This window comes from Pseudopipra pipra, chromosome 6, assembly GCF_036250125.1.
Source record: "Pseudopipra pipra isolate bDixPip1 chromosome 6, bDixPip1.hap1, whole genome shotgun sequence".
NCBI classification, from domain to species: domain Eukaryota; kingdom Metazoa; phylum Chordata; class Aves; order Passeriformes; family Pipridae; genus Pseudopipra; species Pseudopipra pipra.
In genome coordinates this window covers 35,263,680-35,407,858 of record NC_087554.1, presented here as the reverse complement: position 1 = coordinate 35,407,858, position 144,179 = coordinate 35,263,680, and the positions used below count along the sequence as shown (strand labels likewise).

The window sequence follows — 144,179 nt, the reverse complement described above, 5'->3', positions numbered from 1 at the left end:
CATTAATTTATAGATACTGTACCTAAAAGTTCATTGTAGCTGATCCTGTAACCCTACTCTTGGCCTGATCCCAAACTGGCCTTTTTTTTGTTGGGCTTTGACGGATATATGATATGATTATAATCAAACAGCTTGGTTTACTCACTTGTTTACATAAAGGGTTACTCCTTCACATGCTGCCATGAAAGTTGGTCCTACTGAAAAAATTCAGGAGACATACAAAAGCCTTTGGGTTTTTCAGTTGCTCCCCTCCATAGCTAATGTATACTACTCATAACATACAGATGGGTCAACCCTTGGTTTTACAGGCTGCCTTTGCCTATCAAAAATACTGTAGCAAAAAAAAAAATCAAATCTTGGCTACATAGGGTATATAAAAAAAATTCCAAACAATCAAACCCAACTTTTTCTTTTAATTATTCTACTAGGAAAAATTTCCTCCCAGTTTTCATCAGTAAATTTCTTCAAATCTCCTGTCCTGTAGCCAGCTTGACCTCTCTGATGCTAAGCAGCTGGGGTTTTTAAAGGAAAAAAATGCCTTTTGTCTTGAAGGGCAAAAATGTCAATTTTCCATATGCTTCTGTGTCCTATATAATATCCCAGCAGAGATACAGTCCACATGATTAAACTCCATAATGTAAGGCTACATTCTGCTCTAATGGCCTGTACTGCTAGTTTATCAGGAGAAAAAGTATCAACAATAATTCTGGTTTTATTAATTTAGCTGTCTTGTTTAATCAGTTTCACACTCTGTTCTTTTACCAGCTGATAATATCGATATCTGTTCTGATACTCCACATTTTAATCTTCTGAATTATCAAAGCAATAGTAATTATCAAAGCAAAAGCTTACAGATGCTTTTAAACTTAATTGCAGATATTTCAGTAGAAAAAAATGCAAATGTAGCCAAAAAACTTTCTTTCAGAAGCATATGTCACTCATTCTGTGAGCAGACTGGAGTATTTACAAAACATATTTTCTCAGCATTTTTCAGTAGTTACTCTTGTCCAATAGGAAGAAATGAAAGTTCATGCATTTAAAGTATTAAATGTATATGTTCGGAGAACACCACAAACCTTGGTTCAAAGTTTGAAAGAGTGGCTCCTAGTACTGTGTAGAACCTATTTTAAGGTTGTAACTTGTGTAGTATCAAGTTTCAAAAGATTCCTATAATTTATTTTTTAGCGTACAACAGGATAGAAGAAGGAATTCAAAATAACAGTCTATCCCAACTGTATAATTAATTCTTCACAAACCAATAACTAATGGGACATACTGACTGTTTAATTTCCTGTTTTAGCTTAAGTTTATGGAGGAAACAAAAAGTGTGTATGTTCTATCCACAGGGTATTGAATATACTTCTGCAGGGACAGATATAATTTCAGAAGAATTTGTAACAGAAAGTTAGGAACTTGGCTTTTGCTAGGAAGGTTTTCTGCCTAAATAGTACCTCTTTCTCAAAGACAATTTCAATGCTTTCCCCCCTCACAGCAAGAGAAGTTCTCAGCCTCTCTCTCTGATATGTGAGAGAAGAGAGATAGCCCTAAGAGACATGCACAGAGGTCTTGGGAAGGCAGGGGAGAAACAGAGATGATAAAAGGGGCCCTGAGGGGGCTGGAACTCACCTTTTTTTCCCTGGAGGCCTGATGCTGCATCATAAAAAAGTGGTCTTTGCATCTGAAATAAGTCCTTTTTTAATCCTTCCACTGCCTTGGCATTCTTGGGAAGAATACCTGTGTATGTTTACCTTACACTTCTCTTTTTAAAGCCTTTTAACTTTTAATTTTTCATACATTTGTCTATGTGAGATGTGATGTTGACCTATGTAAGGCTTTTAGAACATGTATAGTAAAAGTTGTAGCATCAAAATGGGAAAAGGAGTTCACAGCTGCACCCATACATCTTTAAATTCTCATAGATTCATATCAGATGCTCTTACTGAAACAAAACAAAACACAGAACAAGAGAACAAGGAAAACTGTTGCTGTCTGCTATGAACTTTCCTCCTGAGCCTTAGGCTTGCCTGAACCTCAAGTAATAACAACCTTCTTGAGTTTGCCTCACTTTAAGGACTTTGAAGTAAGTATACTGCTGTGCTGTTCAGAATTCAGCCATTGTGATTAAAAGAATCCCTTCAAATTGGTCTGAAGATGCTGGAATCTGTCTATTCATATCAGCTGGTAGCTTGCTCAGCCATCTTACTTGCCTCTCTGTAAATGTGATCAGAAAGCTGTCTTTGGAAACTTTGATGTGAATTCCCAATGCATTAAGGTAAGATGGGTAAGAGGGATCTCCTGATCTAGTCAGAGTGTGGGAGGAGACTGTGGGAGGACACAGGATGATTATGAATGATTAAGTTGTGTGTTTAATGCAAGGAGGATCTGTTAATGTGAGCGAACAGAAACACTCAAGTCCAAAGCATACACTTCGAGGCTTGACAGCTCATCTGGGCTAAATGTGCAGCCAGGCACAGAAAGACCTCTGTGTGAATCTGTGAGGAGTGAAGCAACATTGGAACTAACAGCATGAGAAACAGCCAGAACAAAAAACAGAATCCCAAATGGACTAATGGTTCTCCTAGGTAAAATGGTATTGTAGTAAGGAGTTTTTTAATAACTGTATTTCCTCAATCCTGTATGAAAAATCCCATGAAATAGATGACAGTGTTGGGACTGAAAATTAATGTGTTGACAAAAGGGTGCATCAAGAAAAAGCCAGGGTCAAGGGAAGAACATTTGGGTAAGCCTTTTTACATACACTTTTATTTCTCTACATCTGCACATTTTCCTCTTACACTGTCTAGTTTTTTTTTCAGCAGCACAAAATAATCATTGGCATTAAGAAAGTATTCTCAGACTAAGTAATTATTTTGCTGCTGGTGTGCTAATAATTAATTCTGTGAAGTAGTTCAGTGAAAACTAATTGTAATCTGTGCTGTGAACTACCAAAAAAGTATGCAACCTCTAATGCTGCTTTAGTATTTTCTACTACTTTGTTTCCTTATGCTTTGGGAGACTTCATTCAACATCAAGATGTATCTTAACTAGGTACTTGCTGGGAAAGTAATGCTGGGCTTTCACATAATGTTGAGACTTAATCACTAATGACTCTGTACTGATACTGTCTTCCTATATTTGAAAGTATTTAATTGCTTCTGAAAGAATTAGTTCCTCTAACTGAACATCGAGTAAAACACAATAAAGTAGTTTCTCAACTTTGATTCTAATAATGAAGGAGAAACAGTCTTGGATAAGATCTTTATCCCATATCTAACTTATCTTTTTATTTGCAAACTATAAACCAGTGTTCAGTCTACTGTTCTGTACCATTAATAAGACTTTTCCACTTCAGAATGGTAGGCAATTTGCTTGCCAAATTGTCTGTTTATCAGGAAGAATGTGAATCAGGAAAGTGATTAAGTCCAGCTATTAAGGACTAATGGATACAAACTGCTATCTAAATATTAAATAGTAATTGCAATTACGCTGAAGTGAAAGAATATGTTCTTCAACCTACTTGAAAGGAGCAAAGTTCAGGCTAAGAAAGATGAATTTTTCAAAAATATAATCTTAAAAGTTATCATAATATTGTACCTTTTTAGGTAAATTATATTCATTTATTTGATTTATCAAAAGGGTGAGTGAAATCTCATGGAAAAAAGAAGCACAGAAATAAACAACCTATGATACTCAAAAAGATCTTCAATCCTAACTAGTTAACAAGTACAATGTTAAAAAGGCATTTACAGCATAAATGTTCTTTCAGCCTATTTCTTGTGGTTCATTTCTATTAGACTAGACTAACCCATTGGGTTTTTTTAAAGAGCCTTACTTTCTTGACAGAGTCCCAGTGATATGTCACCTAATTTTTAAGTAAGAAAATTATCAGAACTATACAGGAAGAAGAATATGTTTTTTTCAAGTTGGGAGACATATCGTGCTTGTTTGAACACTCATGCAGTATCTGTACTCTATTAACTTGAACATGCTTCAAGACAAAACTTGTCATTTACCATTTTCAAAAGTCTCAGTCACTGAAATATGAGCCAAGGTTGCCTCAAAATCTGGTGAATCTTTGCTTCCAGAACATCATTATGGTGCAAATTCTATATTCTGTATCCCTTTAGTTCAGAAAGTATATTCTGCAAATTATTATCAGTTCTAAGGCTAAGAGAACAATTTGTGTTTCAAAGAAATCTGCAGTAGAAGAACCTGTAACTTCACATATTGTTATTTAAAAGATCTGTGAAACATTTCTCCTTGAAATCAACCTTGCATACTGCAAGTGCTTAAATATCAAATTTAGTTTCCTAGATGTGCCATTATTCCCCAGTAAAATTCCATAATTAAAGCTTTGACCTCCTCAGACTACTTGATAATTGCTAGATGTAATTTCAAATAATTAACAAAATCACTTTGTTAGTTTAAGTTTTACACAAAAACTAAACCACCAACCCACCCCAAACATGCTGTCAAGTAAAAAGCATGGGCAAAATAAACCCAGGGGATGGGAGGGACAGTGAGGAAAACATGAGGGACTGGTGATTTTTAAGGTCTCTGGATTAATATTTTGGTATAAGAAGTGGAGATGTTCTGGAAGACAGCTGGATATAATAGGTATAAAGTTTTTACTTTTCTGTGAGTCTTTCTCTACTCTGAGGTAAATAAAGGGAATATTCTCTTTGACTCTGAAGTGTTTAGTACCGAAACACTGAAAAACTTACCCTCACCACCTATAGACAAGAACAAGCATGATGGGAGCCTGAGTATGTAAATAACTAAACCTTTCGATGTCAGTTTAGACACCTTCTGCTCACTGGCTTTTTATTATTATTCCCTAGAAACACCAGAGAGAAGTCACAGTCCTGTTTTGCTGGCAGTGCATGCAAACCTATCACAATGACAGGCCCCACAACTGTCCTCAATGTGACCTGGGCTTGTCAAGTCTGCAGTCGTACACATTCAAGGACCAGATCCTTATGTGGTCAAATCAACCTAATGCTTCTGTAATAAATATATTATTTTTTTTTTTATATCAAAAGGAAGGACTTCTGTGGGTAAGGAAAACTAAAGAAGAATGTCAGAAAAGAACCTAAGTCAAGGAATTGCAAATATGGTTACAGATGCAGATTTCTTTGCAATAGAGTTTCTCAGGGATTTGCAAGGCATCTTTGAATATTACATTTTGGAAAAATTGAAAGAGACAATCAGTTGGAGGCACAAAATGTAACTTTTCACTTTTCTTTGTCAGAAAAATATAGACTTGATCTTTTTCTGAGGATCTTGCATTGGGAAGCTGCGTTGTTAGCAAAAGTTCCGTGCTCAGCAGCAGCAGCTGTAAGTAGCAATTTAGACAATAGATTTTCTTTCCATCCCTTGGAAATTTCTTTGAGTAGAGATCTATCTAAGAGCCACTTCTGGACATTGTCCCAGAGCCCAGTTAGACAGGCTTCCTAATTTCTCTCTGAAAAACAGTACCAATAACTTCACTGCACATTTCATATTTAAGTCACATTCAGCTTCCCCAAATTTCAATGGTGATAAGTGAAACTAATGACCACAAATGGATTTGCTTGACTTGATTGCAAAAGTTGCTAATGTTAGAGGTTGAGAACATTAATCTCTTATTTCAATGAGCATTTAAAAGCACGGAACATGGTGACTTTTTTGTGTAGTGCTTTCAGTACATTCCTAAATATTAAAAATATTTTTATTGGCTAATAACATGTCTCTGCTATCAAAAAAGGTGACGCAGAGTGGAAATGTTTCTATTTAACATAATAGATTTTCCACAATAAGACTTTCTTCAAAAGTCATCACCAAAGGCGTGGTGTTTCTCACACTAGCCTACTTCCAGTACATAACCAACCCAAATCTGCCAGAAATAAAGCATAAATCTCTTCTGAGCCAATAAACAGGACTGACTGGTGCAGATTAATTGTTTCTTTTAGAGACCTACCTTATGGGAAAAAAAATAATTGAAATTACATTTTAAATTACTCTAACTTCCTCAAGCTGTTTCCTAATGAGTTACCAAAACTACGGTTACAACTCACATCAGGAAGCCACCCACTCAATTTGACATCACCTTCTACATTTGCTTTTAACAGACAAGAATGCAGCAATATTTTAGAAATTAAAATTAAAGTTCTGCAGTTGGGGCTCAAAGAAGGATGCTTGTATACTTAGACAGTTCCTATAGAATTCTGTATTCAGTCTCTCATTTTCATAAGGTCTATGAACCAAGCGTATTAGCCAAACCAGGATGATATAAGCAGAAGGATAAATGTTTTAAGAGAACTGAAAGAAGTCTTTTAAACTTTGATGAAACCTTTATCATCCTAACATGTTCTATTACTTGAAGCTGCTACTGGCCAGCTATGACACCAGATTCTCATGCACTAATTTCTTCACATGTGTGATAGCTTGTGATTAGACTTCAGGTGTAGTTATGTGTGTAAAATGTGATCAACAACTTCTAGGCCTCATGTCCTGTCAGTATCTCTTAATTCTCTCCATACCCTTTTTCAGGGTGAAGCAGTAGCTGTAAAGGTGATGGGCAGAATGGAACTGTCCCCAGAGCCCATAATCCATCGCTGGAGAAGCTCATTGTAACAAATTTAGTAACTGTTGCAAATTTCTAAGTATTATGTCTGGTTTTCCTTTGATCTTCTACTCACCCAGTGTTTTTTAGTTCACCGCTGGACCATTACTCTAGACAATTCAATATTCATGTATCTCATCCCTAACTAGGAGGCTTGGAGGAGAATTGGTCATGAAGTATACTTCCAATATGCTGAAGAAAAGGTTTCCTTGATTGCTTTCTGTAGTTATGTTCCTTGCCTTGTTTAAATTATGCTAATAAACAGGGATTCTGCTAATGAACAAGATAGATTTTTAATTTCATTATCACCTATTTGCAGATTTGTAGTCCGTCATTAGTTCAATTTTCACACAAAAGAAGTTTTTAATAACAGCAATTAATTAATGAATGTGTTTATAGAAATACATGTCAAAACAATTTTTATCACACTGTCTAGAGAAGCACAGATAGGTGAGGTGACTTGATCACTATCACACAATAGATATGTCCAGTGCTATTTTTTGCAACATATTTTCCTATGCCAAGTCCAAAAGAAAGAGAAATCCAACCACTTTAATTTCTAGACAAATTAATTTGTATGTAAATACTGTTTCTCTTCACTTCTTATTCTGAAAAGAAAGTCAGTTCTTCCCTTATTGGTCATAGATATCTGCAGCTAATAAACCATTTTCTAAAAAGGCAGTATCCAGATTTTAATAATTTGTTCAAAATATAATCTCATTTTGTTTGCATGCACCAACCACAGTTCCAAATTACGTGATCAAGCAGCAAATAAACAATCATTTTCCTCTGGTATCTCAGATCAGCTTCAATATTCCATGCCGACAGAAATTCTTTCTCAAGAGTTGTCCATATGCTCAGAAACTGAAGCAGAACAAAAATTTTCTTTGACTTCGCTTCCTCTTCGAGCAGTTTCTGCACAGCACTGAACATAGTTCTCTAAACTAAAACATTCATTTATTCATGGAGGAGAAATACATCAAAAGTATGTGCAATAACACCATGAGTGAATTCTCACCATTATATACATATGCATAAAACTAGCTTTCCATTGTCTTTAAAAAAGAAATTCTGTATGGAAGGGTAAATTGCACGATATCAATCTTTGAATCTTTATTTTTAGTTGTCATTAGAGTTTATTAATCAACTTATTTAGTATGTCAAGAAATACTCTAGGGAAAAAATTATATAGCTCTGCAACAACCTGGAGATTTTTTTCTAATACTCTGATATATTTGTTCAAAGGTTTTGTAAGAACTGGTGATGAGTCAGATGGTCTCCACAAGCAGAATTCTTAGAAAGGTTGAAAACTATACTCAACTGGTTTTAATATGGTGAGTTAATTTTGGCTAAAGGCCAAACTCCCTCTTGGCTGCTCGCTTCCTCCCCCAACTCAGCAGGATGAGGAGAAAATAGGATAAGAAAGATTGCGACGTGAGATAAAGACAGGGACATCACTTACAAATGACTGACCTGCGGAAAATTAATTTAATTTATTGCCCATTAAAATAGATTCAGATAGTAAGAAATAAAGACAAATATTAAAACGCCAATGTTCCTGTCCTTGCTCAACTTTACACTTTCACTCTGCTTATGAGCTCTGGAAAATTTAAAGCAACTCAGTTCAAAGAAAGAATCCTTCTGTAATGCTAATAACTCATTTTGTGTTTATTGTATATCTTCTGGCAATTTGCTGTCTATCACATGACCATGATAGAATCATAGATTGATAGAATATCCTGAGTTGGAGGGACTTACAGGTAGTACAACTCCTGTCTCTGCACAGGAGAGCTCCAAGACTCACATCATGTGCCTAAGAGCATTGTCCGTATGCTTCTTGAACCTCATTTCTCTCGGAGATATTCTGTAAGATACTCTCACCTAAGGAATAATTTTACTTTTCCCCCCATTCCAGGGTGATATTTTTTTCCATATTCCAGACCTGATGAAACTTTTTTGGAATTGAAGTTTGGAATTGAAGTGCATAACTGTAACTACAGTAGATGGACACCATTTTCAGCACTGTAACTAGAGCAACCAAGACAGCAGAACTATCCATCTACGGATGGTATCTGAAATTCTGTATTCATTGTGCTGGTTACCAGCAATTTTAAAGGTTTTTTCTCAGATATAATAAAGGCAATAGGTAAGCAAAATTGCAATTATGTGATTTGCCCTGACATCTGCGTACCTAGTGGGTTTTGGGTTTTTTTAACTCTCTGGTTTTATGATGTAAAAAGTAGGGATCTTGTTCTACTTAATTTGGTGAAAACCATCAGAGTACAACCCCACAAAAGGTAATTAAAAAGGAAAGAAAAAAAAAAACAACCAAAGAGAGAAACTCATCTGGAACCCAAACTGATTTGTAAGCCAATTTATCAGCTTTAGAAAGTTTTAGGAACTGGCAATGCGAGATGCAAGCTTCCACAGTACAGTTGCTTTGTCTTTTTTTTTCCTTGTTTGTTTCAGTGAGAAGTTAAGATTTCATCCGAATTAAGACGTTACATAGAAAAGAGCACTTCTGAAACTTGAATAGCCATTCAAGACTGTAAGTGAAAAAATGATGCTGACAGAAGAGAAATTGAGAAGGGTGAATGCTTGATAAGAGAAGTAAGAGATTTATCTCTGGAACAGTTATTCTTTGAGGATGTTCAGCAAGTAATGTCAGATAGAAACAAAAGTTGAGGTTTTTTTCCAAGAATTAGGAACAAATTGGTTGCTATTTCAAAATAGGGCAAATTATGGGTCATATTTTCTCTCAGTTTTATTGTATATTAAAACATATGGTAAATATGTAGTCGCAATATATTAATGTTTAATCAGTTTTGGTTACTTTTATAATTTATAAGTCTTTTTACCAAAATATCCCTGAAAATACATATAAACGTAGAGCCAAAACAGTAGTTAAATTTTAGATCAAATTTATTAAAGAGTCAGCTAGGTAGTTCAATAAGCACTTTCAGCAAATATAAACTGGCACAGATATTAAAAAAAGCATTCCTGACCACCACTTAAAACACATTCCTATTCTCATTCCTCCCATCCCTTACAGCAGCACAAATGACTGGATGTGCTTATACAGTGTACTGGGTGAGAAATCTGCACAGATAAAAATGGAAAGAAGAAGAGTGGAAGGAATCATTTTCTGTCGGATCAGATCCTGCATCTTATTCACTACTTTGACACATGAACAATTTTTGGACACAACTGAGCCTTGAGAGCAGGGTATGGAATGAGAGGGACTTCTTTAGGTGGAAGTGGTGACCTGTAACTACTGAAATGGCTGCTGAGAAATTCCCACCTGAAAAATGCCAGAATCAAATTGCAGTATAAGCTTACTTTTCTGGTTCAAATATTTTCTAAAGTAAATGACAGATCAAGTTTTTACTAGCAGCATTTATTTGTTGTGGGATTATCTTAGCAAGTTAAATGGGAAAGTTAAATGCTGTAAAGATCTGAATAGGTAAACTACAATAATCTTATTCTCTCTTATAGTTAGATTTCTGTTATGCTGCAGGTTTCTTTCTTGTACTTTAGCCTGGATTCCATGATTCTCATCTATTCAATGATACTGTGGGATTTAAATCTTTTTTTAACCTTCTCAGCGATATGCAGGTTACCTAGCCTGGCCAGCTAATGAACCTCGGCATCTGCTTGGTCATGATACAAGAGGGAAATACAGATCAGTTCACAATCCAATGTTGTGACTAATGAAATACAGTGAAATTTCTTCAACAGATATGTATCGAATGAAAACTAATGTTTGCTTTCTAGTAGCTCCTAATGGATTATTGAGAAGGCAACAGTATTATGTTAATTATTTGACTTTGCTTATTTCTGGCAGTTGCAGAAGTTAGAATGTATCCTGAGGCCAATTTGCACTCTGTGTAGCTGCCAAACAGAGGTCACTGTTTCTACCTAGGGAGAAATAACTTGCCTTTTCCTTTTCCTTTCTTCTTTTGTGATAACAGAGCACTGCCAGCTCCAACAGCAAAATACAATTCCTACAGCCCAATGCACAATCTACAAAATTATTTAACTGAAACATTCATTTTTTTTCTTCTGCAACTTTAATCTGGCATAAAGCTTCCTTTAAGAAGGGAAATATTTTCTCTTCAGACAGCAATTTCATACTGTCTTATCATCTCCTTTATTGAGTAAAACTGCGTGAAGAAATGAAACCAAGTATATTTTGATTCTTCTGTGCCCAAAACAGATTACAATAAAATATAACATATTACAGATACCTACTGAGATTTTCAATGGCATTGAAGACACAGAAAGATATTGTTGAACTTCAGCATAGCTGGATGTTGTCTTTTGTACATAAGAACAGAACTAGTGACTAAGTACCTAGTTCCACAGTAAAACTGATTTAGGATCCTTGCTGCTGTGTGCTCTGAAAAATGAGGTACAATGTGGAACACCACAGCCCAGAAAACATCGTTTGAACAGCCAGGACACATCAGTTCTCCAAAAGTGGACAAAATATGCAAAGGAGTATGTCAAGTCTCCTCTGTAGTCTTCTTCCCTCTGCCACACATAATTATAGGACCATCTGATTTTGTGGGATGTCTCTACTCCCAGATTAGGATCTGTACCTGGTCATACAGAGAAAGGTGTTATCTTAGGCCTTCCATACTCAGATGTGGGACAGTCTAGGCTAGGTGAATAATAGCTCATTCTGCTGTATAAGGAATGCTATTTGCTGTGGAGTTTTCTGGAGCTGAAGTACTTCTTTAAGAATATTTTTTTCTACTGGTAGAATGGCTGATACTTTTTTGGAGGTTTTAAAAAAGAATTTCAAATAAAAACTTGGTTTCAGTTTCCAATTTTTAAGAAGTCACATGGGACACTCTATTCTACTTTTTATACAGGCTCTGTTTTAAGACTGTGTTTTAATAAACAAAGCCATTTATAAAATACTTCAAAATATACAAAATTGCTTCCATGCTCTTGGAGCCTCCTTTCACTATCTTTCAGGCTAAGGCTAAAAGTAAAAATATCTTCTAACTGAAGTGCAAGTTCTCCTCATATAAAACAGTGATCATGCATATATTAAGAGGAAAAGATGCTCAAAGATGCAGCACAGTTCTTTAAGAAGAGTGGTGAGCTCCTCCCTGTACAGCTTGTTCTCTGATAATGTATGAAGTTGGGAGAGAAAAGGGCATCTGCTCCTTCTGGCAGTAGAGCACCATGTTTTACCACTCTCATATTTCAACTCTATAATGCCTGAGTCTGCATAGAATCTAGGTCTGCAAGTGAGGAGGTGAGGAGTGGTTTTGTGTCCTTTGCTGTTCTCCATTAAAATCTACACCAGAACACCTGCAGCTTGACCCCCCAGGGGTCCTGGAGATTAACTACCTGCTGGTCTTAGAGACAGTTATATCAGCTGCAACACAGACTTTACTGTTTGGAAGCTTAAATAGATAGAGAATAAAAGTGCTGGGACATAGATATGCTAAAGCAGAGTAGGAATAATTTTCAAGGTACTAAACAGAAAATTTAGTGCTTGCAATTAAAAAAAAATGGCAACCCACAGAAACAGTATATAGGGCTTGCAAACAAAATTTCCAATCTATCGCAGGAACTGCATTTTATATTGTGTAAAATTAAAGCCCTAATAATTTCTCATTAATCATAATTTTATAGATTTTTTTAAAAGAATGAAATAATGATAACTTTATGAAACTGTCTGGTCCATGCATATTTTTGTTCTTCTAGGTTTTAAATGCTTATAATTTTTATGAGCCATTTCATATTTTTATGGGTATCTGCTGGAATGAGCACTGACACTCTGATACCAGAACAACTAACCTGTTCATCCAGATGTTTCCTTACCAGCCAGGGAAGCAACCCTCCACCCCATCCTCCTGAGTGCTGTCATTTGTCCATTTCTCACACCAAATCACAGAATAATTTTGTTTGAAAGGCACTTCCATTAGCATCTGTCTCAACACCCTCCTCAGAGCAGGTCTAATTTCACCAGGTTTCTCTAGGCTAAGTGCCATAAGGTCCTGAACACCTTGAAGGCTGGGGAGTCTACAACCTCTGGGGCCACCCTGATCCTCTTGGTAAAAAGGTTTCTTTATATCTAAATGGAGTTTTTCATGTTCAAGTCTGTGCCTGTTGCCTCTCATCCCATTGCTGCACATCTCCAAGAAGTGTCTGATTACTTCTTCTCTCCATCATCCCATCAGGGATTTGTAGGCAGCTGTAGGGTCTCCCCAGAGGCTTTCTCTTCTCCAGGCTGAACAAACCCAGTTCTTTCTGTTCCTCCCAGTAGAACCCATCCTTCAGCCACACAGTCACTCTGCAGGAGCCAGCCCTGTGAGAGGCAGCCTTCATGTCACATCTTGACAGCTGTGCCCATCCTGCCTATGCCTTGACAGATGAAAAGGTAGTTGAATGCATAGGGAGGAGAGTAAATTAGATGTATGGCCCTTTGCTAATTCAGCCTTCTCTCATGAAAAAGCTAATGGCTTTGAAATTTTGTATCAAATCTTGCATTTATTTTTGGATGAGAATAATGAAAACTTGTTCCCCTGTCAAGAAATTACAGTATTTCTTGAACTAACTAGATTTTTTCCATTTTTTTAAAAGAAAGATGGGATCAGTAAGAAAAAATTGTGCGTATTTTTTAAGCTTTGCTGAATTCTAACCATTTGACAAAGGATTTTTCTAAATACAGATAACTTTGGGTTGATCTTACATTGCTAGATGAGCTGCAACTAGAGAAAACAAGGCTCGACCTTTTTTAATCAGTAAAAATATGAGTGTATAAGAAAAAGATTTCAAAATAAAGATTTTTGAATGAGGTAGATATTACACTTAAAGAATGGCATTTCTGTGTTTACAAGGAAGGAAGATTAGTTATAAAACTATTTTTAAAATTGTGCCAACTACATTTAAATTTATAATGACTCTTGGAATGAAAGTATAAATATTTATGAATTCATGTTATTAATTTCTGTAGCAAATCAGGTTTTATTTAAATATTTCTGAAGTAAAACTATTTCCTTGGATAATGGAATCCAAATGATTAATTAAAAATGTTCATTTATAATAAATATCTAACACAAGAGCTTGCAAATAGTTGTTTCCTTTGGCTTTTATGCTTTACTAATACCTATCATAATAAGATGTAAGCTGAAAAAAATAATTTGTAGTATGACAAAGCTGTTCAACTGTTCATTTAAGGGTGAACTAAACCCTTAAATTATATGGAATATTAGAATAATTTTTTGTCTGAACAAATCAAGTTTATACCCTCCAAGGGGGCTGACTCCTTAGACATTAAATATAACCAAAGGAAATATCTTTAGAATTTGATTTAATCTATTAGTCTATTGTTGCCTTCCACAAGTGTTAATTGCCAAGAGACCTAAGAATGGAATGGCACTTACACTGAAACTAAAATGTCCTTTTTATGAACCGTATTTGTCTGTGTAATATGCTATGGAAGAAATCTACAGAGAACTATTAGCAAAATCAGCAATTTACAACTGATTAATTACTAAATTATTGCTTAATTGCTATTAGAAACTAGCTAATAATATATTAATCCTTGTTCATGGAAGGTGATATGGTAGTACATATAACTGAAAGCTGTTTATATCCACGGATACAGGAGTTGATATGATACCAAAGGATAAAAAACAATTGGTTTCAGCATCTTTCTAGTTCACATACATGTGATGCATACATTATATATTATTGCCAAATTTAAAAATACAAAGCAGCAGTTTTAGACAGTAGCCAAATTTTTCAAAATTTCTGTTTTAGGCCCCTTTCTCTTCTGTATACCAAACAGACTGAGAAAATGGGCTTAAAAATGAAACTCTACAGACAACACTTCCAGGGCTTGGGGTTATTAAGCTAAAAAATATAAGTAGCTACATACACATATGTACATTTTCCCCAGAAAAGACAGGAAAATAAATGAAAGTACATAATGAAAAGATCATCCACTGCTGGAAAAAAAAATGTTGAAAAATATTTTTTTTTCTGTTATACTTGGAGTTTTTATTAGGTTTTTGGGGGGGTTTTCGGCCCATTTTCCTAAGGAAAAAAATTGTTTGCTACATGAAGTAATTTTAATAGGAATATTTGTCTTTCTCAATTTGAAGTGCAAAAGTTTCCATTTTACAATCTAGTCTTGGCAGATCATGAAAAACAATGACATTACTTTTTCTTTTTTTTTTTAACAAAACCATCCAACATGTGTGGTTCACCACATGGTGGTTCAAAAGGTGGCACTCTTCCCTCTGTTGAGTTTAAATGCTTGTGTTGTGTACAGGGACAGGGAATAGCTGTCATTTAATGAAGCTGTATGAATTCCTCCCCCATCCATTAGTACATATGTCAAGAAAATGGGAAAATAAAATGCATGTTAACGATTTGCTTATTACTTACTAAGTCAAGCAATACCCTATTACAACTCCAACTACACCTCTTACCTGCCTCTCTGTGCTTATAGGATATAAATCAGCTCTGTTCACATTATGGAATTACAGACTGCAGAATTTCATTATGAATATCTATTTTTAATTGGCTTTGTCATTGTCAGATATTTGTTGTATCATAGAATCAACTGGGTTGGAAAAGACCTCCAAAATCATCAAGTCCAACCCTTGATCCAACACCGCCGTGGTTACTAGACCATGGCACTAAGTGCCACATCCAATCTCATCTTAAAAATGAGCCATTATGTTCATTCTGCCCACAAATATACACTAAACACGGTAAAGAGAATAGCCCCTGATTACCTCTTAACTCACCCATGTAAACTGTTCTGCTATTGCTTTCTCTAATAACTAAAAGAATATTTACAATTTTCAGAAAGGAAAACTAATCCACTTTCTAGCTGTAATGCATTAACTGAAAAACTGCAAAATAACAGATGTCAGTGCAGATTGGATTTATTTTTCCAATATGCTTTCAAACGAATGAATGTGAAACTGTTAATACTTGTTGTATCTCAGAAAGTTGGTTATATTTACATGATTTTAATGTCTGTTTTTTTTAATGTTAGAACTGCAGTCGCATATGTGGGAGGTAACTGATGTTTGGCAGTTTCTCAAAAGAGCCTAGCTGCTATAAGCTTGTCATTTAGGATGACAGCCATCTTTTCTTTCCTATTTATTTTGAGATTTCATAAATGAGATAATTTTTTTCGCAGTTAAATACTGAATGCAGTATTCCTACTCACAGTAGAGCTCAATACTCCGATAAATGTTCTAACAATGCTATATAGGCAAATGAAAAAGGGTATCCTTTTCCAGAAAGAAAGACCTTTTAGTGTCCTAAAGCACTCTTTCTTACATTGTTGTTGAAGCTGTACAGAGACATTTTCTTCTTGATGCAGAAGAAATACATAAGAAATATATTCATTCATGGTTCATTACTTGTAGGCATCTTGAGAATGTGATAAAATGAGATCCACTAACAAACCAATCTGCCGAGGTTATGGTCAGGAAAAATAACATTGTAAAGAGTAATGTCCTATTACTTTGAATCTACATCCTTTGATGCTGTGGAGTCAGGTATACTTACATTAACGACAAAGACTTTTTTCTTTTCGCTTCTGTGTTATAACATCAATATAGTTATGGGAGAATGAGCTGACCTGGTCTGTAGCTTTTCTTCTGCATCATACACGTTGTCAGCTTAAGTCTCTCTGCAGAGTCCTCATTAAAAAGGGGAGTGGAGGGAATGAACAGCTTGCTTTTTTCAGATTCTAGATGGGGTTTGTAAATCTGACAGGTAAAGAAGAGAAATGAGTGGGTAAGAAAAATTTTCATATTATTGAAATTACAAAAATCTGTTTAGAAAGTCTTGAGAAAATTAATATTGGACAAAATAGGGTTGTATATTACACCTTTTCTGAATATAACAGGCTTTGAGGGGTTAATCATTCAAAAATGCTTGTGACTGACACCCAGATAATCTGCAATTGGAAAATATCAGATGAATACCAGCTGAGATCCTTGTCCATGAAGAGATTACTTTGCATAAAGACCTGTGCTATTAGGTATTTCGTCTGCACTTAATTTTCCTGTCTCCTCCATGTATGAAATATTTTTCTGCTATAGAAATATGAATCTTACAGATACAGCCTACTTGCTTGTTTTTAAAATTCAATTATCTAATGTGTTTTCAGGCATCAAATAACTTTATAAGGGCCATACAGAATGCACTTTTTGGTTTGCTTCACGTAAATTTTTAAGATTTTACACAACTTAATATGCTGGGTTCCTTTGTGTGCTTGCAAGCATGAGCCTGCAATTTTCCAGATATGGATATTAAACTACACTGCGCAGGTGTCCAAGTAGGTAGCTATGTAGCTTCAGGTCAATACTTATCTGCTTGCTTGCTTCATATCTGACTATGCTGTTTACTTGAAATGAACCAGACTTAAATAAATACAGCAGTTAGTTTATATGGAATCATGCTTTCCGTTTTGCACATTTGCAGCTACTGGAAGCAATGAAAAAGAAATCAGTTTGAAAGCTTAAAAGCCAAGGTTTATACTACAAGCCACTCAATTTTTATATTTCCCCAATGTATTTGAAAAGCAAAAGGTATGGAAAGAGCATGGAAAAAACAATTAGCATGTCATTATGAAATATCTAAGACTGAGAACCAAATAGATTATTTATTAGGTAAAATAAATGCTAGGTAAAATAAGTAGCTGTATGTCACCATGTTGAGCTCTCCAGTACTTTAGAGTGTTTGAAGATTCACACTACAAGTAACTCACAGAAAATCTTTCCTATCACTTATGATTCAGACCCTGGGCTTCATAAGAATTGGCATACAAAAAATATTTTAATTTCATGAAAAGGAAAGGAAATATGATTATCTCAAAAGTAAGTAATTTAATCCTGCACAATAACATATGCCTTTACAGAATTACTTAAAGATATTAAGAAAGAAAACTTAGTTTCTGTTAGCCTCACAAGTTTTTATTACAAAATTAAAAAGAAATTAAAAAAGTAAATCTAATTTCCTTTTCAAATTGTCTGTGATTTTTCCAGTTTTGTATACCATTAGTCTTGAAGTAATTTATTAGTTTTGTACTTTCTTATTGTGAGTTTTTTTATTACGTGTTTCACTCGGCTTTCCATGCAAAAACTGAAAATTGAAATATAAGGAATGTTCCATAGGGTCAGTGCAAATGTCTGCCTAATCCTGGCAGTGGCTAAGAGCACATGAAGAAGAGTATGAAAACCAGGGCTTTTATATGACCCCTTCTCTTTTGGATTCTATAAGTTCGGTGAAGCTGTGAGTTTAAAAGTATAATTTATGTTTAACAGCTATAAGTGGAACCATCTTCCAAAAGTGATCTTCTCCTATTGTCTTTTAGTATATGAAAAAGCTTTGTGTTTATTTTTTACTTATAATGCTTTACCCTTAAGCCTTTATATTAGAGACCGAATCTCAAGATGACTGTACTTTTGCTTAAAAGAACAACCCCAGAAGCTGTGAATCCAGCAGATGATGCCAAAGTGCCTAGAAAAAACCCTGATATATAAAAAGCTCTTTCTATAGTCTGAAATGGGTCCTTGTCAGGGCTTCAAAATCTGGATATAAATTTCTTCTGACCATGGAAGGCCTGCTTCTGGGTCAGGGGAGAGCAAGTGCTCTCAAGAAGTACGAGATTCGTGATTTTGCTCTCAGTGGAGTGTAAACTGCTAAAGGCTGCATGCCTGTAACTCGCATTCATAAAAAACTCTGGCTCCTTTGTATTCACAGAGGGATATCAAACTCCTACATATACTCTGGGGAAAAAAAAAATATATCTATCATCATGGCTAGGCTTCACGAACGAAGATTTGAGAATATATATATATGCTGGGAAAATAAAGGTTCTGTCTCTGTCACAGGAAAGTATTACACTGATGCTTTTAGAAACTGTGGAAAGATATTTGTGACCTCCTATGTTGTGTTGTACACCATCAACTCTTCAGATTTCTGTTACAAAATGTTATTTTTGCTTTAGTTGGATTTAGAAAGAAAAACTACCTTTTAGGCTAGTATTTCACACCTCTACTCTCTGCAAAGTATACAAAAGGAAAAGGATTGTTTACTGGTTGACTCAAGGAATTCTAATTTCTCTTCCCATTTTCTATCTTTATGCCTTCATCTAAGCTCCTTAGGAAACAGCCATACTATCTATTCTCACAGAGGCTCTAAGCAGAGCTTTATTAGCAACATGCTTCTGAATTCTTCAGATTAATATATGACTGAAATGCAAAGTGCCCTTACTGATTATAGAAATTGCAGCTTATATAGCCAGGATAAAGCATTTTTCATAGACAAGCTAGAATCAAATGCTGCTGCATTTATATCCAGAGTGTGTGTTAAAGTTAGGTAGTAAGTACTATCAGAAATTCATTAATTTTGTTTCCAATGAAAAAAACATGCGGTCTAAAAATATACTTAAAATATTACTTGGGCAGCATCTAGGAGTGCTTGGCTTTGAATTAGTCACCATGTACTTAGGGATAATTATAGCACTTAGCGGAGTGAGAGTGAGGAATTGTGGTTCTTGTTCCTGAAGCAGAGATAATTGCTGTGAACAGACTCTCCACCCGTGCCATTCTATAAACACTCAGTTTGGAAAAGTGGAGAAGAGATTGCTTAGCTTATTTCTGCAAATAGTCTGGAGCATTAAAAGGAAATCTGTTTTAGTGAAATCAGTGGTAATTTTGCTGTCTTCTTCAATAGCTATGTCTTACTCTACCGAAGTATCTGAGGCCTAAATACGGTTATTAGTCTATCTCCTTAGCGTTAGTAGTATCCATCTGACAATACCTGCTTTCTGCAGAAGTATCCCCAAAGGCTCCTAACTTACTGGTGACCCTCCCCTCTCTTTCCATTTCAGTCCCAGATGTCCTTACATGCATCAAAAAAGCCACACAAGAACTGAATGTAAACCAGCCCACTCCTTTCTGAGGCAAACCCCGTGTTTCTGGTATCTAGCAACTGATTGATGTGCACAGGCTTTCTTTGTTCCCTCAAGCTATGAATGCCTCCATCATATGCCTATTATTCCCACAGATGCCTTGATCAACCACCATACTTTCTCTCCAACTTTCACCAAAACCTGAACTGTACACAGTAGCAATCTGCTCTATGCAGAGACTGCAGATGAAAAATACATCCAAGGACCATAATGTTTGATGAAGATGTTGCATAGGCTGGTGTTAGAATATGTTCTAGACAACTTGCTGTTGTTTCTCTGCCCCCTTGTCAATCCCACAAGCCTTTTCATGTTTTTCTCAAAATTTCTCTTCTCTCTTTCTCACTTCTAGAATGGCTAAGACACATCTCCAAATTTGGCAGCAAATTCCCAAGGAAGAATTCACCCATTTTTTTTTTCCAAAAGCAGCACAGTGTGTTGGGGACATATTGAAAGAACCACTTCAGCAATGTCTCTCATGGCTTCTCCACCCTGTTGGCCTGCAGTGGGACTCCTGCCATAAGGAGACGGATGTCACATGCAGAAGAAAATCTGGGTAGTATGGAAGTATGGAAAAATGCATAACAATTGAAAAATTGCCAAGTAGTAAGCCATATATGCGATGAGACAGCTGGCCTAAGGAAGGGAAGCATGCAAAGCATTTCTGTTTCAGGTATGGACACCAATTTCAGATGTTCATACTAGTTTCCAAGATGGCAAGAGAGTCAGAAAGGAACTTGTGCAGAGCTTACTGTTCATTCTCACTAGGAGAGAGACAACAAATTAGCGGATTTTCTTAGACCAAGAATAAAAAAAAAGCAGGCCTTTCCTCATTCCATATACTTACATTTCTCAGTCTTTCCTACTTCTCTAATGGAATATCTAGCATAACCATCCTCTCTCCTTCAGAAACCTGAATCTTCAGTGTGAAGTTCAGCTACCTAAAAGTATCTAAGTATCTAAGCTTCCTCACTGGAAATAAAAATACAACCCTATTGCTCTCTATTATCATCTAAAGCCACACAAGAAATATTTTCAAAGTATGACCACATACTGAAATTACTTTTGTGTCAGACACAATAACCTATGAAGATGTTTTAAAAATACAGTTCTGATTCAAAATGTTCTTCATTATCTGAGTATGGAATGTTAGCTTATTGTTTTGTGATCTTAGTATGATGTAAAATAATCTATTGTTAGAGTTGTCTACCAATGAAAACTGTGAGTCTAAGTTCCTGTATCATCCTTCATTTGATCAGATAAACACAGTGTGTTTTTAAGGCAATTGCATTTCATTTGCATGTTTCTATATTTCTGGAAAAAAAAAAGCAAAACACAGGCTTAGTACTCTTAAGCACATTAAACAAACCATATTTTTAATATTGGAGAATATTTCATATATGATGTAATGTCAAGAAGTATTTTTTCACCCCAGTCAGCAAAATTGTGTTCCAATGGAATTATTCTTCACATGAGAATCAAATGCTGGCAAAGTAGCATCTAAGGAAGCAGAAGCATAATTTTAATCATGATTTTTACATGCTTTTTAAAATAAAAATCACAATATATAATAATATTTATTACCTATGTACAATTTTTATTCCTAGATCAATTGTCAAAAAACAAAATGTCAATCTCCAACTGTTAAAAACATGACTTCTTTGTTCCTATTTTAAGTTGTTTCTCCTTGAAATGACATTGCTAAAAATATATTTTTGGGAGTAATTATCAGTTCTTTTCAATGTTATATGTTTCTTCTGTGAGGTTTTTACCTAAAAATAACTACCAACCTTGAAATCTTCACTCTCTTCACTCTGGTGGTTTTTTTAAAATATTTTGTGCACACTATGAAGTGACACTATATTTTTAAGGAAAGACACCTATTGTCCTTTTTTGGTATATCCTGTCTGCGAAGTTCTGTAAAGAAAAATGATATAAAAATCAATAGGTTGGGATTTTTTTCTTATTTCTTCTATTGATTGTCCAAAAGCACTGACATCAATATCTGCACCACTTATGTAAAGAACTTCCATAATTTTAACTTAAGAGAGCATGCTGGTTCTAGTATTTAATAAATCAATTCAATATAGACTGTTTGTTCAGCTTGCTTTCAATTTTCAACAATTAGTTAATGAGTTGTGGTTTTTGCAAAATCTAATTACAGTCTCAGATCTGTAGGGACATCTTGGGGTTTTTTAATCAATCCTTATGTATTGAAAATCTTCTTACTCATCACCACAGTCTGAATAATATGAAATAAAAACTTCTTTTTTATTATAGAGTCATAGGAAAATTTACTGACTTTAACATCTTGAACATAGAAAGCTCAATAAATATTGAGTGATTTTAATGTTTCTTTGCTTTGGACTGTCAGGATGAGTAGTTCTTCAAGACAGTTCCTTGAAGAGAGCTTGGGAGTATATAAAAATCACCAGAACGTTTGGGTTAGAGCAGTCACTGTTTGAGTAAATTCTTAATTTTTGAGTAAGTGATACCTCTCTTCTGGGTGCTGACTGGTGAAGAACTGAGAATTAAAAAGAACAGACACTACAGGCAGCATCAGATACTACTGGGGTAAGAAAACACAAGAGAGGATCCTTCTGTATCCGTCACTCACAGACATGATGGGCAAGAGCTTTTGAACCGGTGAATGGCATCTCCTGGATTATTTTGTCAGATGATAAGCAACAGTGGGCAGATTCCAGAAATGTCAGCTTTCTACCTTATCGGTTAACAGGTGAACTCAGTACAGATTTATATGCATGGGCATCGACTCTTTCCTCTAGAAGCTGTCCCTTCACTGATGGCCAAACGACACTGCTCAGTCAGTATCGTCCTCAGGGTCCAGACATTCCTTGTTGACAAGATAAACTGAATGTTTATGAAAGAGACATCTGGCAGCCTGATGCACCAGCTGCACTGCCAGCTCTGCTCCCTGCCTACAACTCTGCAGTTTTTGGAGAGATAGAAGGTGTTCAGTGGTTGCACAGCTACATTCCCAAAGTCCAGCAGCTCTCAGGTTGCAGACCAGAAAGGCTTCTAAAGAGCACACTGAAATAACTGGGTTGAAATGTAATGGTGTCCTGATATCGATGTGGTCCTTTATCAGGGGCTATTTTTGCAGAGCTGAGCTAAGAAACAGGAGAGCCTAGGAAGCAGCTGCCAAAAGCCTCCTCAGTGTGCCATGCAGATAAGCAGAGGAAAAACACCAGGCAATCTGGAATAGCTCCTGCATACCCACGGAGTATGCAGATATAAATGCTATAGTATGTGCTTTCTGTATTCATACCTGATCCTCTTCAAATCTGTGCTACTTGGTGATCTGAGGGCACAGGGATCCCTTTTAAATGAACATGGATGTATGGCCCTAGGTACAAACAGAATCCTTTTGCTCCTAAACGCTTTTCCCTAGTTTTAGCTTTCTGTTATGTTAAGCACTCGTTCTAGCTACAGTTTGTTGACTCGGAGTTCTCAGTATTAACACCTGAGAACAAAATCACAAATCAGTATTTTGAAATCAAATGTGTTCTTAAAACTATAGAGAAATCTGTGAAGTTTTCAATTGACTTAATTTAAGCTGCCTTAACCTCTTAAAGGACACAGTGTAGTTATCTGTATGTCATTCTATGTATTACTGCACTGCAATGTGTTTCTTGGGGACAAGGTTTTACCGTTATAAATACTTGCATCTGCACTGTTGCACAGAAGAATATTAAACACATCCAGATAAAAGACAGCAGTTGAAAAGCAAAAATGTCTTTTGATTTAGTTTACAGACTGTAAGCAGTAGGAGAGTGTTGTTTTTTTAAATCCTGTATATATATATGAAAAAAGAAGCTGAAAAAAATATTTTTTCTGGTCGTAGAAAAGTTTTTTACCAGTACACAAGCAAAGTATTCACTTTAATGAAAGTAAAATGGATAAAAATAAGTTTGAGAAGAATACAAGATGAAACAAGAAGTAACTTCATTGAAATTAGGCAGCTACAAGAACAGAGCAAAGTCAAAGTGCACATTTCAGAGTAGGGCCAGCACACCCTGCAGAATATTTATCATTAACATGGATCGTGCAACGGAAAAACACAAGTTAGCTGCAGTAATATTCTCATTCACAGAACACTAACTTCAAAAACTAGTGTTTGGATATTAACAAGAGTGTATTATTTAATGGTTTTCCTTAAAAGTCCTTTTCATTTTAGGCATTTTTGACCTGACTACTTTCTTCTACTTCCCCATTTAGGGGATCAAGTCTTAAGAGACAGTAGTTGCATAACATGAATATTTTCTTGCTTTTATTTTCTATCTTAAAAAAAAATTACCTTTAGACACAAAAGCAAACAAACACGACAAATATCCAACACTTTTTTTACTTAGACAAGATGGTGTCAATGAAAGCTGATCTTAGTGCTGTTTATTTAGACACTAAAGTGCCCATAGAGGAGAGAATTTATCCTGTTTGCAGTGATATGCAGGTTAAAAATAGCATGGTAGTGAAACAAAACACATGATGACAATGTGCCAGATGACAACTAAATGGCCTAGAAATGGAATAGAAATGAATTCTATGTACAGTCATTTTTTCTTGGATGCTTTCATTTTCTATACAGATTTTCTTTTCTTAGCTATCGTCTGCTATAGCATGACTCAAAAGTAGAATAGTTAACAGAATCCAGTGTTAACCACAAGTTAGAGATAGGCTACTAAATCTGGAGTTGGTGTTTGAGGAGGTGGGAGGGATTGTTTTGTGCAAACAAATTCTAGATTTTATCCATTAACTGTATTCATCATTATTTCTTTTAATTAACAAGAGAATTTGTAAAAAAATTACCAAAGAAAAGGCAGTTCTAGTATTTTATATATCATTAGTTTAAATATCTCACAGGAAACATTTCTGCTAACACAACTCAGTGTGCTTTGAGAACTGAATTTATTCAAGAGATTGATTGGTTTTCATATTTTCTCTTTTCTATCATAGACAGAGAATGTTTTACTATTTTTTTTCCTCCCTTAGTTTGCAGAAAGTATAAGTTAGGGACAAGAAACAATATAGAATCCACTTTAAAAAAAAAAAAATATCAGAAGTGTTAATCATCAAGCCTAATTAAGACAAATCTTAAGCTGCAAAGAGATTCTGCCTAATTTATCCTAAGAAATGTTTATAAGGAATGTTAATAATGACATGAAAGGAAGTTAGTCTGACTATTGTTACTATTACACACAGAATAGAAGCTTTTCAGAATAAACCACACTTCAAAATTAGTCTGTGAGTATTCAGAAGAGAAAACTTCAAGTGCTTTGGAAATTTATAATCCTTCTTGTGAAGTTAACATCACTGGCCATATATAGGTGTGTAGTGAAATTAATTTTCTAATATTAAGGAAAAGTCACTGATTTTCTTTTTAAATCCTCAAGATTATAAATTTTTGAAGAACCTTTCCATTACATATGCTCAAATCCTTCAAATGTAGTACTGTAAATACATTCACTTCTCCCTCCCCAAATTGATTATGTCTCTAAATATTGACTACAGCAATTGCATCATCATTTTCAGTATTTAAAGAAACCTGATGGTGGTATCAATTGTATTATTTTGTAAGTGATTTCAGGTCAAAACCCACAGTATTGATTAGACTCCAGTTTTGAAAGAAACAAACACATGGAACATCAATTGCTTTATCTTCCTGTGCATATATGTGAGCGTGTGTCTGTGCGCACATGCGTAGCTGCTTATTTTTATGGATATGGTTTTACTAGTCCCCTGAGGGAATGGTGACATAAATCAGCTAATCATGAGTGCAAAATTATCCTTTGGGCATTTAATTCATTGTCAGAATATGCGAAGCCATTTCACCTAAATGATTTTTAAATTATTGAAGAGGCTGGGTACTGTGCTATGTATGGGCTGAAAACTGGTTTTCTTAAATACAAAATTGAATTCAGAAGTTATTAAGTATGCATGCTTGCTGCTTTCCTTTGTTGTATGCGGTGAAATCTTTTTAAAGTTGGAGATGTTTACAGTGCTGGAGCTGACTGAACTCCAAGGCTCTTCACTCTGAAGTAAGGATTGTGAGCCCTATTGCTTACAGTCTTGATGGGCAACAGAGAGTCCATGCCTTGAGTACATACACAGCTTTGCACTGTTTAGGTCTCACTGCAGATGGCTATTTCACCTTTTGCAGAAAGTCTCAGGGCACTTGTACTAAATGTTTGAAGACTGTGATTATTTCAGAAAGGTAATAATATTAAACAGTATCTCCACAGAAACATATGTGTACGTAGGATATAGCTATACATGTAAACATTAAAAAATATGTTTATTAAATAACTTAATAATTTCTTTCTTAAGACCTCTGATTTGATTCTTTCTGCCTCTGAACACAAGATTTAATTTATTGTCATTGATGTGGGCAACATATCTTACAGTTTTCAGGTTGTAAGAGGAATTCTACATAATAATCCTTACTATTCTAGAAAATCCTCTCATTCTCCTAGTTGTATACAGCCCTATTCAAGCAATCTTTCCATACAAATTATGTCTAATGTAATTTCAGAACAATCTCTGGCACTGGCAACCAGTGAATCTCTTTTAGTGTTAAATGCCTTAACAGAGCCTATGGCTGATTTTACTAGAAATAGACTCAAATCTAGCTCTGAATTTAACACTATTTCACATATTAAGTCTATGATACAGAGAATTTTGAAACTATTTTCAAAATTAAAAAAAAATTCAAAAAAACTAATTTCAAAAGGCAGACAGATCGTCAGTTGTAAAAAACAAAGATAAAACCCCACAGGAAAGTTATGTTAATGATATAAATTTGTATAAGAAAAAAAATTGTCAACACAATTGAAGGAGCAGTGGTGCACAATTATTTCCAGGACAGGTTTTTGTATCTGCCTTTTTGTGTCTTTGTCAGTACTGGTTGCAGAAACAAAGATACAAAATAATTAGAACAACAAATCTCAGTTCCAGACAGTATAGTTTGGCAAGATTTTGAAGCTTCTCTAAGATTTATGTTCTTTCAATTTTTGACCAATGCTGAATCAACTGCTCTGCAGATATGGATTTTCTGATTTTTATGGTTTTATTTGATGATTCTTATAAAAAATAAAAGTAGCAATATTAGTGAGTGAAAACTTTTTTATTTCAGTGTGTAAATCAAAAGCATGCTTTATCACTGTGTTCTGCTTATGATGAGTTTTCATAGGCAGAGGTTTAACTTTTTTTACAATTAATTGAGTCCTTGCAATTCTTCTTACTCCTTACTCCCACGTTGAAGATTCAGCAATACACAGTTTGAAAAGTTCCTTGAAAAATTTTGTATGGGAGGTTACAGGAAACATAAGAAACACTCTCAGTCTTACCAGACATGATGACAGAGGATAGCTTTGCAGAATTTGCCACAGTCTGGGTCCACCTTCTCATGTACCCAGTGCTGTGTCAGGATAAAACCTTCTCAGGCAGGTTTTGGATGTCTGTGCTGGCATCAGACAGAGCCTACTTCTAGTTCTTCAGGATGACACTCGAATCTAACTCACTCATGGAGAGTGGATCATCACTCTCATAACCAAGAATATAGTCAAGTTGTATTTACATACAATACTGTAGTTGAGTATGATATTATTATAGATACATTATAATAGAATTAAAGTATTATAGTTACATCATAAATCCTGTTAAGAAAACAAGCCCCTCTTAAAAAAACCTGAAGTTGCAGAACAAAGTCTTTCCTGTTTCAAACCTACCAGCTGCTTCACAATCATGTCCTCACTTTTAAAAATTACTTCTAATTTTACATTTCTTTCTCATGTATATTATTTTATGCATTTAAAATGGTTCTTCAGGTCTGAGATGGAGTTTTTTGGTATCTCTGGGCTTCACTTCCTCACTTGAAAATCTAGAGTAGACTTCATAGACTGTTATGCATGCCATTTGTCAAGTTGGAATAACTGTTTATTGATTTAAAATGTTGAATTTGAACTGTCATTACCTGTGGATTTTCCCTAAAAGCATTCTTTACACCTTTAAAAATATCTGTGATTACCCTGGGGCATATGTTATCCACAGCTCTCATCCAGGGCTCCACTTATATCAGCACTTATATCTGTTATTCTCACAACTAGGAAGTACAGAGTACTGCTGCATTTCTGAGTTGTAATCAGACATGAAGTATGAGATGCTCGCTTTTCAGTTACAATGGGTTCTAAGAAATGGATTCCTCTGTATTACCAATTTTCTCTGAAGATTTCTGTTTGCAGCCTTGACTTTCTCATAGGATTACACTTTAAACTGAATGTAAGACTCTGGCTTATGTTTTTTCTTTTTGAATTGGAATTTAGAGTGTGTGTATATGTATGTATATGTGTATATATGTGTATATCAGCTATTAATCCAGACAGTTGTACACACAAGCAAAAACATTCAGCTAGCTTTCAGAGTTAATTGAAAAGCAAGGTCATTTGAACTTAATTTTATCATTTGCATATGAAAAAATAAAAGTCAGGTTGAGGAGCCTTTGAAAAATTTGCATCTTCATAAACAACTGGGAAACCATCATATATTGATAAAAAGACTGTAGTTTTTGAAAATCTATTTTCAATGCCTCCTCCTGTACATAGTGTATCTTCAGTTATCTCTGTATATGGTCTGTAAAACTACTGCTCATTATCATCAAGTTATTTCAAATATAATGTTTCAAAAATAATATTAATTTAAGGAAAATATATTTAATGTACATTTTATACTTCAAATATAAAACCACATAATGGTTTAGACCTTAAACAAAATTAGGGTCTATAATCACTGTAATAATAAAAAATAAACTGAATGGTTTTCTGGAAGAACAAACTTTCCCAAAGCAATCACTTTTTTCTTTTCTTTTTTTTTTATTCACAGCTGCAAGTTGAATAGAAAAGTAAACCTGTTTCTAAGAAAGGAACATATTTGTATTGTGTAGTGTGGGACATGATTTAGGAAAGAATACTATAGAGCCAATAAAACATAATGCAAGTGCTTTGTACAGGCATCACAGTAAATTATCCAGTGCTGTTTGCTTTTTCTCCCCTTTACCATGAACGGCGTTTTTCAAATAATTGCTGTAAACTTTCTAATTACTCTTCACAATAGAGCAAATAATTCTCAGTTGCAAAAATTTTTAAATTAACTGTCATGTAATCATGTTCCTAACCTTTCTAAAGTCCTTGGATGTCATACTCAGATCCATGATGTTCAACACCAGTCTTCACATTTCTATGATTATTAAGTGATGATAAACAGTAAGGCATGCAAATGATATATAATTTTATGTTGCATTCCCCACAGCATATTACAAATCACGCCAGAATCTCTGTGGTCAGGTCATATACTTTGTTAGGCCAGGCAGCATGTGATGTCACTCCCCTGATAATCATAAACATTTTGCATAGATTTTATCTGCTGTTCAAAAGAAACATGTAATTATTGACTAGGCCAACCAGATCTAATAAAATAATAGGGACTTCCAAGTCCTATAAGCATGCACTAATCAAACCCCTTTAAAGCTTCCACTGCTACCTGACCCACTGTATGTCTTTTCAGAAAAGTGTATCTTTTCCAAAAAATTAGGAAAATATCACAAACATTTCCAAGATCTCTGAGGCTCACTTGTGCCCCCACTTCCCCTCCTCAGCTTTGCTGTGTGTCTACAAACTTTCTGAGATTTCACTGGTCAATGAAGATCATTCTTTATCTCTTTCTAACATAGTTATTTTTAAACTGGTCCATGCATGTTCTGTGACAAGCTCCAGTATCTTCACTGTAGGAAGTAGGACAGTTCTAATCTATCCCAGTAATCAGGGATTTGGATTTTCCACACATAGATACACACATATATCTATTTGTGTTTCTACATATCCTGATATTATCTTAATTAGATTTGAATTAAGGGCTATTTCTTTTGGGCAGTGCTCACACATAATGAAACATTTTAATCTTCAATTGGCAAGCTCAGAGGAGACCTGAGTTTGCAGTTAGAGACACTGCTTTTAATTTAAACAAGAAACGAATAAGAAAATATCAGTGAAGAGACAGAGTGAACAGAAAAATTATGGTGAAGTATTATTTAGCTTTTCGTGGTGCTTCATTTTGTCTGTCTTAAAGAAAGATAAAGCCATCTTTTGACTGTAAAACAGCATCCTCCACATACTGGACTTTTACTGATATTTTTAAGTATTGAAACTTTCTGCTCTTGTTTTAAGGTGCTGTAAGATGAGAGGCCCACAATGAAATACCTGCTTTGCTTTACGTTTCCTGTAGATCCTGCTGTGGAATATGCCATATCCACGCTGTTTTCTATCAGGTGTTTTTTGCTCAGTCTGGCTTGCTTTCCAGGCTCAATCCTTTTGGTTGTTTTTTCAGCCGCATAGAAGGAACACTTTCAAGAAGGTATTTGGAGTGGAGGGGGAGGTGGGGAGAGGTGTCTTTTTTTATGTGGGAAAGGAAAAGTCCCAAAGATAAGAGAGAAGGAATGGCTCCTTTGCTACCTGCCAGTACTTTCTTCTGCTGAAAGAAGTGCAGAATTTTTGAATCCTCCCTCCACGGGTAAGAAATGGGTGGAAGTAATTTGTTAAATGACCTTACTGTCACCGAAAAGTCTCTATCTATAAATATAGACACCAATTTTGCAGTGCTTAGATACATAATACTTTTCTTGCAAACATTAGTAAATCATACTAATTCTGTGGACCAGGTTGTACCAAATTTCTTTTTGTTAAGCAACACTTGCTAATACTGAGGACTTCCAGAACAAAATAGAACTCAGCAAGGATGATGGGAAGTATACTTTTATGTTAAAAATTTATTTGTACGTTTTACAAAAATACACATGCAAATCTGTCCATTTACCTTTGTACCTATGGATGCATTCTTTCATTATTTGAAAAAGTGATACTGTTTATTTGATTCTGAACAAAAAGAAAAATCAGAGTTATGGTTCTTCAGATGACACACTGGGGACATGCTGTAATTCTGTAGTATACATGCATTTGTCAGAGATGAGTAGTTTCTACTATTACCTGTGTCGCACAAGGTCTTACCCTGCCTGCCATCAGCTCTCCACAGAGCCCACCTTTTGACTCTTGAAGACTGGCTGCTTTCCCATTAGGCAACAGGAATACTGGCTGCTCTAGAGACTGCCCCCGCCACCCACCCAGTCCGCTGACTCCCCTTACTTTTAATCACAGACTTGGTGGATTTGCCATGAGGGGTTTTATAATCTGAGGGCTAGAATAATTACCTAGAGGAGCAGCATATGCAGATGACATCAGAACACAGTTTTGGCTCCTACAGCACTGTAGACTGAGAAATCCAAAAGTCCAGGACATAGCACCCCTCTCTATGCTTTGTATCATGCACTTTCGAAATTACTAGTCATTATCTCTGTCTTACAACTGTAAAGCACTTAAATTGCTTAATGACTTTAGCTATGCACTAAGCATGAATTCCAGGGCTTGTCATTAGCCTTGCACATTCAGTTTATGCTACGTTTTTAAACATATATTATGTTTAAAAATTATTCCCTATATACTTTAGGTGTCCTGCACTGTTAGTGCTGTGAGGGACTGTAGACATCCAGCTCATTAATCCCTTAACAAGTTGTTTATCAGTGACATTCTGGCAGTTCAGCTGCATAACTATAATAGTCAGACTTCCTGCTCTCTAGGCCTGCATGACATTTCTTAAGCCTAAAATCTGAGGTCACATTTCTCAGGAGCAGTTTATTATCTAAATGTAATTTTAAGTATCTTGCACACAAGTCATTTTCACAGCCTCATGTGTTCCTGGAGCAAAGAGTAAGTTTTGCTTTTGAATGCTCAGTTTTAGACCCAGATAACCAGCAGTATCTCTATTTGACCTCTATTCTGGTGGCATTGATGGCAAGCGAACCTCTCTGAATACAGATCTCCCTCCTGATCCCACATTACAGGACATACAGGCAAGCTCAGTTTGTTTCTCAGGTCTCACTCCTGCAAACACCATGTTCTCAGAGATGTGCTTTGGTGCAATTATTTAAAATGGTTTAAGACAATATCACTTCACTGGTTTAAGCTCTGCCTCCTGGCCAGAGATTGCTGCAAGGAATGTGTAGGTTAGAGGTGAGGTTTGTTTGTATCGAGATAATAGACTATGAATTGGGGCAGGAGAGACACAAACACATGTCCTGTTCTACTATGAAGATGGTAAGCTCTGTTTGGCATACTGCATTAACCTTTCAAATTTATTCAGTTAACTGAACCCCTTTACATAGTTGACTGACAGATCTTTTTTGTGTTGTTTAGGGCTACTTCCAGGTGTAAATCCACTTGCTTTCCTAGACCCATTTGGCATGAAGGCTGAAGTCTGCTGGACAGTTTTGGTGTGCTAAGTCTGTCTAACTAATAAATTTATTCAGTTGTAGGAGGAGAACAATGGCCTGGAACAAGCATGCCCCTCAGCCTGACAAGCCCAAGGAAATTAAAAAAGACATTTTACAAGAACACTACATGTCAGAAATGACAGGCTATATGCTTAAATACAAACTCAAGCCCACCAATACAACTTAGCATTTCTAGTAGCAACAATCCAGTTACCAAAGTTAAATACTATCAGTTCAAAAGATGATGGAAGCAAAAATGAGACACATTTGAAAGGTTTGAGTAGCTGCAAAAATAAAAGCTGGACTTCAAACTCTACTCTTATCTAAAACACATTGCCTATGTATTACATACATTGTGAGAACCTGCAAGGAGAAAAAAAAAAAACCAACAAAAACCCCAAAACAAGAGGAAAAACAAATTAACAAAAAGAAAGAACGTCCCAAAAAAACCCATCCCAAAGCCCATCAAACCACATGAGAAAGAGAAGGGAAAAGGGTTGAAAGGTTGAAGAGCTGAAAAGTGTCATTATTAGTGTTCCTAAATGTATATCCAGCTTTTCTTTCCTTGGTTTCCGGAATCAGGCAATTAAATAACCATTGCAACTTCAGTGTTACTAGTCTGTGTGGCTGCAGAAAAATTAGAAAATGACATTTTAAAAGGCTTGGTATTTAGAAGGTAGATAAAAATGGATCACGTATCTGGATGTTCCATAGTTTATCTTTCTAAAAACCGTCATGATGAACTCTTTGAAGGTCTCAATGCTCAGAATCATCAGAAAAAGAAAAGAGTAACCTTCTTTCCAATTTTGCCTTTCATAACTGTGGCCTGTTCTCCCTGTTTTGTGTTCATGGCTGTACATCTGGCCTGAAGTCCATGGATGCTGGAGACGTCGAACTCCATTGGCAACTAGATTTACACAAAAAAGTTTCTTTGATTTGAAAAATTGGGTTTAATATACAGGGACAACTGAGGGCCACTGGGGGTTGAACTTCTTTATATATATGATGGGAAGGCATTTGTGGGAGGCTGTGCCCTACAACAAAACTAGATTGGCCTGTTTCCATGATATCCATGCAAAATTTATTGAAATTAATATGAGTCATTAAACGGATTTCAGAGCTTTCTAAGACAGATCTAAAGGAGCAGCAATACAACTGAGTGTAATGGTTTGAAAAACTGAGGTTGTAGCGAATTGCCGCTATGTAACATCAAAAACATTAGATTAAATCACAGAATCAAAATACACACACCCCAAGCAAACAATCAGCTTACATTTTCATCAACCAACGGAAATCGTACCAACTGCATTTCATGTTGACAATCATACAAAAACTCAGCGTTACAAATTAAACATTGTAAAATAAAGTACAAACATCTTTTGCTATGTTAGGAATGTTTATTTTCTCACTAACTAACTTATTGTTTCCAAGCATTACATTCCCAGCACTGCCACAGTGAACACAAAGCAATTCCAGCAATGTGGCCCAGGATCTGGACACCTCACTGATACCCAATGTAGAAAGTACAGTAGCAGCACTTGTTTCCAGTCTTACCCTCCGGGTGTGGAGTAACAGCCCACAGTCATTTATTCGAAGCCTGAAGCTTTTAACAGAAGGTAATGCCTTTCAGGGAGTTCACTGGGGGATCGAGCAGGCATCCCACACCCGACCGATCCCAGGCTCTCCGTGCTTTGGCGGTGCTTTACCCGCGGGCCACGAGGAAGAGCAAGACCCGACTCCCGCCCCGCGGGCTTTCTGTGCCAACGTGTGAACGTCTTTGTGTTCTCAGCACGTTTCGCGCTGCAAAACTCGTGAGACACCTAAAAGGACACTTTATGCATTAATTTTGGAGGTTTGCCCGTCTAAACTCTAAACCCAAGCTCCGGGCGCCTCCGCCCGCTCCAGGGGCTCTGGCTGGCCTCCCTTCGGCCGCGGCGGCGGAGGGCGCACGCCGGACGCTCCCGTGCTGCCGCCGCCGCCAGCCCGGCTCCGCGGCGGCCCCGCGGAAACAGCGCGCAGCTCGCGATCGGCAGCGTTTGGGATTTGCTTGTTCCCTCCCTTCAGCAATCCCAAACTCCGTGTCAACGCGCTTATTTCCTCCTGCCTCCCAAACCAGCTTCCTGCCCGCGCTGCTGCTGCTGCTGCTGCTGTTGCTGCTGCTTCTCGCCTACCCCACCCGCCCCGCCGCGCCGCCGGTTCGCGGGCGGCCCGGGACGGTGGCGGCGGAGGCGGGGGGCGGCCCGCGGGCGGCCCGATTGGCGCAGCCGGCGCACGTGGGCCCGCCCTCTCGCCTCGGCGCTGGCAGCGCGGCTGCCGCGGCCGCGGGGCACGGCACGGCGGGGCTGGGCACGGCGGGGCAGGACAGAGGAGCGCACGGAGCTTTGCTCCGCGCGGGTCCCCGCGCAGGTCCCCGCGCACCACCCGCGGCACTGCGGCGAGAAGAGGTAGAGGAGCCAAGCGGAGCCTGCAGAAAGGTGGGTGTGAGGGCGGCAGTCGCTTGCTGCGGGTCGCGGTGGCCGTGGGGTGGGCGGGGGCGGCGTGCCCACCGGTTCCTTCGGAGCTGCGCCGCGCCCGGCGCGTTGGCGCTGCCGGCTGCCACGGCGCCCGCGGGAGGAGTTCTCCCAGGAGCGGGGCAGCGAGTTAACGATTAACTCCGCGGTGGCGTCCTCCGCCCCGACCCGGAGCCGGGAGCGCCTGGGCGCCCTAGGGGTGCTGGGCCGAGGCAGCTCTGCACCCTCGGGGCGAGACGCTGTTCCCGTGCCGCGGGCGGGGGCGGCCGCCGCCGGAGCTGCGGAGCTCAGCCGGGGCGGGCGGTGTGTCCGGCAGCGCAGCCCCTGCCCGCGCCGTCCGAGCGGTGGGAGCGGAGCGGCGGGGTGTCTCGGCCCTGCAGCCTCCCCGGCAGCAGGATTTGCTTGTACGGCGGCCCCACATTCCGCGTTGCCGGGAGCCGCTGGGCGAGTGGGGAAGAGCAGCACAGAACCGGCCAGCAAACGTTAAGCAGCTCTACGGGTCCCCTTCCAACACGATGTTTCAGGAGTAACCTTGACAGTGCAGTGAAACGGCCACTGCCACCATCCCCGCCTTCTGTTGGAACCAGCTTTGATAATGGAAAAGTAAAACCTACAATAGCTGTCGTCTTTATCCATTTGTGTTGTGCTGATGCTGAAGTCTGAAGTTCAAGGAAATATTTACCATTATTTAGAGAAATGTGGGGTTTTTTTCATCATATTGTGCCCCCTGTCAAGCAGAGGAGCTTAAGTTTTAGGAATTTCATCAGTTTGCAAACCTCTCTTTTTCTAAATATAAGCTGTCTTTTAGGAGATCTTCAACTTGACTGTTTTCCATTAGTGAGTCAGAGCTAGTGTTACTGCTTTTCATTGCTTGAACAGGCTTCACAGACCATGACACCTCTCTTAAGAGTTTTAAGAATTGTTGCTCATGTGATGGGGATCATCTGGGAACTCTGCCTAGTGTTACTGAGGCAGACAGGGCCTTATCTTTTTCCATCCTGAAATACTGGAAGATGGCAATAAGGTATCTTGTTTCTCTTTTGATTATGACATCTAATCAATGCTGTAGTTTCCAAGCACCCTTTAACTCTGGTTTTTTTCTGTAATGGTAGTAAGTTCTTTTAATGAGGCCCTAAGAACTCCAAACATGGTAGTTTGTTTTTTTTAAGTAATAAACACAGAAGAGATACTTGTGGTAGTTTGAGTGCAAGTAATCATGATGGTGAACTGGGATTTTTTTTTCCCCTCACCTTCTGTGAATATAAACTTACAACTTCTTGCCCCTAGGAAGAATGATCCCCTGTGGGGTTGATGTTAGTCTGCTTGATAAATTTCTTGAAAAAGTTACTTTCAGTGAAATGTTTTAGCATCTTTCTGCCTGGGGGAATGCAGTTATGGTGTAGTCATGCCACACTAATTTCCCTTCTGTATACTGTTGGTTTTTTATGAGAATATACCTTAAAAGTTGGATGGCACCTTTAAAGATGCACTAAGGGAAAACAATGAAAGTAAAAACTACTGTGACATTTTGAGGTAGATTCCCAAGGTGAAGGAATTTTCAGGTGGGAAAATAGCCTAGGAAGAATTGTACTGTGGAAAGTAAAGGGTGTTTTATACCTGAGTAAGAGTGTTTGCTGTGGAGACTGAGTTTGCTCTTTACTTGTACATGTTGATTACTCCTCTCCATTTCATTTATCTCCAAGTTTCTGACTGTGTCTCTAGGCATGGTCTGGATTTGAACATCTAGAATCAGGGAAGTGAGATAATAATATAGTAATATGTGCTATAGAAGGCCCAAGAGAGAAGTATTTTACATTTTTTTCTTCCAGATGTATTGTGTTCAGATCATCTCACTCTTGTGTGCATGTGGGGCATGTGCTATTTATAAAATCCTCGGTATGAAGATTTTCCTTTTTCCCTTTAGGTTGAATATTTTTTCTTTGCACTACTTCAAGCTACTAATACCAGAAGTTCACTTCTCAAGATAGATTCATCAATAGATACTTCTTGTGCTTGTATTGTTGTTACTAGATTAAAGTGTATGTTTTAGAGAATTTAAAAATACCTTTTTTAAAAAATGCTGCTTAGAAAACTATATGGGATGAGACATCTTCTATTTTATTATGAATAAAATTCTGTGAAATGCCAACTGGAAAATAGTAACAGTTAGTCCATTCTGGGGGGAGGCATGCTGTCTAAATAATAGTACATTTGTTCCTTTGTAATTTAATGTCTGTTTCCAGTGAATAGCTGGTAAGCTAATGTTGCCAAGGTTGTAAAAAAGTGTTTTAATCACAGTTTTGGAAGCCTGTATTTGGATAACATGATGGTAAGACAAACATGTCTTCTGTTTTTAATCAGACGGGAATGTTATAGCTAAAATGTGTACAGAGACAAGTCAAGTCCTTCAAGAGAACACTTAATTTGCCTAGTCTTTGATTGGTGGTCTCTAGGGATGTTGGGGATTTGAAAAATGGATGAACTAAAAAACCTTGGCATTAATTTGTGTAGTAGCCAGATATGCCAGTGTATTCATTAATATACTTTTGCATATGACTGCAGCAGGCAGTGCTAACTGTATAGAAGCATGTTTAAATTTAGGCTTTAGGGTTGTCTACTTCTTGTTGTTTTGAGTCAGGACATTCAAACTAGGGTTAATCTAGTATCTTATCAGTATTAACAAACAATGCCTGATTGTTTCTGGTGCTTCTTGTGTAGCGTTCCTTGGTTATACAGATCTTTAATATGGAACTACTAAACCTTTTTTTTTTTTTTAATCCCCAACAAATTTCTTAAACTTGGAGAAAAGGAGAGGAAAATAGTAGCAATAATTCAGACCAAAAAATATGTTTACAAGAGAAGGGACTATTGGTTTTCCTGCCCAAATAATGTCATGGAACATTTAGGCTGTGATGTTTTTGGCTGGTTTTAGGGGAGTGGGAAGAAGGACATTGCCTCTTACTGCCTTTTTATAACTCCGCTAGGTAATCTGCTAGCACTGAAATGAATGATGGTTTCTCAGGAGGCAAATGGATTTTTGAGGTTATATGTAGCAGAAATAAACTCATAAAATGTATTCATTCACTGGATAACTGAGGGCCAAAAAGAGACCAAACCATTTAACAAAATAATTGTATTCAAACTCTTTCAAAACTGCCATTACCCTCTCTCCATCCGAAAAATCTATTTCTGGTAGTATGTTTTCTTTTTCCAGTGTACGTTCGTTGGAGACTCAGTTGACTTTTGGCATGTGTTGTTCATTGTGGTGCTCTAGAGCTCATAGTTGAACGTTAAGCTGCCTTTTGTTCTGTCTTAAGCTTAGGCAGACATCCTCTGCTGAGGTCTTTGACACAGACAATGCTGTGGGGCTTCTTTGTTGTAAGTATAAAAGATAGCAATTCCTTTGCAAATGGGATAGCATACTTTCCCTTTCATAATTTTTCTTGGCATACAGTGTTGGGAAAAGATTCCTGCCATGCTGAAGGTCTGGGAGCAGTTTGGACCATAATGTTCCTGGAAGGGTGAGCTGTGTTCTTTAAAAGATAGCACTTGTATTGGATTTCTGTTGTTTGGAAGACCTTGGTTTATATATATGTGTATGTTTAATGTTGTCAGCCTCAGACTTTCACGTGTAGATAGTGGTAATGCAATGTCACTAGCCCAGGGGAAAAAATCTAGACATTTCTGTTCTGTAACATTTTGATTTCCTTAATAAAACAGGAGCATTGGGAGTGTTTAAGATTGCTCAGTGATGCAGAATTCTTACCAGTGGCTCTGAACGTGAGTTATTAGAAGTTTTACTGTGATTAACTGATATGAATTAAAGTCCAGCACTGAAAGCTGAACTTCTTTTTTCTTGCCCTTTAAATAAACTTCTGGTGTTTTCACTTCATTATCTCTTCTTAGAGCTTGGGTGTGTTTTTTATATATGTGAAGTTTCCAAGTAGCATAAAACACATAATGTAGTTATAGCCAGATCTGTTAATAATAGGGAAACCCCAAAATTACATTTATGTGTATGAAACACTTAGAATGGAGAGACTTTGCAAAGCAGGTTTCTGGATAGGTTGGGTTTTTCTTGTCTGTGCATAAACCAGTTCAATTAAACCTGTATCACTAATAAATAATAAACTTGTTTTGGATTAGATTTCAGTATAAGAAGTTCATCTACTACTTCAGTTAAGCTGAACCAAAATAAACACGGTTAAATTATTAATAAAGTTCTGCTGCTACAGAAACAATTCCTTTTGCTTGAAGCATCACCATAAGGTAAAATTGGAAATGTCACTTTGATAAAATTTGGTGTTTGCCTGCAATTCATCTGCAAAAAATAAATACTTACAGTTTTTTCTTGGTAATTGGGCTGACCAACAAGTTTGTTATTGATTCATTTTGGGTTTGGGTCTCCTTTTCAGAAGCAGTTCTGTCCTCTGCATGCAGGCTTCTGTATCTTGCAATTACTTGCTTACAGAACCCAAACAGTAATTCCCTAAGTTTACATACTGGTTTTTTTCAGTATTTTTCAGTTGCAAAATTGAAAAGTAATTCAGTTTTGTTTCTACCTCTCCGCTTGCTAGTGTATTTAAGAGGAGGGGAAGAATAAACAATTGGCCATATGCAATCCACACTTGGAAACTCCCTCTTGGTAATTAATAGAAGTAGTGGGATGTTCACAAGCTTCCTCTTGAATTGTTTGCCTTTGTGGGCGATTATCTCAGCATATCAGCTTTCTGTATTCACTTCAAGGAACACAGTGCTCAGTTCAACATCGTTAATCATATATAGAAACAAAGAATATGATCAGTTATTGACAGATTAAAATTACACTGTTAGAGTGAGTTCCTGTTAGTTCATTTATTTTCTTGAGCTTTTATGGCAGGCTCCTGACAGTGTAATAAAGTGTTCAAATGCTCTGATGTGCTCAGAGGTCAGTAACTAGTCTGTTAGCACCTTTATGACTTCAATATAAATATGGCAAAGAATTTTGTGGAGTGGGAATTTGTTCAATATAGGTTAACAATCAACTCTACCCTCTGATAGCATACACTTATTATTCTGTAGGATTCCATGTTGGGGCCTTAGTCTTTCAGGCAACATGCAGTGGAGAAGGGATGGATGCTCAGAGGAGATGTGCTTTGCTCATGCCTGGCAATGCAAAGGGACTTCTTTCTGACTTCCTCATGGCCATCAATTCCATCCTGATAGGCATCCACTGCAGATGGGCTCTGTACCTGTGGCCTTTGACACTTTTTTTCATTGAATGAAAGTTACAAGATGCAAGGAGACAAAAAAGTGTCTGGTATTTTTCCATAGAGAAGGACCAACAAAAGAATTTGTGTTCAGCTGCCCTTAGTCTCTTAAGGACAGATTTAAAGGTAGGTGTTGAAACTCAAAATTCATAAATTAGTTTTGTAATTTTAAAATCCATATGCTGAAGTGTTTGCCTGAACAAAGCAGTCTGACTTTGAAATACAAAAAAACCGTGAAGAACACAGAATCATAGAACAATTGAGGTTGGATGGGATCTCTGGAAGCCTTTTTTTTTCAGTTATATCACACCATTTTATTTAGAAGAAAAGCTGAGTTAAGATTAGCTTGTTTTGGACAGTGCTTTTGGGCACATGGTGTGATTCTTGGGGTTGTCTGTGCAGGACCAGAGGTTGAGTCTGATCCTGGAGGGTCCATTCCCACACAGGGTATTCAATAATTTGTTTTGGGAGATGTAGACAGGAAATTGCTGCTTGTAAATAGAGGCTCACTAGTTATGAGGGGATATCAAAGAAAGGAGACTTTGTTTTGTAGGGAGACAGCTGAGTGAGGTCAGAGAGGCATTAACAAATGGAATTGAGTTTGCTACTAGAACTGAAGTTTTCCTAACTTATGTTTTTTTGAGCCTTCTTAAATAGGAACCTTTTCAGAACCATCTTATATTGTGCCCAAGGTATTTATTTTTGTCTTGATCAGTATGGAAGTTCACTTTCAGTGTGTTCTGTGGGCAACAATTATTCTTGACTGATTTTAGTAAAACTCACAACTTAAGAGAATTGAAATAATGTGTCAGTTGTTCATTTAAATTTTGAAAACATCAATTTTACTGTAGCCTGTGCACATTTGCAGCTGTTCAGAAGTGACTGTCAGAGAAGCAAAGTGATTCAACGCCATATGAAGTGCTGGATGCTTCTTACATCGCTGCTAATGTAGTATGATCTATATTTGAAAAACGTAAGCAAGAGTGAATGTTTTAAATATTTTTTTCTGGATGACAAACTAGTTTGGCTATGATATCAGAATGAGGTTGCTCTAAGTTAGGGTATTTGGATTGCTTTCAATTTACCAGGACCTGAAATACACATACAGAAATTTGTGATTTAAGTGTGTGTTTTGAAGTTTCAGACTTTATTTAACTCCAGTGGAAACTAAAGGCTGTAGTTGACTTCACTGAGACTTGAACAGAGCAACTAGACATGCTTTATCCCATGGAGTTGCCTTCTTTTTCTATTTCCTATGCATTTAGTTAGGCTTCAAACATTTATTTAATATGTAACTGTGGGACTTAAGTGACATGTTTCTTAGATACTAAGGTCATAGTTACAGTACATAATCTATTCTTGAAATACCCAAATCTAAGATTAAGGATTTTTCTTAGGTGATTGGTTTTATCTTGCAAAATTGTTAATTAACTTGCAGTTTAGACACAGATTGCATTTGTGATTCAATCTGGGCTTAAAATTGGAGTCTTTTATGTCAATCCTTGCATTGACTCTTGTGAGTCAACACTCTCTACTTTAGGTACATGATTATCCCGTGACCTGAGATGTCCATGTTTCCTGTCTAGTCAGAGGAAGGAGTTTGAAGCCCTGAAGGCATAAATTGCAGCATTATAGTTTCACAAAATAGTAATGACATTACTTCAGTAGGCAGTATTAAAAAGCATGAACAGAAATAGCTTTTATGTGAGTTGAGAGTAAGGCAATACAATTTTGTGACTGTACCGTGTTAGCTGAAGCAGGCTATGTCTGTTGGGTTACAGCTCATCATGGCACATGACTGTCCTTGCATGCCCCAATTTATCAAGGTGATACTGTATTGTGGATGGTTCTTGTCCTCAGCCCAGGGGATTAGTTGCATGGGGATGTCTCTTGAGAAAGCTTTGTGAAGGTAAGATTATTGATTATCTCTGAAATTCCTCAGGATGAAGTTAGGACCTGTAACTTAATTTAATGGTGTGATGGAATCTCAAATATGACATTTAACATCTTAAAATAAAGATAAATCCCATGTGTCCAATGATTTAACTCAGAGCACTTATCTGACCAAAGGTTAATATGCCAGCCCCTAAAGGATTAAGAAACCAATATGTGTATACCTTGATTAAAGAATCTAGTAGATGCGAGCTATGTAAAGGGCACCTTCAGATCCTCAGAAGAATTACATAAAAAGCTAGTTTAAAGTTCTATTCAGTTGTTAGACAGTGTTTCATTTTAGGGAACAAAAAGTAGGCTATTAAAATATTTTAAACTTTGGTAACTTTTAATTATTTTTTTTTTTGGTAAAAATTATACATCTTAATCTACTAAAAAAAAAACTTTAAAGATAACATCTGCCAGCTAAGAAATGTCTTGATTCTATTTACTTTATTCCATGAAAGAAAAACATATATGTGTGTATAATTTACATGTGATGCGTGTACATACACCCTCCCTCCCCCAGTGGATTTAGTCATATCATATAAACAACACTGCCTTAAACTGGTTTTTTTTTTTTTGGATGGTTGTTCTCGTGAAAGAGACAATAATGTTTTGAAGTGAGAGTAGAAGTGCTTATGATGGTTCCAGATATCTATGAGTCTAACCCTGCTTCTAGTTACTTCTGTATAAATCTTTTCGTTCTTATAGAAACAACTGCTTACTTGTGAAAGTGGGCAGGTCTGGGCTGAGACAAGGCTTCTTCCTGTTGTCCTTCCGCACTCCTATTAGGGAGGTAGTAAGAACATGTTTACAACTCTGCTTTCTGTTTCTTGCAACTAGTTTATTAGGGAGCTGACTTGGTTTTCTGGATATTTGTGTAAGTAAAACTGGGAATTTTCCAGTAATATCAGACATTTGTTTATTTCAAATTTGTCCCCTATGGAAGCTTGTGAGGCAGGGTATAGTCAAGATGCTGAAATAGCTTGTGATTAGTTGCTTGTTTCAAACGGTAATAGCTGATACCTTCAAACTATAACTTAAAAATACTGACTGTTTTTTTGTGTGAAAGTAGTCTTGTTACTTATTTAAAGCTAACTGTGCAGTTTCATTTTTTTTGTTCTTTGTATTCCATTTAAGTTACAGTGAAAAGTGCAGGAATGGATTGTCTTTGCCAAGTAACCCAGGTACCACTTTGAGTGCTGTGTTAGGCTTCCTTATAGCCCTCTCTGAGCAGTGATCAAGCTGAGGAATGCAGTTGTGCAACTCTAACACAGACCTGGTTGTCCCACAAGTGCTTAGCAGATGCTGAACTCTCCCATACATCCCTGAGCTGGGTGTGGCAAACCCTCATTTGCTGCTGAAGGAAATGACCTAAAGTTAGTTTTATAAGGTCATATTCTAAGGTAAAACTGTGATAATAATGCATTTCTAGTTCCTTTTTTATAGATTATCAGTGTATCAGACTTTTAAGCAATTTGGTGAAAGACTTGTGATCAACTCAGTGTGCATTTGAAGTACCTGCAGTATTAGAATTTGTGAATTTATACCATGGAGAATCTTGCCCAGTGTTTAACACAAACTTCTTCCTCTTTCCAGTTTATAACAAACCTTATACTTAGGTTTCTAAAGTAAAACAGGCAGTGATGTATGTGGAACTGTTTTTCTATCTCTTTCATTGTGCACCTGTTGTGTCTTCCTCTGGAGTCTGACATAGTTCGTGCATGTGCCCTGCACATAATCTGTGCACGTCTCTACACAGAAGTAAATGAAATTTCACAGGTGGAGCAATAAAAGCCACCCTTGTGAAGGTGTACTGTGTGGGTATTTCTGGGGGACCTGGTTTGGTAGCCAGTTACATGAGTGCATTTACTCACTTCCTGCTAGTGACAAAGCATTAAATCCTGGGTTATTTTTCTATATGTACTCCCCACTAGGTGGATTTTTTTCATGTTCTTACAGCATAGGCATGTCTGAGCTTCAAGATGTGCCCAGTTTTGACGTGAGTACTCATATTTATTTTTTTCATTTTCATTTAAACATTTGCCCTTTCTCCCTCTCCAAAAGGTTGGTATGAGGTAGGGTTGACAGTTGATGTCTGTTACGACTTTGAAGGGACTTTGTTCTTCTCATAGAGGGGTAAGTACTTAATTTTGCTTGCAATAAGAGGAAAATCCTTTTTTTTTTCATTCAGTGAGCAACCCTGAGGAGGGGGTAGTAGGGATCAGAAAAGTAGAAAACAAACTGTGATATAATGTATTGTAGTAAGTTATTCTGAATAAACTTTTCTGGAAAGGTGTTTATCTGATTATTGAACCAGTAGCACTGGTTCAGCTGTCCTCCTTGCACAAAGGCTCAGCTGTGTCTAGTCTCTGTCTAATATCACTCTTTGTTTTCTGCCTTTATAATTTTGTCTGTTTTTTCAGCATTTCTCATTATTTCTCATCCTCTTGACCTTTTTATGTGTCTTTAATCATGAGGCTTCTCTCTTTCAAACCTCATTTAACAGTTCCCTTGGACTTCTTAAGGAACTTCATATGTGTATATTTCCCTGCTGTGCATCACCTTAAACGTTAGCTTTGGCATCTTTGGACAAAAAACTTTGACTAGAGATTGACTTCCATCATTGATAGGTGAGTTCTCACCTTTCCTCATGTTCTTATTTCCTTATCTAAATAATCATACTTTTCTAGCTTGTCTTAGAAACAAGATAACTTTTGGGGAGAGTAAGATGTGACCCAGGTGACTGGAAAAGGGGAAACATTGCACCTACCTTCAAAAAGGGTGGAAAGGAGAACCCTGAGAACTACTGATCTGTCAGTCTCACCTCTGTGCCTGGGAGGGTCATGGAACAGATCCTCCTGGAAGCTCTGCTGAGGCACATGGAGAACGGGAAGGTGATGTGGAACATCCAGCATGGCTTCACCAAGGGCAAGTCCTGCCTAACCAACTTAGTGGCCTTCTGTGATGGGGTGACTTAATCAGTGGACAAGGGAAGGGTTACAGATGTCATTAATGGACTTCTCTAAAGCCTTTGACACAATCCCCCACAACATCCTTCTCTCTAAATTGGAGAGAGATGAATTTGATGAGTTGGACTGTTGGATGGATAAGGAATTGGTTGGATTTCATGAGGTTTAATAAGACCAGGTGACAGGTGCTGTTCTGGGGTGAGGGCAGCCCCTAATATCAATACAGACTGGGGCAAGAGCAGATCGAGAGCAGCCCTGCCGAGAAGGACTTGGGGATGCTGGTGGATGAGAGGCTGGACATGAAGTGGCAATGTGACCTTGCAGCCCAGGAAGCCCATCGTGTTCTGGGCTGCATCACGAGAACCATGTCCAGCAGGTTGAAGGAGGAGATTTTGCCCCTATGCTCTGCTCTGCTGAGACCCCACCTGGAGTACTACATCCAGCTCTGGAGTCCTCAGGACAGGAAGGACACTGACCTGCTGGAGTGAGTCCAGATGAGGGCCACCAAGATGATTAGAGGGATGGAGCACCTCTCCTATGAGGAAAGGCTGAGAGAATTGGGATTGTTCATCCTGGAGAAGAGAAGGTTTGGGGTGACCTAATTGCAGCCTTCCAGTACCTGAAGAGAGCCTGCAAGAAAAATGGAGAGTGACAGGACAAGGGGGAATGGCTTTAAACTGAAAGAATAGTTTCAAATAAGGTATTAGGAAGAAATTCCTAATAGTGGTGGGGCTCTGGTCGTTTAGAGAAGTTGTGAATGCCTCATCCTTTGAAGTGTTCAGGGCTGGGCTGGATGAGGATGTGAGCCTGGTCTAGTGAAAGGTGTCCCTGTCCACGGCAGAGGAGGTGGAACTGGATGATCTTTAAGGTCCCTTCCAGCTCAAGCCATTCCATGATTCTATGATTTACTTTGTATCTTCCATTTCTCTCTAATTTCCTTTTTCTTCCCTTTCACAATGTTTCTTTATCGTTCTTATGAGAGTTGAATACTTTAAATGAAACAATGAAGTTATTGATGATTAGGGATAAAGGTAAGTGTTCTGTAAATGCCACTAATATGTACTGGATCTTTCCAGATATGTTATTACAGTCTGTGCAACACACGTTGAGTAAATAATAGGTGTTATGAATAAATGCTTTTAAATTAGCAGGGCTGGATAACTTGTATCAGAAAATCTTACAATGAAAAGCTGGAAGAAGTGTATATAGAATAAGGAAGGACACTGGAATTATATTAGACAGAGAATTAAATGGTTGCTTCTTATGCTGTAGTGAAACAAAAGAAGCTAATGCTCTGCCAGTTCTAAAGGGTCACTAAAAATAAGAAAAAGACAAATTCGAGGTGGTGGATGGTTGTTTGCCTCAAGAGTACAGTGCTGGCAAGTCTAATATATATACTTTAATACTGTATTTAATAAAGTGTAAAATTTGAGCACTGTACATTCAAAGCCACAAGAAATACATCCATTAGTTATCTTTTAATCTTTCATTGGAAGGAGCAATTGTGGGATTATCTGTATAACAATCCTTGATTGATTCCAGATGGAAATCTTCCGATTATGTTTGGGGTTCCTATGAAATTGTTCTTTTCTACAGTAATAAAATAGTCTCTCTTAAGTATATAAATGATGCTAGAATTGTTAAACTGAGTGAGCAACTAAAAATAATGAGCTGCAAAGATTTCAAAGTATGCTTCCGATTATTAGGGCTATACCCACAGATATCCTTATCTGGAAAAACATCTATTGCTTTCTTTACTTGCTGTGCAGATGACCATACAAAAGATTCCTCTTTGAAGAATGAGATGTCACTAGGCATAGTAGCTAAAAGCACAGAACATACTTAACTCTTTCTTTCTCAATCCTTCTCTGTCATGAGGATTTAGAAGCAGCTCTTAAAATGATGTAGCTTTTGACAAATTAGTATCCTTGTAAAAATTAGATGAAAGCCTTTTAAGAAGTTGTAAGAACAATATTTGTATCATGTGCTGTGTGCCTACACTCATGGCTCCTTTATTATAGATGCTGATTTTTCCAGAATTGCCTGTCTGTTCTTGCAATCCTTCCTGTATGAAAATTTCTTGGAGAGACAGAAGGTTCTCAAATACTAATAGATCCTGTAGCCCATAACATTTGCAAATGAAATGCTTCTTTCTTTCTTCAGACAAATGGAGTAATTCTAATTGTTCTTTTTTGAAAGCAAAAAACCTCTGAGCTTCTCTCCCCTCTCCCCCTGCCTTCCTCACCATCTCCCCTGAGTATTTTGGGATATTAACTTTAAAATTGTAGTTGACTCCTTTTTTTTTCTTCTTCGAAAACTTTGTAACATATAGACAGGGATAATAAAGATTTTTAAGTCCTGCAATCCTGATAGTATCCCACTTCTTAAAAAGCATTCAGTGCTATTGGAATCTTGATGGAAAACATCTGAACTTCTGGAAGACAAGATTCAGCTACCTTAGCAATGAATGGCCAGAAGAAAGCATATATGGATACCCATTTAGGGTAAGACCATATTAAGGATGTTATTTAGTGGTTCTCCTTTTTTGAAACTTCCCTGCCTATCTGTATGTGTTGTGTTTCATCGGTGGCCTACTGTATCTGTCATGCTGAATATCATCTTTAGTTTATATTTTGGCTCAGTGTCACTCCTCAAATACTTACTGTACACATTGCACATAAACTTGCTATTAAGAAAAAGCCCAAACATATTAATGTTTCTCATATCTGCCAAGGCTTGAATTCAAACCTTTGAGTTTCAGTTTGTTTGGTTTTTTTTTTTGCTATGGCTTGAGAATCAGTTATGAAATTGCAGGTCCTGCTTTTACCCGAGGTGTGGACAAAGATGGATGAATTCTGTAAGCCATTTAGTCTGTTTAAAGGCTAAAACTTGCTGAATTCAAATGTCAAAAAGTTAGTGTTATAAGGGTAACGTAATAGCTAGTACTTACCAGAGTTAGGAAGAAAAAAGTGAACGTGTGCGAAATCGAATGAACTGCCTTATTTTCTCTGGGGAGTATGGGAAATTTTGTGTTTGATTGAATTTCTTTGTTTTTGTCTTTTATTTATACTGTGTTTAATGTATTTTATTAGTGATAATATCTACAGTAAAATGCATGGCTGAATCCTCCTTACATAATGGGAGAGCTATGGGAAGAGCTGTTAAATATAAGTAATTGTCTGTGAGGCTTTAACTACCTGTCCTGAAGATTTCTCTCAGGGATTTCTCCAGTTGTTGAACATAATGAGCACAGAACCTCATTAACTTTAAAGATACTTCTGTGCATCACAAAACTCTGAGTCTCTGTTGAATGTATGACACTTATGGGTTTTCTTCCTCTTGGCGGAGGACATTTCTGCTTTCTTGTAAGTCTGTCCTGTCACTGTTGCACACTTGTCTTCATACAAATTAGTAGGACTTCCCTTCCTTTTCTTCTCTTCTTTCCTCCTCAGTTTTCCTTCTCCTTGTCCTGGTGTCATGTACTTGGATTGACTTTCTTTTATCTCCTGTTCCCTCCCTTCACCAAATTTTATATGGGCATGAGTGGTTAAAAAGACTGTAGTTGCAGCAGGATGCTCACTCAGGTTAGAGCATGATTAGTGTGAAAGATTAATATTAAAAGATGATTTCAAAGAAAGAAAAGTGTGAAGCTACCAGCAAAAAAGTGTAAAACCTTGATGTTTAACAAGATGTAGAATGCCATGTGTATTGCAGTGAAGAGTATTGATCACAGAAGAATATTAGTAACAGTGATCTGAATAAGATTTTAACAATTTTAGAACAAGATTCTAGTTGATGCAAATTTGTTTAAAAGTACTTTCCTTCTGACTTCAGTGTACATTGTCACATTTCTCTAGCCTTCCCACTGTATTGTAACAGGGCTTACACCCTGAAGTTAAACCATTTTTCTTTTCTTTCAGAAATGAATAAAGAGGGAATTGTGTTTCTGGTGAAGATACCTCTAGAGCTGTGTGCCAGGAAATACTAGATCTGAATTGTTCTTATTGCAGATGTGAAAAGGCATCAGAGCAATAAATAGTTCTACTGTATAGCAGGAAAGACAGATAAAGGACAGTAAACATTTGAGTTTGATCTTGAATTTAATTTACAGAGTTTATTTAACAAGGCTGCCTGCTTTTGTTATAGAAGAACAGGAACTTCAGGCGATAATAAGGTGAGTAGCAATTTGAGTTTCTATTTATGCCTTCCTCAGGTGTTTGTTCGTTGAGCTTACTGGGTGTCAAACGCCTTGAAGCAGTTATGTATATTTGCAAAAGCTAGAAGGAATACTTCATACATTTGAATACTCAGCTTACATTTGTACGTATTTTAGGAAAGCTGATAGATCTCAGAGTAAACTTACTGGGCAGCAAATGTGCTGGTACAGTGAAAACACATCTCCTCAGTGTGAATACAGCTGTACAAGCTGGCTTCTTGACTACTGGGAAATAAGATCCTGAGAAGAGTGAGCTCTCCTAACAGAAGGCAGAGAAAACCTGGTGATGTTTGAAGGACCTAGTTCTTTCTCTCTGTGTGTGAAACATAATTAGCATTGTCTGTGCAACACAAGGCAGGAACAACCTTCTTGTGACAGCTTCAGAGGCCATGCTGACTAGGTTTGAAAATAAAATCCTATAATCCTCAGTTGGAATGATAGTGTAGCCAGGGAATAGGGCTGAAGTCTTAATTTGGTTGGGGTGTTGACAAATATGAGAATGACTAGAAAATTACATAGGCTTGAAAGGAAGATGAAATTCATCTTTCATCATCAATTACAGCGGAAATAGCCAGAATAGCGTGTTAATTTCAAGTGAACTGTTCAGTGTTGATTTTAAAAGCCCCGAGATATGTAAAACCACATGTCTGTTCATGAAGCCTGGGTAACTTGAAGTTGTGAGTGTTGTTCTCCCTTTTACCTACACCCCCTCCATTCATATTTTGAAATTATGTGGGATTGTACCACCACCTTCAGTTGTGTGATTGCAGTGTTGTAGGTTTCCCCCTCCCCCCTCTCCTTAAATAAAGGTAAAGAAAATGAGGTAATTACTATTCTCATTGAAAATGTGTTGTTAAGTAATAATAATGAGGGCATTTTATTAAAGCTGTAAAACTGTCCTAGATCTCCCTCACATGAAAATATTGTTCTTCAAACAAATCTGAAATACTAAAACCTGCAGTCTACCACTGTATTTGAACTGGAAGATACAGGCTCAAAGATCTGGTTAGTGTTGGTTTTTGATACTAAGTTTATATAAGAAATGGCAGTTGGTCATTTCTTTGCTACTCCTTCTTCAGGGAACACACCCAAAAAGCCAATAAATGCAAGCTTATGTGGATCAGAGTAGGTAATATTCCAAGGTTATGGCATTCAGATCCAACACTTTGCTTCTAATGCCTTTTCTTCTGTAAAGCCTGCGTAGTGCTGCCCCTTCCCCCCAACAAAAAAACCAGAAAAACCACAAAAATTGCATACTGAAGATCCATGAATTGGGAATTTGATAAATGATTTAATATCCTATAATTAGCTAAAATCAGTATCACTTTTGTGTATCCAGGTTGTGGGATAAAATTTGCAGATTTGAATTGTTTAAGACATTCCTCAAAAGTATATCAAAGTGGTAAGCACAGGACAGGAGTTACGGCTCAGCTGAGTTGGAGTAGAGGAATTGAACAGAATGCAGTACTGTGCTGAAAAAAAAAAGTATTTTCATTTTGTGCCTGGATTATCATAATAATTTTAGAGAATGTTGGTGCTGATTTAGCATGGAGGCGAACTTTTTTTCTCGAACTGCATAATGAAAGGAAACATTGCAGTAAGAGACAGACCATTCCTGGCAGACACAGGAATTATTACTATATTGCTCAAGTTGATTGGATGATTTGTTGTTTTTTTTTTCCTTTCTGAGGTGGATGTGGTGGTTCCTCTTGTAGAAGACTTCTGAGATCTTTTGTTAATATGTGCAACAGTGAGAGTGCCAGGAAATGGTTCTCTAAAAATGGTTCTCTTAAGGCAATCAAATGCTTCATTGAAAGCAGTTTCTTTTAATCTACAAGTCAGTAGGCATCAATCCCGTTTAGTGGTTTGAGTTTTAGAAGAGGAGCATTAATGTCACACTGAAGCTTGCATAATACCGGTGATAGCTGCCTAATGCACACTATTTCTATGGGCAGCCCTAAATTTTAGACTTCACTGGTAGTGCAGATACTATACATCATTCACTAGAAACAGAAATGGATCCCCTTTTCTACTTTTTTGAGTGACTGAAGAAAGGCCATTTGCCTGCCATTTTCCACCAGTGGCCACAGCACTGTTCCTAGCTATTTCTAATTTAGCAAAACAAATTTATGAAGGTAATCAAAGAAAGGCCATTTTGAAACAGAGCAGGAAGAGAAGGCAGTTTTCCCCTATGGATACTTGTCATTACACCCAAGTGTGAACAGCTTGGAAATCTGATCTCTGCTTATGGGTTTTCTTTTTCCCTTCCCCCCCCCCTTTTTTTTTTCTTGGTTTAATAGCTGGAGACAAACCATGTTAACTCCTCTGTCATCATATGTGGAAATGCTGCCTCAGAAAAAAAAATGGGAAGAGGGAAACTTATGTGGGACAGCAGAAAGACATTATTTATGAATGTGAGCTTCCTAATCCAGTGTTTTATTTCAGTATGCTTCCAGTTTGCATCTGTTTATGTACCTGGAACAGAATTACCACTCATTACTTTAAGGTTGACCATTCAATTTTTTTTGTTTTTAATTGTATTTTGGAGCACTTTATGTTATTAAACCACTTGTTAGCCCAAAATGCTACTGTTAGTCAGTGAAATTCATCATATCTTTTGCTTCTTTGATTTAAAGGAAGAAGTGTGTTCTCTGCTCAGAGATGGCCTCTTTGTTTTGTGTAATTGTGCTAGAAGGTGGTAACTGGCGCCTTTTTCATACAATTTAAGGATGCCTTGTAATGAATTTCCTTTGCCGTTCTTCAGGGTAACTAATTCACACATTCGGTAATTCACAAGAAACTGAAAGGAAGTTACATGGAATATTACATAGCTGTTTGTCTTCTGGCAGTGCTTAGCAAGCGTATTTCATAATCCCAGAAATTCCATTTAGTCTAAGCCTAATTTTGGAAAAGAGGGAAAACTGGTTGTTTCTGTCTGGAACTTGCTCGATACAAGACAAGCAAGCTAACTCTGTACCTAAAGGCATGTAATTTGTGTTTGAAAAAATTAATAACCATAAGGAGAAATTCAGTATGAGTTGGAATCTTAGGTTTTTCATTTGATTTCAACTGTCACTGAAGACTGACTACTTTCATTTGTTGCTTCACCTAATCTCTCTATGAATATGCTCTAACCATGTCTCTGGTTTCCTTTTGGGAATGCTTGATGGCTCTCATTGTGGATTTTACTTGAGTGAAAATGACAACTTGAGTATAAATGACAGTTTTCAAATCCACTTTTAAATAGACACAAATTTTGTCCAATTCCTCATAAATTGCATTAATCCCCTTGCATTGTTTTTATGTGTCTGTGCAATGTCTTCAGCAACTGCAAAGGAGTCTGTCTTAAAACACTTGTCAGCATCACCATTTATCATTTGTGCATCGTACTACCTGTGGTTTGCTGCTACAGTGCTAATCTCTCCTAGCGTGGATGCGTGTGACTTATGAGTCTGTTGCATACTTTTATCCTGCATGTAAGCCCTGGAGTTACCTCATGCTTATGTGTCACAAGCACGGGCATGAACCTGGTGTGTAATATGGAATGCTCAAGTAAGGGAGGAATGCTTGGTGGAGCAACATAATTCAGCATGGCGCAAACAGGACATGTCCGTCTGTCAGACATGAGCTGTATATTCTGAAACCAGTACAAATAAATAGTCTTCTTGTGGATGGACAGTGGTTTAATCTGTCAAATACTAGATGACAGGATTATCAACTGCTAAATAGAAAGCTCTTACTTTTTTGTTTTAAATTTGGATTTAGAAGATTTAGATCTATATTTCTTCTAATGCTGTTCAAACTAATACATCAACACATGGACAATAGTCTCTGGTTTTGGAATGTCAGATTACTATTTTCATTACTAGTTTTTAATGCATTTATGCACTTTGGCAGTGTCTAAGCAGTTACTTCTATTATTCATGACCTATTATATTTGAATAATCAGGAATTTTTATTGACACAGGTATGATGTGTTGGGCTGTCTAATTATCCTACTGTTGATGAAGTAGTTATCTTGTTATCTTAGAGTGGAAGAACTGGCAAGGCTTGACAGGTCCTTGGCTCCAATCAAATTTGGATTTCTGGCCAGTGTCACTGAAACAATTTTTTAACGTGCTCTTATTAGACTAGAATTGCTTGTATCATTTTTCTTTTCCACTAAATCTCAGCTCAGAACTTGTCAGCAGGACTAAGTATGTTCTTGCAATGCTGGTGAGTGTTTCGAAGAATGTCATTAGTCACTTTGTCTCTGTGCATTGAGGCTTGCCTACAGGAGGTGTGGTGACTAAGGGATATGGTGTAGCCTTTCTAGGTCAAAGTCAAATCAGGCTGCTGCTGTCATTCTGCAGAAGTTTTGCAGCCCTTCCTCTGAAGATCTGCAGTTCTGAAGTCCTCGCTGCCCTTGCTAACCACAAATAAGCACAGACTTTGATTCAGTGGTATAGCTTTTCAGATGCATGCTGTCTTCTTTCCCACTGCTGAGCTGGGCAGTCTCTTGCATAATTACCTTTTATTTGAAGAAGAAAAATAGCTCCAGCTGGCTACTGCTGCTGAATGAGAGATATTACTGTGTGCAAGCAATGATTAGGTGTTCCTGACTGTTTCCTTCCTTGTGCTTCTCTGCTCTCACTGCTTTGCTGGTCCTCTGCTGGTAGCTTCCACGGTAGTCTCTTGTGCTCTGGAGTCCATTACTTAAAACCTTCTGAAAGCAAGTAAAAATCAGGGTTTTTTTGCTTGATTCTTTTGTTTTTCCCTTTCCCTGTCCTAATGACACTTGGAATAACTGTAATGCTGGGTGTATCCCTGAGATGGAGTTGACCTATAGCTGAACTTTCCAACCCAATATTGTATTTAGCCATATATCTGCATATTAATCAAGATGCTATATAATCCTGAGTAATGCTTTAAGAGTACACATCTATGTTTGTTAGCACAGCATATTATTAATAATTAGTAAGGTCTCTATGTGTTATAAATCTTTTCATTCAAGGCCATGAAAGCAGTAGGCCTCACATGGTCACAGCTGGTTCATATTTGAGATATAAATGTAGCCATAGTTCGTGTTTAGAGAATAGCCAAAGCCATGGGGCATTTGGTAGGATGGGGCCCTGGCCAGGCTTCAGGGAAAAACCAAGGAGGGAAGAAAGCCAGATTGTTTTTCCACACCAGTTGAGTGATGTAAGCTGGTTTGTTTTACACTATATTAGCTGGACCCTCTCACAGCAAAGATGGAGAGGGTGAGGTGAGGTGGACGTGCGTAGGATTTCCCAGGTACCAGGAAGAGGTCCTCCAGACCTTCACTGTGATCACTTCCCAGCTGAAGTGCAATCTGGATGATGGTAAGGTATTATGCGGTAGCTGGTGATACATATCTCTCTAAATCACTATAAGACTTTCTTTGTAGTAATGATTAGATGCATTGCTAAGTGTATCCTTTTCATAAGCCATGTTTCTTTTGCACTTTGTTACTGTTTTGCACTATAGTAAACTTACACACTTATTGAAGTTCCTTACATCCACCCTTGTTCCCAAGGCAAAACAGATTGGCAAAACACTGTATGATAGTAAAAGGCTTGAAGTAAGCACAGGCTTTCGATCCTGCTTGCTGTTTAGTGCATTTACTCAAGCTGTTGCTGGTGTTCCTTGTGCAAACAGCTGCTGGTGGTTTTGAACTGATCTTTTGTTTCACCTGCCAGGTGCCCTGTGAGCATGTGCTTGGGGCACTGGGAGTGGTGGGGGCTCCCTGGTTCTGAGTGTTGGGTTGCCCCAGCCTGCAGCACTGGACACCTCCCTTCCCTGGGGGTGAGGTCAAGCCCAGGCCAGGACATCAGCCCACCAGCAGATGGGGGACTGGATCAGGCCCATTGAGGGGAACTGTGATCAGATAGCGGTGTAGGAATGGGCTGAGGCCAGGCTGGGATGTGGGCCCATGGGCAGGCCCAGCTTGGTGAGGTCCATGGCCAGGCAGGGCTGCAGGGAGCTGGAGATGTGCCCTGCTGTGGCATCATGTGCTGACATGGGGTCCTGGGTGGGGGAGCCCTGGGGGAACTACACAGGGCCAGTAAGGCCTGTCAGGGTCCTGACAAAACCTATACAAGATATTAGCTATAAAATTAAAATGCCTAATAAAACAGTTTAAATTACCGAATAAAACAGTTTAAAATGCCTGTGCTAGGTGGTTGTGCAGAAGACTGGACTGAGGATATTTTCTAGCACAGAAAGATCATGGTCATATTGACAATCTTTTTTGACACTATAAAATGTAGCTTTCAAAAAATGTGACTAGCTATTTCTTCGACATGCTTATAGTAAACTTCATATAAGAATGAAATGCTGTACAATTTTAATATTTCTACTTGTGTACCCTTGCTGATACTTTCTACATACAGTTTTCTTTTTTTGGTCAGATTGAGTGCTATGGAAATAAGAGTTTGTCATCGCTTGTTTGCAGATGTCTTCTTGCTGAGTTGTAGCCTACATTTAAAACTTGTCTGAGAAAAGCAGATTACTTCCACCAGTCCCTTCTCCATCTATGTCTTTTCTTTCTCCTTTATGCTAAATAGGAATTGGTATATGAAGAACTTTATTCATCTAATTCATGTGCCAAAGATCATATGGCTTACAGCAACAACAGAAAGTCTGAGACATTTTCCACACTGATTTTATTTAGTGGCATGATAAGACCTGTTTTTTGCTGTTGACTGTACATAAAGGAAGGAAGTTAGTAGTGCTATATATTAATCTCATTATGAGTGCTATGTAAAGCAAAGGGTTTGGTGAAAATATTTTCTCTCATATACCACAACCACTTATTCCTTTTGGGAGAAATTTGCTTGCTGATTTGTTATTTAAGGTAGACAGAAAGTGAGGTAATCCTAATATTGTTTCTCCTAGCTCTGAAACTAGATTGATCTCAAACTTATTGGGAAGAATGCAGTGGGAATGTGACAGAATCACTTTTCTGAACTCAGCAGTTACCAGCTGATGGATGTATTGGTGTATTGAACTTGGATTGATGTGATCTCTAGCTGTTACATTCTATACTTTTGGTTTTTTGTCAGCTGACAATGCCCCTAATAGGCCTGAATTTTACCCAGTACTATGTTGATGACTTTGATGCAAAAGTAGAAGATCAAGGATGGCAGGGAGGTAGTGATTATAGCTTTTTAATTATTTTTATATAAAAATAAGCATACAGTTTACTAAGGAATTAGTTACATGCATCATACAGTGGTGCTAAAGTCTTATATAACCAGCTCAAGTTACATCTGTTTCTCAGAGTTATTAGCCTTAGTTTGGGCTACATCTGTAGCTCAGATGAATAAAGGCATACATTTGTTGGTCAGTTGCTGTAGGATTTTTCCAGATTATTAACATTTCAGCTGCATGTCTCTTCTTGCACTTGGTATGAAAGCTTTGAGAAGGGTCTTTCTTCTGCAGGATTGAACAATATCTAGGTCATTGAATAAAGACCAGAGATCCCCTTAAATGAAAGTGAAATGTAATATATTCAGGCTTAAATAAAATAATTCAAAGTGAGGAGTTTCTGACAGTGAATTTGGAACTGGTTTCCAGTTCCATGGATTTCACTAGGGTGTGAGTACTTAGCTTCCATTAATGGTTTGAAGTGCCAGGTTTTCTTCACTGGAATACAAATTAGATACACCTTAGAGTAGTGTTACAGAAGCAAACCGGATGGGAAGGAGGAAGTATTATGTTAGAAAACAATGAGCCAAGTGCAAAGGAGGATAGTGTGATTACAGAGGGTGGAGGAGGAGAACGAACACAAGTGCGCATCATAAGTAAATTTGTCTCTTTTGAACTGGTTGATACTGGGATTCTGGGCATTTTGGGGGTAGACAAAAATAAATCTTTTATTTACAGAGGAAAGAGCCAAACCATGTAATGGTTACTCCTCTTAAGTTAGCATAACTTCACTGATGTTATTTAGAGTGTGTAATGAGACTTTTTAAAAAAATTAGTTGACTAACAAAACTGTCTAAATGAAAACAATCTACTGTTTCAAGATTTGATGTCAAAACTGAATAATGCTTAAAGTTATTTCTTTCAATTTCTTTATCTGTTAATAAACAGTATCTGGGCCTTAGTTTAATTTTATGTCGCAAGAAACAAATAATAGTTTTTGTAGCATAAGAACAATGGAAGTAAACTTTAAAGCCAGAAACCCGAATATTTAGAAGTTACACACTTTTACACTTCATAACCAGGAAATTAAATCTTCATTGGCAAGATAGAGTTCTTCCTAAACAAGTTATTCAAGTGTCACCAACATCCACTGCCATTTCAGTTTTAAGAAAATAGTATTTAGAAAAAAGTGATGCAGGAGCATGACTGTCATGCTTTATCTTGTGCATACAAAGTGAAGCCTGAATATTTTTTTTGAAGAGCGAGACATACTGAAGGAATTAATTCATAAACAAAACATCTGTCTCCCAAGCAATTTTTTTGCTGGGATTGGAATGAGTCATGGGTTTGGGAACTCTGCTGGTCTCAGCGCAATGAGATCACCATAAGACTTAAGGGTTTTCTCTGTGCTTTACAAAAAAGAAAAAATATATTGTGACGCTGGTAAAACTTACCTTCTTTCTACACGCTTGCACATGGAAACCTACTTTTGAGCCTTTACGATACTAGAAACTCTCTCCCAGGGGAGCAGATTTTTTTATTCCCCATTAAACAGATTGTAGGGACTTGGACAAAACTTTCTGTACTACTAAAAGTTAAGAGTCTGAATGCGATTAGAGGGAATAAAGAATATGCTTGAAAAGCAGTATTATGGCACTAGAAGATGAAAAATTGTTGAAAATGGAGCTGTTCTCTTATGCACTTGCTTTTTCTAAGGTCTTATCTGTGATGTATTAGTTCGTTTATCTAGCTGAGTTATGATTTATTTACAAGAAGAAATTGGAGTGACTAAATGTTTCAGTTCATTCTTTCTAACTTTTGTAGGACCTGTAGGTTTCTTAATACTGTCTAGCAAGGATATTGTATTCGTATTCTCTAGATTTGGTACTGTACTTCTGATGGTGAGAACAATAACTAATTTTGTTGGCAGAAGTATATGCAGTTGTTAGCATAATCACCTTGCACTTGAGCTTTCCTTTCTGACACTTTATAAAATTCTCTATATTTGATTTATATGGAAACTGATCCAGTCTCAGTCCCTTAAAAGAATCCAATTTGTTTTGTACCTCAGCTGCCATATCCCATGTGCTTCCTGAGATGTTTTGTTACCATGCTGGTCAGTGGCCCTGTCTCCATGTCTCTTCCCACTTTGAGATTCTCTATCTGACAATCTCATTGAGCAGTGGTGTCCTGTACTCCAGCTATTAGTCATAGGCCCTCCCATGGTCTTATTTCCTCTTTGGGGTGTGATTTTCTATACGATTTTTGATTTTTAAAGTTTCTTTTATTTACATTAGTATGTCTTAGAGACAGCTTCACAGAAATTGAGGAAGGAGGCTCATCCTAAGACTTTTGAAGCATGAACAAGTTGCTTTTGTCCTTAGGCACAAGAGTGTGTCACTGAACTGCTTTCCACATCTTTCTGTGTCATCCCCTTGTCTAGCCAGCCCCTGGCATAGTTGTAGTCCAGTTTGGTACAGCCCAGTCCTGGATTTCACCACACCCTGACCTCACTCCATAGTATGACCTTTGTGGAGCAGTAATTCTGAGTGAAGGCTTGGCCTTCACTGGCACACATGTTTCTGCAGTAAAAGGAACAAGCAATTCAGCTCCTGAAGGAATAGCTTTGTCTTGTTTAGACGCTGCCCCTTTAAAAAAAAAAAAAGTAAAAAAAGTCTTAGGCTCCGAGGATCAGGGTTTGGCATTTTGTAAGTTCAGTCCATTGTTGGGAGAGGCAACAGCTTTTCTGTTGGATATCTGAAACCTAGTCAGGGATGGTGCCACCTTCTTTTGCAACCCCAATTCATATCTATTGCCAGAGAAGAATGAAGTGTCTGGGTTTGAATCTTTTGCTGGTGGTGTGTTTTGCTCACGTCCTTAGGAGGAGCCTCTTTCCTGGCTCCAAGCATCTATGATTGCACTCAGGTGGGTGAGATGTACCTTTTCACATACTCTCAGCCTGGGGGTCAAGTTGAAGGAGAACTAAAAATGAGTTTAATATTCTTGTGCCTGGATGCAAAGCAAGGAAGTGAGGACTTGTATTCTTTTATATGCCCAGAAGAGGCATTTTGGACTAGAATCTATGTTAAGTCAATAGCCTTGAAACAATGAGTTTACTTTTTCACTTTGAAGTCACTGAGTAAGGATAACTCTCAGTGAAGTTCTCCACTTTGCAGCCCCTTTGCCTAGAAATGGCAAATTATTATTTATGAAACAAAATAGTGTAATAACTGTACAGAGACACTGAACTGTCACCAGCATTAGCTGTTTCACTTCTTGTTCACAGAATAAACTCTAAGAATGAGTGCCAGTTACAGGAATTGTATCGGTGCAACATTGTATCGCTGTGTAACAGAGGTAGAGTTGGTTCAGTGTTTTGTAGAAAGTATTCTCATTTTAAAATGCAATTCAGAAGCATCAGACCAAAGCATATTATGCTTATCCTGTACGTATCCTTGACCATATCTGCAAGGCTGCAGCAAGTAATTTTTATCTCTGCAGGGTAAGTTTTAAAGATCCAGCCTTCTTAACTGGTATTTATTTTTTTTCATTGTTGGTCTGTGTCTCTCTGCCAAAGAGTGCAGAGAACCAAAGTCACCAGTGAGGTGCTGGTAGGGCATGCAGAGGATCACAGTTGAGAAACAGTGTGAACCAACAGGGTAAGTAATTAGAAAGACAGAATACTTACCCTGTTATTTCACCCTCTCCCATTCTGATTGTAAGAAGTCATAGCAGGCTCTTGCGTTTTGTCAGTGGAAGCCATTTCCAGGCACATGAACGACAAGAAGGGGAGTGGGGTAAATTCTAAGCCGAGGGGGTAAATTGTGCTTGACCAATCCACCTTCTGTGATGAAACAACTTTCTCAGTGCATAAGGGGAGACTTGTGAGGCTGAACAAAATGACAAGATAAATGTTCCCAGTGCAATGTGTTTATTTCCCTTCTGATGTCATCATAGCAGTTTGAGAAGTGGGGCTTTGCCCCTCCCCTATTTATCAGAACTTACACTGTTTGTTTCTCCTCTTTTTTCAATCTCTTGTGGCAGAATAGTTGATAACTGTCACCTGCCAAGTGCTTCTAAATCAAGGGCCTCTTGCACTTGGAGATATTGTACTCACCTTTTCCTGGTATTTCAGCAGACCTCTGTCTCTCTTCCCTGGAAGCTGGAATTACTCTCAAGGTTCTTGACTGTACCCATAGTGTTTTGACAAATGTACATTGGTTTCACCTTTATCTTCCTTGTAACTGTGCTTATGGTTGCTATCCAGATAGCTAGTCTTTTAAGGCAGATGCAGTGAGCTTTTTCTTTATTATGCACTTAATGTTTGCAGAGTGCTGTTTTCAATGTGGATCAACCTGGCACAGAAATAAGCCTTAAGTCATTTTCTCAAAGTACTTTTTTTGTCTTGCTAAGTCTTTATATACCTTAAACATGCAAGCATATCCCTTGATGGTGGAAGTTGTAAATATGTATTATGAATTTAAGCCACCTGTGTAAGTTCTCGAGCTTCTTTCATAATCTTATTAGCCACTATGAAATGAACATGTTTGAAGTAAATTGTTATAGTAGTTCAGTCTAATGAATGAACAAGTATCAGGTTCTGAAGTAATATTTATTTACATAGTGACTGTGTGAAATGAAAAGTAAAGGGTAAAGTGAAGTTTGATTTGTATCATTCATGTTATTAAATTAACCTTTTTCTTTTAATGTAGCTGATTTTGTAGGTGGGTGGTTTTGAGGAGTTACAAGCCTGGAGATAATGCTACCAATACCTTTATGAATTTTATGCTTTATGTTGTTCTTCTATGTTTGTGGAATATATGAAAGGAAAAGCCTATAGCAAAGAGATCACTTGGTTTAATGTAAGATATACTTGTAAAGTTTTCTGGATGCTGTATGTAAGCGGTTAATTACTGACTGGACCTAATTGCTTTTAACTACTTACGTTCATTGTTAGACTACTAGAAAGGCAAAGTAGTTTAATAGTTTTGAATACAGTGTGGTGTTAGGGTTAGTAGAGTTTACAGGTCCTGTGGAATAAAGAAAGAAGAAGATCAAAACTCAAAAGAGTTTACAGGTTCACTGTAATAGGACACATCCTATCATTGTCTCTGAGACATGAATTTAGGATTCCAGAATAATAACACTTAAGAATGTCATTTTCAGGCTTGTTTCTAAAGGAATGTGCAGAGATGAGAGTAAGGTTTCAAGAATGAATTGACACAGTGAACTGTAGATTACTGCCAAAAGTAGTGCATATTCCTCCCACCAGTCTCATTGTGTCAATACTAATGATGTGCACCTGCAAATTTTAGTATAGGATGAATGTTCTAATGAATCACCAAAATACTGGGAGATGAAGGATGTTGACCTCTTTATTTGGTAGCATCCTACCGTTAAACTGGCATAAGCTTCTGCTGAAAAGCTTCTTTTGGCTGAGGATAGGACTAGATTTATTTCTTTGTGAAACAGTTTTCCTACCTGTAACTGGATATTTCAGTCCTTGAGCAATTATGTGGGTTGCTGATGTTGCATAGTGTGGTGATTTGGTTTTGCACAGGTGGAGAATTTTCATGAGGCTGTTGATGCTGAAAAAAGAATGTTACATTTGAGATAAATATGTCTGTATCTGCATTAATTCCTTTTCTAGGCTGCACACCACAACCAGGGATGTGTGGCTGGCAGTTGTTTTCCCCTACCTTGTATTCAGATGTCTTAAAGATGCAATATATTTATTCTTTCTGTTCATGCAGAAAGTATTTTTTGAAAAAAATTCATAATTCTGTATGGGATATGTGTTTGTTCTTTCAGTTGGATGCCATTCAGGGGTGTGGCCGTGTGAAATACCTTTTTGTATTTTAGGTGACCTTTGCCAATAAACAGTTTGAAGATTGGGGATGTCATTTTGTTTGTAATATCAGTGTTTACAGTTCAGCAATAGATATGGGATGTATTAAGTTGATTTTGGCACAGAACTGTTGCTGTGGACGTTGTCAATTATTATACTTATGAATTTGATAGGGGGAAACTGAGATTATTACTCAACTTGAAAATGTATACTTCTAAAATCAGTGTGCATTTGGTGCTACAATTATCTTTGTGTGAGATTGTGAAGATATAGTGAGAGATGATGTTATTTCAGGGTCCATAGGTGTGCCCACTGTTTAGAGACAATGAAATTTATTCACAGTAAAGTTCTGATTGAGATTAAGATTAGAAGGATATCTGATATCTTGATTAAGGTGGTATCAATCTGGGGTTTGTCTGATGGAAATGTGCATTGTATGTTTTGTCATGATTTGTTTTTTTGGTTTTTTTTTAAACAGCCCTCCTACTTTGACATGTGAAATGTAACTTCTGTGTGCAAGAAGCATAGACTCACTCCTAAATGTATGAAATAAATGGAACAGGGTCTTTGTGTTGTATTGTCCTATCCTGTCCCCTTTCCTTGGACGGGATGTTTCTTAGACAAACTTAGGTGTCACTCCTTGGTCTACCTTCTCATGCCCCCATATCGTATTGTTACTGTGTGTTTTTACAGGTATCCCATACATTGATTAACACCATACTGATCTGTAGGAGATGTTAATCTAAAACTTAATGGTTTGTCCAGATTCATAAACCTGATGAAAGCTTTCACATTGTCCAGAAGTCCCTACTTGCACTCTGAAAGGAATGCAGAGGGGGAAGTGTGTTGTTTGTTTTATATTTTGAAAGAAGACTATTTTGTTCCCAACAGGCCTATCACTTGACAAGATTTCTTCCCACCATCTCGATGTTTGATGGAAATTTTCTAGCTGTTAAAATTGAGTACTTTTATCACTGATCACTGATTACTGTTTGTAAATTACTATGGAAGTATCAAAAGAGAGGAAAAAGCTAGTAGTTTTCTTTCTAGGTTATCTCAGATTTTTCTCAGAGACTGAAAAACAAGTCATTCATAAAAAAAAAAGGCACAAAACCCAAAAAAACTTCAAGCATACATGGTCTGTTTGGCTTTTTTCCCCCCTGGATTCTGTCAGGAGAGCAGAGCTAAGCAATCAAACAGAGAAGAGGCCAGAAGACATGGATAGCATTTTTAATAATTCCTGAGATGATAACATCCCTTGAATAAAACACTGGAGCAGATATTTTTTCTTTTTTTTCTTTTTTTTTGTGTGTAATTTCTTAAGTTTGCAGAATTCTCTGCAGTTTTGCAAGCTTTATGGAACTTGCCCATTTTGAAGGGGGGGGGTGCTCGTAGCTGTTAGGGGGTTTCTCAGAAGAAGTATGCAACATGTCAGAAATGTGTTCAGCTTCTGTTATTTACCAGAAAGAAAACTGTATTTAGTTAACTGCTGCAAAATATCAGGATACTGCCAACAGATGGCTTACTGTTTTTACATAGTTCTTGTTTTCCCTCAAGAAAAGCATTCATGTAATATTTTGTAGAGGTGTATCTGCTCTTACAGAGATTTTGATATCCCCAGAGCCACATATATTTCATTCTTAAAAGCATTATGCATTTTGCTAGTAAGTTATTCTGCTCAGGCATTTGAAATGATTGAAAAAACCTATTTATGCTTACTGTAGAAAGTTGATTCACCATGGATGGATGAAATAAAATGCTTTAATCCCTTGATGTTATGTCTTATTGTATTATCCAAATGTATTGCTATGTTTTTGTACTCTTCCCCAGCATTAAAGTAATATAAAGGAATGTAATGACAGAGTTTACTTTTTTTTTTTATGTGGGTGTAGCACATTTCAGTTCAGAAAATTGAAAATGTTTAGCCTGAGAGACCTGACTTGGTACTTGGTTCCCTCCTTCTTTTTTTGGATATTTCATTTAGTGGGTGACTGTAATGTGCAGAAATGTGCAATTTATACCAATACCAGTTAGATGAGGAGGAATGGAAATGGAACTGTGAGGATTTGTAAAACATGATTTCAGAGCGTACTGAAGTATGCTAGTAGGAGAAAGCATGTGACAAGGGTACTATGTGCTAGCTGTTAGCTGAAACAGTTTTTGCTTGTTTTTCTTTGAAACACCTTCAGATAATACTGTAGGAATAACCTGTCTCTCTGGTAGCCTGTACACTAAATTATGAATCGTTTTAACGTGTTTTTTTCAATGATCAGTACTTAATAAGGCAAAATCAGGTTCCTGTGAGATGTCTTGCCAGAGCAGCTGACATGACTTAGCATGTTACACTTATGTGAGCTATACTGCAGTAATAGCATTTCATCATATTATTGTACATTCCTATATGCAACAGGTTCTGGTTGCAATGTAACAAAGCCTAACTTCCTACCTGCCCTTTTGCTACCCCTCTGTTTAACCCAACAAACAATGGAGTTGGTATACCAACAAATTTTCTTTTGTCTTGAGACACATTAGTTCTTACCAAGGAGATGCCCATATGAACTCCCATTTTACCACTTTTTATGCCATTTAGTTCTTGCAAGTTTTGATTTTTAAAAATTTTGTGTAGATTGGCTCCATGCCATGTCTTCAGTCAGCTGATTTCAATATTTGATGAAAGTTCCTGGCATTTCAGGTTCTTTCTTTAAACTGCAATTTTATGATCCTTTTAAACTAACACTGCTGGTGCCTAAGGCAGATTAATCTTACCCTATGTTCTTCCTTCCCATGTGCTGATACACAGCTGTGGGGGTGCCCTGTGTCAGGGAGTTGATCTGAATAAAACCAAAACAAATTACTATTTTTTTTTTTCAAACTAGATTAAAACTGGATTAATTCTCTTGTCTAGTTCACTGGACTACCACAGAAGCACTTATGCCGTCATAAGGAAGAAAAGCACAAAGGGAAATCAGTAATTTCTGCCAGTACAAGTGGTTAAGGTGGTCATAAGTTAATTGTGAAACAACACAGACTACTGAAAGAAATTTTGCATGTTTCAAACTGTAGTCCTTAAAACTAGTTTCCCTTTCCCTGGGGGACATGGGCTGCTACTTGTCACAAATATTCTTTAATTTCATTTTTTTAGTGATTTTTCTTTGCTAAAATATTGGACAAACAATGGAACAAACAGAGATAACTCAAACACAACTTCAAACCAGTTCATTTGTTTTTGTGATAAAGTTTTAGGCCATATGAGTAAGTTGGAACTGGCAGAATATGTGAACTTTAATGATGCCTCTGATACTGTTTCATGTGATATTAGTCATGAGCAAACTAAGGAAATTAGGTTTGCATGGAAGTCGTGTAAGATGTAGGAACATACAAATGATTGTAGACGTGTATTCTAAGAAGTTGGTATCTTTCTAGTTCTAACTGGACGAGTGAAAGTAGGCTGTGATAGGTCTCAAAAGATTTTAACTGCCTAAAGGCACACAGACTATATACCACGGAATATATATCAAGGTATATCAAGTTAATCTAGAGAACTGCAAGTGTTAAAAGACAGGATTGGAATTTAAAATTGTCTTACAGTAGGAGAAGTAGTCTTAAAGTAGTAAGTAAGAAATCCTCTGTTAAGTTGGAATAACTAGTTATTCGATGTCAAAAGTCTTTTTTTTTTTTTTTCCACAAAAATATTGAAGAACATGGTAGGTGTTGAACTGGAGCTCTTGGTTTTTGATGACTGTCTATGTGTGGCAGTAGCTGTATAAGAAGGAGTGTTCACTCTATGGTCTATAAGGTGTCATAGAATATCTTGAGTTGGGAGGGACCCATAAGGATCACAGAGTCCAACTCCTTGGTCCTCGCAGGACTACATAAAACTAAACCATGTGATTAAGAGCATTGTCTGACGCTCCTTGAACTCTCTCAGGCTTGGTGCTGTGGCCACTTACCTGGGGAGCTTGCTTAGAGACCAACTAAGTAGTTCTTTCAGTTGACTCTGGTGCCATAAATGAAGCTGTGAGGAGGATGGCATTTCAAAAATTATGTAGGCCAATGGGAAACAGTCTGGAGAGCAGAAGTGTTTGGAGGAAGAAATCTGTGAGGAATGGCAGAAGAAACTGTTCGTCCTGCAAATGGAAGTCTAAAGGTGGATATAATAACTCATCATAAGATCTAACCATGTCTAAAAGGTCATAAGAGTTAAGCTGACCTCTGAAGACTTTAAAGAAAAATAAATTGGAAATGTGGCTTTCTACAAATAACTCTGGATCATGATTGCATTTTTTTTCCCAGTAAATCCTTTTAAAAGTCGTGAACCCATTTTGGTAGGAAGTACCAAAGTTGCCTTGGTTTTTAAATGATTTTGTGCTTTTTCCAGAGTTGTACTAGCTATTTGTTTGAGATGACAGCAAATACAGAATTTTGATGATCAGTAATGACTGAAGTAGTTTAAACACTTCAAGCAAGTAAATACCAGACAATTAATACAATAGCAAAAGCTGTACTTTTTGGCAACAGTGTCCTGTAATGATTTCCTAAAGTAGATGTCCTCTTTCAAGATAGTGGCTTTATTAAAACCAGATTTGAGTGCTTGCTAGAGTTACAATTCCATCCAACAATAGTAGGTTGCTCAGATGATTTCACACTTCAGGCAGCATTTCAGTGGTTAGCCTGTCCTGTGAGCACATCCCTGTTTGTGATTAAACTAAAGGTCCTTGAAAACAGCAAGGTTTAACATACTGAACATTTTGTCTTCTTTTGGAAAACATAACATACTCTTCCTTCTCTTCCTTTGTATTTCATTTCTCCTTTCTAACTTGCTCCTATTTGAATTCTGCATGCTGAGGATTAGTTTCCCCACTTCCTTCTGTATACCTATACCTCAACAAAGATACCGTAAATCTCCTTTTTTCCTCTTATTTGCATAGAGTCCTTTAAAATATGTGGATGTAAAGTGGATGTAAGTTAGCTACTTTCTGGCTCTCTGCCTGGAAACAGTCTGAGATGAGAGAAAACAGTCCAATTTTTTGTTACTGAACATATGGGATCCATGAGGGAGTCAGTTTAATTCACCTGGTTTTATTTAATATTCTTTTTAAGAAATTGCCTTTAATTGCTGTCTTCTCACACACTTTCAGAGGAATAGTCAGCTGTTCATAGGAGGAGTTTTTAGTGATAGAAATGTGATGGAGAAGAACTGTAGTGGAGAAAGATGTGAGAAGATGCAAATGAGCAGCGCATTGCAGGCACTTTTTCAAATCCACACAGGAATATTCCCTCTCGGTGTTTCTGTTGTGTGCTGGGAGCACAGTGTAAATGCTGACATCCTGTTCCATAATGTTGTGGTGGATGGAGTGAAAAATCACAGGAGGAAAATGGGATCTTCTTTGTTGAGCCGAAATCATCATTATAATAACTTGAGTGGAATTAAATATGCAGGACAAAGCACGTGAAGTGGGAAGTGCAGTCTCTCTTTAAGGACTCTTAGATTTACTGAAACCTTTATACCCCCTTTCCTTCAGAGGGATAAATGTTACAAACAGTAATGCATTGTCTCAGTGTTCAGAAATCCTCCAGTAAAAGTCTCTTCTTTAAGGCATTTTTTTATTGGAGTATGGGGGAAAAAGTTTGTGTTCCAGTGCGTGAGTTCATATGGGCCATGAGTGGAAACTGCTGATGAATTTGTCCTGGAATGTGTGCCAAGAAAAAACATTACTGTGTAAAGAAGTATGTGTATACTACATGAAGTTGTGCATGTACAGGCAGCGAGTTTTTTGTATGTGAAAAATTGAGACTTATTTGTGTTCCTTGAGTAAGTCTTCCTTATTTTTTTTTTTTTTTTTGTAAAACTGACAAAGATTGTATTATGTCCCCTTGTGAAAAAGAGGAATATTGGAATGTTTTACCTATTTAAGCAACGGTCTTTTGCATACATCCATTACTAAATAGGGAGAAGGTTGCTTATTCAAATTCAGCTGCTGATTTTTTGACCTATGAAAAATGATTTCATCCAAACTACAATGACAGCTCAATCTCAGAAGTCTGTTTGCACACAGGCACAGTTAATTGTTTTCTTCTTTAAATAAATAGGCTTCTCTGGTTTGTGTTAGCGTCAATTTTCACATTAGATTTGGCAGTCACGTCAAGTACACACTGTGTTAGATTAATTACTTGAATATGGTATCTGAAGCTGTTATAAACCCAAGTACAGGAACAGAAGGATCACAACCTCCGAGGCACAGTCAGTGCACGCTTTAGTTGCGGGTTCCAGTTACAATGTTTGATATATACTGTGTCTGTGTACAGCTTCTGGTTGATATATATAAAATCAGTTTAATCACAAAGCCAATGACAGCATGCAGCAGTAAACTGCAGTATTTGGTTGTTCTATGTTGTATCTTCTGTGCCTGCACTGAAACAGGAGTTTTAATTTGTCTTGGATACCATGTTGAGCTAGACTTTAAATGAAGTTTTATTTGCATGTTGATTGTGCATAAAAGCACTTGAATAAGAGATAGGGATGAGTGTATATAGAGAGAGTTATGTTATGAAATCTAGGTTTTGCATTTATTTTAGGTATTGCATATGTGGCTGACATTCTAGTTTCATGCCGTAAGTTCAGTGCACAAATACAGTAAAATGATTTGAGAAATCTATGAAACTGTATTTGGATAGTGTCTCGTTTGTTTGACTTGCCTGTTGTTCAGCAGTCTTATCAAATGCAGTGAAACCTCTTGCTTTTAATATTCTTAAAGTGAACCTTGAAGTACAGTATGTAAGTTTTGAAGTTATAAACCATAACATTTTCTGATACTGCAGGTAAGGAAAACTTTCTTTCTCTCTTAATCCAGGAAGCCTTTACATCACTGAGTGTATCTTTGGAGTCATACTTTATCTTGCAATCCATGAACATTAAGAAAACATCTGAAAACATCTATTCAGCAACTTGGATTTAGCAGCATCAGGTTGTTGCAATCTGGAGAGCACTTTTTCAGTTGAACGTCACTGGAGTATATTTTTACCAGACAGCATTTATATATGTTTTCCGAAAAGCTGTTTATTGAAAATTCATTAAGCATATGAAGGTCTAGGATTGAAATTATTATTGCAAAAATTATCAGTCTCTATCTCAGTCAGGAGGAGGTTTGTATATTTAAACCCATTGTCATTTACAGTGGTCTTGAATTAAAGAAAAAAAAATTCAACCCAAAAACTAGTTGTAATGTCCCAACAGTTTACGTGCTGGTATAGGTTATTCTTCAGATATTTCCATAATACAGAAGAGGAGAGAAGTGGGGTATAATGAATGCAAAACTAACCTTTTCTAAATAACTACCAGGTAAACTTATTCTTTTGATTCTGCTTTTATTCAATATATTTGTTATTAAAGGACAGGAGTTATCTTGTCAGGAGCTGCTCATTCTTTTCTTCCTTTGAAGTTGGTCTGGATTTTTCTTTTAATAGGGCCAATTTTTAAATGCAATTGATTTCTTTAAAGGTGCATGTAAAATGACCTAATGCTAAAACGTGTCAGAATTCAAATACTTCTATGGTGGTTAACTGAGGTATACTGTTACAGATTATTTTGGCAAAGGATTCTGTTTGCATCCCAAAATTAGTAGGTGGTGAATTTGGTTTGGATTAAGTTGTGCTGTCTGACATATCCATGAAAACAGCTTCCCCCCCCTCCATCCCATTTTTTTAAAAATAAGGGAATATCATAAATGGTGACAACAAAATGTTGAGACTGAAAGTGTTAAGATAAGTACTTTTCTGGTAGTATGTACACTAAAAATAATGACTCTCTTGGTTTCATAATCTAATGTGACTGCAATTTATTTATATTTATTTAAAAGTGTGGCAAATATCAAATGATCCCACAGGCAGAATTACTGGCTTCAGTAGTTCAGACCTGAAGATGATCTTACTGATACTAAGACAGCTAAGGATGTCAAAAAGATATCTCAGCTTGAAAGTCTTTAATACAGAAATGTGGAATTTAATGTTTGTTGAAGTGTCATTTTATTTGAACAATAGAGGTGGCATTCAGCAGTTCCATGAGTGTGGCCTGTGTATGTAGTATAAGATTTCAATGCAGAACTAACTGGAGTTACAGCTGTGGTGCTGTTTACACAAAGAACCTATTAATGTCCCCTCTGAGATCTTTCTCCTTTAGTTAGGCTCCTCTGTAAGCAGTGGTCAGATCGATCTTTATTTTGCAGGACGCACATGACTAAGCAGTGTCCCTCCTTCTTCCCTCTCTGTTCTCTACAATAATTTTTTCTCTCCGAATGTCTCTCCTAAGTTGCCTGTGCTGTTTCCTTACAAAACACATTGAGGAACTGACCTGGGTCAAAATAACTTAGCAGAAAAGTAGAGGTGTGGTTTTGTGTACCTTAACCCTGATGGTTTCTCTGACACTGTTTCCTGTGCAGGTGTGCCCAGTTTGTAATTACAGAGAAATTGAGGGGATGAGGTGCTAAAGCTGCAAGAGGTGCAAGAGCTGAGCAATCAAGTACTGTCACCAAGAGCAGTGCTTCTGAAGGAACACTCTTACCATATCTGAAGTTTTCTATAGCTTCTTTGAATGTGGTGGTCTACCAGCACAACCACAGTGCTCCTTCCCTATGCCCTTGCAGTGTTTTCCCTCTCTGTGTGGGACATAGATCTGACTTTCTCTTCAGTTATCAGAGGGGGAATTAATGAAGCTTTTATGCTGCATGAAGTTGCAGGTTGTTTCTCTGAGAAGATTTTGCAACAAATTGTAGTTCTAGTGTGAGTGGCTTTTGCCCCAAATAAGCCTAGCTAGTTTAAGTAAACTTTAAAGTGGAGAGCAACTTCAGTGAAGATACTTGAATACTTTGAAAATTCTGCCTCTAAGAATATGAAATTATCTTCTAAATTCTTTGAGTCATTAAAACCTTTATTTGAAGCTCAGGGCTTTTAATGCCCATGTAAATTAACTGGACTTTCACATACTTCAGAGTTTCTAATATTATTTTATATTTATGATTTTATTTTAGAAAGCAGCAGTTGGCTATACCTGTGATCTACAATGAATGCCAAATCTGCAATCAGCAAAGAAATTTTTGCCCCTCATGATGAAAGGATGCTGGGAGCTGTTCAAGTGAAAAGAAGAACAAAAAAAAAGATTCCTTTCCTAGCTACGGGGGGTCAGGGTGAATATTTAACATACATCTGCCTGTCAGGTAAGATTAATGATGTGGACATCTAGTGATCTGTTTAGGCTTATCTTAGATTAACTGATTAGATGTCATCTCTAACTATAAAGAACTGGGTGATTTCAATCTTAAAATAATGTAATCAGAGAATTATAGCACTTATACCTTTCATCTTGCAGAACCACATGCTCAAGGCTATTAATATTTATACAGTGTAATAAATTGAACAGGTGATTTCATTGTTTTTAAAAAACTATGCTGTGTTCTCTCACAGCATAGCTGCAGAGTATGAACAAATAGAGTATTTGGTAACAGTCTTTCCGTATTGAAATTAAGATATTTCTTAGAAGGATGAACTTTTCAGGATATTAAAATGGCATACAATGTAATTTTTTTATGCCATGTTTCAATGTCTGACAACTGAGCATGTGTGAATAACTTTGGTATTCTATGGTGATTTAGTCACTTAGGTTTTTAGGCGTATCAGTTGCTCCCTTTGAGTGTGTGCATCTTGCTGGAAGTACAACTACTGGTCAGAGGAAGAAGTGCTCTATGAATCTCAGAAGACTGCAATTATTTTTGGACTAAATGAAGGATAGTACTTCATGGACTCCTTAAAATTTTACTTTTTTTAAACTATATTAAAAATTTCAAAGCATAGGAAGTAAACCCCCGTGACTCTACTTCTAAAACATCGCACAGTGCCCACAAAATGTACATTTATTGAATGTTGTTGAGTGAGATGTTATTTGTCTGCATATATGCAAATGCTTATGTTAAAATACAAGCTGCAGAGAATATGCACATACATATTGAGGTCAGTGACACAAAACAGAAGACTTCTTATTTTCAGCTGAGTGTTCTGCTTGTCATTATAGGATCACAGCATCATAGAATATCCTGAGCTGGAAAGGAGTCACAGGGATCATTGAATCCAACCCCTGACCCCGCACAGGGTAACCCCAAAAATGGCACTGTCTGAAAGCATTTCCTAATGCTTCTTGAACTCCGGCAGGCTTAGTGCTGTGACCAGTTCTCTTGGGGTGCCTGTTCCAGGGCTTTAACACCTTCTGAGTAAAAAACCTTCTCCTGATATCCAACTTAAACCTTCCCTAACACAGTTTCATGCCATTCCCACAGATCCTATCAGTGGTCACGAGAGAGAAGAGATCAGTGCGTGACCCTCTTCTCCTCATGAGGAAGCTGTGGACCGCAGCTGAAGTCTCCCCTCAGTGTCCTGTTTTTTAGGCTGAACAAACCAAGTGACCTCAGCCATTCTTCCCATATACAGAGCTTCAAAGAAGGGTTTAAAAATTGATTCAACTAGGCTGTTCCCTAGACTTGTGGTTGGCATACTCTGTTGGATGTAAGGGATTGCAGGTTTCAATCCTCTCAAGTTGTAGAGAAAACTGAATCTAGGTCTCCCATCTCTTAAAGAAATGTTCAAATCACTAACCTTTTGAAGCAAAACTCAATTCTTCTTCCTTTGGAAATCCAGTTTTTCAAATGTCAGTCCAATTTTTTTTCTAAGTCGTCTTCCTGTAAATCGTGTTCTAGATTTGTGCTGTAAGTTTTGGAATACGCAGGTGCTTGATACCCTTGTTCATGACTGAAGGTTAGAGATGCCATCTGTGCTTATAATTTTCTCTAGACTAACTCTATTCAATAGGTGGTGTGTGTGTGTGCTTTTATTTTATTTTATTTTTTAAATTGCCATTCTGGAGAACTTAGCCCTTCCTCAGCTCCCGCACCCCATATTGATGTGTAGTAGCCATCATGGATTTTAAGACATTGAATGATCTCGAATTCATCTATTGTTTTTCTCTAACAGGATAGCATGTTTATGAGTAAGGAAGAAACAGCAGATGTCCTGACTTGAGCAGAGTTTGTCACTGATGATAAGGAGAAGCATTTATCTAAATAAAATTACTATGTGGCAGGCACTGAAAAGCTTCATAGTGGTATTGCAAGAACCCTCACACGTGGCTCACTGTTAGTGGGGTTTTTCATGGATCTGAGACCAGTTTTTTAATGTATATTTATAGATTATATTATGGAAAGTACAGTATGATTGATAATTTCAGTAGGCAACAAAGTGACTAGGGAGAGGACTGCCTGGCTATATTTGTTTGATGTCAGTATTAGAAGTCCAAAGAGTCTGATTAGAAAGATGATGCAATTCAATAGGGTCAAGTGCAATTAGTTATTTACTTGGGAATCATCAGAGGCACAAAACCAAGCATTAGGGAGAAATGGTTTCTGCCACTGTGTTTAAAAGAAATTGAGACAAGGATAAACTGATTTTTTGCTATTCCTGATGGCTGTGAAGCAAGAAATTATGTTACAAATGAAGAAAAAGGTTCCCTTCAGTTAGGGTAAGTTAATGTGGGCATGGCAGTTTGGTTGTGCCCCAGGCAGTCTGTCTTGGGATAACAGAATATGTTTGATGACCTTCCTTTTTTGATGCAATTCAGTACAGTGAAGCAGACACAATGGTGGCTAGCTCCGAATTTCTGTTTACATTTCAAGAAACACATACTTGAATGGCGAGTGTTGCAACATCTTTCATGGAAACACCTTTTTCAGCCTTTGACTCTTGTCCCATTTTTCCCAGGTTTGCCATGTATTAGGTAAACGTAGTGACTGGAGTATCTGTGTGTTCATAGTTTCCTTGGACTAATTCAATTTGGCCTTTGCTAAAAGAAGTTTGATAATTTACTCTTTAGAACTGAATTTCTCAGTTGAAAGGATACACGTAGAAACTGACTCCTTAAGGGATATAAATATTTGAGAATATAAAATATCTTGTCTAGTTGTAGTTTCATTCAAGGCGTGTACAAAAAATAAAACATCAGTCATTGCGATAGCTACTTTTACTTATTGCTCGGTTTGTAACTGAAAAATTGCATGAATTCCTTTCAGTGTTTTCCTTTCAGGGTTGGAAACATGCATGCTATCATAATTAATTTTTATTTGCATTTTTGTAAGCATGGATAGAGATGCTAAGCAGCCCTTAAACCTCAGAAATGGAATAGTGATGCATTAAAAGAATCAAATACTAAACAGAGCAAGATGGAAGAATAAGGCAGATTCTTCCTTAAAATTGGTATTTGAAGTATGTACTGTATTTTTTTATTTTACATTATTAAATACTGAATTAGTTCGAAAGAAATATTCATTAATGCTCCAAAGTGGTATACCTAAAGCCTGTAATCTGAAACTGGAGACACATAAAGTTAACAAAGCTGTAGCAAGCCTGCTTGACAGACTGGTGGAAACTAAGCAGCTGGGTTACCTGCAGCCTTCTAGCCTGCTGTAGTGGTGGGACTGGCCAAGTTAAACTGGCAAACAGAGCCAAGACAGATCTTTGGGGAGTTATTTAGTTGAAGAACGGCAAGAAATGAGTAGACAGATGGGAAACAGAGGTGGGGTGGCTGTAGGCGGAACAGAGAAAACGAAAACTAGGATTTTTTTTTTTTTAATGCAGAAGACTTAACACAGAGAAAAGACAAGAAATTCGAAGCTGAAAGTGGATATTTATCACCTCCTCCACACTAGCAGACCTAGTGATAGTTATTGGATCAGATCTAAGTTTTAATTTTGTCACCATTGTCTTATATAATTGAAACATAATTGTTTAAAATAGTTCTTAGCCTTATTTAGAATTCTGAGTTAAGTATAAAATACTTAAAAGGTCACTTCAGAAATATAGGCCATCGGCCTACTTGCTTGTGCACAGTTCTGTTTGTTATTTCCTTTGACACCCTAGCATTACATTTTTTAAGTAACTTCTATTATTTAAAAAGGTTTTTAATATTGTAGTGCATTGGAAGTGTTCCAGTTTGTATATATGGATGTGACATTGACCTTTCAGGATTAAATATCTGTTGCAGTTGCAATGAACTGAGTGAACCAGATGGTTCCTTTAGAACTTGAATTCTTGTGTGTCATAAAACTCTAAGCTAGATTGCACCAATCTTTCTAATCCTTCTGCTGAAATGTTTAGGATTAGAGTGTAAAGCTAAAGTTCTTTAAAGATGGAAGTGAAACTTTTCCCATCTTTTCCCCACTGTTATGACTTTAATAGTGTTCTTTCTTTGCCATCTCCAAATTAAATTAGCATATTGTCAGTTCAGGGTTTTTTTGAATGGCTTTTATGCAGAAGTACAATCTGTCAAGAATGGTGGCAGAAAAGCCAAAAGGAAATGCAAAGAAATCATAAGAAATAATACACAAAAATAAGATGCACATGCAGGGGGAGAGTGTGTTGGGGGCTTTGCCTTCTTTAAAAGTTAACTTTATTGATTATATCACAGATTTGTTCAAAAGATAGTCAATAACTTAGAAAGCTGTTTGTATTTAGCACAATAAACTTTTGGGATTTGGTTTGATTATTTTTTTTCACTTCTGTTTCTATGGAGAGACAGAGACTTGGTTTATGAGCTCAAATAGTTCTGTGAATATCCTCATTTGTGCACTTACAGCTGTTATCTAACCACATCACTTACACTTCCAACATGAGCTTTTGTACTCTTGACTTTTTTTGGCTGTAGTCCATGGTGCCATGAAGTTGTTTTTCCAATTACGAATTTATTGTTCCTCCTATACTGGCTGTTCATGGAATAGAATGTTACCCAGGAATGACCTATATCTCTTGCTCCTTTTAAGGTCACTTGATGTGGCTGCCCGAAATTGGCCATAATTTCATGGTGAGTTCAAGGACAGGTTAAGTGCAATTGAGTTTTCAGCATGGTGGCTGAATCGAAAATTGGAAAGTAGTGAGAAGGAACTTGATATCAAAGGAATTCAGTTTTCTCCTAGTGTGTTCTTATTTTCTATTTGAGTTTTGCTACTATAATGAAGTGACAATCTCCCAATTTATTTTCTGTATTTTCTTCTTGAAGAAAACATCCAATTTTCAGGAGCTTATAGTGCAGAGGATTCTCATGGAATGAGACATGAGAAACCAAAGTAAATTTCATTTTCCAACTACTTTCCTGGAGAATGCTGTATTTTTCTGCCCATAGGGTGTATTGATGTATTACTCAGTATTTTTTGGGGTGGGAATAGGGGGTGATGGGGGTATTTTCCCTCCGTTTAAATGTTGTATTGGGGAGTGAGAATGATACTTCAGTGTTCATGATACTCACTTTCAGTGTGACCCACTTAGATGTCAGACTCTTCATTGAATATTTAATTATTTATCCAAAATAGGACATGATTGACATGAGAGATTCGATCAGCCTTGAAGAATACATATACTGAATTGTGGTCTAGTCTTCTATATTCACTGCTCTAAACTGTCTGTAAGTTGGATAAAGGAGAGCACTGATGTTTTTTGAATTGTTGCATAACATGGTTACATTAATGTAGAGTACTCCGTGTGTCTAAATATATATTAAATGTACACATATAGCTTCCATCTACTCTTAACTGCTCCCCCCAGGGCTCTAGATACTGTGGAAGCCGTTGTTTCCAGTAATGCTGAATGTAACTGGTTGGGCTCAGACATATCCCATGTGGCGGCTTGGAAGTCTGGCAGCACAGACAAAGGTAATGCTTATCTCACCAGCCTCTCTGGTGCATCACAGCTCAGTGAATTTGCTAGGATGCTCGTTTAGTGTGCAGTGCTCATGTTAAAGTTTCAAAATATAATTACCTTCATCTATTTCGAATAAATGATTGTGATACTGAATACGCTTCTTAACCAGGCCTCTTTTCCTTTCTTTGTCAGCACATGTTTTGTCTTTGTTAGATATTTCTGATATTTTAACTCTATGGTTCCCACAAGCAGTTGTAGAAGGCCAAATATCACTTGCTCTTAATGATAATAATTGCCAAATTCCATTTTAAAGGAGGAATTTAAAAATCTGAAGTCATGTTAAGGGTCTTTAAAAAAACAAAACAGGTGCCTTTTGGGTGGAAGCCAGGTTAAACTGCTGTTCTTCATTATTGATCTTTCTGTATTTATTAAAGTAGAATAGGGAAAGTGATGAACTGGATTGGAAGGTAGGCTGCATTTATTGATTGTATCCAGAATAATACCCTTAATATGTCTTGATGGTCTGATTCCTTCTGACTGAGTTGTCCAACTTAATGTAACCAGTCCTTTTTCACAAGAATCTTGGTCAGGAGGGCATCTTGCTACAGCAGAGCTGCAGAATTACACATTTGAAAGCATTTAGTCTAAGATTAGTGTGTTTGGGTTTTGTTTGTTCTTTTTTCCTTCTTCTTAAGGTGGAGAAAGAATGTATGTGTGCTTCTGTGCATCCTCCCAATACAGTACTTGATCAAATTTACATGCAGGAAATAGTGAATTGCAAGCTGAAGGTGTGCAGTTATGTGTCTGTTGTCCAGCTCTTTTTTTTTCTTTAGAATAAAATTGTAGCAGGTTGATAAAGCTTAATAGTTTATTGTGCATCAATGGTGTTCCCTGGGGCTCAGTATTGGATCCAGTTCTGAGTAATATCTTTATGTTTTGAATGAGGAGATCAAGTTCACCCTCAATAAGTTCACAGGCAGCACTAAGTTGGGCAGTAGTATGGATTTGCTGGAGGGTAGGAAGGCTCTGCAGAGGGACCTGGACAGGCTGGATCAACTGACTGAGACCAATGGTATGAGGTTCAGCCAGGCCAAGTGCTGAGTCCTGCACTTGGGTCACAACAACCGCATGCTCTGCTACAGACTGGAGGAAGAGTGGCTGGAAAATTGCCCAGCGGGAAAGGATCTGGAGGTGCTGATTGACACCTGGCTAAACATGAGCCAGCAGTGTGCCCAGGTCGCCAAAAAAGCCAGTAGCATCCTGGCTTGTATCAGCAATAGTGTGGCCAGCAGGATCAGGGAAGTGATTGTCCCCCTGTACTCAGCACTGGTGAGGCCACACCGTGAGTCCTGCTTCTAGTTCTGGGCCCCTCACTACAAGAAAGACATGGAGGTGCTGGAATGTGTCCAGAAGAGGTCAACAAAGTTGGTGAAGAGTCTAGAGAGTAAGTCCTGTGAGGAGTGCCTGAGGGAGCTGGGGTTGTTTAGCCTGGAGAGGAGGAGGCTCAGGAGTGGTGTTATCGCTCTCTACAACTACCTGAAAGGAGGTTGTAACAAGGCAGACATTGGCCTCTTTTCCCGGGCGACTGGTGACAGGACAAGAGGACATAGCTGTGCCAGGGGATCTTCAGGCTGGACATCAGGAGGAATTTCTTCACGGAAGGGGTTGTTAAACATTGGAATGGGGTACCCAGGGAGGTGGTGGAGTCACCATCCCTGGAAGTGTTCAAAAAACAACTGGACGTGGTGCTCACTGCTATGGTCTAGTTGACAAGGTGGTGTTTGGTCAAAGGCTGGACTCAATGATCTCAGGTCTTTTCCAACCTAAATGATTCTGTGACTTTGTGATCACTTTCAGTTTTTTTAAAATGATGTGTCAATCCAAAAAACTTTTGTTATTAATGTTGTCTTCAGTTTTATTCAGACTTGATCTTTTGGAATTGCTTTTCCCTCCACTTCAAGCACATATGAACTCCTTGGAAAAATTTCAGAAATCTCAAAGAAGATCATCTTGGAAAAATTAGAAAGGAAAAAAAATGTGAGCAAAACAAAACCATAGAAAACTTGATGGGAAAAGTGTGGTATCAGATCTGTTTATTTAGTCAGATGTAAATTTGCAGTAGTTAAGAGGAATAGGTTTAATATTTATAAATACAAAGCCTGTTTTGATGCAGTAAGTTTTTATGCATGAACAAGTTGATTGCAAAGCTGTACGTTGGGAGCTGTTTGTTGCCCCATTCATCATAAAGGAAGCTTGATGAGGTTATTATTTGTTGTTATAATATAAGTAGTTATGTTGAAGACTCCCTTTCCACCCTTCATGTACAGAAGAGGATGGGAGAGCTTTCTCAATTTGTAATTACTTGTGCTGGGTAGGTTTGTGTTCCTCAAGAGCTGGCAGTACCTTACATCAGTGAGTACGGTGTATTTCAGTGCCACATTTTGCCCAAAATATGGCAGATGCTTGCATCAAGTTTAATGCCAGGTTGAAGTGTTTGAATGTCATGGTGTCTTTGGAAATGGTTCGTTCATTCTTTGTCCAAGTGAGGCTTTTGGCAGGGTTGTTCCTATCTTGTTTGTGATAAAAATGCAGAGCTAGAAGTAGGGCTGTACATAACAAATTTGCACGATAGCTCTTCCTTCAAGTTGAAGTACAACAACCATGCATGTAGGACCTGTGTGAGTATCCCCTAATTGCTAACTTTGGCAGAAGCTATTCTTGTAGTACCATAACAGTTAAAACCAGTGTGTTTTGCTCTGAGGTAGGATTCATTTTGAACAGTTTTCTTAGTTTTCATGATGCTGGAGTGTAGTATGCAAAATACCCTGACTCACTGCAGTATGGATTGTTGAACTTGAATCATACTGGGCAGAAGACTTCTGGATTGTTCCCTTGCTATTGTATTTCAGAAAGTATTTCTGTCGATTGCTGTTTAGATCTGCTCTTAGAAGTAATATTGTCTTGTGAAGAAAATCAGAAGTTCTCTTTCTCTCTGACCAGTGCTTACTGTATTACGAACTCTTTTAGTAGGTAAACATCAGATTAAAATCTTATCCTTTTATAGTATTCCAAGCTGTGTGAGTCAAATCCCGTAAGTTTTCACCATACATCTGACCATTAAAGACTGTACTATCAAACAATTTCCAGTGTACAGCAGCACATACGTACTTAACAAAGGAATTGCTAAACCGATTTGCTACATCAAGCTTGTGTATCATTAGGTAGGTTTTATTGTTGCCTTGATAAAGAAAAAGATGAATAATACAGTCCTGATCTCTAAATATTTTCTGTTTGGGACTTCAATCTGTAAATAATCCTTTTAAAGCAAATTAAATAGGAAAAGAACATGTCAGAACTGATGCTTGATTTTTCTAGTGTGTTTTGCCTGTATCCCCCAGTTTATCCATACTGCTGCCCCAGGAGCTCAGACACCAATTAAGTAGCAAGACACACCTATAAAACACAGTAGGGAGGGAATTAATTAATGAACTAATTCTGTCCAATCTTCCTTCACTGCTATAATATCTGAATATTTCAGACTGTAGCAATAAAAACAAGCTCATGGTGTCATGTAGGCATGTATATGTGCTTCAGCAAACAATTGCTCTGCATTTACAGCAGGCATTGTTTTTCCTCCAGTCTATTTGCGTTGAGATTTTTACGTAACTTTGGTTTTGTGCTCTGATATGCATATCCTAACAAGAAGGAAAAAACAACATATGAAGGGTGGGGAGGCTGAGAGAATATAAACTATGCAAAGTTTTGTTGTCCTTGTATCAGGGAGGAGCCTACAAGTTTGTCCAAGTTAAAACAATCTCTAGTAACTGTTTAGTTGGAACAACTTCATAGAGAAAGTCTGACACACCCTGTCAGCTGCTCCTCTGTTCATTAGAGCTCAGCAGCACACAGTAACTTTCAGTAGCCTCAGGGAATGACCAAGTTAAAACCACACAAATTCTCCAGTATTAGTGTTTAGAGGAAAACTTCATTTGGGTGAAATTTTTAGGGGCTGGGTCTGAGATAACTTTATAATACTGTGGAACATATTCTTCAGGCAGTGAAATTCCTTAAGTAGTTTTAGCCCCTAATTTAAATAGTTATTGGAAAATTAAGCATCTAGTTGTCCTTTCATATTGTCTCCTTAGATGTGTCTGCAGAGGACAGGCTCAGCTGGAAGGGAAGCTGCAACATAAACTTCTTGCTGGATGAAATAACTAGTAAATGCTTTTCATGGATAAATATGATATCAGCCCCTGCTGTGTTAGTTTTCCTAAATCTCTGTCTTGTGTCACTCTGTGGAACACAGTAGTAATGGCAAGAGTGGTTTTCTGTGACTCGATCAATGACTTGGAAGAGAACAGAACTCTTAAAAGAATATCCTCTTACTTGTAGCAAGAGAAGTGTTTACAAAACGTATTTAAAGCATTTACACAAAGTATGCTTTTTCTGAGTGAGATAAAAATTGGAAACTGAAATAAACAAAAGCTTTCAACCTCCAGTTATTATATTTGTTCACTCACATTAATGACAGATCCCTAAAGAAAACTTGGCTGTTCAAGTGTCTGGGAATATCTAAAGTTGTCTAAAATACTGAGAAGATTTTAGGTAGCTGAAATTTGTTGAATTTACTTAAAAAGGAAAAACAGCTAGGTAGAGAACTCTTCGAAAGGTTCTGGAATGATTTTTGTCTGCTTTTGTTTTGTACTCACATATCATGGTTTCTTTTAAGAATAGTTTTCTTAGGTTTAGCCCACGTAAGTTTAGCATACCAATATACGCAAACCGTCCTTCAGTTGTACCGTCTGAGGGAGTGCTGGTTGTTTGCCCAGTGTTCAGTCCATAATAAAAGGTATTTGGGAAGCAAAAGAACGTAAAATTGGAAAGGACTTGAAGAGATCCTTTGAAGTTTGTTAGGAACTGGAAACACAGAGGGTTTGTTCAGTGACATTAGAAAGATTCTAAACTGAAAACTACTGTGTGTATTGACTGATAAAGCCATGAAGTATTAATGTTTTGTTCATCTGGACTCCCAAATAAATTCTTTTTTTTTTTTTTTTTTTTTTTTAGAGGTTTTTTTTTTTTGGTAGTTTTAAATTTAAAAATATGTTTTCCTCTCATCACCTGTTTCCTCCTAGCCCCCAGAGATTAAAAAAAAAGTAAGCAAGGTTGCCTTTGGATATGTTACCTTGAAGTATTGAATCCCACAATCATTTAGGTTGGAAAAAACCTCTTAAGATCCTTGTCAGCTAAACCATAGCACTAAATGTAATGTCCAGTTGTTTCTTGAACACATCCAGGGAAGTGTTCTGTGATTGATCTGAGTTTGTATTATTTTTAACCAAAGGTGAGGTTTGTTTGTGTTCTAGCTAGAACCTGATATAGCCTAATAAAACATTTTTGTGCTCAGGTCAAATAGCTTTTGTCCTGGTCAGTGAGAAGGGTCAGGAGGGGAAGAGCAGAGTGGAAAGAATCAACGCCTGCAGCTACACAAGCTGGTAGAACTACATACTTCTCTTGACTCCAATGATTTATTGAAGCATGATGTTGCTATTTTGCAAGATAGGACTTTCAGTCTATACTGAGATACTGTGAGGACTAAAGCACTAATCACTAGCTTCTCATGGCTGTGGAGGTTTGTGATCCACGTCATGAGAAATAACATTTCATTAAAGTCTCTAGCAACCTTTTAAATATGACAAAAATGTTCCTTTGTTTAGTCATGTTTCAGTCCTTATGTTACACTAATCAGAGAATGACAGAACAACCCAGTGTGGAAGGGGCCTTGACAGATCATCTAGTCCAGCCTTTACTTGTTAAATAATATATTAAAAAAATATAGTGTCTACTGCAGCACTGGTGTCCTTCAGGCAGTCTGCTGGAAGGATTCAGAGCAGCAGCCTCAACGGTAGAAATATTGTCAAGACTAGTTTTAACCATTCATTTAGATAGCTAGCACAGTCTCAAAAGACTTGAATGACCAGAGGTGTACTACTGCTGTGGACTCAAAGTTTAGTGATATGGAGAAAATCTCCTAAGAATTACTTGTGTTTGTGACTTTATACAGCTCTACTTTGTCTATTGTGTTTATTAATAACCAGGTTTTCATGCTATTTCAGCTCAGTCTTGGTCACTTTTTTGAAGGATTTCATAAAGACTGTTCTCACCTCTCTGCTTCCCTGTGGACCTGTTCAAACATTGATTCTTTCTATTTGCTCTTTTCTCTCTTTAAAAAACACCTGCATGATTTTGGGGAATCAGCTTGGTGTCGTGGTGGCTTTCCCATTTTTGAATATCTAAAATGTCTTTAAAGGATGGAAAAAGATGTTTGAAATTCCCTCTTTCTGTAAGTAACTCCTATTTTAAAGCAAATCTGTTGTGGTCAGCTTCTTTTAATCTTCTGATTTGTGGAAGTTTTACTTTGGCAAGATTTCTGTTTATTACTTCTATTTTTAAAATTTTATTTTTCCTTTATAGTTAATTAATTGTATTATTCATACATTGGTATTGCTGCTTGGAGAAATTTCAGTCACTAAACATAGTTGCTTCACTTAAAGTTAATTCTTGTTTTAATTTTGCGCACTTCCTTCCTGAATGTGAATATTCACTAGTAACAAGCCATTGTCCACTTGCCGCTATTTCTGCTTAACTCAATTTCCAGCTGTCCAACTCTATGCAAGAATCTACTCTTTTTTTGAAACAAATAAAACATAACACTATTCCTCCTTTGTCAACCATTACTTATACCAACTTCTTCAGTTCCTAAAGCAGACTGGTAATGTTGCTGATCTCTGTTAACCTCATGTGATTATTACATTCCCTTTTATCTTCTTGTTCTCTTTAAGGAGTCCATTTGTCTGACTTTTCCATCTTGCAGTCAAGCTCTTTAATTCTCAATATCTCATCTGCTCTTTTGGACCGTATTTTTGTTTTGCTTTGTTTTTCTCATTCCCTTTCCTTTTGTTTCTAGAATCCTGCTGCAGTTGTAAACCCAGGCTTCCGCTATGCCATTTCTGTGAAAATTTGATATCCTATCAGTTGGCTTCATTCCAGGCTCAGGAGGAATCTCTTGGAGTGCATAATTCCAATTTCTTATTCTCCCTGCACACTTTGTCTGCAGTCCAGTTGGAAGTTTTGTTTCTTTTGGGTTTTGTGAACTCCATGCTTTGTTAGTGATTGTCTGTTTGGAGATCAAAAGGTATCATTCAGCTGATACTTGATTAAAGCAGTCCTGGCAGTTGCTTGTCAACTCTGTGCAGGAAGCTTCTGCACATAGGAGAAGGGCAGACAAATTTGGTATTTTTGGTTTGTGGGGTTTTTTTTGTTCACAGAGCTTGGTTTTAAAACTATTTGGAAAAAGTAAGAAGCTCACAGAATAGCAAAGAAATAATGATTACTAGAGCGGTCTTGTAGAACTGTATTTTTGGCTGTGAATGAGTGCTCATTAGGACACGTTTGTGGGAATGGAGCACTGGAAACAACTGTTTTGCATTCTTTTAAGTGTTTGGGATTCAGCTGTATTATTCTATGCGTGCTAGCTAGCTAGCTGTGCTCTGGCTTCCTTTCCACCTGCTGAAGCATATTACTCCTTCCCTCAAGGAGAGCTTTTTGGCTTTACTGTTGTTCAAGCTTCATTCTCTTGTGCGTATGAATCTCAGTGGAAAGAGAATTTACAGACTCTTCACTTCTTTTTTTTTTTCTCCATAAATACTATCATGTACATATATAAGATTTAGTCTGTTACATTGTCCATGTGTTGAGTAAACACCACAGGAGAGACGAATACAAATTTATCTGAGCATATACATCTTCATATGTCTTAAAATTAGCCTTTGACCTAGTTCCTCTATTTGTTGTAAGTTGTCTTACAGCATTCCTTGCAAAAGAGTGCAGATAAAAATTCAGGAATATGGTGCCTTATTTTTTTCTCATAGAATGCTTTATCTCTGATAGTGTGACATGTTAATAACACAGTTTGTCAAGCATCTGTATGTACATAGAAAATAGAATAAAAGATGCAAATTCTTTGAGTGTTATAGTGCTGCCTAAGCAGACAATTCAGTTTAAATCATAACAGGAATTCATCAGTTCATGGGCTGATATTAAAATTGTTTTCCTAATTATAGAAACGTTTTATTAAAGCATGGGTTTTTTTTTTCATTTTGAACATATTACAAATATCTCAAGGGTTGGATAGAATTGATATTCAACAAATTCTCAAAACTTAAAATAATATATGCACATGCAACTTTGTTAAGCTCTGTCGTGACTGTGTCCTTTTATCTGTCAAAGCAATCTGACTCAGAGTACACAGAATTTCCTAAAATAGGAATAACTTGACTGGCATGTCCTTTATTTTAAGATGTTATTTTTACTGAACCAGTAGTTTCATAATCTAGTTATCAATATTCTTGAAACAAAGGCAGTTACCACCAAGTTACTAAGTGACTATAAGCTTGCATAAGGGGTAATTAGTACTGTAAAGAACTAAGGGGTAATTAGTACTGCCCACTTCTACTGTTTTTAGTATAAAACTAAGAATTCTTGTCTAAATTTTCAGGTTCATTCTTTGACACTGATGTGGCTGCAATTTGTGTAGAAATTAGTTTTATCTGACTTAATAGTGAGTACCAAAACGTATGCTACGAGAACCCTCAAATCATAATGTAGCTGATTGCAGGATTACCTCTCCAAAGGTGCTTTCTTATTACCCAAAACATTGGCTAGTGCTTTGTCTCGTTTTTTAAAGCAAATGGAAGCAGAATCTTTTTGAGGTGCAGATGACAGGGAGTCTCAGGGGACAATTGACGCCAGACTGTGCAAGCTGTGCTCAGCATGGTGTGCAGCCTCCATCACAAGGATGCAACTGTGCAACTCCTCTACTTGCATCTGCTCTGTGACCACATCTTTAAGTGTCGTATCATCAGCCACAAGCGAGGCTCAGAACCTCTGGGGCATGTGTTCATAGATTTTGTATTTTAGCTATTGGTAGTCATAGTTACTATTTTGAAATGGAATCTGGATTAAGGGAGTAGCAGGCATAAGTTAATATAGTCACAATGTAAATTAATATACATCACAAAGAAAATCATTCACTGGAAATGATGATGGCTGCAGAACATTCAAAATGTGATTAAGGAAGGTGTCAAGATACTATTTCTGGTTATTTCAAATATCATGAGGATCTGCAGGATTTTCTTCACCAGTATAATACAGTATAAAAAGAAAAAATAGCAGAAGTAATAAATTAGCTTGCATTCCCTTTGTTGTTGACTGTAATGAATTGAACAAGCAGACTGACACATGTAAAACGAGGTTGATGTACTAAACTGCTGTGTATCAATAGATGCAAACCCTGTGTTGATAAGGCCTGGAATCTGGAAGGGGTCATAGTATTTGAGCAGTAAAAGGTGATTCGTGTGGACATCTCTAAAAAATTGGGTGTTCTTTGAAAGCAAGTGCAGTGTGAGATCATGTGTCAGCCCTTTTCACATGTGCACCTTTGGGATTGTTTTGTTGCTCTGAAATGCAGAGAATGTTCTAAAATGATTTTGTTGTCTTCCCCCGTCTTTTGCGTTTTACCAGTAAGTGCTTGATGTACAGTTGATAACTTCTAAAGAATTTAGTGTTGCTTTCTTCCTGATACAGCATGTTAGTTGTTTGGCATGCACTGTGCAAGGAAGTTGGTGAGGTATCAGGAAGCAAAACCCAGGCAAGGAAGGGTGGAAATAGAGAAAAGAGCTATAGTTTTTCTGCAGCCAGTGTATCCTGCTGACGGACAGTGTAGATGATATATAAAATTGGGTATATGCCACCATATCCAGTTCAACCAAGTTTTACTTTATTTTATATCTGATATACAATGTTGGCATTTGTACAGAACATGGTTAAAATTATGACACAGTCAATTAGGTGTCTGTTGTGCTGTTGGACGGTGTTTGAACTTGGTTATTGGTGTTCCGCTGAAGTGCTAAAAGGAATAATAAATAAGACATTTGTATTTTTGTTCTAGGAAACTTTGACCTCTTTTTCATATTAATGTCTTGATGGACTCCAGGAGAACAGAAATTTACATTTTCCCAGCAGTAATTCCTAGTTCCAAGAATACTGGACTACTTCTGCACCCAAACACTTGGTTATTGACTGTACTTTGACATACTGTCTGAAAAATCATCCTTTGAAAACTGAAAGGTGGTTATGCTTTTAGATCCTGCTATTCTGACTCCTATTTGACTATATTTTCAGAACTGTCTACTTGCAGTTATAGACTATACGGAAACACTAGAAAACGAAACCCCAAGTCCTAAATTCTGTTATCTGGAACCTCCATCTTTTTAAAAATATTATGTCTCTGGTCCCATAATATTAAATCATTCATCAAGAAGATCACTGTGTAATCTGTAAAACCTCAGTCTATAGAATAGCATTGTCATAATGCAGTAATAAAAATGTAAGTTTTCTTCTTATGCATTGTTGTATTTTTTAACTGTACAGGGTCATCTATATGATAATTGCTCTTGGCTATATCTTGTCTGTATAACGTATTCCGTATTCCATAGGATCTCTGCTGGTAGCATTTGTGTAAGCTTTCAAGATGCAGCTACTTCTTGTGTTATTAAATTATTTTCATTATGTATTCTTTATAAAAGGATAATTACAAATAGGTTTAATAACAATGACAAGAGAAACTTATTGCGGTCTGGGGATATACAGCTGCAATTTGTGTAGCTTTGTGAATTATCCTATGTTCAGATTTAAAGTTCATCATCACTAATACATCACGAATCCACTATGAATTTGCTGTAGAGTCTCTAAAATTAAATTTAAGGCTGATCTCATACAATGAAAGAATGAATTAGTAGAAATCTGGGATTCCTGTTAAAGCTAACTGATTAGTATACTCATCACTCACTCACCCATGGCTAGGCTTCGCGAACAAAGAGTTAGGAAGGCTCTATCCATATTTGTTACAGGCATGCTGATGGCTAATGAGGCCAATACAAGATAGACATGTCCGATTGCATACTATATTGGCAAAAAAAAGACTTAAAGTGACTAGTCTGAGAACAATGGTGGTAGGTACAGTATGAAATTCTGATTTGAAAATCATCTATTAAAAAACCTAATCTTCAATACTGGATATTAGGATTTCTTGCTTTTTCATGGAAAATCTTACAAACAGAAAAGCTACCCCCCAGCACAACACTGCCTATAATACTGTAGATTTTCTGATATCTCAAGATATAACCCATTCTTAGACTTGTTCAACACAAAAATTGGTCTGAACTATGTGTGTGGAAGGCTAAGGAATTACAGGAACTTTGAGTAGATGTTGAGATAGTTGATTTTTCCTTGAACAGCTACAAGCAGGGGTGGAGAGTAACTCAGCCAAGTATCAGTATGTATCTACTCCAGATACTTGAAATAGCTAATGTTATTCCAGGCCATGGGCTTTTGAATCCATGTCTGTTTGCTCCATTGAGAGTATATGCAATTCTGATAGGTCTTTATCTTTCTCAGTGAAGGAGTATTTGAGTGAGATTTTTGTGGTTTTGAAGAGGACTCCAGGCATTCTTAAGCAGAATTCCTATGTTTATGCATGGGATTTCTAGACAAATATGTAGGAAAGAACACACATTGCAGATCCTGAAGTGTGTTAAATGACCTGCAAGTGCACAACCACTGCACACAGCGTACAGGTGTTTTCTCAGGATCCTGGTATGCTGCTCAGACTCTCAGTCTTACCAGAGCAACAAATTGTGCGGGGAAACCTGCAAATGTTAAAATGTTCTCATCTTATGTTTAGGAAAGACTTCCAGGTGGAAAAAGAGGAGGATGTATCTGAGGAAACCTTAACATAGGTCAGGTCTGTTTCTCAGATTTGTTTTATTTTCAGCTTTCTGGAGACTGACTTGGTTTATAAAGAAAATGCTGAAATAATAGTCTTGTTTGATTATGTTAAAATAATTGATCTGCAATAGATGACAGATACTTAGGTAGAATTTTTTAAAAGTATACTCATATATTGTGTGTTAGGATTTAGAAACCCAGAGAAATTGTGGATGCCCCATCCCTGGAAGTGGTCAAGACCAGATTGGATGGGGCTTTGAGCAACCTGGTCTAGCCTGCCCGTGGCAGAGGGGGATGAAACTAGATGATATTTATGGTCTCTTCCAATCCAAACCATTTTAAGTGACCTATGTGAGAATCAGGAGGGATTATTGTGTTTTGATTTGATTTTCCAGATTTGAGCTTCCTATCTTCTTACCCCACTTTGTAATCAAATGCATCTAATGGATCCCCTTTAGGCATATATGAAATACAGTCTCTAAAGCAGCTTCGTAACACCACGTGTTCCCATTCCTATCCTATTCCAGCACTATCCCTAGTAATGACCCAGAGAACTTGCCACGGTATTAATATAGGTACATTGGATGAGTTTAGTAATCTGTCCAGTGGTGTTTATTGTTCTGATGGTTATAAGCTTTTAATTATTTATTTCATTTTGTCATTTTCTGTACAGTTATAACCAAGTCCTAACTGGCAGTGCTGCCATTGGAAGGTGTACTTTAGTGCTCTGTTATCAGTGTTTTTGTTAAGGAGAGCAGTTTCTGACTAACCTAGCAGTAAAAGATAGATTAGATGTTACATGTGAACAAAAATCACATGCTATTTATTTTTATGATAGCACATTGTTGTTACATTGTTTGGTGAATTGGAAAGTGGATAGAGTCCTAGGGCAATAAGGGTTACTCTGCAACTGCATTTGTAAAAATGAAGAAATTGAGTTGCTTGCTGATAGCTCAAACTTACGTATTTGCTGAAAGAAAGAGGCCCCTTTTTTAATCTCATATATTAAGCTGTTATGATTTCAGATAAAGTCATTGGGTAAATTATTTAAATTAATTAAATGCCACAGGATAGAATTCAAATCATACATACTATCTTGAAAAGTATAATAGTAAACACAGGTCAAAACCTGTTTTAAACTAGTCAGTACAGTCTCTTTTTTTTCGTGTGACTTACTGTGGTCTAGCTTTTGACAACTTCATGGCTTCTTTCTCAAGCTGCTGAGTTTTGGTTGTTTTAACTTTTTCTTTCTTGAAATAGTTTGAAACAAGCATTAATTCAACAGGTAGACCATAGCTTGAACCAGAATTTACAAAACATAAGATTAAAAGAAAGCCTGCCCACCAAATTGAGATTTAACTGATATTTAATCAGCTCTTATCCAGTGTAATGAGAGACTGACACAGTCCAAGTCATGAAAGATGAGAAACTAGTTCAGTAATGTACTGGAGGATGTGTTGGAGTGAAAAAGCAAACAAAACAAAGCAGAAACAAAACCCGCACAAAATAAAAATTAGTAACACAGGTCTGAAAGGAGTCTGCAAAGCAAGTCCTTCAGCATAAGTCTTTACTTTTATTGTTTTGGTGGCTGTTTAGGGAGTTGCCATTCTCTCCCTCTCCATTGGCACTCCAATGGCCATATTACTGACCTAGGTCAGGAACTGATTCAACTGGAAAATATTTTTCTATTCCTGTGTTCTTTTTCATCCTGCTCACTTTGCAATCTGGCTCTGAAAGCCACAGCATGGGAAATAATGAAAGCCAAGGCAATGGAAGGAGGCTGCTGACAGCGGTACCTGATTTATGCCATAGAGGTACCAAACTTCTACCCGTGCTCTCTGCTCTCTCTGCACTGTCATTCTGGTTTGGTGCTTGTACAAATCCTGAACAAAGATTCCATGCATTTGTGCATAACTGTATTTAAGCTTATGGACACCAAATGAGGTCTTCATAAGCAAGTTAGGCATTTATTAAAAGTAAAATAAAAATATTGTGTGTAAATAATCAAAACAGGAACAAAGTGAAATTCACAAGGCTGAGGTAATATGCAAGGGTTTTCCTAAGCACCAGCTACTGGTATTACACAAATACTGGAGCAGTAATTTGCATAGACTCCCCTTGATGAGTTGGTTATATATACTAAGATATACATGCAGAAGTGACACAACACCCATTATATGAAGCATTTACTGCCACCACCTACAACTCTTAGAACGCTTCCATCAATGCTCTCTCTGTACAATCCTAAACATCCACTGGTCAGATTATGTGACTAATACGTCTGTTCTAGAACAGGCAGCACTTACGAGTATTGAGGCCGTGTCCTGCGCTGGGCAGGACACGTCTCCCTAAGATTGTACTTTATGGTGAACTTGCCCAGCTGCTGCAAGAGAGGAGCCCCGAAGAGGAGATACAAGGACTCCCTGAAACAACTTGTGGGTAGAGCCTTTCCCAAATCTTCGTTGGTGAAGCCCAGCCATGACATGAAGCAGATGTTAGCAAACAGTACAGCATTCTCAGCAACAGAATTGCAGTTCACAACCCAAATAACTGTTCTGGCTCAGTCTCCCAAGCCTCAAAGATGGCTAGCCCATTGTAAAGATGGTGTCTGACTTCAGGCATTTATTCCTACTAGATTTATGTGAAATATGCGATTTATTTCCTCAGACTACTGTTTTTTATTTACCACTTATTGAAGACTTGTTACTTTTCAGCATTGTAGATAGTCCCAAATTTTCATTTTTATGTTTATTGCAATTAACAAAATATTTTATTTATTGCAAAAATAAAAGTTGTATAATATATCCATCTTTCTCAGTAGAAGTGTTGATTCTGATTGGCAACATTAGATGAGTTGGGCAGAATGTATGGAATTATTTTTCTTGTCATGTCATGTTCTAATCCTTGTGGGTATACTGTGGTTGGATATAAGTGAAGGACTGCTTCCTTCTAAAGCAGAAGTATTGCATCAGATAGCATCCTTTTTCCTGAGTTTTTATGGAAGTATGATGCTAATGTGTGTGTGTTCCCATGGGTAGGAAGGTACACACATGACCTTTCTGCAAGGTCTTTTTGAAATGAAATTTTAAAAATGTCAGGATAATTTGACCAACACAGAAGGGTGGAAATGTTTCTGCCCCTTTTTAAAATAATTTCTTAAATGCCTGATGTGTGTGGGTGTTGTAGCTGTGAAACATCACTTGGCTTATGATGCCCTTCAGCTCTCTTTAAGATAAATTGATGTGGTTTCATTATTTGGTTTAAAGTTATCTGATCTTAGTTATTTTCTTGCAGTCATGCTGATCATATTTAATACCTGCTAATCTGGGAATGATCTGGTCTGACTCGGCACAGAAAATACAACTGAAGTCGATGTCCCTTTAAAGTATAATTAAAATCGAGAGACCTTCCTATTCCCATGGTACTGTACAGTAATCTTTGAGCATTTTTAAGCTATTGAGATGCTTCTTTAAGCAGTCTGTTCACCAGTACGGTACTTTTTCTGCATAATGCTGTTGAGTTTGACTATGGAGAGCAAGACATTAAGATAAAAACCTTTGAATGGGATATGGCTGCTCTGCTCCCTTCCCCTGTAATTTTAGTCCTTGCATCCTTTCAATTCGCATGCCTTCACTTTCTTTCCCTGATATTGTAGATTCTACAGCTATTCTGGATCACATTCAACCTCTTGTGTTGGCAGTCTTTGCAATTATACCACATTCAGTAAATCTCTGACAAGACTAAATTGACTTCTAAAGAGCCTTTTGAAGGCCTCATTACCATCATTTTCTGTCCTGACATGCTAATAGGGACACACCCCTGCACTTCTAGCAGTGCCAAATAATTAAGTACTTGAATACCTGCCCCTATGCCATCTAAATTTTCTAGGGTAGTGCTCATTTCTTTTAGTTTCAAATACAGTATTCTTTACAGCTGTGGAAACCAAGAACTGGAATGCAGATGTGCTTGCTTAAGAACTGTTAAACCAGCTGATGCAGCAATGTACTGCTTGTTCATAGCTCTCTCTAGCAGACAAAAACTTTTTTAGGTTGCTAGGTAATCTTGTGGATTTAAGATTTTCATTCGTGTAAAAGCAAACCATTCTGGTATTCTCAAGCTTGGGAAAAGGACAGAAGAGTTCAGTGAGTGTCTGTCGCTGGTGCCGTGGGAGATTTTGCAGAAAACGTTATGAATAGCTCTTGCAGTAGTTAGGAAGATCAAAAGATAGGTACTAATTACTGTGTTTCAGTGGTTCCCAGTATCCCATTTATGGTGTCATGAACAGAGACTTAAGCTTTGCAAGACAAGTTGTTGCTTCTTGAAAAGCAAGTGATAGAAAAAGTGCCAGGTAGGGGAGAACTCAAAATAGGAATGCTGTAATGGTTTTTATGCGTAATTTTAACATTAACTCTTTTGATTTCTCAAATGATCATGTGAAAAGATGGAACAGGGAATTAAATTCCTTAAAGCGAGTGATTCTATCTTGATCTTTTCTTTATATATTTTGGGGTGAAGCGAAATAATTTTAGTTTAAGTAGAGCATCTTACCTAGCAGCAGAATGCTGTTCTGAGCAAACAAAAACTGAAATGGCTGTGTTTGCAACAAGTCACTAACTGGGAATAACTACTAGATGGAAAAGGTAATGGAAATGGGCGACTATCATAGAATCATAGAATAGAATCATAGAATCACCTGGGTTGGAAGGGAGCTCCGAGATCATCAAGTCCAACCCTATGAAACAATGCAAGGTTTCTCATTAGAAGAATTAGACTGTAAGGTTGGGTGGTGGATTTTTTTTCTTCCTTCCCCCTCCCTCTCCCTTTCAGGTGCTGTGTCTAACTGCTACTATTAATTTGTACTCACATAATTAAGCTATTGAATACTGGTAACTTCTTTAAACTTGTGTTTCTAGGAAATTTCTTTTAAATTTCAATCCAAAGCAACTTACATAATGTGATATCTTTCTTGCTACTTTTTTTCCATTTTTATTTTTTACAAAGTCTTGGGAAATGGAAATTTCCAACTGATTTTCCAGCTTTGAGGGGGAGGCACGGTCAGAGCGAAGAAATTATCATAGCTGTTGACAATATGCTGTTATTGTAAATTCTTTGAAGTTGTGAAAGCAAATCTTTATAGTGTGAAGCAAACCCAATGTGTTTTTTTTTAAGTACTTAGATTTTTGCATTTTGGTTTCAAACACTTTTTATAATTTTGCTTTTGTTTCCAGCTTATAACTCTAATCTGAAATTTTATTTTATTTACTCATCAAGGTTCTATTATGCAAAACAAAGGTTTATTGAGTAGGGTTTGTCTTTCAGGGACTGAATTGTGAGATTTTTTTTTTTACTGCTTCTGTAGAAAAATAGTTAATTTTTTTCCCCTCCGTAATGGAAATTCTTTAGCAACAATTCTGTTTAACTTTTTTTAATTTCAAAGGAATTCAATAAATACTGAGTTCTCTAGAAGAAAAAGGTATGGAAGTACACTACTTTCTTGGTGGGTAGAGGACAGAGATAGAAGCCAGATATAGATGTACCACATTTGACTTGTTTTGAATTATCTTTATCTCCCTAAAATGTGTGCTTCTCTGAAAGAAACAAAACATTAAAGTGGTTAATTGTTAGAGCATTTTTATACAAAAATTGATTCCTAGCACTGGAGAACCAGCTGCAAAATGTAAACCCTAATTATAAAACCAGGTCTTAATGCAATTTAGTGATTTCTTTCAGTCTGAACAAATCAGTTATTTACTATTGAAGCAGGGCAGAGTTTGACCCTGCATGGCTGAAGTGGACCTCAATTTATACAAAAAACCAAAACCTATTAGCTTTAGGCCATGTGTATAAGACAGTGGCTTGGAGTTCTTTTTCTCCTGAAACATTAGGCAGAGAGGTGAAGCTCTGATCCAATTATCTCTTGATACCTGGATGTGGCTGGCTGTGAAATGGTGTGGAAGAGAACCATTAAGGGAGAATAGATTGTGACAAAGCTCCTTGTCTGTTCTCCTTTTATCTTGACTTAAAAAGATTGTCATACCCCTGTCGAAGTGCTCTGATAGGAAAGTGAAGTGTTACAGGTCTGAACTATGCAGAGAGTAGTGGCATGTAATAGAAATGTGCAGTTCAGTTAAGCATCAAGAAATAGTGATATATGGGCAGCAGTCCTGAATCTCCCAGCCCCACTTCCTGAAACTGTGTAGAGCTGAGCCCAGTAAAGTAAATAACCTTTGATTTGAAATGAGGGAGACTTAGTATATCTGGTTTTGCTTCTAAACTTGAAGGTTTTGAGTGGAGTTATATGGATTTGTTGCTGTGGTACCAATAAGGAATTGTTCACAAAAGATTCACCAGTATAGCTAGCTTCTGAGTTAGAAGCTAGAAGAATCACTCTTGAGTCTGTAAAATTGTCTCTGCATGAAAAAAAAGTATTATACAAGAATATTAGTTAAGACAAGGAGGATTTTTTTTTTGTGTAGATGATTGTGGCTATGCAATCCTCGTAAGTTCTTTAACTGTGGTGGGGGGAGAGGGGGCAGGGGGAAAAGAAAGCACACATGATTAAGTTTTAAATTCTCAATATTCAGAAAAAACATAAAACAATGTTATACTGAGAATACACAAGATGATGTGTTTCAAGGAGATAAGAGATGCATTTTGCATAATTTCAAAAATATGTATCCTGGCTAAAAATGCAAAAAAACCCCAAACCCATCTAAATAGAGATGGTTGTGGTAAGGGGGGGGAAAAGAATAGTCAAAAATCTGTTTACTAGAAATAGCCATTCTTTGGCTTTCACATGAAGTAGTGATTCTCTGAAATAAGTCCTGGTTCAACTCTTCAAGTGGCATTTAGGCATTAAAAACTAGAAATACAGTGGTTGTAATGCTTATATTTACTAACTGTCCTGTTACAGTGTTCTCCTGGAATTTTATTTTTTTTTAAATATAAGGATTCTTAGTAAATCAAAGAAAACACCAGCTGTAATCACTAGTGACAATGTAGTTGCTTCTCTTCTTACTTTGGCTGAACTTTTGTTGTTGTTCTCCTGCAGTGAAAATATATGGTATTACTAATAGGAGGTGAAGAAAGTAGTGACAATTTACTTTACGGCAGTGTCATTAAAGACTATTTTTAGACTACTGGAAGAATCTAAAAGTCTGGAACAAAGAATAATTGACTTTATACATTTGTACACTTGCGCATATTTCTCAAGTATAGAGATTCACAACAAAGAGGATGTAGTAAAATCTTTAGGTATCTTCTAAGATATATCCTAAATTTTTGTAGCATAAGCAGAAATAGAATATCTTAGGGGAAGTGCTTTGTTGTAACTTGTGATCAGTGTTCAGAATTTACTTTTTGAATTTCCTAAGCTTAAATACAAGTGCATGTGTTGCAGTGATACTGATTTCCTTTGCAAAAGTATCACTCAGGACTCAGTCCCACTTTTTTTTGTTTGTCTGCAGCTGTTAATAATTTAAGAACTGCAACTGTGTTTTTATTATAATTTTTATAAAATAATGTTATATTGGATTTTTATATTTTGAAAAGGCCAGCTATTGTCTTTTGAGGAGAACATGGCTAGCTACTGGTCTCTGTAGCTACTACTATAAGGGTTTAATATGCTGAAGACTTTTGGCAAGCTTTGAAAGAATTTTATTTCGCAAAGGGTAAAGATTTAAGGAAACTGAAAAAGCTATGGAGTTTTTGTTGCCACTACTGTAGTTCAAGTTCAAGACTATTCTGATCATGTCTTAAAAAACAAATTTTAGTATAGTTTCAAGCCCTTGAGAAGCACATTGATACATTAAACTAAGCAATTTACTGTAAGTGTAACAGATTTTCTTGTTTGCTGCACCATTTAACTGGTTTTGTCAATGAGTATTTATGGAGGACTCTGACAGGATAATTACAGGATAGCCCTCAGACTAGGCAGCAGAAAAGCCAACGCTCACGGTGATTCTTGGCTGTAAACTGTGCAGTAGGAAGAAGCTATTAACAGCAAATTTGAAAGCAATGAGGCTTAGAATAATAGATTATTTTAATATTGTGTATTAGAGGACAGAAAAATCAAACAAATGCTCTACTATATACATAAAACATCAGATGAGATAGAGAAACTTAACTGAGGGGACCTGAGTCATCAGCTTAGTTGGCCCTGTGTAGAGATGATTAATGACCCTTCCAAAGGCCAAGTCAGTTCATACAACATGAATGCTGATGTCTTCTTATGTAGCTCTTGAGGTGTACACTTCACTAATTATCTCCTAATTCCATCTGCCAACCTCTAAATAAACCAAGGTCTTGCATTTTAGTCTGTATATTGGAAATGTTGAAAATAGTGGCTAATTTCTTGCCCTGTAAAGGAGGAGAAGGACTTTCACAATTGCATCATATTGGAAAAGGGACAATGTCACTGTTTTAATCTTTCAGAAAAAATGACATATCAGTAAAATCTGCTAGCCAATACCAAAATTGTCTTTGGCAGTTAAAGAAATGCAGGATAAAGCATTTGGGTGCTACTGAATTTATTGTAAATTGAACAGTCATCACTGATATATAGTATAAACATAACTTTTGGAAGTTGTGACTTCACTTTTTTTAATTGGTTCTTTGGATTTCTGTTTAACTTACGGTATCAATGAGATATTTGCTCTTGGGGGGCCCTATGTTTTAATGATTTTTGGGTTTTGTCTTTTGTTCATTGGGAGCTTTGTGACTTGATAATTGGTGCTTGGTAGAGTGAAATTGGAATGTACATCTGTAGTAGCTTCTATTGTTGGCATTTCCAGATGGACAAAATTAGTTCAGCCTATACAATCTTGTTAAATAACACTTCAGTATTGACCTGGAACACAAAATGAAACTTTAAAATGTTTCCAAATTGAAATCTATTTTCTCTTTTGTCTTCATATCACATTTCAGCTGTACCTTTAGGTCTGGCTTCTTAATGTTTGGCTTAATGTGTCAAAAATTCTTTCACAGCCTTTGGGTGTGTTAGTTTTCCTTCTCTGCTCTGTATCCATTTTGGTAGGATCACAGGATCACAGTGTTTAGAAGGCTTTGGCAAGCATCTGTTAACCTGAAAAGTAGTTCCATTACAAGCCAAGCTAAAGAGGAGAAAAGAATTGTGGATTGTCATTTGCTTAGGTTTTTTTGGTTGGTGGTTTTGGTTTTTTGAGGTTTTGGGGATTTTTATTTCCTTTTGCAGAAAGTACAAAGGGAAGCAACATAGGGACCAGTAGTATGTAAAATAACAAAAGTATAAGAGGCTTTTTTTAAAATCTTTTTAGGTGATCTTTGTACTTTAGCCAGCAAGCTATTTCCTCTGTTCTGTTTTTCTTTGGAAACAGTTGTCTCCTCAGTCAGGTCAAACACAGACACATCTTAACTGAACTATTAACAATCTGCAGAGGAGCAAAAAGTGAATTCTGTCAGATGTAGAATGTGAAAATATTACTGTGAAACATATTCACATTACATGGCTTTTAGGGTTGTTCCTGTTTGATAAAAATGTAAAGGAAATCATGATCTTAATGTTTAGTAAAGATAATGCTAGTGATCGTTCAATTACTGGAAACAGTTGTTTCCAATTATATCTAATAACATGTCTCTAAGGTGAGAAAGAAATAATAATGTGTAAAGAAATAAGGTTGAGTCTCTTGCTTTTTCTCCTCTAAATTCAGGAAGAAAACTCCTTTTGTAACACAGGTAGTATAGACTAGTTTTCAGAGTAATTTTCAGAGGAAAAACTTCCACAAAGAAAAACTATAAGCAGTAAAATGTACTGCAAATTAAAAAAATAATGATACATTAGCATATAAATGATTAAAAGGCTTTTAAGACACTATTTTCTATTTAAAACGTGCAAGAGTAATTTCTACAATTTTTTTGAGACATTCCTATGTCTCTAGGGAATCTGTTTTTCTCATTCTTCATGAGTCGTCAATTTTATCTCGAACCTGTTTCCAAGTAGTTGTTTGTGTTTGTTTGCTTGCAATTGCATGGATTAATTAATAGCATAGGAAACATTCAGGTTAGGTTTTCTTCTGGTTGAAGACATAAAGGTTGGGGGGGCAGCCTTTAGTGTAGCAACCATGAGATGGTGGAACTCAGGATCCTGTGTGGCGGAAGCAAAACAGTAAGCAGGACTAGAACTCTAAAGTTCCGGAGAGCTAACTTCGGCCTGTTCAGAGACCTGCTTACAGGAATCTCATGGGAAAGGGCTCTAGAAGAGAAGGGAGTCCAAGAGAACTGGTCATCATTTAAGCACTACTTCCTCCAACATCAAGACCAGCATATTCCAATGATAAAGCTGTCAAGCAAAGGGGGCATGAGACCTGTATGGATGAGCAGGGAGGTCTTAGTAAATCTCAAACACAAGAAAGAAATTTATGGGATATGGAAAAAGGGACAGACCACATGGGAGGACATTGTCAGAATATGCAAGGATGCGATGAGAAAGGCTGAGGCCACTTGGAACTAAGTCTGGGAAAGGAGACCAAGGACAACAAGAAAGGTTTTTACAAGTGTATCGGTAGCAAAAGAAAGATTAGGGGAAATGTGGGGCCACTGCTGAATCAAATGGTGTCCTGGTAACAGAAGACACAGAGGAGGCAGAATTACTGAATACCTTCTTTGCCTACTGATGACGGCTCTCAGAAGTCCCAGACATCAGAGGTAAGGGAAGAAGACTGGAGAAAGGAAGACTTCTCCCTGGTTGTAGAGGGTTGGGTTGGAGATCAGACAGACAGACTTAACACACATAAATCCATGAGCCTTGATGGATGCACCCATGGGTGCTGAGGGAGCTGGCAGTTTTTGTTGCTCTACTGCTCTCCATCATGTTTGAAAAATAATGGAGAACAACAGAGGTGCATGATGAGTGTAGGAAAGTCAGTATTACTCCCATCTTCAAAAAGGGTAAGAATGAAGACCCACAAAAGTGCTGTCCAGTCAGCTTCATCTCCATCCCTGGAAAGATGATGGAACAGGGCCTTCTGGAGGTCTTCAACTGGCATGTAGGAAAAAAGAAGGTCATCTGGAGTAGTCAGAATGGACTCAGCAAGGGGAAATCATGCTTGACCAATCTAATAGCCTTCTGTGATGACATGACAGGATGGGTTGACAAGAGGAGAGCAGTGGATGTTATCTACCTTGATTTCAGCAAGGCTTTTGACGCTGTTGCATAACATCCTTGTAGGTAAGCTCAGGAAATGTGGGTTACATGAATGGACAGTGAGATAGATCAAGAACTGGCTGAATGGCAGACTTGAGATGGTCGTGATCAGCGGAGTAAATCCAGTTGGGGCCTGTAGTCAGCGGCGTTCCCTAGGGTTTAATACTGGGTCCAGTCTTATTTAACTTGTTTATCATGGCCTGGACAAAGGGATAGAATGTACCCTCAGCAAGTTTGGGGTACAAAACTGGGAGGAGTGGCTGATACACCTGAAGGCTGTGCTGCCATTCAGTGGGACCTTGATAGGCTGAAGAACTGGGCAGAGCGAAATCTAATGAGGTTCAGCAAGGGCAAGTGTAGGGTCTTTCACCTGAGGAGGAAAAACCTAAAGTACCAGTACAGGTTCTGGTACTCTCTCTTCTAGAGAGCAGGTCTGCTGAGAAGGATCTGGAGTACTGGTGGATGTCAAGATGTCCATGAGACAGCAGTGTGTCCTTGCGGCCACAACGGTATCTGGGGTGCACTGGGAAGAGTGTGGCCAGAAGGTCGAGGGAGGTGATCCTCCCCCTTGGCCATAGTGAGCCACATGTGAAGTGCTGTGTCCAATTGTGGGCTCCTCAGTAGAAAAAAGATAAGGAGCTACTGGAGAGGGTTCAGCAGAGGGCCACAAAGATGTGAGGGGTTTGGAGCATCTCTCTTATGAGGAGACACTGCAGGAGCTGGGCCTGTTTAGTCTCGAGAGGAGATCTCATTAATAGATACAAATATCTCAAAGGCAGGTGCCAAGAGGATGATGCCAGGCTCCTTTTAGTGATGCACAGCAACTAAACAAGGAGCAATGGCCACAAACTAAAACACAGGAAATTTCACCTCAATATGAGGAAGGACTTCTTTGCATTCAGGGTGGCAGAGCACTGGAACAGGCTGCCCAAGGAGGTCGTGGAGTCTTCTTCTCTGGGGACATTCAAAACCCACCTGGACATGTTCCTATGTAAGCTATTCTTGGTAACCCTGCTTTGGCAGGGGGATTGGACTAAATGGTCTCCAGAGGTCCCTTCGAACCCTAACAATTCTTTGATTCATGGCTTTACAGCTGAGAGATTAAATCTGAAGCCAAATTTTATTTGAGTTATGAATAAAGAGAAGAGCATACCCTCTTACAGTTCTGGACAGAAAATTTGGTGCCTAAAACGACTACCTAGGGTATATTCCTGTAAGAAATATGCCTACAAAATAGCAATAATTAATCCTGTAACATAAGGAGCTATACATTTCAAGATACACAAATCAATATGCCTCCTTCAAATGGAAAGTAATTCAAACTGGAAAAAAAAAGCTGTTGGCATGCACTTGCAATATTTAGTCTTAAATCTAGTAAATTAGTGAACCTGCTCAAGATCTTTGAAATCAGTAAAATCCTTGAGAAAGAGAACTATAAACAATTTTTCTGAAGTTTCTTATAATTAGTTCTGGGGAAGCACAAATACAGACACTTAAAAAAAGAATATCTATGTTGTAACTGACTTGCTGAGATTTCATGGAAGAAAGCTGCAGGCATCCATGCATTTGCCACAGTAGCTTTTGGCTTTTCTGACAACATACTGGATATTTCCATGTAATTCATTTTATTGTGATGTCATGTAACTATGATTTTATATATTCATCTTTTGTTCAGTTGAGCAGTCTGAGAAGGTACCTTTTCAAAGTACTTGGTTATTTAAGTACATCATCATAAATCACTTCTCCATATGACTTTGGAACGTTAGCCTGTTGTGTAAAGTTTTGAAGAAATATGGGGAGGCAAACTTCCAATTTGCAGAAGTGACTTTCACTTTACTTTTCTGCTAGTTATATAGTCTGTGGTCTGGGATATGGAAGCTGTTAGGAAAGTCCTTCAGCTCTCCCCTAAATGCATATCAAAGTGAGACCTACTTGTGCACAATTCTCTCCTGCCACAAAATATTCCTTGATGGACCTTTCTTTTGTTGAGTATCTTTTAAAGTTACTGTTCAAGGAGGCTTTTCATTCCTTAATTGTTTTATATGAAATAAAAAAATTACTCTCTGGACAGTCCTACCAGATAACTAGGATAGAAATGAGACCTGCTGATATGTAGAATAGTGGATTTGTGTAAGACACATAACGTGAGCACTCTCCCAGATCTAATAGTATTAGTTCTGGTAGCCTTATCTTTATGAATTTAAATCAAGTTCAGAAAAAATCAGAATATACTTCAGGGATTTTTTTTTTTCCTACTTTTACGTCTCGGGCTAAGTGCTACCTGAAATGTATGTGTTGCTTGCTGTATTTCATCCTAGTTGTTTAGTTATTAAAAATAATTCAGACAGCAAAAACCATCATCATGTGAAAACATCCCTTCATAGTAATTATTACAGTTAGAACAATAAGATGCAAGAAAGGCTGGACATGTGGCATCTGCTGATTAAATGTATTGTGGGTTATATACTGTGGGCAGAGTATTTCATAGGTTGTGGTACTGGCTTTTGTTGTTGAATGGATGGGATTTAAGTAACTGGCTTCAGTTAAAATTTTCCTTCCTTCTTGACTCTCCTCTAATCCCCCCCTGTACTTCCCCACGTATGTTTCTGGGGTGTTTGCTGGTTTGGGGGTGTGTGGGGGTGTGTGTTTCTCAATTTCTTCATAGTGTGAAGTGGTCAAGGTCAACCAGTCTTTTTAGTTGCTTATATTGAGATTTAGATGTTATTACACCACATGTGAATGTGGAAGGTTTAGTAGAATTGTGTCTGACAGTCTCAGTCATAAGAATATGGAATAATTTACCCACTGCTGTTCTGCCTTAGGTTGTTGTATAGCAAAAGCTAGGGATTTTGTCTTGAACAGATGTAACAGAGTCCTTTCTTACATCTGTGGTATACAAAGTATATTCTTTAGTAGCAGTCTTGTCTGCTGTATTTTAGGTCATTGATTCAGTGCCAAATCAAGAAGACATAGTTTTCCAAGTCACTTTAAAAGCTCCAGTAAACCCTCTACCCTGTTACAATAAGATCCTCTTAGACTGTAGGATCTTGAAAGTCATTGGGCAATTTGTTCCAGAACCTGAAGCCTGTCAAGTTATCTAAGCAAACTTAGAAAAGGAGCACTATTTGTTAAGACCATGCTTTTTGTATGAGTTACTGAGTAACAAATTCAAACTTTAATTTTCCAGAACCTCTTCCTGCCTCTCAGGACACTTGCTGTGAAGCTCAAACATTGTTTTCAGGCCAGTGAGGTAATTCCTAGTGTACTCTCTGCATGCGGATGCACATCTGTTGACTTGTATGGGAATTACGCCAAATTCCACTTAAGTTTACAAGTACTTTTGTGGTGTTGATTTTAACTGGTTCCCCATAGTTACAGGTGCTGAAGTGACCGGGATTTGATAAAAGGACATCCACACAGATGTTCACTGTGGTCTGTGTCTTGAACCTTGATTTGTAGACTAAATTGAAGTGAGATTTTCTGAAATATGCATAAATGCTTACAAGGTGATTTAAAGTATCCTGTTCAGCAAAGTCTGTGTAGGATGCTGCCTTCCTTTTAAGGAAAAAAGAGCAAAGAAGATTGAAGCTATAGATGATCTAGACTAAGAGTGGCATGTGCTAGAATGGACTGAAATTCTCAGTTACCATATACCTTCCAGTTAAGAGATGAGGCTCTATCATACCAGGACAAGGTGAACTACTAATACAAAATGCTCTAGGCCAGGATCAGCAGGAGCTTTACACTGATTGAGAGGTCCCTGATGAGGATTTTGGTCTCTGGGTTGTAAGAAAGTCATCCTTCTTCCCTGGGACCTGGCTGGAATACCTGTTATCTTCCTCTACAGTAACAGTGCTTTAGTAGATCTGTCAGAGCATCCTGTCCTCTCGACTAGGTTTTAGCTAAAAACAACAACTCATAAATCTGCTGTATTTGATTAGAAATATGTAAAGAGTCTTCAAATGCAGCTGACTGTATGCAGGAAAAAGGAGGTGGGAAAAGTTTGAAAGTTGGCTGCTTTGCAATATAGAGTAGTAAAAGGCAATTCAAACAAAACCTGGAAGTTCAGTCATCATTCTGGAAGTGAATATGTGTTTAATAAGATTCCTTTCCAGATATTTGCAGTTAAGCAGAAGCTTTCTCTCTGGCTGTAAAATGAAGTCTGCCATTCTTGCCACTGTTAACTGCATTTGTCTGTATAACTGCCACTACGAAAAGCAGTTGCTTTGATATCAATAACTTAAAGTATATCACTGTAGTTTTTGAAGAATAATTTAAGCAGTATTAATTTATAACTGCAAAACTTATATATTTCTAGCTTTAAAAATTTGAGAGGAATGAAAGATGAGCCTGTCAAGAAACTGTAAGGACTGCAAAGTGTATGGTATGATGGGGGTTAAAGTATTTGAATAGTCATAAAACCTGTTTTTAAGGACAGGTATTTACATGGTTCTGTGAAAAGCAAATATCACTGGGTGCAAACCAAAAGGCAGGGCACTCTGCTTATGAGTAGTAGTTTGTTATTACTGCAGTCAGTGGTATGTTTGGAGAGCATACAGGCTCTCACTTCAGGCTTATAACACTTTATGGTGTCATATGCGTGACCAAAAAACCAGTTTTTTCATTGCAGCTCAAAGCAATTTTTTAATTTTTGGGTTTTTTTTTATTTGAAGACACCAGAAAACTCTTTTATTTAGTCTTTCATCTTGGAAAGATATACCATATATCTTAAATTGAATATCTAGGGTAATTGATTTTTTTAATATTTGATTTTTGCTTAACTATTTAACACATAAAAATAACTTGTATGTAGAAAAAATTACTTAAATAAAACTATATTTTGAGAAATGTATGAATGTACATTAATTAAATGATACGTATTTCATGCATTTTTATTCTGAAGCAGTGAGAGTGAGGCTTGCAACTTGTTACACACCATGATGCACTAGATCCTGATTTCAGCATGACAGATGATGCAAATTGTTGTTTGAACTGTTGGGAAGGGCTGTGGGAAAATCAGTATGTGTTTAGACTTATGAGTAGTTTACCTGAGTTGTATCTGAAAGCTTCTCTTTTCTTGGTTTCCAGTTTGATGTCAAAACATTATACTGTGTCTAAAGAAACAAGGAGTTAATTTTTGGTTACACTGCTGTGTATGTAGAGCCACTTACATCCTCATGTCCTATTTGGCAAGTGGAGAAGGTGGAACTGTGCTACTTCTCCCTGCTTTCAGCTTCTTAGATCCCAGATGGTGAGAAAGCAGCACTGTCAAATGAAGGAAAGAGGAGATATGGGCAAAAGTAGGAGATGCAATTCTAAAAGTCAAGCCTCAACTTTTCAACATTTTAACACCTAACAAGCATTGACCAGCAAGCGGGAATTTAAATCTGACCCAGTTTTAGCTGGTTTTTATTTTCAGTAATGCTAGTTGTCTTCTGCTGCAAATATATCTTTCCTTTGTGCCTAAAATTAATCCTGAAAGTGGCAAAATAGAGTTCTTATTAGCACAGTCTTCTCATAGCATCTCTTTGTATTATAGAGAGTTGAGGTCTAAGAACATCAGGTATGCAGGAGGTAGTAGTTGAACAATTACAGTGGGAAAGCTCAGAGTTTGAGAATTAATTCAGACTGCACATTAAATCAGTGTTAGTTGAAACTGCTTGGAAAACATGAAACAAGTTTTGGTGCTCAAACTCGAGGATGGAATTGATAGACAGCAAAGCTCACAACTATCATGTGAAGTAGACTAGAAACAGTTTTCCTGAAATTCACATGGTATACTAAGACAGTTTCATGTAGCCGGTCCTTAATACCTTAATAAGGCAGAATGTACATATTTCCTCCATCTTAATTCTCAGCTTCATTTTTCTGATTATTGGAAAGTTGCTGTGGGAAATGCTAGAAGCTGCTTGCCAGGACCATATTTTGCTTGTGGGATCATGTGGCCTGAACCAGTAGCAGTTTCAACTACTTGGAGCCATGCAGATCAGAGTAATACAAGTTTCTACTATCGTAGGGGTTGAGGGGATGTGTTATTTAGTGTCATTTCCCCTGCCTAGTCCTCATTTCCTTGCTCCGGGAAGAAAACAGGGAGGGTAAGATTTTGAAATGGGGGAAACCAATTGTAAAGTTGTTCTGGCAGAAGGAAGGGCTTCTCGTGTTAGAGGAATAGAGATAAATCTTCTTTTCTTGACTTTTGCTTTGGAGTTACATAGGTGAGAACAGCAAATAGGGGTCAGTCCTTGTGGATATCTTAATGTTGTTTCTTTGAGCCTTTTGTACTTTGACGATTTCAGGAAAGAAATATTTCTTGGGTTTATTCAAATTTCTGGGACATTTCCACAAGTTACTTGTGCTTTCTTTTCTGAATCAAAAAGTTAAACACATTGCAGAATTGAGTAGCAATTGGACAAAGGAACAAAAAGTCACTATTTTTTCGATGTCAGAAACTTCAGATCCTTAGGTGTCACTGCCGTGCATGGGGGTTGTAACTAGATGATCTTTAAGGTCCCTTGCAACCCAGAGGAGTCTGTGATTCTGTGGTGTAATCAGCCTAACTGGTAGCCATAGCTTACCAGGATCGTGTATGTGACTGTCAGAATTTTAGTCAATGAGCTATTTGCAAGTTTAAGAAATAGTTGTTGCCTTAGTGGCTGGGAGTGAAGCGACTTGCAGAATGAGACTTAGATGTAATTATGCAAACAGAAGTCTAGAAAGAAAAGACAGCTTTTTGATACGTAACTCTTGAGAACTGGAAAGTATAGAGGAGTATCTCTGCCACAGTCTGTTCATAACCTACTTTTTCCCCTAAGAACTGGCTTGGAAAAAGAAAAGCATTTCTGTCACAAATTCTAATACATAATTTTATCTATTTCCTAATAAAATCTGTTGGCTTTAAACAATATTTTTAATTAAAATGTGCTGCTGCTTTTAAATTTGCTCTTTTTATTCTGTCTGAATCAAAAGCTGTTTAGGAAACTCCTGGATGGTTTAGACTTAGTCTCAATGTGAAGAGGTTTGCTTTATGGTAGCATATGATTAGAATATAGAAGAAGATAGGAATGATTAAATTCTAGGCACAGTGACCATGAAATTGCATCACACTGCCATGGAATTGAGTTCAACATTTTCTTCATCAGGGACCTTTTTTCAAAAGGCCTTACACCACCTTGAGTGCATTCTAAGGATTTTTCCCATCATTAATTATTAACAGCCAGTTTGAAGAACTTAGCATAATTGTTTACTTGTGAATTAAGAGATGAGTATCCATTGTTTTGATATACAGATAGATCATGCTGTAACATTTAATTGATAAATACCTGAGGATCAAACTGCGCAGGCAGCCAATGCCTGCAGTAGACTTCTGCAGACCTACTCAGGAGCAATGCTCAGTCTGACTTTCACAACTGAAAAAATTTCACAAATGAAACTGTGTTTTTGATTTATCTTACTTAATTTGCACTATTTGCTTTTTCTTTCTGGTTTGTTTGTTTGTTTGTTCAAGAGCTGATGACACAAAAGCAATAAAAGATAAGGCTATTTAATTTATTAATCTGCATATTGCCCAGATAAAGCAAATTCTTGTTATAATAGGAAGAGTTGCAGCAGTCACTGCCTGCTTCAAGACTGTGCTTTTTAATTTCTCCCTTCAATATTTATTTCAGTCATTCAGCACTCTAGAAATACATCCACAATATGGCTAGAAATTTTATGGGGCAATTAAACCATTTGTCATAAAATTCCTAATTACCTAGAGTTTGAGTTATTAAATGCACAGATCCAAATTTAGAGAAAAATAAATAGAAGTCCATAGTGTATTGGTTAGAGCTTTTCAAACTGTTTCTCAAGGCCAGGTATTGTGGTGTAGGTATTTAAGAGATTAACTGTTTTTTATTATTTTATGTTTTTCATTCAAATGAAGTTACTTTAGAGGACTGAAAAAATAAAATACATTCTAGGCTGCAGATGAGATGAACTGTGACTGCATGGCAGCTTATGACTTTAAATACTGCCCTCTGTGTGAAAAGAGCTGTACTGATTTGATGCTTAAGGTGCTAGACATGCATGTGGGACCGGATTCTAAATGAGGTCTGGAATTCAAATACCTCTGTTTCGATGTGTTCCAAATGATGAAAACAATAACTTTCCTGCCTCTGACACGGCATTTTCTAAAGATAATTCTGATCTATTTCTGCTTTGTATTCTCTGATCTGTTTTTGAAACAAGAGTATTTCACTTAAATGCATGCATGCCTCTCAAACCTCTTTAAAACTTAATACTGTAACTTACTTTTATTTGTGATGCAAAATAGTTAATAATGCCTTCAATCCCAGAAGAACTAGTGCTGTTTCTGACTCAGCAAGTTTTGGTTGTATGTTAATTTAGTGTTAAAAAACAAACAAACAAAAAACACATAAAAAACCCCAGAAAGTCCAGAAAAGTCACTAAGCCAAACTTCACAACATCTTAAATCATAAATTGCTGTAGCTGATTTCTTACGCATTCTTTCTTACTTTACCAATAACTGTCTGTTGCTTAAAAAAAAAAGCTTATTTATTTCCATCTAATGACACACAGAAATACCATATGGACCTACCACCTTTTGATGCATTCCAAATAAACATATTTTGTCTACGCTACTACAGCTTCTTATTTTGAAGGCATGATGTTACGGTTTAAAAGGAAAAAAAAAAAAAGGGCAAAGCAAACAAAAAACCCACCTAAAATTGAAGCTTAACTTAAATATTGTCTTTTAGTAAAGTAGACAATGATTGTGGAGGATTTTAGCAAAAACACCCAAATGATTTGTCAGAGAACGAATGTGACTAGGAGTATGTAATTGCCTTCACATTTTTTCAGGTTTTAGAAAATACTTTTTACATGTTTGCAAGGTTACACCCACTCAGTGGCTGGTGAAGTGCTCTGGTTTTTAAGGAAACATAATGAGCAGCTAGTGAGGATGGTTTTCCCAGCTGCCAAAGGGTTTCTCAGAGTTGTAATGATTGCCATACTACTGTCAAGCTGTCATGGACTAAGTGAAGGTTTTCAAGCATGTTTGGTGGGATCGTGGGCAGCTGAATGCAGTAGAATTGCTAGCTGTTTCCTAAAATGCCAAAACACAAAAGGTGAGATGCAACTAGATCTGTTTGGCTGTGCACAATAATTATGAGTGTGAGATCTAAAGGAGGAACTGCCATTTTCCAAGAGGATCGCATCATTCAGCTCAAGACTGAATTTCTACCTAAGATGACTGACACACCCTAGATCCTTATAAGCTCCTCTACAGAAGAGTAGTCCTCTTGACCTCTCCCCAGAGCTCCTGTTTGCTGAATGATATAGAAACAATCATTTAATCAAGATGTTTTTACAGTTTATCACTAAGAGGCATTTTTGGGATTTACCAAAGTTTAGAAACTTAATAGGATCTTCTTTCACTGAAGTACAGAGCACTAATGACTCCAGATGAAGGCAAAGTTGCTGTTCACTGATTATTAAAAGTGCTATATAGAGAAGTTTGGAAAAGCAGATTTTGGATTTGTCAAACCAACCAATATATGTAGATGTTGAGATGCTGAAAAGAGCTTTTCATCTTAATCTTCATTTTCTAATCTATTCCAAAGTGCATTTTAACATCAAAACACTGATTTGTGCATTTTAAAATTTTCATCTTAAGGTGCAATATTAACTTTTTATGGAATGATAAGGTATTACATCGGTATTTACTTACTGTTTAACTATGCCTCTGGGTGCAGAATTGCATGTCGTATGAATCTTCTGAGTGGGAAGACTCTTACTTTTTCTAGTTGTTTGGACAAATGAGGTGCACAAAAATAAGCAAACTTACTTTTCAAGTCTTGATTATTTTAAAAGCCTTCTGTAACTGCCAGCATCTAAAAGCAGAGAAAAGTGACTTTTCCAATAATACTCTATTTGGCAGACCATATGGATAAAGTTATTTTTGGAAGGAGTTTAAGTAGAAAAATAGATGACACACCAGCTTTAGTAGATTGTGCAGTACAATGATTATACAAATTATTTCTTCACAGAAGGTGGAAATGTGTTTGCAAGTGACTTAACATACAGCAACAGATAATATGTAAAGAAAATACACATTTGACTATCTAAAACCACTTATAAAACTTCCATGGAGGTTAAAAGCTATACTGATTTAAAAAAGTCAAGTTTTCTGCTGTTGAAAAGTTAGCTTTAATGTTTAAGTCATCTTTGAAAACGATTCTGACTTAATGATACACTAATTTGAGCATTTATATTGCCTTTTTTATTCTTTTCAAAAAGCAGAGCAGTCTTCTGTGGCTTTGTTTGTGCTTTTTAACATACATTTTGTTTATAATAAATAGGATCCTTCTTATTTATCATTGTTGTTTGATGTACCTAATATTTGGGAGGGGGGGCATCAAGCAAACTTTAGTTCCTTAATTATTATAGCTGTATTTTTCACAGACTATTGTTGACTTGGTGAATTTACTTTCTCGATGTGCTTATACTTCTGTCTGTTGACTGGGAATTAGATGTCATAGATGGTGGTGGTGTTATACAAACATGACCTACATGTGCCATTTTGTGAAAAGACTGGAAAAAAACTTATTTTTCTTTTTTTTTTCCCCCCAATCAATAACATGAAATTCAGTCTAAAGTAACAGATTTTTGTAAAACGTACATATACTTACAGGTGATATGTTTTGGGGTTTTTCTATGTTTTCTAAAATGAGAATAAGAGAAAGAAATGAATAAGAGGCCGGATATGAGAAACTTAAGCTAATTGGCGTGGGGAAAAGAGAACAGTACGGTAATTGATGGGGCATCTCTCCTGGGAGGGAAGGCAGAGAGAACTGGATTTCTTCAGCCTGATAAAAAAAGGCTTCAGGTTGACATCACCACAGCCTTCCAGTACCTGAAAGGAGCTTGCAGTAAAGATGGAGAGGGACTATTTATGAGAGCATGTAATGACTGGACAAGGGGGAATGGCTTTGAACTGAAAGAAAGGAGGTTTAGAATAGATATTAAGAAGAAAAAAGTCTTTACTAGGATGGAAAGGTAGTGGAACAGGTTGTGGATGTCCCATCCCTGAAGATGTTTGAGGACAGGTTGGGTGGAACTCTGAGAAACCTGGTCTTGTGACAGGTGTCTCTGTCCATGGCAGAGGGTTTGGAACTAGATGAGTTTTCAGGTCCCTTCCAACCTAAGCCATTCTTTGATTCTGTGATTTTAAGAACGCAAGTGAAAAGACCTTTGTTGTAGTTCTGGGGTTTTTTACGGGATGTTGGTAACTTAAGCTGATAGAGGCTAAAATAAATCCAATTTTGAGTGATAGAAAACAAGGAATGTGCTTTTCAGTATGTTATGCAGGAAAGAGAGTATGTTTTACTGTCCCACTTTGTGGGATATTACAGAAGATACTCCAGCAAACCAGCTAGTTATAAGTGAAGTAAACAGCACCTTCCTGAATCTTAAAGCCGATTTCAGTTATGTTTTTTTATATGTTCAGTGACGAACAAGAAACCAGCTCAAGTATCTATAACGAAGGTGAAGCAATTTGAAGGCTCTACGTCCTTTGTCAGGAGAACGCAGTGGATGCTCGAGCAGCTTCGCCAGGTCAATGGTATAGACCCTAATCGGGTGAGTTTGAACAGTTCTAGAAAATGAACCTTGAGCTCTTAGGTAACTGATTTGTGAATCAGTTCTTTCACTATTCAAAAGGCATGTGGAAAGAAAAGATGCAGATTTAAGTGCAAATTCTCAAGAAAGGAATAACTCAATGGCATATGTAAAGTCAATTTTAATGGGAAAGATGAGAGGAGGCTAAAACTCACTCATATGGGTTTTTTCCTTCCTGTCTTTCCATACTCTTCTTCCTACTTTCTCTCTTCTTTGTAAAGAGAAAAGTAAGAGCCCTGTTTGCCTTTGCTTCAGCTGTAAGCCTCCTGGAGTCTACTTTGGCATGCAGCTGTTTTGTGAGATAGAGCAATAGGTAGACATGAAGACAGAGGAGGTTCAAGTTTGTGAAATATTGTGAACCTTGCATTTTTTCCAGGACAGTCCTCTCCTCGGATACTTCTGCATTTCTTATCTTTTGCTACAAAGGGTGGTAGTGTGTCCCATAGTTGCCAATGGCAAGTGAATGCTGATTTAAACAAAAAACTACCAAAAATAAAATAAAACAAACCAGTCCTACACTAAATAGTTCTGGAACTGTTCCTTTAATTTGGAATATACAGCCCACTTTAAACTGTCTCAAGACAAAGTCATGCTAATATGTAATAGGCTTATGAATACAATTCTCCAGGAGTAAAACAACATAAGTAGAAGTTACAAATGTGGCTCATCAGTGTGTGATCACAAAGTGACTTACCGTGTTCCTTGTAGAGCAAAATGTTTTTGTGACTAACTCCCTTGGTTTCTTCAAAGCTGTGCTCTGATCAGCCACCTAAGCATCTTAACCATGCTGCACCAAATTCTGTTACTACCCAGTACAGTCTTTTGTACAAAAAGAGAAGGCCCTTGCCCACTGCCTTATGAAATGCAAGGAGTGGAATTATATTTTCTCTGGGTAAAGGGACTATGAAAATGAGAGCAACGAGAAATAAATAAGGGAAATGAATTTTAAACCCTTTTACAGTGTCTACCGTGCAGCTATGTACATAATGGATTATAAGTCCTATCAAGTTGTTAAGCTTAGAAATGTTTCTTTCAAACTTGTCTACCTGTGAATTCTTAGTGTCATCAATTAAAAAAGAATATTTACTAGATTAGATTGCAAAACGATGTTTAGCAATTCTTGCTTAATATATAGCACTACTTCTTGCATAAAATCCATTTATTTTGGCGGTTGATGCATGGTATAGAGCAGCGCTTTGGTTTGTTCTAGGAATGGTCTTCTGTTCACATTATCCTGAGACCGTTGCAACACTTTATGATAATGCATCAAATACAGTAACTAGGACTTGTTATTTGCTTAGTTTATTTGTTGGTGGAGCATTGAGAGCAGAACCACATCTTCTATGATAGTGTGAAAGTAGATTTTGTGTTGAGAGGCATAAATGTTTGCATAACACAGAATGCACAGGTAACTATATATCTGTAGATAACAAGGGTTTCTTATGAGATTTTTACTTTGATTTTTTTTCATCTAAAGTATTTTTGTTTTCAGATATTTTTGTCATAGCTGAGTATTCCTCATTAAAAATAACAGCAAGAAAAAAACTTACTTCCTGTTTGTGTGGTTTTCATCTACAAAAATATGCAATAATACCAGGATGGTTTTGATTTGCATGACCTGTCTGCTTTATCCAACAAAATATATTTTAAAAAGCAATGACTCCATATCAATCATTTATAAAACTGCAATAATAGCAGTGTGTTTTGTTTTTTTTTCTAGGATTCCCCAGAATTTGATTTACTATTTGAAAATGCTTTTGACCAATGGGTAGCAAGCACAGCTTCAGAAAAATGCACATTCTTTCAGGTTCTACATCACACTTGTCAGCGATACCTTACAGATAAGAAGCCAGAATTTATCAACTGCCAATCTAAAATTATGGGAGGTAAGTCAGTTGAAGCTGGAATACTTTGTACAGATGGACATGAAATGATTTGCATGTGATTTTTTCTGTGTTCAAATAAGCTTGTTGCCTAATGTCATCTTGAAATCATAGGTCTGAATATGCTAACTTAGCACTAAACTTCTAGGCTTTAGCATTTCTCCATCAAGCATCACTTTGCACTTTTCCATTATCTTTGCTTTCCTGGTTTTCGGTTTTAGAGGCAGCATCCCCTGCCCACCTTGTGAGAAGTTGTTTGCCTCCCTCTTTTTAAGCAACCTTGATTTTGATTTGTCTCTCTGCTTTTGTTCATCCAGAAACATTTTTGGGTGGCCTGAAACATCTACTAAAAGCCTCTTCTGCGTTACTGGTTCCTCACAGGTTGTGAAAAAGTGCTTATTACTAAACTTCTTATGGGTGTTTTGGAATTTACTTTCATCTTGACAGAAATCATTCAGTTTAGAGTTTTATTACCTTTATGTACTGGTTTCAGCTGGAATAGATTTCTTCTCAGTAGCTGTTACAGTGATGTGTTTTGGATTTGGAATGGGAACAGTGTTGTTAACACACTGATGTTTTGCTGTTTGCTAAGTTGTATTTATCCTAAGTCAAGGACTTTTTTTCTTGTCTCACGCTCTGCCAATGAGGAGGTATACAAGAGCTGTGAGGGAGCACGCCTGGGACAGGTGCCCCAAACTGACCATAGGGATATTCCATACCATAGAACATCGTGCCCAGTATATAAACCAGGGGGAGTTGCCTGGAAGGGGGTCAGTCTAGGTTTGGGAAGTGGAGTCTGGCGTTGGTCAACAGCTGGTGAGCGATTGCATTGTGCATCATGTTTGATTGTTTTTTTCTTTCCCTTTTTATTTTCATTATTATTATTATTTACCATTATTGCTGTATTTTACTTTTCTTTTGATTACTCAACCTACAACTTTTTACTTTGATTCTCCTCCCCATTCTACTGGGATGGCAGAGAGAGAGAAGAGTTGTGCAAGTGGCTGCATGGTGCTTCATTTCCAGTTGGACTTAAACCACAACAGTTTCTTAAGTCAAGCTATGTTCTCAGGTATATGTTCTTTGATTTGCTTAGCCACAGTTGGACCTTACTTTCTCCAGCGAGAATGAATTTGAGATCAACAACACATTTCACTGTATTTTCCATAAAAAGCCCCTCGATATTGCAGGTTTTGAACTAAATGGGTTTTGAGTTGGCTCAGTGAAGCTGACACACAGCGACTGAAATTTAGGATCAACTATTACTTGGTTTACAGCTGTTACAGTTTCTGTCAAATTTAAACCTACCCACAGAGAGTGTAATTCCCAGTGTGAGGAAGAAGTTGGCAGTGTGAAGAACAGCAAGAAGCACTGTATCCATGAGGAGATTTATTAGTCCCTGTACCATGTCCACACTCTGTACTGTGTGTGTACACACACAGACCGTATCTGTGCAGTCAGAATGACATGAAAGGAATTTGGAAATGGTCACCATCTGGTATCAGAGGATTACTGAATACTCTCATTTTATCTAGGAAGTTGTAAAAGGGAGAATGTGGTAGGTCTAGTGTGTGTTACAAAAGCAGAAGTTAAGCAGATGTTTACGAACCTCAGTGGCAATTTTTTTTTTCACTGTGATGACACTTAGGATAAAGTTAATAACTGGGTCAGTTGAATCAGGAACTCAGTTTTGAACAGGTCAAGCTTAGGAAAATAATGCAAGTTCAGAGGTGAAATGTGTGGTAACAACTTATTCACAGGAAGGATGCCAGTGAACATTAGCAAACAGATGACAAACACGAGACTTTCCATATGAAATGGAAAAATTGTAGAGTATATCTTCTCCCATCAGTGCTCTTCTGTCCTCACCACCACACCATAAAGGAAACAAGGAAAATCCTATTAATGTAGAAAAGGAAAGAATGAGAGGAAGCTTACAAGAAATTTTGTACATTTTTTCTTAGTTTGAGAAGACACTAAAAGAAAATGATGATTGACAAAGTTATCTGTAACATCACTGCCAGCTAAAATGAAAGCATCAAACTGGATATGGCTTCCCTGTTCTTCAAGTTTACCTTTGATGTTTTAGAGGAGAGGGATTTAAGACAAAATAACAAAGAAAAAGAACATATAAAGGTCTCTGCACGAAATAATAGTTCTGCTAATAATGTACAGGTATGTATTCTAGATTTATGAGAGGTGAATTACCAGAAAAAAAAAACGAATAAGGCTCTCTATATTTATAACTGATGTCTACTGGGGGAAAGAAACAACAATTAAATGAAATCTGAATTCAGCTTGCACTTCTCTTTTAGAGTTTGGAGGCTCACTGATAAAGAGAAAAACAAATTTTTATTCCAGCTGTGAAGAACAGAGAAGGTGTAAAAGTTTTAAAATTGTTGGGGCATTTGGCTAACCAGTCAAAGCAGTATATTGAAATCGTATTTAAATCTTAGTGTGGTCAGATTTCAGAAGCGGCTTGTCACTTCATCCCCTCTGCCAAGGTAGCATTTATGTTTTAAGTAATATTCTTGTGAACTTTCTGGGGGATGTGAAAAGTAGTGTTTTGGGGCTTTTTGGATAGTTAGCCAGTTTAACTCCAGATACTCTACAAAATTTAAAAAAAATAAATTTTTAGAATATATATATATATGTGCATACACCCACATGCTTGTGTAAGTAACTATATAGATATGCATATCATATATGTAATGTATATCTTGTAGCTAATGCACATTTTCAAAAATAAAAAAGATGCCACCAAAGAACACTTCTTCCCAAGTGGAACTGAAGATGAAAGAACTTAAAGGGTTTGTTTGCAAGTTTACTTATCTTATCAAGCCTTATTCCTTCCTAAAGGGTAAGAGTGAAGAAAGTGAAATTCATGCTGCTCCCATTTCTGCAGGAAGTGCTTAGCTGGAAGTAAATAAGGGTGTTCCTGTGGAACTGCAGATCTTCTTCATGGCCTTCCTCCTTTTACCTCCTCACGCACACACACACACTTCCCCCTATGGACGAGAGGGCCAGTCCTGCCCCTGATTATTCTTCTTCAAAATCATTTTTTGCCTTATTTTCATTTGAGTATCTTGTAAGGATAATGTCTGCAAAGTTAAATAGGCTAGACTGTTTTCTGTAACTTGATTAAGACATCAGTAATTACAGCAATAATGAGAACCAATTGAAGGCGTGGGTGCTAATTCTGAGAACAAAGAACAACTTCACTTTAAGTCAAGTAAGATTCCTCCCACTAATGTCTTGTACAAATATTTCAAGCTTGTCTTTTGTTTAGAATTTAGGTGAGCTCTCTCCATAGTTTATGTGCATTATGGATGTTATATTACAGAGGAAAGAAAGGCATTTGGGGCTAGAGGGCTTTTTTGACTGAGGTAGAAAATAATTTCCTCTTTTGTATCTTTTTAACATATAGATTCTGATACTGGAATATGTCTAATTTGGAGTATCTTTGTGTTATGTTGTTGTTTGGTGGCCATGTTAATCAGGTTGTGCTGCTTTTATGTCAGTAATATAAAAAGCAAAGTTGGAGATGGCCGGTGTACAGAAGTTCTGTCACTTTAGAGGCTGTGTTCATTAGAACAACTTGATTTTTGACATAACATTCAGCTGGCATTGAGGATGGATTTGACTCTCAATTCTGGATAGAACCTTGAGATACAGCATTTGAAGCTCTTCAAAGATTAATTCTGGGCCTATAATAAAGAACAAACAGTTACTGCCACCTTTAGATACATATTAGAAATGCATTTGCTTTTAAGCTTTGTCCTACCTATATGCTTTGGTTTTTAATAGTTGTTCTGCTGAATTAATCAAAATGTTCTTTGATGACATCTTTGCCTCTGTAACCTTTTCTATAGGACAGTTAGCAGGAGTTATTAATGGAACATTCTTTTTTCCTCCAAGAATGTATTGCCAGTGCAAGAATGGTAATGAGTACTTTTCCCATACAGTGTTGACTCATTTTGGCTTACTACATATGAGACCTGGTAAGCATACAGTGGTGTTTACCGTACTGAGCAAGATTAATGACTGACTAAAGGAGATGAACAAAAAATTCCATTAGAAATTGCTCTGAGCATCCTGATCTAGTGGGCGGCATTGCTCTTTGTGGCAGGGGAGTTGAAACTAGATGATCCTTAATGTCCCTTCCAACCCAGGCCATTCTGTGATTCTATGAGTTTGGATGGGAAGAAAGACAATTGCTCCCCTCTGTCCTGTCGAATACCTGGTAGTTGGTTGTTCATTTCAGTTCTTACCTGATAGACATTGAAAAAAGTGTATTATTGAACATACTATTCTTACAGACTTTCACTTGTAAATTAATTCTGATGCAAATGAATTTGACCAAAAAAAAAAGGTTTTGTCAGTCTAGAGGTTGAATATTAGAAATTAATTTTCTGCTGCTAAAGACTATTTCAGATGCTTGCTTTTGTGCCCTGCATATTCATGTCAAGATTATTCTGCTTTGCAATTTATTTTTTTATTTAACTGGTTATATTTTAGTTATCTTAAGCATAAAAGCCTTTTAGTTATCTTAAGCATAAAAGCCATGTGTTAAGATCACAATGGATGACAATAGTTAAATGCTTTTTCCATAGACATATTGCATATAATCAGAGCTCTAAATTAACTTTCTAAAATTGGAATCTTGTAAGAAAAAAAGTACATTATGTTCTTGTAAAATCTGTAGGGGTACATAAAATGAGAAGGGACTTTGTAAAGGTTGGTTCCTTTTTTGATGTGTGCAACTGAGACAAGATAATGTAGAAAGCATTAAGCAACATATTTGCTTGCCTGTTCTGAAGAATGAAGGTCTAAGTGAGGCATTACTGTCAAGATGCAGAATGTTGCTGTTTGCCATAGTAGTGGGAATTTTTTTTTTTTGCATCAAGTTGTTTGATTTTGATGTTTACAGAGCCAAATTGGAGTTCTGTGCTTTGTTGTAATTACTGATTTTGAAAGTTCCTGGTTGGTCAGACTTTCATTAAGTATAAATATTATTATTGAAAATATTACCTAAGTTAGCGTTAATTTACAAATGTATTAGATTAGAATTTAAAGTTTTCAGGTTTAAGTAAATTCCTCAGTTTGGAAAGCAAGTAGAGGTTATGGTAATATGAAATTGATCCTAATTAGATATTTCCTTAATTTATAGCCAATATGCAGTATACAGTAATATCCTGTCCTGGCATCAATGCCAGTATTTAGGAACATTAACGGGAGAAGAAAAGTTTTTCTGAAAGACATTTATGACCTGTCCATTCGGCTCATAACCCTTGTGATATATATTCTCCAGTCATTATTTATTAATTTCTAATTTCAGTAATTTTGACTAAACTTTAAACTTCAATACTGTGGTTTGGAGGCAGGAAGGCAGGAATGTTAATACCATATAGTGATGTTGAAGCCTAGAAGAAACCAAAGTATGTGAATATAGTTGGCTTGAAAAGCTATAGATAACATTTTTTTTTTAAAGACAATAAACCCTTATTGTATGAAAATCCTTGCTTCAGTGTGTTGCTTATGTAAAAAAAAAAAAAAAGCAAAACTTAAAATATTAGCTTTCTAAATATATGACTATAATAATTTTTTTAATGAGTAAAGATTCGAAGTAATCTGTTATTCTCTTGTCCTTCTGATAAACAAACAAACTAGTAATTATTGAGGCTTAGAGGATGACTTCCTGTAGTTAACTCTAGTCTGCCTGTTGCAGTCCCTTTGAGAAGGTGTTAATACATGCAGCCAGCCAGACCCCTAGTCTGCTCCCTTGTGGTGATTCTATTTACTTCTCTCCTCTGTAAATAAAATACAGTTGGTTTATAATGCAGTTCTACTGAACTGCTGTCCTATTTGTAGTGCATTCCAGCACCTTTGAGCCATACATTTGTGTGTTTTCACTGTGTTTCTGCCATGGTAATTTTTTTCCTAGCAAATTGCATTTAAACTGAATGTATTGTTAATTGTGGCTTGAAAGTTACTGCACTGTCAGGTTTGGTGCATTACAGTTCTGCTTGAAAAAGTGCTTTTGTGGATGAAAGTGAACTACCTGTAAAAATAAACTTAATAGAGAAGTCAGTTTCTACATGTCATTCATGCTATGAGTCTGATTCCAGGAGGCAGCACAGTGTCACAGTGATACCTATGGCAAGGAAAACTTGCCCGAGTCCCATGTTGCTTTACAGTGAATGAATGCTAGAGATCACATCCTCCAGCTGTAAAGTTACTGTCGTTAAGATGAACTGCAACTGCTTGGACTCATAAACTAATGATGATATCGATAATAACTTTGCAACATGTTTCAAATGTTCACTGCAGGTAGCTGATACTTACTGTGCTTCTATAAAGTTGCTGATAAGTAAGCTGAGGAAAAGTTAATGTTTCCCTTCTTTACTGATTGATTGGTCTAAGCACACCTGAGTTATGACATATTCACTTTGTTAGTCCTGTAACCCCACCTCAAGGACTTACTGAGGTACTTCTTACCTAGAGGTGAAATTTGTCTTGACTGTAATTTATGATCATGGTGGCAAAGCTATTTACTACCAGTTTTACCCTGATTTGTTTTACTGAGGTATCTTCTACTATTTCACCTTGCCTAGCTTAATTAGTTCAGTGTTTTTAATAGATTTTGAAAGTATAAGTCTGATTTACACATACTCAATATTTTTATACATATACAGATATGTTTCTGTATGGATAAAACATAGGTTTGGTTTCAAATATATATTTTACAGCATTTTGGAATTCATCAGTTCTTGCTTAAAATGAGATGGATGCTAGTTCTGTTTTGTGCTGCTGTGCATTAATTGATTGGTGAAAGTTATCTTCTGGTCACCTTTGTGTGTAACCATGCAAGACCAGCCAGAGTTCTTCGTCCTGTATCAAACTTTCTTTGATCTAGTTGATTTCTGATGAGGAAAGGTGATTGTCCATCTTCATAATGACCTCAGAACTATTAGAAATGTAAAGCAGAATTGATTCTCTGTTTCTTTTAAAAAAGGAAAAAAAGAAAAAACATCCTTGGATGATAGCAAGTGAAATATCTAAAAGGGAAAATTCACCACCTGAATGCCCAGCTGTTTCAAAAACTAAAATCCTCCTTTTCTGTTCCTGCAACCCAGTATTACTTATGTTTCCTGTTTAGTTCACTGTTACTTCATTTAATGCAACATTTTTCCCAGTCTGGAAAGTGAATACCAGTGGTGCATCAATAGTAATAACTATTCAAAATACCCCTGTGGAACACACTTGTGTGAATCCAGATCCATTCGCAATATTTCTGAGCTTCTTAGACCCTTGTGAATAAATTTGGCATAAATTCTTAGGCTGCGTGAGACAAGAAAACTCAAATGAAGCATTAAATAACAGGTTTTTCTTAATGACAGTTCTCCAGCAATTTGACCTCATCTTGTTTGTAATTCACACAGCCACTAGCTCATTTGAATTGCATTGCTCACGAGTATCTGGTGCTTAATGAATTGCTGGACATTTTTTTCAGAGTTATCTTTTTGTTATCTTTTTAATTTTTATTCTTTCCAGTGTCTGTCAGAAAGGATAGGACTTGACCTGTCTAATAAATCACTTCTTGATCTTTTGGATAAAAGTCCTCTATATGTTGTTTTCATTATCAGTCCTTATCAAAGTCATAAGGCAATGACATTACTATACATCTGAATGAAGTAAATAGAAAATATGAATTATCTTATACTTGTTGTCCAGCATTGTTTCCATTACAAATATCATTCTAAACTTAATATGTTGTAGTCTGTCATAAATAGCAGAAATTTCATTAGTGTTGACATTTTCGGTCTTCTGAACTGTAGTGGTTTTAAAAACTCAGTGGGAAAAACCACTCAAACTGCCTCCTTTCAATAGTAGAGGGGCAAACAAAACTAAGAAAAACTTGTTTTACTCCTGACTTATGTTTTCACAATTCAACCTACCTTTGAATATGGCTGACCTTTCCAGGTTTCTAAACTGTTTAGATTTCTAACACAGAAGAGGTGAATTTAAAATACAAAATTGTAGACTGTCAGTCTAAGTAGCAGATAAAGAGAAAAAATTTCTTCCAGGCTACTTAGCCATTTGAAAAATAATCCATAAAAATTTAGTTGCAATGAATTGATATTTTGATATTCATGTATTAGCATTATTGTGTAATATAAAATACTAAGAAATAGAACACAGTATGTAGTCTTGATGATGTCGTACACCAGTGTTGGATTTTTTGCTGTACTTATAAAAGGATTGTTTCAGAATGCCCACTGTGGCATGATAGTAATTTTCTAAGTAGATAGTTTATTGATTTTCTGTCTTTCTCTTCACAGTATTTAAACTCACTCATAAAACACAAACCAGATTGTATCTACATTACCTTAACTTGCTGTAGACTTTATTGCATTGCATCTGTGCAGCTGTAAAACATCTTGAGAGAAGAGGCTTGGTATGGACACATTGTGCTGATTCCCAGGGAGGAATCAAGTCTGAAATGATAATTCCCAAGATCACTTAACTTTCCCATTATTTAAGGTTAGAAGCTGATCAAAGCTACTGAAAGACCAGTTATCCTGGCTAATTCTGATGGATCCTGTGCTGCTATCAGGCTATGAACAGATTTTGTAGTGGCATTTGTCTCATCTCTTCATTCTTTTAGAAGTTTGTCTTCATTACCAGTACATATCCTTCATTTGCACACCTGTATAAACACTATTCTTTCTTCATTTTCTTCTTCCCTCTTTCCTTCTTTAAAGGGCTAGTGCTAAAATAATGTTTTAAAGCTGGCTGTAGATTTGGGCAGGAAAGCACAGAGGGTAAAGTTCTCCCGGGTGTTGACTCAGGGCTGCCATTTAGGAAAGTCATTGCTAGTCTGACCTAGACAGGTTTTTAGTAGCATATCCTTCCATTCCTGATGAATTAAGGTCAGTAGTATCTTTCAGACTTCCCTTATCCCCGTTTCGGGACCACAGCTGACTCTCCTTCAGTGAACTTCAGCTCAAAGTTATTTGGTTCTTGAGCACCTATGATTGCTCTACATGGTTCATCCGTGGTAGTGATGCAAAAGTGGAGAAATTTTATTCCATCAGTTTCTTATTTAGAACATTTTCACAAAGTTGTGAAAATGCTCATGCAGACGAGTCAAGCGTAATTCTGCTAGTAAGTAGAATACTATCCATAATCTAGTTATAACAGTCTTGAAATCAGAGCATTTACTCAAGTCCTCAGGTGGACTTTGCAGCCTCTTCTGAGTGCAGCTGTGACTATTATTTGCAAGACCTGGATAACTAGCTGTCCACATCTGGCATGGCTGCATAGGCTGCAGGAATATGAAATATAGATACATTTTTCAGTTAGTCAATACAGAAAGAGCGTGTAGCTTTCTTTTTTAGCTTTCTTTCTTTATGGTAAATAGGACAAACCCAAGGCTAAAACAAAAAGTGAGCTGTTACCCACTAGACTGATTTTTATTTTTTTCCCCACTTAAAATGTACTATGTAAATCTAAGGAGCTGACATGGCTAATGAGAGCACAGGAAGAAACTGGTCTCTGTTGTCAATAAGGCTTATCTGGTTTTGTTGCTTGCTGATGAAGGTGCTGAACAATTAGATTTATTGTTTTGCCTCCTACATGCTCTGTAATTGGTAGGACCTTTTTAAAAGTATAATGTTATGATTCACAAGGTATTGTTTGTTATTGTTAGAAATAACTTGGAAGCATCTGTTTAACTCCCAGGGTATAGGTATTACTTAACTCATAGCAGTAATAAAATATACTTTTTCTTCATATGAGAGTGAGGTATGATAAATTTGCCTTTTTTTGGCCTTAAAAGTACAAGATTGCAGATATATAGAAATAAATGTATGCAGATGTAAATAACATTCAGAAGCAATGAAGTGACAAACTGTTATATTAGAACATGCTGCAGGATAAAATATTCTATATTACTAGAATGATTATTATAGGCTTTGTTTCAGATGTTGCAAATCAGGAAGGCTGAAAAGTATGGAGCCAAATCTGAGATTTAAAGAGTGATTATAATCTACTGGTTTTTTTTCTTTTTTTCTGTCTTATGTGCTTTGGACAAAATATCAGATTAGATGAATTTTTAATCTAGAAGTCTTTCTGCATCAAAATAATATGCAATATTTACCTGCATTTTTATATTTACAGCTGTTCTTGGTCACTATTGGTATTAATGGATATTAAAAGATCCAGTTGCATTAGAAGAAATTGCCTACTATCAATACAGAGGAAACTAGTGCAGTTGTAATTTTATATCACTTCTTACTCTGAAACATGCGTTACTTTCCTGCGCAGAATCAGATTTTTACAAAGGTGGAACCATTGATCTGTCACTTGAGAGTACAGCCACTCTTAATGTTGCATGATTGGTAAAAGCAAAATTAAGTGCAGAATATATACCACCTGTATCATAGCAGTTACCAGACTTGGTAACTAATGCTTCTTTTGAAGGCCATAAACTTTACAGATTCAGGTGCAAAGACCTATAGAAGCATTTTGTTTACTTTCAAAGAAGGTGAAAGTCCACTGAAATCCTTCTGTCCAGGCTGAGCTAGGAGACTTCTAGATTTTATGGTTCAAATTTTTGGGAAGTTATCCTCAAAAGATAAATTGAGAAGTTGATGATCAGGTTCAAGTATTCAAAGTTATAACTAAATTAATAAATCCAGTAAAGATTCTACTTTTAATGAATGTTCAGTCTTTCAGATCATTTAGTCATCCTTTCTGGATGATAATTTAAATATTGAAATTATCTAGAGAACATTCCATTCATATGATATGGGAATTCATTAAATTGTAAGAGGGTATTATCTTATAGGATTACAATCACAGAAGTACTGGTTTTGTAATCTTCTACTTATTATCTTGAGCTGTTTAATAAGGCTTTCACATGGTTGTTTGAGAGGTCAGAAATCTTTTTTCTGTTTGGATCTTTTTAGCAGGCCTTCTTTTATTCAAAAGAGCTCTTAAATGAGGCTGTCAGCATAGCACCAAAGCATGTGAAAGCATGGCTAACATTCAGTTGGCAAGGTGATGAGAGGGATGAAGAAGGAGGGGAAGAACGTGTTTGTCCTGTGGATCTTTAGAATCAGCTCTTATGTTACAGAAGTGATGGAAAGCCTTGGGCTTGTTTTAGTCTAGGAACTGTAGTTCTCTGGTAATGATGATTTTAACAAAACAAATGTGCTCAACAAGGAGAGGCAACTTGTGAATGTGTGAAGTGCCACCATCAGTTGGAACTTCACCAGTCGAAATATGCTGAGTTTGAAATACTTAAGCTTCCCAAGTTAGATGCCTAGAGTTCACTTAGTCCTTTATTATTATTGCAGTGTTTCTGAGGGATCATTCCAGACACAGATGTTCCTTGTTGTGAGCAGTTTTCATGACAATTTTAGCAGTGGAAGAGATTTGCCTTCCTGTCTTCCAGTGTTGCAGTAATGAGTAGCTGTTAATTTTCTTTTGTTTTGTGGCATAATTCTTTCTTCTAACAAAATGTATTATTTTGATTGCTGAATATACCTAATATTTGGGAGTCACCTGAACCTTGACGGTTTAGAAGTAACTTTCAGATTAGTGAAACTTTTAATTTCCTCTTTACCCTTTTCCTTGGGGCAAAAAAAAAATTCCATTTCTAGGCAGTTGAATTCCTGTCAGAACAAACATTCAGACATAAACACAGTCCTGGGTGATGGAGGTGGTTTTCAAAACCTTTTATGAAAACCAGGATGTAGTTGAAAAAAAAAAAGTTTATAATTTCAAAAAGAGGGGGGAAAAAAACCCCAAAACCCAAACAAGAAAAACAGCCCCATTCGCCCCCCAAAGGAAAAAAACCCTACAAACAACAACCCAAACCATTTCAAGACATGAAAATGACTAGTAATTTATATCAAGCCTGGAATTTTAAATTAATTCTTGACATTGACAACTAAGACAACATCCAACATGAATAATCATATTGTAGATAGGACTGAAGATTAAGTGAGGTTTTCATGAGTTTGAATTCTGTTTGCATCCATAGAGAAGGTTTGGTAAAGTTATTTGAATGAGGAAATAATTCTGTGCTGAAAACCTCAGTTGCTAGTTAACTTGGAATACATTTTTTACCTTTGTAAAGCTATTGAACAAATCCCTGTGAAAAACCCTTCTAGACACACAGAGGGCAAGGAGGGCTGGCACCAGAGATTTGTTAAAGGCAAATTGGATTTGACCAGCTTGTCCTGTGTGGTGCAGTGACTGGCTTGGTGGATGAAGGGAGAGTAGCAGATATCCTTTTCCTTGACTTCAGCAATAGGTCCAACACAGTCTCCTCTAGCACTGTCACAGCAAAGCTGGGGAAATACATAATGGATAGGTGAACAACACAGTGAGTAGACGTCAGGGGTAATGGTGATGAAAGTCCAATATTAGCCATACTATTGGTGTTCCTTTTAAGTCAATACCACAGCCATGCTGTTTACCAGCCTGATTATTTCAGGGAAAAACTTAACCTTAGTAAATTTCTGAAGTTCTTATGAAAATAGATATATTCTTTTTAAAAATCACAGAAATGCTTGACCTGAAATTCTTTGTCCTAAGAATTTTTCCCATTCTTGTGTAACTTGCTGGTAAGAGATTTAGAATCTGAAAACACAAGATCAAAGTATTAGTAAACTGCATTTTTATTTTGTAATTTTATGTATAATTTAATCAAATTTTATATATTTGTATGGAATCTAGTAATAATCATTGGTATGAAGGGTTACAAAATTGTTTTAACTGAACCCGGTCTATTATATAAGTTGAAAGTATCATTAATTTTAGATGGAAATTAAAAATGTGATTTGTTTTCAAAATTCCCTTTTGAAGCTATATTCTGTATTGGTCACCTCCATTTTTGAAAACTGGTGAGCTAACCTAGAAAGTAAAATTAATTTCTACCTGTAATTAGACATACAGTTTTAGGGTTTTTTCCACTATTATTTATCAGGAAATCCAGAATTTATGTTTGTCTCTTCCCTTTTTAGTTCTTTTTTTTTTCAGATTTGTCAATTTAAACTGTTTTTTTCAATGTTTTAAAGTAACTTGGGAAGATAAATAGTGCTATACTATTTAACTTTTTCCCTTCTTCAGACCGCTTTCCCAATTAGAAAAAGCATCTCAATACTTCCTTCTTTCACAAGGATATGTTTATTCTTAATTTTCCACACCTTTGTCTTCTCCCTAGAGTCTTTTAGTTTTCAATTGATATTTTAATTGTTTGGTGCTTTTGGTTCTTAAGTGATGAGTGCACAGGCAATTAACAAAACACAGAATGAGAATGAGAAAAACGCCATTCTTTGTATTTACAACCAAACTTCTGTTAAATTTTTACTGACACCAGTATATCCAAGAGTAAATAGTTTGTGTAGGCAGATAGAATAATACCTTGTGATGTAGATGGTTTTATTAATGAACTTAAACTGATTGTCATAAAGCTTTTAACGTTTATTCAGTGACACAGATCCAGTTCTATGCATTTAATTTCCAAAAATTAAAAAAAAAAAAAAAAACAGGTCATAGATGGAGCTTCTTAATTATCAAAGCTAATTCGTTTATTTCCTTCTCAGAAGTAGGTAGCTGCTAAATATTTTATTAATGCATGTACAATTAAAAAAATCAGTCACTGTAGAGTCTTTTCGTTAATGTACAGGTACATCCCTGCATTGAACTGAAATATATTTCATATGGCTAATAGAGAATGCGATGAACCTTTTATGAATGTGTGATAAAACAAATCATGCAATCTAAGTAATGATATCTCTAGAGACCAATTAGTTTCTTTGCATGCTTCACTGATTATAGTACTCCTATATCTTTCAGGTATTAGGTATGGTGGCTAAAGTGTGTACTTTTCACAGTGTATAAAAGTCCTAAAGCAATGTCACCTGATTTCATGGGATGAAAGACCCTCTGTGTGCTTTAAAAGTAAACTGACAGGAGAAAAAACCCAGCTCAAGAGAGATTCAAGTCAGAGTTACAATTTACTAAAAAGACTATAATAAATACAGTGATACAGAGAAAAACTGGTTTTAATCACCGAAGACAGATGTATAACTCCACACCTTGGGACAAAAACAGAACAGTGTTCATTGGCCCCTGTGCTGAGCACCATGTGGTCCCCCTGGAGGCAAAGGAAAAGGAAACCTGTTGGTGCAGATGATAGCCACAGTTCTATTAAAGTAACGATTGCAGTCTTGTCGAGAGTGGCAGTCGCAGTCCTGTTGAGTTCTGGTCCTCCTCTGGATCCAATGAGTGGTACCAGAACTCCCAAAACTCCAAGATTATATATACTCAGGTTCAGGTGGGAATGCCCAGTACCTCCCCCAGGGCAGGGAGTTTCACAATGGGTGGTTTAACTCTATGGGATATTTTTGGAGTCTTTGATGGTCTAGGACATTGCATTTGCCTATTATGCCAGTCCAGTATGGCCCATTAGCAGAGATGACCCCTCAGGCTGGGTGTGAAGGTGCTAATTCCCCCCTGGAGAGGATTTATCACAGCTGAGTCATTGGTGTGAAGACAATGAAACACTCCCCTGCCCAGCTTGTAGCCCGAGGTGTCAGGTGTGCCCTGGGCAGCTGCTGCAAACAATCCATTTATTAACAGTCCATCAGAAACTACATAAAGGGTGTGGAATACACAGTTTTGGTTATACCCACATAAACTGGCCTGTATAACTAGGACACTCTGATGCAGCTAGAATTGTAGAATATCCTGAGTTGGAAGCAGACCCACAAGGATCATCAAAGTCCAGCTCCTGGCCCTGCATAGGACCATCCCCTAGAGTCACACCAACTGCCTGAGAGTGTTGTACAAAAGCTTCCTGAACTCTGTCAGGCTTGGTGCTGTTACTACTTCCCTGGGAAGCCTGTTCCAGTGCCCAGCCACCCTCTGGGTGAACCACCTTTTTCTAATATCCAACCTAAATCTCTGATAACAGCTTCATGCTATTCTGTCACTGATCACCGCAAAGAAGAGATCAGTGCCTGCCCCTTTGCTTCCCCTTACGAGGAAGTTGTAGACTGCAATGAGATCTCCCCTCAGTCTCCTGGAGGCTGAACAGACCAAATTACCTCAGCCACTTCTCATATGGCTTCCCCTCAAGGCCCTTCATCTTCGTTGCCCTCCTTTCTCTAATAGCCTAATGTCTTTCTTATATTATGGTTCCCAAAACTGCACACAATATTGAAGGTGAGGCCGCCCCAGTGCTGAGCAAAGTGGGACAGTCCCCTCCCTCGACTGGCTGGTGATGCTTTGCCTGATGCTCCCAGGACATGGTTGGCCCTCCAGGGCACCACTGGCTCAGATTTAACTTGACATTGACCAGGACCTTTCCACAATGCTTCTCTGCACATCTTGTTCCCCAGGCTGCACATACATCCACAGTTTCCCCACCCCAGATGCAGAATCCAGCACTTGTTTTTGTTAAACATATGGTTGGTGATGGCTAGGTCTTTCTGCAGGGCCTCTCTGCTTTCAAGTGAATCAACAGCTTCTCCCAATTTAATACCATCTGCAAACTTACTTAGTATACATTCAAGTCCTGCATCAAAGTCATTTATGAAGACATTGAAAATGGAGCCCTGAGGAACCCCACTAGTGATAGATCACTAGCCTGATGTTACCCCGTTCACTATTACTCTTTGCACCCAACTTGTGAGCCAGTTGCTCATCCATTGCATGATGTGTTTATCCGGCTGTGTGCTGGACATTTTGTCCAGAAGGATACCGTGAGAGACAGTATTGAAAGCTTTACTAAAATGCATAAAAATTCCATGAACATAAAGTTCTCAGGATATTTTGAATCACAGTAGTTACCTCCTGAAAAACAGCTTAAAAGTTTTGCGGGTTGTAGATGATTTATTCATAGGAATGATTGTCTAATACATACAGTAAAAGTGTTGCTATTCTTGCAGTGATACTAATATAAGGATGAGGCATAGTCAGTCATACCAGCAACCACCTACACATGCTCTAGAAATACACTGATGAAATTCCATGGACTACTGATATGTGGGTTTCTGTCTTGCTCATAGATTAGAATGGATTTTTTTTTTTATTGTTTTATGGACATTTCACTGGAAAAGATTGTCCAAAAGCAGTTCTTCAGAACAGTCTCAGAATAGCAAGTCACTGCCCATAGGAAAATACAGCATATCTTACCTTTGGAGAACACAGTGTTGTATTAACTAGAGAGAAAAACAATTACTATCATTGTGCCATACTTTCAAGTTTCTTCTTCTCTGCTGAAAGTAGTGTGAAGAAATAGATACCAATCTTTAGCCACAAATCCACAAATATTTTCAGGAGTATAGAGAATATTTTTGTTCTGTTTCCTATTGACGTTGACAGAAGATCAGAAATGTGTTAAATTCTACTTCCCAGCACATTTTAAGACTTAGAAAAATGCTTAGTTTTTTAAGGCTCTCCATGTAGCCTTCTTCTTTTGAATTCAGTAAAAGCTTTTTGGTCTTGTAAAGCAACAACAGAGTTAATTCAGTGTTGGGAGCTTTGAAAAATCTTATCCTGGAAAACTAACACTGTACAAGAGGCTAAAGCCGTTAGATCACACCACCAAAAAAGGGAAACTATTTCTAGTGCAGTGTTGCCCAGAACATGTGTTTATTAGAAAAGCTGCCTGAACAGAAGCCAAAGTAATCTCCTAAAAAACCTGCCTTTAAGCAACCAAATTACGAACAAAATAGCAATTGACTGAAAAATTTTAAAGTAAGAAAGTGAACAGTATATTAAGTTGTTTAGTTTTATTATCAAACTCCTCAGTGTCTGAAGACAGACCACTTGAAAAGATTAATTTCTGTTTCTGCAAAGTTCCAGCTCGCAGTATTGTTAGATATTAATCTCCTCAACATTAATGCCAGCTGTTATATTCCTTTGTTAAATCCAGCCTCTTTGTTCCATGCAACAGTAGAAAAAAACTCCAAACCTATAGCTGCTCCACATCCTATACATCCATTATTTTTAATTGCTGATGTGGAAAAAGTGACAGTATTGGTATATACGAAGTCAGGGTGCTTTTTTATTGGTATTTTTCAGATTGACTCATCATCTGTGAGTCACTGTGTGTAGGTTCTTGAGTCCCTCCCTCACCTGCATAGTTTAATACTGGTTGTGTTTTAGTTTAATAAAGTTTTAAGGCAATTTTCTTTATCTCAGGAATTCCTGCATGTGCAGCTTGTACTGTTATTCCACAGGCTACTTAGGGCAACCTTCAGTTTCACTATTCATTGTTTGTTTGCTGTTTCTAAGGAAAGGATTATTATTTGTAAAATGGGTCTGAATGGGTCTTTTGTTCTTCTTTTTTCTAATGAAACTGTGTGCTGGTTTTGGCTGGGATAGAGGTAATTTTCTTCACGGTGGCTACTATGGAGCTGTGTTTTGGATTTATGCTGAACATAGAGTTGATAATGTAGAAATGTTTTTGTTATTGCTAAACAGGGCTTACACAGAGCTAAGGCCTTTTCTGCTTCTTTTACTGCCAGGCTGGCAAGGAAGTTGAACAAACCTCCTGAAAGGAGGTGCCGTGCCTATGGTGAGAGGACCAAAGGAAATTACCTTAAGTGAGACAGAGGAGATTCAGATTAGATATTAGAAAAAATGTTTTCACTGTTAGGGTAGTCAGGCATTGGAATAGGTTGCCCAGGGAGGTGGTGAAGTCACCATCCCTGGAGGTGTTCAAAAGGTGTCTGGATCTGGCGATGAGTGACGTGGTTTAGGAGTTACAGTGGTAGTGCTGGTCTGATGATTGGACTTGATGATCTTGAAGGTCTCTTCCAACCTTGATGATTCTGTGATTCTAAAGGCTCTGTGCTATTACAATATTTAAAGCTGTTTAGAAAACTGACAGCAACAATGTATCTAGTGTTTAATACTGTTATCTGTATTGAGTTTCTGGCTCTTGGAGTGCCTTTCTGTATGTCTAGACAACAAATTTCCAGGTAACAAATTCCTTGTAAATTAGATTAAGTTTTAAAGCTTCTGAAAGACACCAGGTAGCTACTATATTGTGAAAAGCTTAATTTTCACTAGTCCTTTCACTGGAAAGATTAAAGGATAAGGCACAGTAACTTAATTTTATTTTTTTTGTCCTACATGTATTTTAATGTGTACCAGTTCATACTAATAACATGTAACTTTTTCTACGGAGTTTTCGGTTTGTACTGAAAGGATAAATGTGGAGGAGAAATGCAGTTTTGTTGAAAACTTGAAAAAACTGCTACACTGTGTAGCAGTAGAAGACAAAACAGAGAAACTGCAAAGTTAATTTAAATGGTAAAACTAAAGTTTAATTTAGAAGATATTGAACCTTGATGGGCCTTGAAATACAAACATTTAAGTAAAGTATGTTGTCATAGGAAACATGGCCAATGGTCCATGGGCTAAAGGTAGATAGGTTAGAACAGCATAAAATAACAGTAGTGGTAGTGTCTGGGGTTAACTTGTAAATGAAATATTATTAAAATAATTACAATATGGAAAAAAAATATTGATTTCATACAGACAAGTCCTGCAGTGTCACTCATATTCTCTAGAGAAACAGTGCAACTTCCAAAGGAAGTTAATCTGTGTTGTGAAGAAGCTGTGTGCACTTGTGAACAATTTCATTGATCTAGTAGAATAGCTTCCTGATGTGTGAGCTTAAGGCTTAAAAGATAATGCATACCTAAGTTATGTCAACTTTTTCCATATATTCCCTAGGTATTATGTTGCTTTGTGGTACTTGTTTATAATTTACTACTAATGCAGTTTGAGTGAGAAAACAGCAATTTATCCCATTATCCAAAATGCAGCTAGATTGTAAGTTAGCAGATGGCACATCATCTCTAGAACATTATTAAATTAATTGTATTTAATGCAAGCATATATATACTTGAGTTCTCTGATGATTTCTTTTGATGTTGCAGGAAACAGCATACTCCATTCCGCAGCAGACAGTGTGACAAGTGCAGTACAGAAGGCAAGCCAGGCCTTGAATGAGCGTGGTGAAAGGCTAGGTCGTGCAGAAGAAAAGACAGAGGAGCTGAAAAACAGTGCTCAGCAGTTTGCAGAAACTGCACATAAGGTAAGATTTTGTCAGGATAAGATTCTCAGTAGGTTAGAGTCACACACTGTTTTGAGAAGAGAAAGAATTCATTCAGTCACTGTTTACAAACAGCTTGCTGTTTTCCTTGACAGTTTCTCACCTGGCAAATTTCTAGTTAATATGTTCCTTTGTGCCTAGATATGAGATTTGCTGCATTTCCACTTGAATTGAAACTACCTGTCTTCACCTTCCTGAGGCATATTTCAAATCCATCTTCCCACTACTGTTTGGTACTATTCCTCATATTTTGTGCAGCAGTACATATTCCTCATATTTTGTGCAGCAGTGAAATTGTTGCTAATCCCCTTTGATAAGCAATAGAGGTCTATGACTACCTGTTTCTGAAAATGTATTTTTTTATGTATGGATATCTTATTTATGAGGATTTTAAGGAATTGTTCTCTGGGGAATGGATGTACATTTCCTACTTTTGACGGAAGATGTTGATAGTACTTTATGCAAATGAAAAAACATGCCGAGCTTCCATGTTTGTGCCAGAACTTCTAGGCATCCTCAACGTTCCATTTGGTGGCTGTACAGCACATTCACAGCATACTTTCAATGCTTTTTAAAAAAGGTAAAAGTTTTCTGAACATGAGCAACTCTTGCAGCATGCAAGTTTGATAGTTTTGCTGCTTAGCACAGTCATCAGGCTTTATCCTGCTTGTGTCAAAACATTCTTGGCCTACTGCATTAACACTAAAATTCCTGGATTGGTATCTTGCAGTTCTGTACAAGTCTCTGTCTTATGTAGTCTTTAAAATTTCACAAAGCAACTTATTTTAGTATTTCCTGGGATAATCCTCTACTTTGTGTTCCATTTAGAGTATGGTACGGTACAAACCTGCTGTTGAACTCTTACATCTAAGACCTTTCCTCATGCCCCCACCTCCCTGCAGTGATGATAACTATGCCAACTTATCAAACCAGCTGTAAATAGCTGGTACCACTCTTTTAGGAAAGGAGGCAAAGGGTTTGCTGCTTTAGAGTAAAGTATAGAGTGCTGCTTCATTGAAAATGCTTCTGATATTTGGGCTGCTATGAATCTTGATTGAAATTTGAATAGGTTTTATTTGTGTGTGCCCTTTCGTCTTCCACATATGCAGAACATCAACAGATGGAGACATGCTGAGAAACAATCTTTTTTCAATTGATTTTGTTAGTAAAATCTTATTTTAAAAATCTCAGAATTAAAGGATGCTATATTGTAATAAAAATACCATCTTGGAAAGATTGTACTGTACCATAATTAGAAATAAAACTCTGCAAAAACTGTATGTGAGACTCATCTTCAAGAAGAGTCTGAAGGAGGGTCTGAGGAACTACAAGTCTGTCCTGTAGACCTGGAGGCCAGGGAAAGGTTATAGAGCATATCATCACACACCGTGCCACACATGTGGGACAACTGGGGGAACAGGCTTCATGAAAGGCTGGTTCATGAAAGGCAGGTCCTGCTTGACCAACCTGATCTCCATCTATGACAAGGCAGCATGCTTAGTGGATGAGGGAAAGGCTGTGGATGTTGTCTTCCTGGGCTTTAGTAAAGCCTTTGACACATTCTCCTGGAGAAACTCGATTCCCATGGCTTGAATGGGTGCACTGGGTTAAAAACTATCTGGATGGCCAGGCTCAGAGAGTGGTGGTGAATGGAGTTAAATCCAGCTGGCAGCTGGTCACTAGTGGCGTCCCCCAGGCTCAGTATTGGGACCAGTTCTGTTTAATATAATTATCAACAATTTGGATGAGGGAATGGAGTTCACCCTCTGTCGGTTTGCAGATGACACTAAACTGAGCAAGAGTGTTGATCTGCTGGAGGGTAGAAAGGAAATGCAGAGGGATCTGGACAGGCAGAATTCATGGGCCAAGGCCAGCAGTATGAGATTCAATAAGGCACAGTTCTGGGTCCTGCACTTGGGTCACAATGATCCCCTACAGCGCTACAGGCCTGGGCAAGAGTGGCTGGAAAGCTGCCTGGCAGAAAAGGATCTGGGGGTGCTGGTTGACAGCTGGCTGGACATGAGCCAACAGTGCGCCCAGGTGGCCAAAAGAGCCAATGTCATCCTGGCCTGTATGTGAAACAGTGTGGCCAGCAGGACCAGGGCAGTGATTGTCTCTCTCTACTCAGTCCTAGTGAGGCCACACCCTGAATCCTGCATTCGGCTTTGGGCCCCTCATGACAAGAAAGACATTAATGTGCTGGAGTGTGTTCAGAAAAGGGCAATGAAACTGGTGAAGAATCTGGAGCACAAGGAGCAGCTGAGGGAGCTGGGGTTGTTTAGTCTGGAGAAATGGAGGCTCAGAGGAGACCTTGTTGTTCCCTACAGCTACCCAAAAGGAGATTGTGACGAGGTGGGGGTTAGTATGTTCTCCCGAATGACAGGACAAGAGGAAATGGCCTCAAGTTGTTCCAGGGGAGGTTTAGATTGGATATTAGGAAACATTTCTTGAGCAAAAGGGTTGTCAAACAGTGTAACAGGCTGTCTAGGGAGGTGACGGTCACCATCCTTGGAGGTGTTTAAAACCCACGTAGATGGCACTTAGAGAGATGGTTTAGTGGTGGACTTGGAAGTGTTAGGTTAATAATTGGACTCACTGATCGTAGAGGTCTTTCCCAAGCTGAGTGATGGTATAATTCCATGATTCTACTTCAGCTATATGACAGGTTATTTTAAGATACAAAACACATAATGGAGACTGGTGGAAGATGCATGGCATCGGAGTAATTTTTTTAGCATTTCACCGGTTGAAACAGCAAATGAGGGCATTTTAACTTCCTCTACCAGTTCGGTTTTCTAGGTAACTCCCTAGAGGGTTCACTCATTCAGCTTTGTTAGCATGCTATTATCTACAGATAGCAATTTTTTGTTACATGGAACCTACACCTAAGCTCTCTACTTGCTTTGCAAAGTCAGTTTGTCTACAGATTTTATACAGGATTTAACTCACTTCATCTTCCTTCTTCCTCTCATTCCCAAATTAAGTCCATTTTTTTAATTATTTGAAATGGAAATACTAGGTAATCACAGAGGTAGAAAGGCAATCAGTTCTTTGTTTTTCATCATTATGTAGTGGCACCTCCTGAATAGGTGTTTTCAATTACTTGCATAGAATTTCTGATTGTAGTTAACAATCAAGATCCTTAGGTCAAAATTACCATTCTTTTAAGCATGTCTTTGTTTCTGGTGTCTTGCTCTAGCCTTCCTCACAGATAGAAAAATAATGGAACACTGGGAAACACAGCTGTCTGAAAGCAGATAAATCCTGCCTCCTCAGCACAGCAGCTTTGCTTATGCGTCACAGTAAAGGGAATGACTGCCTATCTGTTTGCAGAGGAGTTAGGCATTTCAGACATCTTTTGAAGAATTTAGTTTACAAACTCTTCTCAATCAGACTGGACACATTAGCTTGATATAGCTATCATTACATGTGATATTTCTTTAATTAATTTTTTCTGTCTTTTTCAGCTTGCCATGAAGCACAAATGCTGAGATACTGCCCAAAGCTGAAATCTTCCCAAGAGAAACTGAAAAGGCTACATTCAGCAACTTTTACAGGAGATCCAGTCTTCTGTGTTCTTTTTCCTTCCAGTTCAGTGGAGATGCGTTCTTTCAGTTTCTGTGCAGGAAGAAGTGTTGCATTTCTGCCTTTCTGACTTACTTTTTTTCCTCTTTTGTAATATTACTACACAGTCCTGCAGTACTTTCTACCTGTATTTCAGTTGTTACAGGAGTGAAAGCAGTGGAACTGGACCAAATGACAAGCTGATCAGGATTAAAATAGTAATATTCTTCCCTGGTTGTACAAAATTACTGAACTGATTGTGAACATGCTCATGAAAATAAAATCCAAAGAAGAGGTATAATTTTCTTCATTTTATGTAGCATCAGCAGAATGTGAATGTTGGAATTAAGCACCTGGGGTTGTAGCTATAGTGGAGAATAGACTGCTTTGTCCTGGGAAACAGAAAAACTTGTTTCTTCTACCCAATGTAGGAAGTTTTGCATGTGCACCAGCATTCAGAAGTGCATATCTGAATTTCATTCATATCAGCATTTTACATATTCCTATTTTCCCTTCCAGTTTGGTCATTTGAATAGTATACTGAAACCTAAAGAATGTATGCTTGAGGTTTCAAAATAGAGGAAAAAGTGAGTTTTACATCTATACGCACATAGCTGTGCCTCAAACACAATCTAGAATTTAGCAATCTGTTATCAAATAACATTTCTTTTTACCTGTGATTCTGTGGCTAAAGGCCTATGAAGAGGAGAATGCAAAGGCCTGGGAAAATGAGAATGCACTATTTTCAAGACAACTGTTTTTCATAAATTCTACAGTAAGAGCTTTTTTTGAACAATTCAGAGATTTGTCTGATTAGAATTACATTTGTGTTAGTTAGTTTTCTGATTTTCAATATAGAGGCTTTCAAAAAGCATGTCTTGGTACATTAGAATCTACTTCTAGATTGAGTCTCAGCTTTCAGTATGCTGTCACTAGAAGGGTGACTACTTCGTTCTGTATTCACTATATGCAATATATGCACAGTATTCTCTTACAAAAATAAGTAGGTTACCCTTTTCCTTCATAGCTGTTTTCTTAAAATTTTTAGAATGTTCTAATATGCTTTGAGAATGGAAAAAAAAAAAAAGGAAAAAAAGATGCTGCTTTTTCTTTTTTTAAACCGGTAAGCTAGAAAAGAAATCCTGGCAGAAGGTACAGCCTTCATCTTCTGAAAATGCCTGCTCTTCGTTTTTGTCCTCGTCTTACCAGAAAAGCTGGCATTGAATGAATGTACTGTATTCATTGTAGAATAAGATTTTTGCATTATTAAGGACACTTGTAACAGTCTGAAATCCTCAGAGTAGTGCTTATAAGAGAGATAAAAGCTACCGTAGTAATTGAGAATATTTTAGTTACTGCAAGCTGAAATAACTGAAAATCTCTTGGAAATACCCATTTTGTAAAAAGATGCTTGACTTTAGGAAAATATTCTCATTCAAACTTAGCTGATTGCATTCAAATTTTACATCTGGGGTTTTTTTCCCTGTAATTTAAATGGCTTTATATGAAGCTTTTTATTTAATTTCACACTGGGAATTGAGAGAATGGGTCATCTGTGTAGTACCATATGATCGTTTAGATCTGTTTAGCACCAGCTCCAACAGTTACCAAATCTAGAACGACACAAGTTTTGAACACTCTGAGTTATGTGTAATTAATGCCCTGGAAATGTCTGAACACTGTTGTAATGATTATGGGTATTTCTGCAAATTAACCAGGAAAACAATGTCTCATAAGAAATTAAACTTCTGCTAGGTACAAAATGTAAGGCTATTAAACAAAAAAAAAAAAGATTCGTTAGAAATCAGTCAGGGAGTACATTTTTGACCACATAGCTAACTTCTGTCATCATATTTTCTAGTCTTTTTTTACCTGTATTCTGCTGCTAACCTCACAAGTCTTGAGAGAAGAAACGAGTAGGTTTGGAACTGCTGCCATCTAGCTGGTCTTCTAAGCTTGCAAATAATTAGAAGAAATGTCTAGAACCCTGGTCAGATAAACTTGAAAAGAATTAGCTGTCTAAATTCAAAGGAAAAGGCATAGATTTTCAAGTGTTTACATGAATATCCGCTGGACAGGACAAGGTCACAGTTGCTCGGCTAAGTTCCAGACTGTTTGTACTAAAACATTGCTTTAGTCCCACTGACAGTTCTTCATCATTTTTTATTTTTTTGTATCGTCCGGTTAAGTATATTGTTTTTTATCATAACTCAGGACTTTAATCCAACCATCATTTACTATGAGAATTCTAAGTAACTTGGTGTTCTTGAATTAAGGAGAAGTGGTTTGTCTGTTTACTTCGTTCTTGCTGTTCATTAAAGTACAAGATTTGGTAGTTTTTAGAAAAAAATCAAGGTGTATAAATGTTTATCCAAACGTAAATCTTATAGCATTGCAGTTTCCTTCTGGAACTTAGCTTGTAGTGTATACAACCTAGTATTATTAGATAGTCATGTACATAACATATACTATGATTCAGGTTAATGTTTCATATGAAAGAATGTACTTGTAAATTGTAACAATATTAATAGTTTCTTTATCTTTTTAAAGTTCTGAACAGAATAAAAATAATGTATTGTTAGACTTGACTGCTGTACTGCAAACTGTCTTAAAAGGCTACTTTTGTGTCTAGCAAAAGTTGTGCATTATGTGAAATATTAACAAAAATGTGCTCTCTAAAAATTGGTCTTAAAGGTAGGTAGGTTTTGCTATGATTTGCCAGAATTGTAATACTTGCTAGTATATATTGTAACCAATTCCTTGAAAGTTCTCAAAGATGTAGAAATTTTGTGCCATCCTGGGTGAAAAAAAAAAAGTGGGACCCGCTCTCTTGAGTCACTACTGGAAACCGTGATTTTTGTCATTAAATACTTCAACTGTGATGAAAACCAAACTGTCCTTGGATTGAGTTGTCTATTCAAAATATTTATTTGTAAATGACATTTTAATATTTTGTTCTAACACAATTATATTACATTCTAGCAAAACTGAATAAAGATTAGTTTTCACTGTAATTATGAAAATTTTTCTAGAATACTATAATTAAAAAAGAAGTAGTGGAAACTAGGTTGAAGCATTGCATTTCCAAACAGATTCCAGACAATAGTTAACACAGGTTAAAATTATCATCCTACCTAAAGGCTGTAAAGGTTAAAAAGAATTATCTTAATTTATTTTCAATTTGCTATGAAAGGCTTATTCTCAAGTTGTTAATGTTTTCTTTTGGCCATGTAATTTTATTGATAATTTTTTATCAAAGCACAAGCAACTTTAATTGCCCAGTGAGAATAAAAGGTAGGATTCTTCTATACCTAGAAAAGCAATCCCTTAGATTCGAATGAGGTCTACTTGCAGAATAATCTTATCTGATATGAACTGACTTTGCTGCCATCTCTTTTTTTCATGCTTAAATGTGATCCCTAAGTTCCTAATCTCAAAAATGTCTCAATGACAAATATTGTCACCTGGTTAAATTACTGTAGATACTAGGTAAGTTTTGCTAGAATGCATGTTATCCATCAGTGTTGAATGCCATACATGCTTAATGCCCAAACTGTATAAAATTTCACTAAAATAAATAGAACTCTGGTGGATCAGAAACTAGTTTGATCGGACAGCATTTTGTTGTAGGTTGAACATAACTATTTGGCAGTTCTTTTCCATTGTTATTGTACATTTATCCTATAAGATAGAAAGACAAAATTTTTGGTTCATTTTCTGAACATTTTTTTAGATCAATTTCACTGTGATGTCATTTTTTTAATTGACATTATGATTTTCATAAATCATTATCAGCCTAATTTGCTGCTGTGTATAATTTATGGAAAAGATGATGGGGCTTTGTTATCTTTCAGTCATGGACAAAGCTCAAGCATGAATGGTTGCTGATTCAATATCTGATTCAATATGTTAGGATTTCTAAGTAAAAGATACACTGGTATGTTTAGTGTTGGAGAATATTGTTGCTGCCATATTCCTGAAGGCATAATATTTGACTGACAAAATCAAACTAAGATACCTGATGCCTTCAGCTGCAAGCCACAGTATTAATGAATCCATGCACTGCTTCAGGTAGTGAGCAAGTCAATAGTCCTGTCCAGTATTCATGAAGGATTGCAATATGTCAGATTAAAAATTGCTTTCATTTATTTCAAAATTATTCCCTCATGGTCCCTCATTACCAGTGGGGTAATGACATGAACTTAAATAAACAACAATTTTTCTAATCATCCCAATACCACAGTGTCCAATTCATAGCACATCATTACAGTTTGTTTTATGCATCATCTGGAAGCACTGCATGGTATTCAATGTGTGTTTCCTTTATCCTTTTTTTGTTTGAGCTGTTAATGTCTTTTTGTCTGCTGTCACCTCATGCAGTCCTAATTGTGGTAACATTTTTTAAACAATAATTAATGTGGCTATCTTTGACAGGAGTTGACATGGAATTACAGGCCCCAAAAGTAATTTATTATTTATTTTCACAATGACTGAGCAACAATAAACTAAGTCTAAAGATCTGTTACATGGAGTCATAATATTATGACAGATCTTCAGTGTTCTGGCCAAGTATTCAGGGTATAAAAGTAAGCTTGTTAACTAGACTAGTCAAGTGGCTTTAGAAGTGGAGAAAATAGATATCTAACAAAATTCGAATTAATATTTTGAGCAATTTCACAGGTAGCTAAAAGGGTGATGACTTTTGCAGAGGAACTAAAGAAGCCTGTATTGTGTTGAAATGTTGCTGCTAAAGATGGGAAGACAGAGTTTTCATCTGTGTTAAGTGTTCTTTTCTGGACAGAATAGAAAGAAAGTGTGGTAAAAATGAACCAGAAAATGTTGATTGTGTTTCATACTGTGTCAAAAGGAAATCTTCAACGTGTGCAACTAACTAATAACATACTGGTTTGCAGCAAAATCAGTCAGGGTTTTTTCCTATTTCAGAAAGAAGAGATCTGGGAAAGCTTTCTTTGGATTGGCATGATCAGAAAACTAGGACTTCTACAGAAAGTGCCTTTACTTGAGAGAATTATTAAGATTTTAATGAGAATCCTTCTTTCCAAAACTTTTACCAGTTTTATGAAATACAGCATCTGGAAATGTTTATTTGTTTCTGTGAGAAAACATAGAAGAAAACGTAGAAGAGAAGGCTTAGAGATCCTTAGGTAGGGTTGTTATTCTGATAAAAAAGGCATTTGTCTTTAATAATAAATTGATGCATTCATTTGTTTGAGGTTTGTAAGAGACTTTAGTTCAGCCGAAAGCTTTCTAATACTGTTTTTTAGGAATAAGGAAGTATAAGCACTGTTGATAATGCCAGTTCAACAGTGCCTAAACCTGAGGTGAGGGTGGGAGAGATGCGGGATGGGTTGGAGACTTCTGCATCACCAGGTGAGCAAGTTAGAAGAGGTGATGAGGTAACTTCTGAGAGAGCCCTGTGATGAGGCACTCCCAGGGAAGAGGACACACATAACCGTTACTTGAGAGGACTTGTCATCACTCCAAATATGTATCTCCCCTGCTTCCTTCTTCACCCAGTTTTATAAACTGAGCATGATACTTGATGGGATAGGATATCCCTCTGGTCAGCTAGAGTCAGTTGTCCCAGTTGTGTCCCATCCCAGTTTCTTGTGTACCCTCAGCCTCTTTAGAGGTGGGGTGAGAAGCAGAAAAGGCCTTGACACTATGCAAGCTCTGCTTAGGAATAACTGAAACATTGCTCTATTACCAGCACTGTGTCCAGCACAAATTCAAAACACAGACCCATACTAGCTACTGTGAAGAAAATTATCCCACGTAAAGCCAGCAGACCATTAGTGTTTTCTCACTAGTGGATAGAGAACCATCTGCAATTTTAGCAGCACATTATAGCAAAATTTCTTCAAGACAGTTCCAAGGGGTTTTAAACCTACACGGAGAGAAAAGTGAGTGCCCTTTATCTTACCTGTCCTTTTCTGTTGCTTCCCCGCTTGCAGTTGCACAGCATTTCAGACAAGCTGAAAACAGGACTATTAAAAGTCAGAGCACTGAAACTGTATGACATGTTATTCTTCACTGAGGCCATGAACAATTTCAGAGCTGCCAGTGTCTGACTGAAATAATAGCTGTAGATTTAGGATCTTTTGTAAGACAGATGGCTGAGAAAGGTACCATTTATCTGCCAGGCAAGGTTTCATAACTCTTGGCATCTGTGCATGAGGATCCCATCATTAATGGTTAGCTATTGCTAATTACCTCAACTTAGTAGGTGTTGGATTAAAATATTTTTTCTTTTTTTTTTTTTTGTTTAAAGTATTCTATATGGCAATCTCTGTGATGGCACTGAAAGAGGAAAAGTAGGTGGGAAGGTGAGTTTATGTGTTTATGTTCACTATGTTTCACAGTATCTATTCCTCTGCCTCTGTCTGGTGCAGTACACATGCAAGGTTATTTATGAATTCCTTACTACCCCAACTGTCTTTCCTAGTTCCCACTTTTGTACAGTCTTCAGAATAATGTTTTTCCCTTATTGCTCACTTGAAAGTATCTCCTCATAATGGGTGGCTACACAGCTGAACTCCCTTCATAATGGGTGGCTACACAGCTGAACTTCATGGCCAACATGAAGTACTATCTTTTGTTCTTGCCCTTTGGGGTTTGAACAGCTCCTGTTGTGTTATTTACTGACTGCAGATTGTTGCTGTTTGTAGATGAAGATGTAGGCATGCACTGCAGGTAAAATGAGCATACTTCACATCACAGGGCAAAGTTATAGTGAAGATGTTTCAGCATGTCTGAAAAGATTTGAGATAAGATTTTACAGTCAGAAATTCATAGTGCAAGATCACCAACCTAGGTGTTTCTTCCTTATTCTTGCTAGAGGCTTTCCCCCAAAGTCTGTAGTGAAGCTGTAATAAATAATACAAGGTATTTATCTTGAATGTAGGGGGGGTTGCCCTCTTGTAACAAGAATTCAAAGAGAAATACCAAATTTCTTTCATACAGATATAAACTAAGGCATGGAAATAAGTAATTTACAGTAAATTAACAGACAGGAATAGAATGGAGATCTGAGAATACAAACCCCAGATTCTTTGTTCCTAATAAGAAATGTCAGGATTATAATGGAAATATTTTTAGTTTCTTGTTTTGTTAAAAGATAACTACCATTCTTGCTGTCTGGGTTTAAGCCTTGCCAGCAACCAAGCACTACACAGTCCCTCACTTCCTCCCCGAGCAGGACTGGGAGAGAATCTGAATAGTAAAAGTTAGAAAACTGATGGGTGGAGATTAAGACAGTTTAATAGATAAAGGAAAAGCTATGCACACAAGCAAAGCAAGACAAGGAATTAATTCACCACTTCCTATGGCCAGGCAGGTGTTCAGCCATACCCAGGACAGCAGGGCTCCAGCATGACTATCAGCGACTCAGGAAGACAAACACCATCACTGAATGTCCTCCCCTTCCTCCTTCTTCCCCCACCTTTATATGCTGAGTGTGACACCATATGATCCCCTGTGGTCAGCGGGGATCACCTGTCCTGGCTGTGTCTCCTTGCAATTTCCCATGCACCCCAGCTACCTTGCCAGTGTGGCAGTATGAGAAGCAGAAAAGGCCTTAGCTCTGTCTGAGCCCTGCTCAGCAATGACAAAATCATCTCTATACTATCAACCCTGTATTCAGCACAAATCCAAAACACAGCCCCATATTAGCCACCAGCACACTCACAAAGACTTTTTTTTCCTTCCTGCTCTAGCGATATAGAATTTTTCATCACATGCAGTATATACCATTTGCAAAGATCAATCTGTTGTTGCAAAACATATCTGGACAAAGACGGGCACCAAAGAACAGCTGGGCAAAGGTGGCAATAAAATCTCATTGCTGCTGTACTTGGATTTTACAAGCACTGCAAGAAGCTCTCAGTTTTCAGGCTGAATGCCTTTGTATCAATGCAATGAAAGAACTCAATTTAAGGTATCTGGTGGAATGCTGTGTATGTATCCCTTTTGTCACAGGCTTCAGCAACTGTGAGGAAAAAATGTCTATTGCCTTGTGCTCAGTTCTCTGACATTCTCTGGTTTAGTGTAAGGACAAAAGCATCTCTGTGCCTTCTAAGTGTCAGCTTTCATTAAACTGCCCTTTTGAAGCACAACTCCCCCCCATCCTAAAAGCATGGAATAAGTAATTCAAGGAAAAGAAGATAAATCCTGATAAAGCATCAGAAATACTCATGTTCTGCAATGGTATTTGCTATAGGAATTCATACTGCAAACAGTATTTTGGGTAGCCAAACTTGAACAGTTTTCTTATCTCAGCAGAATGAAATTAAAAC

General features: G+C 37.1%; 1 protein-coding gene across 4 annotated transcripts; it reads left to right on the top strand.

Moving 5' to 3' along the window:
* Positions 1-34,298: 34,298 nt before the first annotated feature.
* On the top strand, positions 34,299-138,757 carry STXBP6 (syntaxin binding protein 6). 4 transcript variants are annotated; one of them, XM_064658516.1, is made up of 7 exons: positions 34,299-34,436; positions 70,865-71,050; positions 102,779-102,841; positions 111,098-111,228; positions 112,988-113,153; positions 132,125-132,282; positions 135,768-138,757. In XM_064658516.1, the coding sequence occupies exons 4-7, from the start codon at positions 111,184-111,186 to the stop codon at positions 135,789-135,791; spliced, it is 393 nt and encodes a 130-aa protein (XP_064514586.1). In that variant the 5' UTR covers positions 34,299-34,436; positions 70,865-71,050; positions 102,779-102,841; positions 111,098-111,183; the 3' UTR covers positions 135,792-138,757. The 4 variants fall into 4 exon arrangements, with proteins under 4 accessions (XP_064514586.1, XP_064514584.1, XP_064514587.1 ...); XM_064658514.1 differs by lacking the exon at positions 102,779-102,841; XM_064658515.1 differs by lacking the exons at positions 70,865-71,050; positions 102,779-102,841 and having other exon boundaries at positions 34,326-34,436.
* Positions 138,758-144,179: the final 5,422 nt, after the last annotated feature.

Bases quoted from the DNA above. Each gene is read 5' to 3' on its own strand.
- STXBP6 (XM_064658514.1), top strand. From the start codon at position 70,897: ATGAATGCCAAATCTGCAATCAGCAAAGAAATTTTTGCCCCTCATGAT. The intron at 71,051-111,097 runs GTAAGATTAATG...TTATATGTTCAG, and splicing joins AACATACATCTGCCTGTCAG to TGACGAACAAGAAACCAGCT. The intron at 111,229-112,987 runs GTGAGTTTGAAC...TTTTTTTTCTAG, and splicing joins ATGGTATAGACCCTAATCGG to GATTCCCCAGAATTTGATTT.